Source organism: Brassica napus, chromosome C1, assembly GCF_020379485.1.
Source record: "Brassica napus cultivar Da-Ae chromosome C1, Da-Ae, whole genome shotgun sequence".
Classification (NCBI taxonomy): domain Eukaryota; kingdom Viridiplantae; phylum Streptophyta; class Magnoliopsida; order Brassicales; family Brassicaceae; genus Brassica; species Brassica napus.
In genome coordinates this window covers 18,435,646-18,579,824 of record NC_063444.1, presented here as the reverse complement: position 1 = coordinate 18,579,824, position 144,179 = coordinate 18,435,646, and the positions used below count along the sequence as shown (strand labels likewise).

Here is a 144,179-nt window from a genome sequence, read left to right as displayed (position 1 = left end):
AATAATAAATTTTGACAAAAGCTGTGGAGAATCCATAGGTTTGGTCTGTGGATCAGCTTTGCCAAGAGAAACCAAAAGTCATGAGCTTTTCATCACTTAAACAACTACAACAAACATCCAAATGCAGAATGCTCGGTATCAAATTTAAATTAGAAAACTAATCTAAATATACAGAAAGGGACAACCTTTTATAAAAGAGACGAATCTGTATCCAAAAGAATTGAACTTTAAGCTTCCATATCTACTATGTCAGCACCAATATGATCTTCTAGAAGTTAAGAGCAATACAAGAGCTTATGGTGGGTTTTGGTCCTTCTCTAACGGGTTTGAGAAGAGATGATGGAGGAGACGCGAACAGGACCGAGAAACTCGTCTGACGGAGGAGACAAGAGAAGACGGAGGAGTCGCCGTTAGGACCGACGGAGGAGACGCAAGTCGTGGATTTCGATCCTTCTTCGGACAATCGCGATGAGAGAAGACGCGGTGAGGAACGAGAGAGTCTTCGTCTGTGGTGTTTGCTTCGATTCACTTGTGACGGAGAGGACGAGAGAACACGACGGTGAGGATCGAGACGGACCGATGGAGTCGCATCTGTCGTCTCTCTGGATCGTTCTCCTCTGATGGAGAAAACAAGAATATACGAAACGGTGAGAAACGAAAGAAAGAAAGAAAAGAAAAAGGAAAAAAAAAATAGAAAAATTGTGGGCCAGACACGTGGTCTAAAAACCACCATAATAATCGGTTACAAAAACTATCCATTAAGGATCGACTTTTCTCCTTTAATTTTGTTTTCATTTAAATAAATCACCAAATTAGCTTAAGGATCACCGATAAACATGGTCTTAGCATATTGATTCTTAGAAGTTAGAATATTAAATTATTTAAAATTTTCTATTTAATATACAAATATCTTGAGCTTATAATGTAAACAAAATGACTGCATGCATGCTAGAGTCTTGAGATGTCATTTATACAAATCATATAAACAAGTAAACAACCGACCTAAATGATGGAACCGTATTTGAAATTTTCCATATTACATTTTGGAAACTTTAAACTAAATTAGACAGATGGATGTATTCTTCAGACTATTACTACTTGAAAAAAAGTGACAATTTTTAGTGAAATCCGCAGATATATGTCAGTTACACACGACAATACAACAAAGATGCAAACAAAATGACATCATGCATGCCTGAATATTCATATATCAGTCAATCAAATAACCAATAAACCTAACAAACCACAATAGACAAATCAACAAAAACGTCTCTGCAACCAAATTAATGTTATCCAAGTAATCACAAAATATATGTTTTATTCGCTTCAACACACAGACATGGAACAGACGATTCAAGCTTATCGAACTAATGGTGTCACTGTCAATTAGTCCGTCCAGAGCTCACTTAGACTATTCACACGGGCCACTATTTGCGCAGGGAGGGGGTTCACTAACTTTATTTTACTACCATGGGACAACTGATATTTGTAAAGAATAATAAGAATATAAATTAAAATTTCAATAACAAAATAACAAAATAAAAAAGAATTGCAGAGTCGAGATAGTTAATCTCTTTCCTTAAATCTTTAAACGCCCCGTAGTGTGACGGTTTCATGGCGCTCAGATTCCCAGGATATAACTGCAGCATTGTTTCTGTTTACCATCACCGAAAAACAGAATTTATCGATCCTATTTTTGTGATGTACTCTCAGACTCAAAAAAAAAAAAATACTAGCATAACTATTCTAAGTAGAATAATTGTTTTTTTGATTGTATGAATGTCCGTTTTTCTAAATGGCTTATCCCTTTTATATTAAAAGAGGAACATTTTTTAAGACTAACCTTATGTTCATGTATTATTAACCAACATGTCATTTCCTATGTGGCAACACCATATTCACTCTCACACTCTCTAATTAAAAACCCTCTCTTTACTAGATTTATTACATTCTTTGCCATTATTTATTAATTATAGCTTAGCATAATGTTTTAATAGTATATTTTGGTAACGTACAATCTCAATGTAGACGAAAGAAGTAACGGTTATTTGGTAATGTGTTTTATATCATTTTAAAACCGGTTGACATATATTATATTACATATGACTACTATACTCGAATGTTGTTTAAATGTATACTCGAGATCACACTATATCAAATGAGATTATAACTTGAAATCGGTTTAATGTATTTTTCTTAATGAAGATTATAATTTATAGTTTGAAATCGGTTTAATGTATCTTTACATGTGATCTTAATGAAGATGATATCAAAACCGAGTGTTGCTTTTGTTGTGTTACTTTTCGATTTTATGTTAATGTGTTTTATATCATTTTAAAACCGGTTACCATATATTATATTACATAAAAAATACTAAGGAATCTCATTTTCATATCGAATATATCACACTATATATTATATCACATATGAAAATAATCAATGATATACTCGAGATCCTTGGCAATGTTGATAACCATCTATCAATGCAATAAATTAGAAAATATGGCAATTATGGTATTGATTGCCATAATATAATTTTGAAAGATCATAAAAGCATTGTCAACCACACAATACTTGAGTGACAATGCATGATTGCCGTATGAATATTTCAAATTAGGAAATATGAAGCTAAATATAACACTAATTCCGGTTATATATGTACTTATTAATATTGGCCGAATTTGGTAATGGAAATTCATCGTCGAAACCGAATCATATAATCATATTTTTGATCTTCACTGACTAATTTTGAATTTAATTTAGTTGACTAGAATCTCAGTTTGTTTCCTATACTATTCCAATAAATTCGCATAGCAACGATCAAGGCAAGTTTTCAAAATTCAGTATTTTGAATATAAAGGGGATGTGAATATTTTGCCTTGGACATAATTTTAATTGATTTTACGGAAAAAATTATGGCAAATGGCTATAATTGCCCTCGGCCCGCGTCTTGCATATATAAATACAAGGCCGTATGATTACATCTCCTCATCCGTAAAGTAGTATCCTTATATTTTGTTTCTTTCATATTTTAGTATTATTTTGCTTATGTTTCGTTTTATTTTATATTTATAATTTAGTTTATGAAAACAATAATTTTATTGCTTTTGTTTCGTTTTTATCTTTGCTTCATAATTTATTTTTATATAAGTTTTTTGCTTACTCTTATAGATTCATTTCCACGAAATATACTTCAATTAAAAAAACAAATACACAAGTTTTTTTTTTAAATCCAAGCTTACTTTATATAGACATACACAATTTCGTTGAATCCCCCTTATTATATAACATGTAATATTTCTTTCTAACACTATTAACTTTCTAATACCTATTGATTCAAAAATCTCTTTAAATCCTTTCATCCCGCGCAGGGCGCGGGTTATCATCTAGTTAGCCTTATATAGAAAAGAGATTGAGACTCACAAGTTAGTGGCTTTTACAAAACCAAAATGTACAAGTGGATTATGGAGACTTTTAATACATATATTAATCATAATAAAGATGAGTCAAACACCATTATCACCTAGATTTTATTGTGTGATTAAAATGAAGATATTATGTTTGACCAATCTGAAAAGCACTAATATACTTCAATATGGATTTGCTTTTTTTTTGTGTAAAATCAATTTAACACAAAAGATTATCATAAGTTTGGTGTAATAATAAGTTAATGGATATAATGTCCAATTAACAAATTAATACCATAGTCCAAATCCATAATCTCTAAAGTGGTTATTTGCTAATTTTTACATTTGGCCAAATTTTGAAGCTTTATAAGCTTTTCAAGTAACACACTTTAAATCTCCATTTCTCATTCAAACCACTACGATTTTGACATGTGGTTACACTACTTCATAGTGTCAAACATTCGGTTATTCCGACGAACGTCTTCGCCCATAAACTTACCGAAATATGGTCTAAAACCATTTTGTTAAAACGAGTTCCAACAGGGAGGGGTGGGTTATCAATAATGGACAATGATTCAAAAAATATCCAAACCCAAGGGAGATCATATCCAGATGGGCATAGCTATGAAATCCCAATGGTATTATGTATTCATAGTTAGCCGGTAAATTTATGCTTTTCGTCAGAAATTGTGAAATTATATATTCCAATACCATAAAATTACATTTTCCGGCAAAACCAGAAAACAAAGCTTTTCCGTCATAAGCAAAACTTTTTCCATCAAACAACATATTAATATTTTTCCCACCAAAAAAACAGTAAAATTATGTTTTCCACCGGAACAGTACCAAATCTAATGCTATTGGTCGTAGCAAATCTAAGCATACCCGAAGATCATGCCTTAATTGACAATGATTCAAAAAATATCCAAACCCAAGAGAGATCATATCCAGATGGGCATAGCTATGAAATCCCAATGGTATTCTGTATTCATAGTTAGACGGTAAATTTATGCTTTTCGTCTGAAATTGTGAAATTATATATTCCAATACCATAAAATTACATTTTCCGGCAAAACCAGAAAACAAAGCTTTTCCGTCATAAGCAAAACTTTTTCCATCAAACAACATATTAATGTTTTTCCCACCAAAAAAACAGTAAAATTATGTTTTCCACCGGAACAGTACCAAATCTAATGCTATTGGTCGTAGCAAATCTAAGCATACCCGAAGATCATGCCTTAATTGACCACCATCATGTCATAAACATTCACAAGATTGTGAGTCTAATGCTCACATGATGATGGAAGGTAAGAGATAAATAAAGCAAGAGATTAATTAAGCAAACCCAAAAAGTTTAAGAAAAACTGAGCAACAGTTAAACTAAAATAAATAAATAAACATATTTTTGGGGTAAAATGTTAAATTTTACAGTAATTTCATAAATAACTAGTAGCCGAATGCGGTAAATGAAACTAAACAACTAGAACCTAATATATCAGTGAACCGCAAGTTGAACTGAACCTAGACGAAAAGGAAAATATGTCTGAAGAGAACATAGTGATCATAACTTCAAACTCATTCTTAGAATCACTTCCGTCTTCAGCTTATTGTGTTATTTGGTTACTTTAAGATTGTAAGTTTTGTAATATGCTATGATTTTCCATCAAAATTATAAAATACTATGACCTCAAAACCATATGGCGACATTTACTTTAATTACTATAAGAAAACACTGGCTTAACGAATACAAAATCGGTTGTTAAGTCGTCGTAATACATAGATTACGACGAACTAAATACGAATTCAAAATTGTTGTTAGCAGCTCGTCGTAAAGGAGACGTAATCCTCACGACTGACACATGTCGTCGTAATATAGACGTAAAACAATTCGTCGTAAAGGAGGCGTAACTTTAATTCCTTTGAAGAAGTTTTTTATTGGACGTAACAATTTGACATTATGTCATCGTAAATATGACGACGAATAAACATCGACAACTGTTTTTAAAAGGTCGTAATATTTACGACTATATTGCATCGCATTTCGATGTTAATTAGTCGTAATACGTCGTACGTTATAATATAATATATATAATATAAAATAAAATATATTTATTGGTAACATTAATTATAAATTTAAAATATTAAGAAATTGAGATGAAATTTTAAAATATTTTTAAATTTGGAAAATTCTAACGAAAAATATAATATATCATAAAACATCCAAAATGTTATAATATCGAAAATAAAAAACATTAATACATAACCGAAACAAAATCTAATTATTAAGGTTGATGTCGTCAAAGATCTCGGCACTATGGTGAACAGACCATTACTCCAAATCCACCTGCTCTTCCGGCGTGGGATCAGGATTAATGGTCGGACGTACATTTTACCACATCGCTGCAAGAGCCGGGTTTGTCTCTGCAAGAACATCGAACATCCCCGCGATGAACCTAATGTGGGTTCTGTTAGCCTGGTTGTCTGCCCGAAGCTCCGAAATGACTCGGTTGGCAGCTGTCAAATCTATCTGGAGCTGCGAATCATCCTGCATTTTCGCCGCATATTCAGCTCTTGCACTCGGGACATTGTTGGTCTTTTCGTTTATTGAGATCATTAGTTGATATTCCAGGTATACCTTCTTTAACTTGAGCCACAAAATCGATGTTTTAATAATTGATCATCATTATTAATTAATAGTGTAATATTACAATAAGTATAAATATAGAGTGAAAACAATTTTAATTTGTATCTTTCGAATAACTGCATCTCCTCGTAGTTAAGGAGTATATATGTGTGGGCACTGTGAGCGTCTTCTGTACTCGGCCACCAAACTTCTTTTAGTTTCCCACCTAGACGTCCAATCAGACAGATTATGTCTGGAACATCTTTAATAATATATCTCGGCATAACACCACCGTTATCATATCTGGTTGGAGCCCTTTTTCGTGTACGGACTTGTGACCCAAAGTAGTTCGAGGTGTAGTGAGATGTTTCCTCATTCAAACTCCCAGCAACAATTGAACCACCCTTGCAAGATTTTTTGCTTTCCCTTTCAAATGTTTCATGGATCACTCGTAAGGATACATCCATCCATTATGCACCGATCCACGAAGCAATGCCTCATACGGGAGGTGGACAACTAGATGTTCCATGACGTCAAAAAAATGATGGAGGAAAAAATTTCTCCATATTGCACAATAAGATCGGGATATTCTCATCAAGTTGTCCGATGACATCTTCAGTTAAGGTATGTGAGCTTAAATCTCTAAAAAAAAGCTCCAATACCTACAATTAACATGTGCAAACATAATTAATAAGATAAATTATGTATTTATGTTTTCTACATTAATTAAGAAGTAACTGTAAGTTTGTGTATAATAGGTAGAGCTCAATGCCTTCCTTGTATTATTAAGGACTCTATATATAGCTTTACATAGTAAACCCTAATCCTATACAAGGGTATATTCGTATGTCTATATATATGTTCTAACACACCCCCTCAGTCCGAGCGGGAGGTTCACGTACGCTCAGACTGGACTTGAACTCGAGGAAGAGTGGCGATGGGAGTCCTTTTTTGAAGATATCGGCATACTGCATCGAAGACGGGACATGTAAGACCCGTACTTGTCCAAGTGCAACTTTCTCTCGGACAAAATGTATGTCAAGTTCAACATGTTTTGTCCGCTGGTGCTTTACAGGGTTCGTCGAGAGATACACGGCACTTACATTGTCGCAGTAAACAATGGTTGCACGGTGAAGTGGATACTTTAGCTCAAGGAGAAGATTTCGTAGCCATGTTGCTTCAGACACTCCATTGCCAACACCTCTATATTCAGCCTCAGCGCTATATCTGGATATTGTGTTTTGACGCTTAGAGGACCATGAGATGAGTGTGTCACCCAGAAAGACACAGTATCCGGATGTGTATCTTCTAGTTGTTGGGCAACCAGCCCAATCTGCATCTGTGTAGACGATCAAACTTGTAGGAGCTGATCGGTTGAGTTGCAGACCATGCGATATTGTTCCTTTGACATACCGAAGAATGCGTTTTAGTGCGTTGAAATGTGATTCCCGAGGGTCATGCATGAATAAGCAGATTTGTTGGACTGCGAAGGACATGTCAGGTCGAGTGAATGTGAGATACTGCAATGCTCCAGCGAGGCTGCGGTAGAGCTTTGGATCCTTAACAGGTGGTCCATCATCAGCTGCTAGTTTTGCTTTTGTGTCTACTGGTGTCAAACATGGGTTGCAGGCACTCATGTTTGCTCGGTTGAGAATATCTGCGGCATAATTTTGTTGCTGCAGGAAGAGTCCAGAAGAGTTTCGCTTGACCGCAATACCGAGAAAATAGTGAAGCTGCCTGAGGTCAGTCATCTCAAATTCGGAGCTCAAAGCTTGAACGATTTTGGTGACAAGCTGTTGAGATGATGCTGTGAAGATTATGTCATCTACATATAGTAGAAGATACGCCATATACAAGCCTCTGCAGAATATAAAAAGAGACGCATCGCTGGAGCTCTGAATGAACCCAAGTTTGCGTACAAACGTGGTGAAACGATTGTACCATGCCCGTGGTGCTTGTTTAATCCCATAGAGTGATTTCTTGAGAAGGCAGACATGGTTAGGTCGTTTAGGATCAACAAACCCAGGCGGTTGATGCATATAAACAGTCTCTTCAAGATCGCCGTGTAAGAAGGCATTTTTGACATCGAGTTGGTGAAGAGGCCAGTCCCGAGCAAGAGCAAGGTCCAACACCATTCGTATTGTCGCAGGTTTCACAACCGGGCTAAATGTCTCATCACTGTCGACGCCTACTTCCTGTGATTTGCCATTTCTGACTAATCGTGCTTTGTGGGGAACAATGTTCCCTTCTGCATCAAATTTGTGCCTGTAAAGCCACATAGAACGAATCACATTAGTAGCAACAGGCCACGGTACTAAAGACCACGTTCCACTTTTAATTTGAGAGTCATATTTCATTTGCATGGCTGGATTCCAATTGGGATCCTTTAAAGCTTGGACATGGGAGGTAGGTAGGGGTGACATAGCTGCTGTGTGGAGACACAATTGTACCTGTGGTTTGACTATGCCGCTTTTGCTTCGTGTCACCATAGGGTGAGTAGGCTGAGCAGGTGGCAGTGGAGCCGTTGGTGCTGCAGGCGTTTGTGTTGTTTCCATTGAGAGCCGTGGGATCAGTGGAGGTAGATCAAGAGGTAGAGGATCAAAGACAGCGACCGGAGACTCTGTTGTTGATGGAGCCAGGGGAAAGACCATTTCGTCAAATGTAACATGTCGAGAGAAGATTATCTTTCTTGTTTTCAAGTCAAGGCACCTGTAGCCTCTATGATCTGATGGGTATCCAAGAAAGGCACAATCAGATGCTCGGTGAGAAAGTTTGTGACGTGATGTTGCGTACAAGTTAGGGTAGCACAGGCACCCAAAAACTCAGAGGTGATGATATGTTGGTGCTCGAGCAAACAGAGTTGTGTACGGAACCTTGTCACCAATTGACTTAGATGGAAGGATGTTGAGCAGGTGTGTGGCTGTATGTAGCGTCTCAACCCAGAATTGTGGTGACATGTGTGCCTGGAAGTGCAGGGATGGTATGAGATTGTTGATCGTTCTTAACATCCGCTCAGCGCGCCCATTTTGTTGTGATGTGTGCGGGCATGAGAAGTGAAGACTGGTGCCTTCAGACGCAAGATGATCCAGAAAGACACGATTGTTATATTCGCCGCCGTTGTCGCATTGTAATGCTTTAATTGTACACTTGAATTGATTACGGACGTAAGCAGAAAAATACAAGTACTTGGCAAACGTTTCGCTCTTTTTCCGAAGAGGGTATGCCCAAACGAAGTTAGAAAACTGATCAAGAAAGATAACATAATATTTCATGACCCCAAAACTTGAGACAGGAGATGTCCAAATATCTGAGTGCACAATGTCGAAAGCTGCAGAAACACTCGAAGTAGAAGATTTAAAAGGCAAGCGAACATGTTTTCCTAACTGACACGCATGACACAATGTTGTCAAGTCGGCCTTATTATACGTAACAGAACCAGCGGAAGATAGAGAAGATAAAACTGAATTTCCTGGGTGACCGAGACGACGATGCCAAATCAAAGCACTTGTTGTCGAAGCAGCTAATGCGAGTGGTGTGGCCTCGTTCGTAGGAGTCATCGAGTACAGCGGGCCAGAGCTATTGTACCGGAGCAGCTTGGTCTTGGTTTTCAGATCCTTTACACAAAAACCATACGGGTCAAACTCAACTGAACAATGATTGTCAATGGTGAAGCGTCGAACTGAAACAAGATTCTTAACAAAAGATGGACACACCAACACATGGTTAAGATGAAGAGGATGATGTTTTGGACCAATGATCCCATTTCCAAGTTGTGTAACTCGTGAAAGGGATCCATTACCAACCATGACTAATGGATTGACACTCGAATTAAAAGTGGAACGAAGTGTACCTGGCTGAGCCGTTATGTGATTAGTCGCTCCTGAATCCATGTACCACGTTGAGTCCACCGGGTTTTGTAGTGTCATTGTGTTGAATGCATTGGTGAGTTCCGCTGGGAGATATTGTGGCTGAGTCATCGGTTGTGTGAACGTCTGAACTCCGTGTGCCATGTGGGCTTCGGTTCTTGGTTGTGTGACATAGGGACCAAGGATACTGGTACGAGGAGGCGCATATTGGTGTTGTGGAGGATAGTAAGTAGGAGGAGCTGACGGAGGGCCGTATTGCGGGTATGACCATGGGGAAGGTCCATAGTTCCATGCTTGCGGTGGATAGCTGTATTGTTGATTCCACAAGTTGTAGTTGCATCTGCGGCCGCGATTGTGTCGTCCTCCTCGTCCCCTGTTTTTTTATCCTATGTCTTGGTGTCCGTTGGATTGATTGTTGTGTCGTTGTTGTTGGTCTTGATCAGAACTATTGTACAACATAGTAGGCGCAGATGAGTTTTGAGTGTGCACAGGTTGAGGCTTAACTTGCTTTGCAAGTCGCTTTTCTTCCATGTCAAGCATTGACTGAGCTTTGGTAAATGTTGAGAAAGGAGTTTGATGTTTGATAACGTTGATGATATTATCATACTTCTCTGTCAATCCGTTGAGGAGGTATGCCACAAGAGTGCGTTCCGGAACTGGAGATTCGATGTTTCCGAGTAGGTCGGAGGTTTTCTTGAGTTTTCTGCAATACTCGGTGAGATCGAGATCTCCCATGGTTATTGTTCGCAGCTTATGATCCAGCTCAATGGCACAGACTTCTTTGTTGTCGCGAAACAAGTTCTCGATTGAGAGCCATAACTCTCGAGCTGTGCAATTGGTTTTGAGAACAGTTTCAAGTATCGTTTCAGAGATCGTGCCATAAATCCACATCTTAACGAGTCCGTCTCGTTCGCGCCACTGTTTCTCAGTTGTTGGTGTTGGAGAGGAGGAGCCGTCGATGTGATCCGCAACTCCAAACGTGAGACAGTGAGTCTCGAAAAGCTCTCTCCATGTATCATAGTTGAGCTTTTGGAGGTCAAGGATGATTGGGACATATGCCCGGATCTGGTTGATCCCAAAGGGTTTGTCATTACCCGTTAAAGCTATCGAGAGGAAAGGGGAATAAGACAATAAGGAGAAGGAAGAAGAAAGCGTAAGAGAAGAGAAGAGAGGGGAAAAGAAAACGTGAAGAGAAAGAAAGATATTTGACGGCTAGGGTTAAACCCGCTCTGATACCATGTAAGTTTGTGTATAAGAGGTAGTGCTCGATGCCCTCCTTGTATTATTAAGGACTCTATATATAGCTTTACATAGTAAACCCTAATCCTATACAAGGGTATATTCGTATGTCTATATATATGTTCTAATAGTAATGCGTTTATTACCCGCAAGTGCTTCGTGAACATTTTTTGGAAAGAACTCCGCAAATGTAAATGGTAGAAGTCGTTGCATAAACACATGACAGTCATGACTCTTCATCCCTGAACATTTATGCCCCTGTTCAACACATCTTGATAGATTTGATACGTATCCATCTGAAAACTTCACATCTGAGGTCACCCACTTGAACAACGCCGCTGTTGCTTCTGCTGACAATCTGAAAATAGGAACCGGAATTTTCCCATCGTCGTTAATATGCAGCTCACTCCTAGAACATAATGCATGCAAATCCAACCTTGAGTTCTTGTTATCTTTTGTCTTCCCGGGGACGTTCAATAATGTATTGATGATGTTGTCAAAGAAGTTCTTCCCTATGTGCATCACATCAAGATTGTGTCATAGAAGCAGATCCTTCAAGTATGGTAGTTCCCAAAATATACTCTTTTTGTGCCAATTATGTTGTGTCCCGTAACCATCACCCATATTTGCAGTAGTATGCCAATTACCTCATTTACTGGCTGTTTCTTCTGCACCATAGTAATCAATATCTTTCTTGATTTCCTCTCCAGATAAATAAGGTGGTGCATTGTCCCGTACAACCACTTTTGACCTGAACAATGTCTTGTTTCGTCGGTATGTATGGTTAATGGGAAGAAATCTACTATGACAATCAAACCAAGACGTCTTCCTACCATGCTTCAGCTGAAATGCACATACGCTTCCCATACAATAAGGACAAGCTAGTATCCCATGCGTAGTCTAACCTGATAACATCTCATATGCAAGAAAGTCACTGATGGTCCACAGAAGAACTGCTCGCATTGTAAAATTTTTTTTCGTCAATCATATGTCTGCGCCCCAGTTCACCACAATTCCTTCAATTCTTCTATCAGAGGTTGTAGGAAAACATCGAGAGACCGCTTCGGATGCTTAGGCCAATGTATCAATATACTCATGAAAAGAAATTCTCTTTCCATACACATCTCTGGTGGAAGGTTGTATGGCGTCAGGATGACTGGCCAAAGCGAGTACTGTCTTCCAGGCATTCCAAAAGGACAAAATCCCTCTGTGCATAATCCAAGATAAACATTTCGAATGTTGCTTGCAAAATTTTTGTGAACCTAATTCAAGTGTTTCCACGCTTTTTCATCTGACGGTTGATTGATCTCGCCCTCCTTCTGAGTATGTTCGGCATGCCATATCATCGCTGCTGCAGTTTTTTCTGATTGATATAATCTCTTTAGTCTATCCGTAATAGGGAAGTACCAATCCGCTGGTACGGTACCCTATTCCGCTCACGTCCTTCTGGTTTATATCGTGGCTTCTTGCAAAATTTACACTCCAACAATTCTGCATCTTCCCTCTAGTAGATCATACAATTTTCTATACACACATCTATCATCTCCGAAGGTAAGCTAAGACTATGAGCAAGTTTCTGAATCTCATAATAAGATTCAGCACACAAATTATCTTCTGGCAAATACTCTTTAAGCAACTCAGCCCACGCATCCATACAAGCTTCAGGTAAGTTATGATCATCCTAGCTGCCAATGATAATTTAGAAAAACCTTCTCTACAACCTTCGTAAATTGGCTGATTAGCTGCAGCTAGCATTTCATAAAATATTTTTGCCTCCAAGTTAGGCCCTTCTACATTTTCTACTTCCTCTATTATTGATGTAGTTTCACAAAATGCATATGTAACCATATCATGCGTCCTATCATGATCTACCATCTGATCCTCCAGAGGGATTTCAGAATGCAAATGACTCGGTTCATCTCTGTTACCAACATTTTCAACCTGATTACTACTACTAGCTTCATTCCTACTATCACCCTCTCCATGGTGAAACCAGATGTAGTAATGTGGAGTAAATCCTCTATTTACTATATGTTTCCAAACTGTTTCACTCTGAGCAAACTTGGTATTCTTGCATTTACGACAGGGACAAAACATTTTACTTGTTTCTTGCATGAGAGATGTATTTTCTGCCTGGTACATGAATGTTTATGCTCCGTTGAGAAATTCACTTGTCACTCTTCCTGCAGAATCTTTGTGTGTGCATACATCCAACTCCGAAACTCATAGATATCTCGAGACATTTTTAAATTTTTTTTTGTTTTTTTTTTTGTTTTTCTGTGCATTTGAGAATGAGAGCGAGGAGAGCATATTTATAAGAAAATTTCGATTTTGGTAGGTGGGAATGTTACGACTAATTTATGTTACCATAAACTTTACTACTAATTTACAACTGCATTCCTCGTAATAAGGTCGTTAATTAGATGGAAAATATTATATTTAAAATAGACGTAATTTACCGACGTGTTTACGACGAAACCAATGGTCATCGTAATCTAGTCGTATAATTATGACTAATTTACGACGAAGACTTTTTGTAGCAATTCTACGACTAGATCGTCGTTAAAAAAACGTTACTTTACGACGAAAACATTTGGTAGCAAATTTATGTCTACTTTACGATGACATTTACGTCTACTTTACGATGACATTATATGTCGTCCTAACTAACGTTGACGTAAACATCATGTTACATTACGACGACACTATTGTAGTCGTAACTCTTGGTCGTTATGACCACGTTTTCTTGCAGTGAATGCATCAAAATGGTTTTAAAAATCTAAGTGCTTGTGGCTCGAAGTGATGAAATAGAATAGAATGTAAAATTGATAGAAAACGACATCACTAGAGCATGAGATGGGATTTATGTGTTATTTACCCAAAAAGAAAAAGAAAAAGATAATATGAATACTGTAGTGGTGTCTAGGTTTCGGAGTTACATCAACAATTTGGAATATTACGTGACATCATCATGAGTATTCTCCGTTGTCTTTTCTCGCCACAGATTTCGTAACCAACTCGTCCACAAACTCTTGAAAGTTCCTATCCGATGATCCACCGTACGCCACGGCTGCCTCCGCTTCTTCCTTCCACCTCCGCGCGCTTTCTCTAAGCTCCACCGCCTTTTCCCCAACGGTGGCCTCAAGCAGCTTCTCCGACACAACCTCCCTCAGAACAATCTTCTCCTCAGCCGCTCCGCGACCAAGTCTCACTCCTGTCTTGAAAACATCAACCAAGTACACAGCATCAGTAACCTGATCTCCCCACATCGGAAAACAGACCATGGGAACTCCCGAAGACAGAGCCTCCATTGTCGAGTTCCATCCGCAGTGACTTAAGAAGCAAGCAACCGCAGGATGAGCCAACACTCTCTCTTGAGGACACCATTCAACGATCTTCCCTTTCTCTTCAAGCTCAGGAGGCAAAACATATGGTTTCACGCTTGACCCTTCCATAGGAGGCCGAACCACCCATAAGAACGACAAACCAGAACTCAAAACACCATGAGCGATCTCCTCGAACTGCTCTTGCTTTAAGTGGACTATAGTCCCAAAGGAAATATAGACGACTGAGGATGGTTCTCTCGAGTCGAGCCACTCCATGCAGTCACTCGCTGGGGCAGAGATGTCTCCCTTAACGTCAGAGCTTATGGTTTGAGCCATCTTGAAGAGAGGACCGAGAGGGCTAAACTTGACTTGAGGACAAAGGTTAGACATGTGGTCAATGATCTCTTTTTCTAGTTCTTGAAAAGTGTCGATGAAAACAAAGAGAGGCTTGTGGTTTTCAAGTCGCTTGAGCAGGTCTAAAATGACTTCTCCATAAGCTGCAAAGGGAGATGAAGGGTGAAGGAAGCTTGGGATCTCGTCATGCTTCAACAACGGTAAGCTTGGGATTTCAACGTTAATCTCCGGCTCAGTTTTGGTCGGAAACTTAACTAACCGGTGGTGGTAATAATAATAAGCGGTGAGACAAGCGCAAGACTGGACCCAAAGAACAGCCGAAGGGATAAGAAGCTCATCAGCCACGTCACACACCCACGGCACAAAAGCGTTGTTTATAAGACACCTCACAGGTTGCTTTTCCTCTTGCTCGTTTCTCTTGATGAGGTTCTTGATCTCCCGTTTTCCGACAAGTTCAAGGTGTGGTCGGAAGGCTTGGAAGTTGGTTCTTTTTTCGTCATCGTCTGCTAACCCATCGTTGAAGAACTCGAACCGGAGGAAACCTAAACCGACCGGTTTGAGCACGCCGTCTTGAATCTTGTTGGCTTGACGCATCTTCTCTCCCCATGGCTGCTCTGTGGTGACAAAGGTGACCAGTAGGCCTTTCGAAGCTATGAGCTTTCCGAGACGAAGTAGAGGGTTTATGTGACCTTGGCCTGGGAAAGATACGAGCATCACATGCTCAAGAGACGGTTCCATCGATTTTTATTTTCCTTATGGAAACTAGAAACTGATTTTATTTTCTTAAAACAATGCAAAGGTGGATTATTTAAGGTGAGCGCATACTGCTTCTCTAGCTTTACCATGATAGTAGATTAAGACCAGCCGTGCGGAGCATTATATATATAAATTATTTTATGTATTTTATGTATTTATTTATTATAAAATAATAAATATATATTGAATAACTAAAAGTCAGTAACTATTATATATATAATTAAATTGGTGCAAACATATAAATCAATTTTATTAATCCAAACAATATTTTTTTTCTATTTGATAGGATTTATAATTAAATATAAAAGATATTAACATACATAGTATATTTTTAATATTATTGTTTATTAAATGATGTTTTTCTATTCATATGGGTTTTTTTTTATCATTTGTATCTTTTATAGCAAAAACTTTAAATTACGGATAACAAAACTTTCATTGTGGGATTAACAGTTTTAGTAATTTATATTTTTTTTTAAATTAAGTTTTCAATATTTGTTCAAAGCTTTTATCAAAAACAAAATTCAAAGTAAATTTAGAAATTAAAATACTTTAGTATTTTATATGTCATATAGTTTAATTTAAAACTATATATATATATATATATATATATATATTTAATCTTAATAATTAATTAAATTAGACTTTTTACTTATATGATTTTATAATCATTTGTATTTTGTCATAAAAAAATTTTTAAACCATGGATCACAAAAATTGAATGTGAGGCTGTTAACAGTTTTAGTAATTTATAGTCGTTTTAAAAAATTCAAAAATATACATATACAGAAAAATCTAAAATTTATTATATGGTTAATGTGATTGTTTTAATTTATTTTAATAATTTTAAATTAAACAAATATGCATGATAGAAGATACACTAATTTTTATCAATTCTTTATTATTCAAAATCATTAATTGTCATATATATTTTAGCCATATTAAGCAATTTCGTAACTTTTGTTTAAAGAAATAGTAAAGAATATTTATAATGAATTTTTGGCTAGCTTAATAGAAATTTTTTATTATATAATTAGATAGAAGTTTATCATAGTGATGACATGTGGTTTCAAAAAAAAAATTGTAATGTTTCTCAATTAATATATAGGAGATATTGAGTGTGAAAAACAATACACAACGTAAACAATACTATTATGAGAAATTGGCAAATATAACCATGAAGAAAAAATTAATTAGGCAAATGACCCTAGCAACTAAATGGCTAGGATACACAATATATATTTGTATTAATTGCAATTATACCCCTCGGTATAAGCATATGTAGTGGTTTTGTTTTTTTTTTGTTTTTTTTTTATTTTCTTGTATAATGTTTTCCCGTCTAATCTTATTTATCTTCTAGATTCTTTAAAAAAAAATTATTCAGATTTATAAAATACTCACAAAAATATAGATTTTTTCCTATTTATGATGTGTTTTGAAAATTTTATATATTGTAACATTTGATATATAATGTTAATGTAAGAAAATCGAGTTATAAATTCTATACTATATCGTAAATTCATATAATATAGTCTAATTTCTACTTCAAATGATATCCTATATTTAAATATATAGATTAGATATTCTTCGGAACGTCTCAAGACCGTCTACCACTTGATCTTAGAAGATGGGCGTCGACAAAAAAAAAGATTGGATAATTTTATATAAATTGATTTGTCTTGAGTTTTAACTCAATCAAAACTCTACATCTTCTCTCATATTTTCTATATTTTCATTTTGTTCTCTCTTCGAACAACCAATATGTAATTGGTTATAATATATTGTAAATACTACATACTATTCTATTTTAGTGATACAATATAGTTCTTTACAATATATTTTTCTATTTCATCTTTCTCCATCTTTTTCTTCTCTTCATTCCTTCTTATTCTCCTCATTCTTCTTGTCCTTCTTTTTTTTCCTCTTCTTTTTTCAGGTTGACTAGGGCAAGTTATAGTGGAAAATTGTAATATATTTTGGCCTTTATTGTGTTCCATGAGTTGGGTGTTTTCATTTTGCTTGGGTTGACTAGTACAGTTATTAAGACAATTATGTTTACTAATATGCTATTTGATAAATGTATTATTTTACTATTTGTCAAATCACTACAAGAAAATAGCGATATTCTGACGGACATTCCGACGGAAAATGAAATCCTCGGAATATCCCGAGGAATTTCCGAGAAATTTCGAGGAAACACAAAATTTGGTTTCCTCCGAATTTCCTCGGAATATACTGACGGAATTCCGAGGAAATATCAATCCGTCGGAATATTCCGAGGAAATTCCGAGGAAATATATTTTCCTCGGAAAAAACCGATGAATTCCGAGGAAATATTAGAGCCGTTGGAGAGCCGTTTGAGGATTTTACATAATTCCGAGGAAATTCCGACGGACTAGCCGTTGGCGTCGGAATTCCGTCGGAATTTCCTCGGTTTGTCAGCAGGATTTAACCTATAAATACAAGCTCCTCTTCCTCTTCATTCACTCCATATCTTCATCCTCCCTCTTACTCTATTTACACACGAATTTGATTCATAAAAATATGTCTTCTTCAAATTATTTTCGTTCTTGGATCGATCGACCTCATTTGGATCCGAACACGAGATTGCTTACGGAAGAATACCAACGAGGTATAACCGAATTCATGGGGTTAGTTCACCGACAACCGGAAGCAAAAACAGGTAAGTTAAGATGTCCTTGATCTAATTGTAAAAATAGAAAGGTTATTAAAGAGTGGGATGTTTGGACTCATCTATATTTGAGTGGGTTTACACGAAGTTACAAAATTTGGTATCATCATGGGGAAACTGATTATGAACATGGTAGTACTAGCGAACCTCAGCCAGCGGTTAGATTAGAAGAACCAATTAGAACGGATGTAGATTATGGTGTAGGTACTGAGCAGATGGTAAATGATCATTTTAGAGGGGAAGATTTACCCAATGCACAAGCTAGGAGATTTTATGATATGTTGGATGCTGGAAAGCAACCATTGTACGAAGGTTGCAGAGATGGTCATTCAGCTTTATCATCTGCTACAAGATTGATGGGCATTAAAACAGATTATAATTTGGCTGAAGACTGTGTGGATGCGATTGCTGATTTTGTAAAAGGTATTCTACCCGAGGATAATGTAGCTCCTGGTTCATACTACGAGGTTCAGAAACTCATAGCTGGTCTTGGTTTATCGTATCAAGTAATAGATGTATGCAGCGACAACTGCATGATTTATTGGAGGGCGGATGAACAGCGGGTTACATTCAAATTTTGTGGGAAGCCTCGTTATAAAGATACGAGTGGAAGAGTTCCAGTGCCATATAAAAGGATGTGGTATTTGCCTTTGACGGAAAGGTTGCAGAGGTTGTATATGTCTGAACGCACAGCGCAACCAATGAGATGGCATGCGGAGCACTCAACAGATAGTGAGATCAGACATCCTTCAGATGCAAAAGCGTGGAAGCATTTCCAATCAAAGTATCCCGACTTTGCGTATGAGAAAAGAAATGTCTACCTTGGATTATGTACTGATGGTTTCAGTCCGTTTGGCAAGAGTGGAAGACAGTATTCTCTATGGCCCGTCATTCTTACACCATACAACCTACCCCCAAACTTGTGCTTGCGACGAGAGTTTTTGTTTCTCTCGATTCTCGTTCCCGGACCAGAGCATCCTAAGAGATCACTTGATGTGTTTCTTCAGCCACTAATATATGAGTTGCAACAACTATGGGCTCAAGGTGCTGAAACATACGATGTTTCGTGTAAAGAAAACTTTCAAATGCGGGCAGTACTAATGTGGACAATAAGTGATTTTCCAGCATATGGTATGTTGTCTGGATGGACAACGCATGGAAGGCTATCATGTCCATATTGTCAAGATAACACTGATGCTTTCCAACTAAAACACGGAAGGAAAACGTGTTGGTTTGACTGTCACAGGAGATTCCTACCACCTGATCATCCATATCGTAGGAGTAGGAATTTGTTTACGAAGAACAAGAGGGTGTTTGACAGTCCACCTCCGGAAATTTGTGGGAAAGATTTGAAGATACAACTAAGAGATTTTGGTGCAGTGGACATGAGCGTTTTCCGGTAGATGCTGTTGGAGAACTACATAACTGGCACAAAAAAAGTATTTTCTGGGATTTGCCATACTGGGAGGATCATCTTTTAAGGCATAATTTAGATGTCATGCATATTGAGAAGAACTTTTTTGACAATCTCATGAACACGATCCTTAATGTTCAAGGTAAAACAAAGGATAATTTGAAGTCAAGACAGGATTTAGTCGATATATGCGCTCGTTCAGAACTTCATGTTGATGAGAATGGTAGGGCTCCTTTTCCCATATACCGACTTGATGCAGAGGGAAAAGATGCGTTCTTTGATTGGATTTCAAACGATGTGGAATTTCCAGACGGTTAAGCATCTAATTTGCGTAACTGTGTCGACAGAAAGGAAGGAAAGTTTACTGGCTTGAAAAGCCACGATTGCCATGTAATGATGCAGCGCCTCCTTCTGTTTGCCTTCAAGGAACTATTACCACGAAATGTTCATGAAGCAATTGCAGGGATAAGTGGTTTCTTCCGCGATTTATGCACGAGATCAGTGACTCTTGAAGGTATTGAAAATTTGAAGACTAACATAGCCGTGATTCAGTGCAACCTAGAGAAGATATTTCCTCCTTCATTTTTTGATGTTATGGAGCATCTTGTTATTCACCTGGCAAGAGAATTGGAACTTGGTGGTCTTTGTGCAGTATAGATGGATGTATCTGTATGAGCGGTATATGTTACATTTGAAGAAGATGGTGAAAAATTTAAGTAGGGTGGAAGGTTCTATAGTCGCACAGATGATCAATGAAGAAACTTCAAACTTTGCCGAGTACTACTTTCCAGCAGAAGTTCAGACCAAAAACAGAAGACCTGTTCGGCATGATGATAGAGGCGAACGGGCAACATATCCTGTTACGGTTCCAGACATTTTCACAGACGTTGGGCGACTTAGCAAAAAAACCAAAGGACCGTCGACTTACTGAGCAGGAGCGCAGTCATTTGCAAACATATTTGCTCACCAACTGCGAAGATGTTCTTAAATATGAGAGGTAAATAAATTAGCTTACAAATTTTTATTTTAACAAGTTGAAATTTAAATCTTAATTAATTATATTATTGTCATCATATGTACAGGATTTTCATGGCAGAAAAGCGGTTCGAATATAGATACGCCACAGAGGACGAACTAGAAGAAATGAAGCAGAGAGATTTTGCTAGATGGATGTTTATTTATGTGAGTGCTTTAAACAAATTAAAATATCATTTATCACATATTTATACTAATTCACATTTATTGATATAACATATATATGTGCTATTAATAGGTGTCTGCTGGTTTGGCCAGAGGTGAAACATTTGACGATTGGATACGCGAGATGGTCGTTGGACCAAACTTTGTTGTGAAGTCATATCCGAGATTTTGTACTCGAGGATATGCATTCACAACTCAGAAGAGGAGACGTTCGAGTACGACTTATGATGCTGGCGTTTGTTCTGCATCAGGAGATGATGTATACTACGGACACATACATGAGATTTTGGAAATAAAGTATTTGGGCATGGTTGGATTGCGCTGTACTGTTTTCTATTGTGATTGGCACGACAACACTCCAGATCGAGGTGTGAGAACAGATGCATTTGGTGTTACATCAGTAAATTCGAGGCGAAAGCTGCAATATTATGATCCTTTCATTCTTGCTTCTCAGGCCGATCAGGTAATTAAATGTTAATTATTCAGAATGATTCATCATCATGTGTATTAATTTATAATTTTTCTAAACGTTACAGGTTTGTTATATCAAGTACCCCCGGGTAAAGAACAGAGATGATCCATGGGTTACTGTTACAAGACTCAACCCGAGAGGCCGAGTTCAGGGAAGTTCTGAGCTGGAAGACCCACTACAACCAAGCACATCCGGCAACTTAAGTGCAGCAGAAGATTTAGCTGGAGTTGCCTTGTAGTCGATTTAACCTACTTCGGAGAGGAAGCCGTCGTTCACATAGAGGATGAACCAGTGATTGGAGAGTTTCACCAAGATCCAGATTCAGATTCATCTAGTGATGATGACTCGGAAACAGAATTCCATTGATTTTTTTTTTTTTTAAAAGAAATACCGAGGAAATTCCGAGGAACACTTCATATAACCTCTTTCCTCGGATATTAGTTATTTGGTTTATCTAGCAAGGCAAAGCTGAATACGAATTAAAAACTACTCAAAACACAACCAAATAAAGAAACCATGTAAAAGATATAGGAACTCATAATTAAGAAAAAAAATAAAATAAAAAATTAAGTTCAAAACTAAGTTCAAAATTAACCGAAAAAAAACATATTCCTACTCCTCGTCTCCTGCTCCAGATGTTCCTACATCTTTGGCTCTCTTAGACCTCTTTCTTACCCTGTGTGTACCACTCGAACCCGAACCAGAGCTGGATGGAGAGTTGTCCCGATGAACTACATCATCCTTTTGGCAACGACACGGCCTGATACGTGAAATGGCAGCCCAGATCTTGTGTAGCATGTCGTTGTTTGTCTTTATGCTCTGATCTCTCCAATGTTGTTGCTGGCGCGAAGTGGCGTTCGGTGGAAGCTCTTGCAGCTTGTACTGGCTGGAGTCTGATGGGAGTAACTGATGGGGTTGTGAATCATCTGGAATGGCTTGTGCAGCCTCATCTTCTCCTTCTTCATCATCCACGGCCTTGCCTTTGGTCTGATATTTTTGCGTGAAGAAGGATGGTTTGTCTACTAGTGCGGTAGCAGGGGGTAGGAACTCAACTGCAGCGTCTGAAAGTAGAGCAGTCAGGCCGGTCTGAGGCAGGTGGCAGTAGAGTGTTTTCTTCGCTCGGTCCTGGAATACGTAGACGTAAGGACCATCCCGATGGATCCTCGAGTGGGGACCAGCTATGAACTCCTTACTTACTAGATTTTTTACATCCAGGTAGTTCCATGCAATTTTGTTCGATCTGTCCAGTCCTACCTGATGGTTCTCGCAGTCTACACCCACATGTTTAAGGATCCGAGTAATCACTGCACCAAATCCACATGCACGGCTCTTGGATTTGGTTACTTTCCCCTTGTATCCTGCTAAGTTTGCGGCCAGCACCGCTCCCATGTTGAAGGCAGTAGCAGGTGGGAATGTAGAGTTTCCAAATGCCGGTAGCAAATGCCTCACACCTTGGTACAGGAGGCACAACTCCCATTGCGTGACTGATGCGGCTGTGGTTGTCCCGTATAGCAATGAGCCAATGAGGCGTGTGGCATATCTCAGTACTGGGCTCCGGATAAGTGACTCCTTTGCCTGAGAAGATCTATAAACCCCTGTGCCAATCGTTTCCCAGAAGTTCAACAGCTCTGAAGTCCAATAAAGACCAGATGTCCTCTCCCCTGCACTCAATCCAAATAATCCGCAGAGGTCTGTGAAAGATACCTCAAAGTATTTTTTCTGCACTACGAATGCCAAAAAACCTTCCTGATGGCTATCATCGGGATGGCTGACGTATGCGGATGCTATGAACTGGCGTACCAACTCCGGATAAGTGGGTTCGTTGAGGTTGCATAGTTGGCCTAGACCCATGTTCTGGAACAGCCCTTCAATGTCTGATTTGATTCCCAATATTGTAATCGTCTCAGGACATGCTAGTTGTGTAGCCGGAACGGCTACCTTCTTCATGTTGTTGTAGTGGGTGGTATCAGACTTATCCCAGTTCTTTGGCCTTTGCTTCTCTCGCTGAGACGAACCCTCTTCTTGTGTGTTCTTCTTTGCTGATGTTTTCGGGCGGTTCATTCTCTACAAAATAGAATCTTTGAAACAAGTGAGTATGCAGTATATGTTTTGATAAAAAACAAGCGAGTTGTGATAAACAAAAACCAAATTGAAAAAAATTCTCAATCCCTAAATCATCTCAAATCCTGTTCCAAACTCGTTGATCACAGACAATTGTGTTCTATTTGGTGTTTAGACATATGTTTCATACATATTTGATCAAGGAATCAACACGGAAATAAGAAATTCACAAAACCCAAAAAATTGCTCAAGAACACGATCTGAGAATGTGGAGATTCGCGGAGTATACCTGTCTTAGGGTGAAAACGAGTGTAGGAATCAGGTAGAGCTCGAAAAATCAAGGGGAATAGAGCCCAAAATTGTTTAAATCGGATGATTATAGAGAGAGAAAAAGGGGGGGGGGGGGAGGAGGTCGGATTATAGGGGAAATCGGAGGGGATGAGAGTTCTGAGGTTTAGATCCAAAAAGGTCGGGTTTTGCCTTATAATTCTGTTCGCACACGCATCGATCGATGCGTTTTTTCACATAAACGCATCGATCGATGCGTTTATAACAAAACATACAAGATTTTCCGAGGATATTCCGAGGAAGGCTTCAGATTTTGTTCGATCGATCGATTATACAATCCAATCGATCGATCACATTCTTACGGCTTTCGTCCATCTGGTGATCGATCGATGCGTTTTTCTATACAAACGCATCGATCGATCCATTTATAACAAAACGTACAAGATTTTCCGAGGATATTCCGAGGAAGGTCTGAGATTTTGTTCGATCGATCGATGGTATAATCTAATCGATCGATCACATTCTTACGGCTTTCGTCCATCTGGTGATCGATCGATGTGTTTTTGTACACAAACGCATCGATCGATCCGTTTACAAAAAAACGTACAAGATTGAATCCCCAAACACAAGTTCCTCGGAATTTCCTCGGAATATTCCGAGGGAATTCCGAGGAAACTTTGAGATTTTGTTCGTTCGATCGATTGTGTAATCTAATCGATCGATCACATTCTTACGGCTTTCGTCCATCTGGTGATCGATCGATGTGTTTTGGACAAAAAACGCATCGATCGATTTGTTTATAAAAAAACGTACAAGATTGAAACCCCAAACACTAGTTCCTCGGAATTTCCTCGGAATATTCCGACGGAATTACGAGGAAGAAAAGGGTTTCCTCGGAATAGTCTGAGGAAATTCCGAGGAAATAGGGGTTGTAAACCGAAAAAAACGTTTTGCGGTTTGAATAACACCTATATAACCCTTATTAAGTGTCTTACGTTACTTATGAAGTCTAAAATTTGTTCCTTAACCCTTAATTAACACTTTTCCGATTGTATGAACGAAATCCCACAACATAAGAGAAACACTTAATTATACGTTTTAATGAACGGTATAGGGAATACTTTCAATTAGTTTTGAAATTTGTTATTTCATAGTTTATGCTAATCTATACAAAGAATCCTCAATGGTATACATTACAATTGTATAAGAAATGAAAAACCCAAAAAAAATTGATGTTTTGAAACCCCAAACACTAGTTCCTCGGTATTTCCTCTGAATATTCCGAAGAAATTCCGACGGATAGTAAATTATCCGTCGGAATTTCCTCGGCAAATATTTTCATTTTACCAGGCAAATATTTCGCGAAAATCGAAATTGGAATTCCGACGGAATTCCGACAGAAAATATCCGTCGGACCCTAGGTTTTATAACCACGAGCCACTTCTTCTTCCCCATTTCTCTCTTCTTCCTCTGCGCGACTCCTCTCTTTTTTCTCCGGCGATTTCCCCCTGAAATCCGACGATATCTCCGGCGATCTCCCCCTGAAATCCGACGATATCTCCGGCGATCTCCCCCTTTTCTTAGACAAATCATGTAAGGACTCTATCCCACTCTCTTATGTTCTATTTGTTAGGTTTTTGTGGAGTTTTGATAGATTTTTGTTAAGGTGATTGGTTAGGACTGTGATTTTTGGTTGTATAATAGGTTTAGAATTGTGATTTGGTTGAATAATTTGTTTTGTTGAATTGATTTATAATTTTTTTATAATTTTTTTATTTTTTTGTATTTATAAAATCGATTTTAGTATATAAAATCGATTTTTGTATTTTACAAAACGATTTTTCTATATAAATTCGATTTTTTTGGATTTTACAAAATCTTTTTTGTATATAAATTTGATTTTTTGGATTTTACAAAATATTTTTTAATATCTATACAACTTTTTTTGTGATTAAAAACTATTATTTGGGATTTAAAAATATTTTTAATATATATATATATATTATTAAAACTATTTTTTATTTATTAAAACTATTTTTTTTATTAGAACTATTTTTATATATTTATTAAATATTTTTAATATCTATAAATCTTTTTTTGTGATTAAATTATTTGAGACTTTTTTTTAAAAAAATAATAATTTATATATTTCTGTATTTATTAAATATTTTTTTTTAATTTACAGGTCTCATGATGATCAGATTCGGCCTCGACAGCGTCGTGGTCGTGGTGGTACGGGAAGCCAGTCTCGGGATTCCAGCCATTTTCAGGATTCTCCTTCGCCCCACAGCTCCTACCATACATCTCCCTCTGCTGCACCCGCTCCTGCTCCTCTCGCTCCCGCTGCTGCACCCGCTCCTCCTCCTCCGGGTCCTCCGGGAGTGATGAGTGTTGCGGAGTTGGTTCAACAGCCCGGTCGTGACCATCTTCCGTATCTCACTCCGTATCCACATGGACATGGTCAAACATGGTAATTAAACATTTTTTTTTCTTTAAATTTGGATTCATTATTAACCGTTTGTTCTTTTTATTAGGTTCAACCGATCCGGGAACGGGATCAGCGCATGGATCAACCGTATGATGTACTCGGCCCTCGACAAGGGACATCCGACTTTCACTCACTTTCCTACCGAAAAGCAGGTTCTGTGGTTTCGTCAGTTTGCGGTAAGTATTCTAATTTTTTACTTATATTTTTAATCTTTAATATAAATTTTCTACTAATTGTGTTTTTTTTTCAGCAAGAGTTCAACTGAAATTCCGATGAGACGCTCTTTATCTATCACCACTTCGTCCATAAAGTTATGGACAACTATGGGAAGCAGATCCACTAGTGGAAGAAAAAGTGGGAAATCAATAAGGTTCGATTTAATTTATTAAACAATTTTTTAATTTATTAAACTATTTTTAAATTTAATAAACTATTTTTTTTTTATTAAAAGGTCCCAAAGTTGATGAACGACACGGTCTGGAAGGAGTTGTGTGCGCATTGGGATAAGGAAGAGACGAAAGAAACTTCTTCCACCAACTCCACCAACCGCAGGAGCGACCGTAAAGGGAAGGGCATCTACAAGCATAACTTGGGTGCTCAATCTATTGTCACTCTGGGAGATCGCATGGTAAGTTCAAACGTTTTTTCTTCAATTATTTGAGTTTCAGAATTTTAATTTATTGTGCATTTCTTCTAATTTCTAATGTTTCTTTAATTTATGTTTTTTTTCAAGGCGGAAGAAAATGATGGCGAGCAAGTTGATGATCTCGCCCTAATGAGGATGGCGTATACCAACAAGAAGACCGGCCAGATTGATGACGGTCTTGTGAGGGATGTGGTCGACCTGGTCCAAACTCAGGTGGTAGACGAAGTGTCTCAGCTTCAAACCGAGGATGGCGCTTCGACGGCTTCGACCAACTTGTCCCGGTTTCGAATCAACGAAATCGTTGAATCCGTAAGTTCTTTTTTTTTAAAGTTCAATTCATTTATTTTTTTGTTTAAATTTGTAAATTTGGCTATTTTCTATTCAGTCGGTTCCAAAGAAGAAGGGACGTTTGGTCGGTTTGGGTCGTCGCACCCGGTCGGTTCCTCCTTCTTCTGCACCACCGCCCTTTGTTGATCCAGAAGTACTTACGGCTCAGTTGAAGGACAAAGATGATCGTATATCTTTGTTGGAGACCCAGATGGCGGCTCAACAGGCGGGCTATGAGGCACAGAGGAGGCTGAACCAGCAAATGATGGAGATGATGCAGAGGATGTACCCGAACGAGGTGTTCCCGGACGTGCCAGACCCGTAGATTTTTTTTTTTTTTTCCAAAAACTCGGAATGTTTTATTTTTATTTGTGAAACTTTGAATATTAATTAATATGATTTCAATTTTAATTTTAATTTCATATTTTCGAATTTAAATTTCAGAAATTTTATTTTTTTAAAAAAATTAATATTTTTTACATTCTGAGGAAATTAATTATATTTTTTACGCGATCGATCGATGCGTTTTTGGACATAAATCCATCGATCGATCTGTTTACAAAAAAACGTTCGGAATATACCGAGGGACATGTTCCTCGGAATATACCGAGGAACTATTCCCTCGGAATATTCCGAGGAACGGGTTCCTCGGAATATTCCGAGGGACCTGTCCCTTGGTATATTCCGAGGAATTTTTCCGTCGGTATACTCCTATCGATCGATGTATATATGTCCAAAACGCATCGATCGATGAACGTCCGAGGAAATATCCCGACGAAGTTCTCCCTCGGTATATTCCGAGGACATTTCCGACAAACTAGTGGTCCTCGGAATTTCCTCGGAAGTTTGTTTCCTCGGAATTCCGTCGGAAAATTCCGAGGGATTTCCGAGGAAAGAAGAAATTCCGAAGAATTATTTCCGACGACTTGTTTCGTCGGTATGTCGTCGGAATAATGATATTCCGACGAAATTTCGACGATTTTTTCCTTCAAAATCCTTGCTGTTTTCTTGTAGTGAATGCACATAGTATAATATAGTTTTTAAGATTCATATTACAATTATTATTTTCTGGTGTCAACTCTCCAATTGCTCGAATCTATCTTTTACGCGGCGAGTAAAAGTGTATCCTGTGAGTAAAGAAAAATTCTAAAGCAACGCATCGAAAAAAACCAAATTATAACAAAATTGTGTGAATATATTAGTCTTTACTACATATCGAACAAATATAATATAGTAAAATCTAGACATCGCATTTGCGAAAAATTCAGGCACAGCAAAGGAAAAAGTGGTATGTTTTCATGCCAAATTGTCACATCAAACCTCCTACTTTATTACATGGTTATTTGCCTAATATTTTTTTCAATATGATTATCCTACCAATTCACCTACTTTTATTTGACCAAAAATTTTACATTTACATGTCAGAAACAAATCAACAATACAGGTATATCATTAAAAATACAATTTATTAATCTATGTAAGTATAGGTTTTATCGTTTTCTTGTTTTTTCAGCCGATATTTTCCTCAGTTTATAACATTTTTGCTAGTGATTACTCCAATATCATTTTTTTGTCATTTCACATATTAATCACATACGTCGAGTCAAGTATCTTTTTTGGTTTTTTGGATATCCACTTTATATTGTGAACATGACACAAAATAACAAAAGAAGTAGGATAATTAGTGGCAAAACCAAACACTTCTTCTTAGCATATCACTTTGTAGAATCTTGTACTACCTCTGTGATGAAGGCATGAATTTATGACCATACATATCCCTTTCCAAGTTCCCATTGGTTTCCATTAGTTGAAAAAGGGGAATTTTCGTATTTTTATGCATGTTTGTTTATACTACTATGATTAAGATTCCTTAGTTATTAGAAAAGAAATATTTTAAAAAAGCTCTAGTTTTATTATAGAAAATCAAGCAGCTCAAAGAGCTTTATTACGTAGAAAATAAGGTGGTGTTATTCAATCATGCATTTTAATAGAGTTTAAATCTAAACACAATCTACCGTTATATGAACTAGGATGCTGACCTCGCGCAAGCACGGAGATTTAATTGTAATTTGTAAATGATGTTTTGGTATGTGATAGTGACACAATAGACAAAGTTACAATATCTCAAATTATACCTTAAGTAAAAATTACGTAAAGAATACATCATAACATTTGAAATCGATAAAACTTTGATTATTGTTTATTTTTTCATAACTTTTTCCAAAGTGGAATTGGAACATCGAGTTTTTGATACATCAAATGAGAAGCCAAAATCTATAATATAACAACAACATGAAGCATTTCATGATAAAAAAAATATCTATGTAAGCCAAACTTAAGATCTCATTAACCTTATCCATTTTGTTCCCAGAACACTGCTTGTAAGCAACAAAAGTTGCTTTGGACTGGTAACTACTGATAGTTCCTAATATGTACAAAACATGATCATGATCTGAGTGTTTTTGTTATAGCTTCACGTAGCATTAACCAATTATATTGTAGCTTCTATGTTAACCCTTTGTCAAATCTGAATGAAGTTGCCAATGATACCAGCAACTGTGAGTTTTTGTATCAGACTTGACCTTTTAATGAAACAGCTAGAAGACAAAAAAAAATCAAATTTGATAATTGAAAATGTATGAGAAAACCCTTTGCAAGACCAAAAAGACACAGATGAAGGGATGAGTCAAAGAGAGAACACTAAGCTTTCTTCACAGCAATCAAACATGATCACATTTAGACTTAACAACTTACCAAGCAAATCAGATAAAACTGTAGCGTTGTATGCCGCATTCCCCATCTCTATCTCCTTTAACGCTTTCTCCTTCCTCTCCTTACTCTCTTTTTCTTCTCCAAACTCTGACTCATGTTCATTCTCCAGTTTTTTTCCTTTTCTACCTCAGGCTCCTTCCTTGGAGGCACAACTATCTTATCCTCCTGATCCACCGCTGCTTCACCTAACTAAGTCCTAAAATTAACATTTAAAAAATCCAATTAAAGTTTTGAGATTTTGACGGTGTCTATGGATCTCCTACCAAATATTTACGAAATCAGGCCTTACCTTGAAGAATCTGTCGTTAGTTTCTCCTACATCTCCAGCCATTGGAAAGCATCACCAAATGGATCCGAGACGAAATGGATCCGAGACGGCGTGTGGACTCCATCCAAAACCTTCATTGTCTGCCAAACATGATTGTACTGCTTTGATCGATGTCAAGCCCACTCGAATAAACGTTGACGACATCCTAGAGCTGATTCAAACAAAGGCAAATATGTTTTTGCCATGATAAGGGTATGGATTTTACGATCTGAGGGAAGAGTGATAAGGGTATAAATAGGGATCTAGATATCATCGAGCCAGAGGGGGGATGTGGAGGGTCCGTAGGGATCTTGAATGGAGGATTTATGGGAGAACATTGAAGTACCAGCACTCTCATCGGAGGCATTATGCGGGAGGAGTTGGGGGAGAGGAAGAGAATCGATACGGCGATTAGTGTTAGGGAGGATGAGTATTTTTTTTTAAAGAGAAACGGGATCGAGACGACGATATAACACGACCCGTATCAAGACCGGCTCTGGATTGGGCTGCGAAATGGTTTAAATGGGCTGGGAAGGGAACTTAACTTTTTTATTCCAAGCCCAGTCTGCAATGACCTGGCAGATTGATTGTGGAGAATATTTATGCCCATGTGGCTCCCCTTAGAAGCTCCAAAATTAGCCTCTTTTATATAGTAGTGATGATGATTATAAATTCTATTTTAAAATATAATATTATTCAATTAATGATTTAAATCCAATTTTAAAAATCTATTAATATTCAACTTTTAAAGATTCTTTTTTTTTTGTATTTCGGATTGATTTCAAATCATTTTTTATGGAATCTCATGAATAAATGAATGAACTCAAAATCCAATGCATACAATATAGATTTTAGAATTCTTTGTATTTTGGCATTCGGATATTCGGTTCGGTTTTGGGTAGGAACCATTTGGTTCCGGGTATATCTGATAAATTATTCTTATATCCAATAAGTACTTATGAAATTTTGGTTCGGTTTCAGTTCGGTTTCGGGTACCCTTTTAATATATGAATCAAATATATATATATATACAAAATATATTAGTTAACATGTTAATCTAAGTGATGTAATGGTTACACACTTGCATATTCGTGAATCCAACCAGAGTTCGAGTCATTAAAGTGCTAGTTTTATAAGTATTTATTGTATTTTAATATAGAAACTAGATTTTGACCCGCGCTTCGAAAGCGCAATTTTTTTTATTATAAACAAATTTTAATACAAATTAATATTTTGAAATTTTTATATATTAATATACTACAAAGTCGTATTATATCAAAGAATGAATTTTTTAAAAATTATATAATTTATTTATTAGTTTATTTGAAATTTTGTATGTACAATTTTATTTAACTCTCTCTTAGGCATGAGATATGAGTCCTACTCGAAACCGATTGGGTACCCAAAGTATCCAAAATTTATTTTTGGTTTATTAGTTATATTTATGTATTTTAGATATATTTTTGGTATTCTATATATTTTTAAGTTTTGGGTTTAGGGTTAATTAATACATGTATATTAATTCCTTAAAATGTTGTGATGAAAATGCTATATGTAAGTTTGCTATAATGTTGTCATGTATGTGATGACCCACTTAAATAATAGATGTCTATGATTATATGGATCTTAAAATCTTGTTATGGTGTATAATGTTAGTTCTTTGATTTCTCAGATTGGTGAGTGGTGGTTTAAACAATGTCTAGCTTGGCCCGCATGGTGGTGTGAACATGACGATACTTGCACTACAAGAAAACAGGGGGATTCTGATGGCCGAAATCGTCGGTAATTCGTCGGAATCGGTCTATTCCGACGAATTTCCGACGAACCCGTCCGTCGGTATCGTTTCGTCGGAAAAAAAAGTTCGTCGGAATTTCGTCAGAAATTCCGACGACTTTCTGACGAATACCAAGAAACGTCATTCTGACGAACTTCCGACGATATTACGATGCGGCTACACGAGACCGGAGTTCATCGGAAAACTACAATTCCGACGAACGTGGTTCCTCGGTTTATTCCGACGAACTGTAGGCGTCGGAATTTACCGACGGACATCGGTCGTCGGAATATACCGACGGACAACGTTCGTCGGTATATTCCGACGGAAATGAGTTTGTCGGTAAATTCCAACGGATATATGTCCGTCGGTATATTCCGACGACCGTTGTCCGTCGGTATATACCCTTTTTTTTTACAAATTAATTTTGCATTTTTATATATTTTTTGATATTAATAAATTTAAAAAATTGGAAATTTAAAACTAATAATATTATAAAATTTAAATTCATAAAAACCGAAATAGGAAAAAAACATTCATAAAGTTTAAAATTCATACAAACCGAAATAGAAAAAAAAACATTCCGAAAGTTTTATAAAGCCGAAATAAACTAAGAAGAACTCGAAGACATCAAACGATCTAGCTTCTGCATAATCTCGGTGTTGAACTTCTTCTGGGATGCCAACTCAGCAAGGATAGTGGCATTCTCTGAACGGATAGTGGCATTCTCCGAAAGGATAGTGGTGTTCTGCTCCTCCAATGCCCCAATCCGTTCATCTTTGTCATGTAGCTCCTCGAGAATCATGGGATCGGCATACGGAGCTTGCGAAGAAGATGCCGGATACGAAGAAGCACGACGGGCCAACCCAACTAAACGGCCTCCTTTCCTTTTAGGAACCGCCTACAAAAAAATTTAAAGTAAGTAAATATGGACAAGTAAGTAATCGACATTATAAAAAAAATATATTAATAAAAAAATTACCTTTTCAACCATCTCATTTATTTGTAATAGAGACAGGTTGGTTGAAGCTCCCGTGGAGTCGCCGTCATCAGAGAGAGGCTGAGATTGAGAAACTATCTCAGCTTCCACCAAATCAACTACACCTCTGATCACGGGGTCCTGAATTTGACCCGTCGTCTTGTTAGTGTGAGCCACCTTAATGAGTTGGAGACGATCAACGGGATTACCGTCATTTGCTTCGATCTAAAAAAACCGCCATTATTAGCCAAAAAATATATAAAATATTTATTTAAAAAATATAAAGATAAATAATAATAAAAAACTTACAAGTTCATCCTCCTTAGTAGACATGGAGCAAGCGCCGAGGTTGTGCACATACATACCTTTCCCGCCACGATCGCTCTTCCGGTTCCTGGAGTTCCTAGAAGACGTCTCTGCAGTGTCTTCCCTCTCCCAATGAGCTATCAACTGCTCCCACACCCCTCCGTTGATGAACCGTGGCTTCTTGTTCTTCTGCCAAACTGTCTTCCACGCGTTTATCTGCTTTGTGTAAGAGTCCATGGCCTTTTCGTTGAATTTCTTACGGACTGTTTCCGTAAGATCGGAGTGCCAGTTGAACTCTTGCTACAAAACAAACACAATTTAATAAGTAAATATATGTAAAAAAATGTAAAAACTTAAAAAAAATGAAGGGTTACTATACCGCAAACTGACGAAACCACAACTCTCGTTCGTCGGAAGGGATCACACTCCACTTTGGATATCCAAAACGGAGCATGGAGTACATCATCTGGTTGATGCTCCGGCTAATGCCATTTTTCGACTTGGTGAACCTTTAAAAAAAATACAAGTTAGCAAGTTAATTAAAGCAAAAAATATAACGGTACAAATAAAAAAAATACTAACCAAGTGCTATGGCCTCGTCGTGGGTTGGGTTGGAGAAACGGGAGATGCTCTCGACCTGGTTGTTGAACCAATAGATGAACCGGCATGACCCCCGGATCCTGTTGAGCAGCAGCGTGAGGGGCAGCGTGAGGGGCAGAGGGAGCTGGAGCGGGAATATATACCGGAACCGAGTCATGAGACGATACCGATGCACGGGAACCGCTCACCGAACTACGTCGAAGACGGGCTGCGGGGCGGGCTTCATCCTCGGCCCTAAAAAAAAAAATTAACCCATCAAACATATTTTCATTTATATATTTACAAAAGGTTTTATAAACGTTTTAAAAAAAACTATTAAACCTTTTATATATATATATATATGTATTCAAAATTATAAAAAATTTATAAATATAGAAAAATGTTGTTAAAAATTTATAAATGAAGAAAAATGTTGTTAAATATTTATATTTTAAAAAAAAATGTTGTTAAATATTTATTAGTGGAAACTTAAAAAAAAATATAAAAAATTTTAAAATTTTAAAATTTTTACTATACATGATTTACATATATATATGTATACAAAATTATAAAAAATTTATAAATATAGAAAAATGTTGTTAAAATTTATAAATGAAGAAAAATGGTGTTAAATATTTATATTTTTTTCAAAAAAACGTTTTTAAAAATCAAAAAACGTTTTTAAAAATCAAAAAACGTTTTTAAAAATCAAAAAACGTTTTTAAAAATCAAAAAACGTTTTTAAAAATCAAAAAACGTTTTTAAAAATAAAAAAAAACGTTTTAAAAAATCAAAAAACGTTTTTAAAAATCAAAAAATGTTCCAAAAAAAACTAAAACAACAATCCTAACTTATATATCCTAAACTATCCATTCAATCCTAAAATGTTCAATCAAACAACCTAAAATCCGAGATCAACTTCCAAAACCCTAAACAATTGAAAAAAAAAAGGTTTGGGATGATTCTTACATGATTTGGGGTTTGGGGAAGAGATAGGAGGGTGAGGAGAGGATTCGCCGGAGAGTCGCCGAAATCGCCGGAATCGCCGGAGTGTCTTGAGAGAGGGAGAGGCCGCGGAGATAACGAAGAAGAAAGGAGAAGGTTTTTTATTTCCGTGGATTCCGACGGACACGGGTTCGTCGGTATTCCGTCGGTATATTTAAAATATACCAAATGCCGATTCGCGAAAATTTTCAAGCGGTTTGGTTCTCCCGGGCTAATTGAAATTCCGACGGAATGTGTCCGTCAGTATTTTCCGTCGGAATCAAAAATCAAAAAACGTTTTTAAAAATAAAAAAAAACGTTTTAAAAAATCAAAAAACGTTTTTAAAAATCAAAAAATGTTCCAAAAAAAACTAAAACAACAATCCTAACTTATATATCCTAAACTATCCATTCAATCCTAAAATGTTCAATCAAACAACCTAAAATCCGAGATCAACTTCCAAAACCCTAAACAATTGAAAAAAAAAAGGTTTGGGATGATTCTTACATGATTTGGGGTTTGGGGAAGAGATAGGAGGGTGAGGAGAGGATTCGCCGGAGAGTCGCCGAAATCGCCGGAATCGCCGGAGTGTCTTGAGAGAGGGAGAGGCCGCGGAGATAACGAAGAAGAAAGGAGAAGGTTTTTTATTTCCGTGGATTCCGACGGACACGGGTTCGTCGGTATTCCGTCGGTATATTTAAAATATACCAAATGCCGATTCGCGAAAATTTTCAAGCGGTTTGGTTCTCCCGGGCTAATTGAAATTCCGACGGAATGTGTCCGTCAGTATTTTCCGTCAGTAGCCGATAAATGGGAAAAGGGGCCGTACCGTTCTCATCAACGTGAAGTTCAGAACGATCACAAATATCGACTAAATTCAACCTTGACTTCAAATTATCCTTCGTTTTACCTTGGATGTTAAGGACTGTGTTCATCAGATTATCGAAGAAGTTCTTCTCAATATGCATGACATCTAAATTATGCCGCAATAGATGACTCTCCCAATATGGTAGATCCCAGAAAATACTCTTTTTGTGCCAGTTATGTAGCTCTCCAACCGCATTGACTCGAATGTTTTCATGTCCACCTACATCTGGCGTCCTTTCTGCATCAAAATACCTAAACTGCTTCAACAAATCTTTCCCACTAACTTCCTCAGGTGGACCATCAAACACCTGCTTGTTCTTCGTAAACGAAGTCTTACTCCTGCGGTATGGATGATCAGGTGGTAGAAATCGTCTGTGACAGTCAAACCAACACGTTTTCCTTCCGTTCTTTAGTTGGAAAGCATCTGTGTCATCTTGACAATATGGACATGATAGCTTCCCATGTGTTGTCCATCCAGATAACATACCATATGCTGGAAAGTCACTTATTGTCCACATAAGTACTGCCCGCATCTGAAAGTTTTCTTTGCGCGAAACATCGTATGTCTCAAAACCATGCGCCCATAGTTGTTGTAACTCATATATTAGTGGTTGAAGAAACACATCTAGTGATCTTTTAGGATGATCTGGCCCGGGGACTAGAATTGAGAGAAACAAAAACTCTCGTCGCATGCACAAGCTCGGCCGTAAGTTGTACGGTGTCACAATAACTGGCCATAGAGAATACTGCCTTCCATGCTTTCCAAATGGGCTGAAACCATCAGTAGATAATCCAAGATAAACATTTCTTCTCTCTTCCGCAAATTCTGGATATGTTGACTGGAAATGTTTCCAAGCCTTTGCATCTGAAGGATGTCTAATCTCACCATTTGTGGAATGCTCTGCATGCCATCTCATTGCTTTTGCTGTGCGCTCACACTGATACAACCTCTTCAATCTTTCCGTCAAAGGCAAATACCACATTCTTTTGAATGGGATCGGAACTCTTCCCCTCGTCTCCTGATAACGAGGTTTCCCACAAAATTTGCATACATTCCGTGTCTCATCCGCTCTCCAGTAGATCATGCAGTTGTCAATACATACATCTATCACTTCATACGGTAGTTGAAGACCTGCAACAAGTTTCTGAACCTTGTAGTATGAACCCGGTGCAAGGTTATCCTCAGGTAGAATACCTTTGACAAAATCAGTAATCGCATCCATACATTCTTCAGCCAAATTATAGTCTGTCTTAATACCCATTAATCTAGTTGCAGATGATAAGACTGAATGACCATCTCTACAATTTTGATACAAAGGTTGTTTTCCTGCATCCAACATGTCAAAAAATCTCCTAGACTCGGGGTTTGGTTCTTCCCCTCTATAATGATCATGTACCATCTGGTCAGTACCTACACCATAATCTATATCCGTTCTAGATTCTTCTAACCTAATATCAGGCTGAGGTTCACTAACAGGCTGAGGTTCGCTAGTACTACCATATTCATAACCAGTTTCCCCATGAAGGTACCAAACTTTATAATTACGTGAAAACCCTTTCATATACAAATGAGTCCAAACATCAAATTCTTTTATAACCTTATTATTATTGCAAGAAGAGCAGGGACATCTTAACATACCACTTTTTGCATCCGGTTGCTGTTGAACAAGCCTCATGAATTCTCCAATCCCTTGAACGTATTCTTCCGTAAGCAAATTGGTGTTCGGATCCAAATGAGGTTTATCCATCCACGAACGATAATAAACTTCTGAAGACATGATTTTCACGGAATTGTTATGACTAAAGAGAATGAAGAGAGAATGAAGTGTGAATGAGTTGAATGAGGAGGGGTTGTATTTATAGGAAATTGCTTACGGACCTCCGACGACTTTCCGACTAAATTCCGACGGATGTAAAGAAGTCCGTCGGAATTCCGTCGGAATTGTCCAATCCCAAACGGCTACACAACGGTCATATGTATTTGTCGGCAACGGTCACATGGTTCGTCGGAATTCCATCGGAAAATACCGATGGAATTCCGACGACTTTGCTGTTAATCGGAATGTCGTCGGAATTTCGTCGGAATATACCGACGAACTTCCGACGACTACAACGGTTACATTTTTTATCGGAATGTCGTCGAAAAGTCGTCGGAAAATTCCGACGGACCATATTTCGTCGGAATTCCGTCGGAAATGGCCGACGGAATTCCGACGACTTATTTTTTTTGGATTTGGTCGGAAATTTGTCAGTATTCCGTCACAAATGTCCGACGACCTTGGTGTCCGTCGGAACCTCCGTCGGAATTCGATGTGTTTTCTTGTAGTGTTGGGGAAGATGTTCACGTAGGTGATGAGTGTAAAATCGAGATACAACAAAAACACAAGGCACAAAGTAATTCCAAGAACTCGTATATCTTTTATTAGAAATCCTTTAAACAATCTCTTACAGATTTGTTTGATCCGAATTACACAACTAGACACAGATCGATTTCTAACACACTCAATTTGCTTGACTCAACACCTGTTGATCAAGTCTACCAATTCACTCAGCTATGAAACCCCAAAACCCTTTGTGTTTCTCTTTGAGAATTACAACATAAAAGCTCTAACCCTAATATTAGGTAAAGCCACAATATATATTAAATAATCTTTTCCTATTATCTAATATAATATTTCCTATATTTTAACATCACCAAATCTTCCAAATTGTGATCTAATAATATTCCTTTAATGCTTATTTTGTCAACCAAGCATACAGAAATATCACACATCATCGCATCTTAACATTTCATTTTATTCTCCGAAACATGTGTCACACATTACTCTCCATGTGTAACACATGTACACGAACCAAAACTTCACCACTGCAGCGACCTATCAAGCTCCAAGTTCTTGAGCTTACATTCTCCCCCTTTTTCATTGAGTTTTACAACTCAAGCTCAATAACTTCTAAGCACAATATGCATCATACATCCAATCAAAATATTAACTTAAACTCCCCCTGAATCAAGTACCATCTCCCCCTGCTTGAGTGAAAAACTCTGTGAAAAACTTCATGATACTTGTTGGACCATCAAAACTCTCAATACCTCCTAGGCCATCGAACTGGTTCTTCAAGTTCAGTATATTGATCAACCATTCGAGTGTATGACACATTGGTATGCTCGTGTGACACACCTTTCGTAAACTTGGGATACAAATCATTCTTAGCTATCGATACCTGTTCATACCTTCTAGGGTCCACATAACAAATGTCCATCCTCCAAGCTCGCTCAATCTTGTTTCTCCGAGAATAACATAAAGCAACACTATGTCCAATCTTACCACAAAAGTGACAGCCATTCCTTCGCTTAGCAACAACTTTTATATCTTGTATCTTTGGAATAGCAATCTTTGCTTGAGTTTCATCCTTTCGTACAACTGAAACAGCTGGGACTGAGGGTGTTACAAAATTGATTTCTTCATTCTTCTCAACCGTGTGAGAACTAGTTCCATGATGACCTCGCTTTCTACAGAACAAGCCTCCATTCCCACAAGCTGTGTTTTGATTCTCTTTAGTCTTTGTCACTAATCCTGATTTTTTTTTCAGCTTTTGGTTTGTCATCTGATTTTACTTCAGCTTTTATGAACCTTATTCCTCCAGCCTCGTCATAATCTTGTGAAGTCGATCCTTGATAACCCAAACCCCAATTAATTTTTGGAGACTGCCCCATTGACAAGATATGATCCAGACTTGCTGAGCCAGTGTTCAACATTCTTACTTTCTTGTAGTTCTCAGTAAGTTGTCTTTCCAGAAGTTGACTCTTCTAAAGTTCTTGATTCAGCAGCTATTTCATCTGATGAAACTTTATTTCAGACTCTTGTTGAACTCGGTTATGCTCTGCGAGAACTCTCTAAAGAGATTGAAGCTCATCTTCCTCATCATTCTCTGTCATCCTACACTTTGATTCACCCTTCGTGTCAATCTGTTCCATCTCTAGGATGTTGACTTGAGCTTTTAACATAGCTTTATCCTTGATGAGCTGCAAGTTTTCGTGACTGAGTTCTGCAAACTTACCAAAGAGAACCTGATACTCAGCTACAAGATCCACATGTAGATCACTTTCTGTATCATTGTGTGACGCATCAGAATTGGTGTGTGACACACATGATGCACGAAATTCACCTTTAGTGATGTCTTTTTCAGACCCCATAACTCCATGAAGAGCCACAAAATTGAGAGCATCTTCTTTTCTCTTTGCCTTCTTATCACTGCAACTTCTCTTCATCTTCATCTTCTTTGTGTTCACACACTCTGATTTTATGTGCCCATAACCATTACATCCATTACACTTGATTTCTTTTCTCTTGAATGATGGACAATCTGTTTTGACATGTCCAATACCATGACAATTAAAAGACACCCCACCCTGCATTTTATGTCTTTCTTCTTTTCTAGGCACTCTGTCGTTGGACATCTTATACAAGAGATTCATGGTTTCTTCAAGTTTTTGAATCATCAGGTGAATAGATTCTTCAAGTTTTTGAGCTCTTTGGATGTCTTCATCAACTGTAACTCTAGAGTCTTGAGCAGGCTTTGAAAACTTAAATTCCAATTCCATCTCCTCAGCCTTTAATATCCCTACTACCTCAGCAAACTTTAGTTCATCGGTGTTCATCGTCAAGTTTATTGCCGCTTTATGTGCTGCAAACTTAGTAGGTAAACATCGCAAAAAAAATTTCACCAATTTTGCATCTTCGTATTTTTTACCTAGAACTTGTGCTTCATTGGCTATGGAGCTAATCTTTGCATTGAATTCTCATATCTTCTCATCGTCACTCATCCTTATGTCTTCAAACTGTGATGCAAGCAAGTCCAATCTTATCCTCCTAACATTCGCAGTACCCTCAAACGCATTTTGTAGTATATCCCAAGCCTCCTTAGCTGATTCACAGCCCTGCATAAGCTCAAATTGCTTTCCGTCTACAAAACTGAAGATTGTATCAAGTGCTTTCACATTAAACTTTGAAGCTTTTTCTCTGTTGCAGTCCACTTTGACTTCGATTTAAGTGTCTTCAAGCCATCTTCTTGCATCACCCACGGTTCTTCCATCCAGATTGAACAACTGTCCATATATCTTCATCAGCTACACGTAAGTTTGCTCTCATTCTCACTTTCCAATATCCATAATTCACATCATTCAGCAGAAAAATATTGTGTGCCAAAATCTCCATATTCTCTTCTCAGGATCTCACCTTGGTTCGAAGAACCTTCCTTCGTTTAGGTGTCCTGCTCTGATACCAATTGTAAAATCGAGATACAGCAAAAACACAAGGCACAAAGTAATTCCAAGAACTCGTATATCTTTTATTAGAAATCCTTTACACAATCTCTTACATATTTGTTTGATCTGAATTACACAACTCGACACAGATCAATTTTTAACACACCCAACTTGCTTGACTCAACACCTGTTGTATCTAATGGTGGTGTGAAAGTGGTATATTTAGTGGTTTAGACTAAACGTATGTACATATTTAATATGGGATGGTTTCGATTATAAAATGTAATAAGGGTTAGTTAATTATGAGATTCTATGTAATAAAGAAAAAGATGTAATAGGGCTTCGAACAAAATAGGTTTTATTTAATTATAGGTTTTATTTAATTGTTCGAAGATATTTTCTTGTTGATATAATAGGGGTTAATTATAATATTTAGAATATGTAATATTTTGGGCTAAAAATAAAAGGGTGCAACAACCTTTCATAGGTAGATTTTTTAGGACTCATTCTTTTTTAATAGTATTGATAGTATATATCCCATATATATTAATCATGGAGCATTACAACATGTTTTCGTAGCTACATGTCAATCACTAGGATGGTTTTTATAATCCTTAGAAAAATAAGTTGGTCCATATAAATATATATTATACTTTTTATTAAACTAACTACAAACTGATTACAAAAGAATATTCTCAATTATTACCTTAAATAAAAACTATGGAATTATCTAATATGATAAACATATATTGAAAATTAATGATATGAATAATACATATTTGATAACAATTTTTGTATCCTCTCTCTTTTTTATTAACTATGTGATTTTTCCGTGCTCATGCACGGGTATAAATATTTCTGAAGTAAATATACTATAATAATTGATTGCTATTTACTTTTAATTTTAAATTAATTTATAATTTGTATGCATTATTTATATTAATAAAATTATATTACTTTAATTATACATTTGATTTTATATAAGTTATATTTAATCGGTTTTATTGTTTTATAGCCGATTTTTATCATTTGGGTAAATTGGATTGCATCTCTGAATTCAATTGTAATATTTTTTATACTATATACTAAAATTTTGATTGATTTCTTATTTGCATTTAGGTGGTTGTTGTCTTAGATATGTAAATATATTTTATGAAGATTATGTATAACTTAAGCTATATTGTGCTTAGAATAAAATAAATAAATAATAAACTAAAGTGTCTGAATGCAAATTACATAAATTAATATAATGATAATATTCTGAAGTCTCATGCATATATATAAGTTTTACAAAAGAACTAAATTGTAACAGTTGGTTAATATTTTATTTTCATTTTTAATATGTTTTGAGTTGTCCTATGATTTATATTTATAGAATATATTACTATTCATATAAAATTATATAGTCTTATCGTAGTTAAATCTATGATTTTAGATATAAGTTGGATTAGTCGAGTCACTCATGTTGTGATTATTTTAAGTTACATTTATTTTTTATTATAATTCAAAATGAAGTATATTTATTTTTTATTATAATTAAGTCATATAAGTAAAAGTATATTATTTTTTATTTAATTTATCGTTTAAATGTGCATGTATTTTCATAATATTTATCAAATTACATGTTCATGTTTTAAAAAAAATATATATATTAGAAAATAAAGCAATGATCAATAGGAAGTTACATGCATAAGTAGCTAATACATTTTTGAAAGCTCATGAACACATATCAATATTTACAATAATTAAAATATTTTATACAATCTAAATAACTTTATGCATTTGATTTATTAAATGGAAACTGATATTTATTTTAAATAATCTTAACAATGAGAATTTAGATTTGTTTTGATATTTTGATTATGGCTCTATTAAGTTTCACAAACATAAAAAACATAAACTTTAGAAGCAAATTTAATATTAAGAAAACAAATAACTTTCGTAATGATAAAATATAATATATTTACCTCATTATTGTAACTATTTAATCAAACGATGCTTATTTTAAAATTTTGTTTTTGTTTTTGTTTTAATATCTGTTAAAATAAGCAGTTACAAAAATTGTAAAGTTTTTTAAAAATAATATTATATAAGTAAAATATAATTTATCAATATTTTTTTCTGTAATTGAAAGATATTATAGTCAACTAAATATATGAAAAAAAAACCTTTCAATAATACTAGTTATAAACTTTTTTTAGTCAATTAAACATATATCAGTTTATGTTACTTAATTATATTTTGTAATCATCTAAGAAAATATATAGATATATAATAATATTTCTATTACTTTAAATTTATTTGTATTTTTCAAATATGTTTTAAAATAAATTATATTTCTTTTTATAATATCAAGATTATCTGTGTAAATTATTTTTAATGAATTTACATTATAAACAAATTATACTAGGTGATTCTCCCGTGCTCATGCACGGGGATAAATATTTATAAAATTAATGTATTATAATTAACTGATATTTACTTTTAATTTTAAATCAATTAATTATTTATATGTATAATTTATATTAATAATGTTATATTATTTTAATTAGACATATGATTTTGGACATATTATATCTAGTTGGTTTAGTTGTTTTTGGGTCAACAATCGATTTGTCTATAACTTGGGTATATTGAATTGCATCTATTTCTCTGAATTCAACTATTGCTATTTTTCTTAAATAAAATTATTTGCATTTAGATTAGTTATTTTCTTAGATATGTAAATATGTATTAGTAAAATTTTGTATAAATGTAAGAGATATTGTGCTTAGAATTAAATAAAAAATAATCTGAAGTGTTTGATTCAAAATTACATAAATTAATATAATGATAATATTATGAAGTCTCATGCATATATATAAAACTATATTGTAACAATTAGTTAACTATCGTTTTTTATTTATAAATATGTTTTTAGTCATACTGTAATTTAAATGTATAAAATAAATAGATTCTTATTATTAAATTATATTTTTATTGTAGTTAGATTTTTGATGTTGGGTATAAGTTGGATTAGTTGATTCATTCATGTTGTGAGTATATTGAGTTATATATATTCTTTCAAATTCAAACTCAAGTATAATTATTTTGATACTAATAAAGTCAAGTCAATTTAGTTTTATTTCTTGCTTAAATGTGCATGTATTTTAATAATATTTATAAAAAAAAATTTTGATTTTTTAAAAAATATTAGAAAATAAAGGGATGATCAATAAGAAATTACATACATAAGTATAGCTGATTAATTTCTGTAAGCTCGTGAACGAATATCATTATTTACAATAACTAAAATATTTTATAACTTCTAAATACTTGTATGCCTTAGATTTATTGAAAGGTAAACTTGAATTAATTTTAAATAATCTTGAAAATGAGAATTCATATTTGTTTGGGTATTTTGATTATGGGTATATTAAGTTCCACAAACATAAAGAAAACATAAACTTAAAAAGAAACTAAATAATAAGAATTTTTTTAATAATGAGAAAATATATATATAATAATATATGATTGATAGCTTAATTTTAATTTTAAATTAATTTATAATTTATATGTATAATTTATATTAATAATATTATAATAATTTAATTAGACATGATTTTGGATATGTTATATCTAGTCGGTTCTGTTGTTTTGACAGTCGATTTAGTTATCATTTAGACATATTTGATTACATTTATTTCTCTGAATTCAACTACAATTTTTTTATTCTAAATATATTACAGTTTTGATTAATTTTCTTTTTTGCATTTAGGTTGGTTGTTGTTTTATATACGTAAATGTATTTTAGTAAGATTATGTATAACTTAAAATATACAACTTAAAATCACCTAGGGCTTTCAGATTTTTTTTATTTTCCCTGAAAAATTAAAATCGCACACAGTAACAACCTAAGACTAAAAAACAACACACATTAACAACCTAAAACACAAAAACAACACAAACCTAAAACCAAAACCACATGTTTCTCAACAATATATGCGGGTCTCCGCTAACCCGCTACCAGAAATATTAAGACGCGTCGGCCCCGCTATTTCTGGCACGATCCGCCTGACCCACATTTTTTAAAACCCAATTTTATTTGGGTCCGCACCCGCCCTGCAGCGGGCCTAATGGACCGGGTCCCGCGGGTAAAGAGTCAATTTCCCTGTGCTACATTCGCTTCTCTAAAACAATTTGTTGAGATTTTAACAAAAATAAATGAAGTTGAAAAGTCTAGCAATCATTACGAGGAAATCTTCATTATATAGCTGGGAAACTCAATACGATTTCAAGAGGCTGGGCTGCACTCATATTCTTATATACCAACTACCTGAAGAACCTAGACCGATGGTATATGTAATACTAATGATTCAATTCAATTTCTCGATAATATTTTATTAATATTTATTTAATCAGGTTTATGCGACAACACACGTGTGTTTTACCGTTAACCAATTCCTAATCCATCTAAATTTTGTTTTCAAGAATTTCTGTAATATAATATGCTACTTGATTATTGTTTTTCACTACAACTTACTCTTTTTATCGAAATAAAATTATCTTTATCAGAAAGCTTTTTTAATGTGGCCATCTGTTTAAATACACGCTAAATTATTATAAATTTTAATTTTTTTATTTATAGGACACATAATAAATTATGATTTTTATTTAAGATGCACATGTTTTATCATATATATAAGCTAAAATGATAATATGACCAGTTAGTTACTTTAACTCACAGAAAATAGTTGCCTAGATGGTCAAGGCTTAACACACCTAAACTTCTATGTGTTGAAATAGACTTTTGTACAACTTACAACACATGGTTACAAGTTTTAAAAACAAAAATGTGACTTGAATATGTGTTGTATAAGCTAAAAATGATAATATGACCAGTTAGTTACTTTAACTCACAGAAATTAGTTGCCTAGGTGGCCAGGGCTTATAACACACCTAAATGTTCGAAAAATTAATCGATATATTTACTTAATTAAGAAAAAAAAATTAAAAAACAACGAATTGACTTCCCAAAAATTAGTGGCTTCCAGAATCTGGTAAAAACTTTTTACTATATAAATCATCTCGATCTATCCAATTTTTTTACTAAATCATCTTTGTTTCACAACACAATAAACAAACTATACACTTTGAATTACACATTCACTGTACTTATGGCAGCACAAGTGTTAAATAAAACTTATAGGGCATTCATGATTTTAACTTTATTTACAATGATTTTTTCGATACAAGTTTCTGATTCAATCCCAAGAGATGTGTGTATAGATTGCGTCATAAATCAAAAAAAAAAAAAAAAGATTGCGTCATAAATCAATGCATGAAAGCATAAAAAAAGCAACTCCAGCAATTTGTGACAACCCGTGCAAGATCATTTGTGATCCAATGAATAATGAGCGATACATTATCGAAATCCTGTAAAAAGGTTTTGTGAAACATTTAGCTGGATATGTCAGCAACTGGGAAAATATTTCTACAACAAAACTGGAAAACTAAGTGTCTAATTTATTTTTAATGTATATTTATATGTTATATTGTTTGAGCTATATATATATATATACCTCATTAAAAGTATATGCTATTTAAAAAAAAAATTGTAATTATTCAATCAAAATATGCTTATCACAAAAAAATATTTTTAGGTATCTTTTTTAATCTCTTAAAAATCAGCACTAAAATTGTGATTGTTTTTATGAAATCATATTATAATAAGTAAAATATAACTTATAGGTATTTTTGCGGCAATTGTAAGATATTATAATCAGCTAAATATTATGAAAAACATTTAAATAATAATATTTTAGTCAATTAAACAAATATCGGTTTATGTTATTTAATTATTTGTAGGTAATCATCTAAGAAAATAGATAGATATAAAGAAAATATTTCTATTACTTTAAAAATATATTTATTTTATATTGTATAAAGTATGTATTAAAGGAACAATATTTATTTTTAATATCAAGAATATCTTTGTGAACTTTTTTTACGAAATCACATTATATAAAATATTATTTTTGTTTCATCTAAGAAAAAATATATATACAGAAAGTATTTTTTATTTTTTATTACTTTGAAAGTATATTTTGGTTATGTAAAAATATGTTTTAAATGGAATATTACTATTTTGTGAACTTTTCATTTTAATAAAATCATATTATATATACATATATTTTCATTTTTTAAATTTGTTTTAAACATTTTAAATGTTTCATTTTTATTATATATGTTATTTCTAAAAAGTAAAAAGGAAACTAAATAAAATTTTACTAATAGTATTTAAATTTAATACTTTAAATTCATTAAGGATACCTCTGTAAATAACCGTCATAAGAATGAACGTGATCGCGACACGTATGAAACTCACTTCTCAAATAATATTATAGAGATTTTTCATCTACATAATGTAGATATAAAGAAATTATTTTATTACTTCAAAAGTATATTTTATGTTATTTAAAAATATTTTTTAAATGTAATATTACTATTTTGTGAATTTTCCCTTTCTTTATGAAATCATATTATATATACATATATTTTCGTTTTTTTCAATTCGTTTTTTTTTTACTTTATAAAAAATTTCATTTTTTATTATATGTATATGTTTTTCAGAAAATTTTGAAAAGGAAACTAAATAAAAAAATAAATAATAGTATTTTAAATGTAATATTTTTAATTCATTAAGGGTATTAGTGTAATCAACCATCATAAGAGTTAACATGAGAACGACACATATGAAACTGACTTCTCAAATAATATTATAGAGATTAAAAGAAAATAAACAATCACATTAACCATATAATAAAAAAAAAAAGATTTTCTCTTTTATGTTATATTTTAAAAAAATTTAAACGACTATAAATTAGTAAAAATTGTAAAAGTCCAACATTGAAAAACATGTAATTAATGGTTTAATTTGTTTTTGTTCAAGAAAGATACAAATGATCTTTTTTTTTTGACATCATGTGATCATAAATCATATGATTATGAACTTAGGAATAGAAATTCATATTATATTATATATATACAGAAAAACCTCTATAAATTAATAATGTTGGGACTTTGAAATTTAATTAATTTATAGAGATATTAATTTATAAAAATTTCTTTATTTAGATTTCTTATTTTAATATATATTTATTCTAAGATAAAAAAAATATTTGATTTTAATGTATAGAAATTAATTGTTCTTTTTTTTAATTTGACAATGATATTACTCTTAAATGTTAAATAAATATAAAGATAATTTCATTGTGAATGTAAAACAAACAATATAATAATAGGTTCTTACTTATATAAAATATGTATACATATAAGTTATTAATATATAATTTTAATGAGACTATATATTTACATAGAATTTACTAAAAAATATTATCTTATTATTTTATCGATTTATGTCAAATTTTGAACCGGTCCACGTTGGGACCGGTAAAATTTATTAATTTATCGAGATTATTAATGGGAATATTACATGTTTACCACTTTCATGTTACCACTTTTCATTTTTACCACCATTAAAGGTAAATTTTCAAAAATACATTCTTCATTAAGTAGCAAAAGACTTTTATGTCCTTCTTCTTTATATATATAAAAAAAAAAAAAAAAAAAAATCTAAAAAAAAAAAAAAAATTTAATTTTTTTCGAATTATACTTTTTCGAAATTCGAACCCTAAACCCTAAAATTCAGCTCTAAACCCTAAACCATCAATCCTAAACCCTTTTTTTTGAAATACGAACCCTAAACCCTAAACCATCAATCCTAAACCTTTTTTTGAAATACGAACCCTAAACCCTGAAACATTAACTTTAAACCCTAAACCCCGAAATATCAACTGTAAACCCTAAACCTTCAACTCTAAACCCTAAAACATCAACTCTAAACCCTAAACTTCAACTCTAAACCCTAAACCATCAACACTAAACCCTAAACGATCAACACTAAACCCTAAACCCTAAAAAGTAAACTCTAAACCATAAAATTTAACCCTAAACCCTAAAACATCAACTCTAAACCCTAAAACCTAAACCTTCAACTCTAAACCCTAAACTCTAAACTCTAAACACTAAATCCTAAACCCTAAACCCTAAACCCAAAAACCCTAGAGTTGATGTTTTAGGGTTTAGATTTGAAGGTTTAGGGTTTTAGGGTTTAGGGTTTACGTGTAGAGTTTAGAGTTGATGTTTTAGGGTTTAGATTTGAAGGTTTAGGGTTTTAGGGTTTAGTGTTCGAATTTCAGAAAAATCTAGTGTTTAGGGTTTAGGGTTTACGTTTAGGGTTTAGAGTTGATGTTTTAGGGTTTAAATTTGATGTTTTGTGGTTTAGGGTTTAGAGTTGATGTTTCGGGGTTTAGGGTTTAGAGTTGATGATTTATGATTTAAAGTTGATGTTTTAAGTTTAGATTTAGGGTTTAGGGTTTAGGGTTTAGAGTTGATGTTTTAGGGTTTAGATTTGAAGATTTAAGGTTTAGGGTTTAGGGTTGATGTTTTAAGTTTAAATTAGTTAACCGTATGTTTTTTTTTGTCAAAGTTAATCAAAAGGTTATAAATGTCTTTTACCCTTCATTAAAGATAAGGGTAAAAGTGGTTAGTGTAAACATGACAAGTGGTATTTTGAAAATGGTATTTTTGGCAATTTCCCATTATTAATTTATTGAGTATTAATTTACAAAGGTTATACTGTATATATATTAATATCATTCAAATTAAATTATATACTATATAAAAATATATTAATATATTAATAAATTTGTATTGAAACATTATTGAGATCTTAATATTTTAATTATAATTTTGATTTGTATTGATAAAATCTCGCATTAAAAATTTTGTGATTAACGGTTTAAAATTTTGTTACAACAATTATACAAATGTTAATAAAATCATATGAGTAGGAAGTGCCAATAATAAATATTTATATTAAAATATATTGTATGTACCTATGTCAATCTTACTAAACTTTAATTATATATCATATAAGAAAAATAAAATGATTGTTTTTATTTATTTACCAAAAACATGATTATAAATAAACAAAATGTATTGGTTTTGATTTTTGTGCTTACTCAAATGTATATACTTTTATGTATACAAAATATTTTTAAATAAGTGGTTTCTAATATATTATTTGATCCTCACAATCTCAAAAATACATTTCTTCAAATCGAAGTGATTTTTAATATTGAAAGCAATATATATATATATATACTGGATATTTGTCCGCGCTATTGCGCGGATTCCTTAATTCTTTTGATGCATATTGTAAAAAAAAAAATCAGATACTTTTTGTTAGAAAACAAATCAACTAAATTTACATACATAGTCAATATTTGAGTTACATGTACTAACTCAGGTAATGTTAAGCGTGACTTTTTGGAATTATAGTGATGACTAAACATATAGGAAACAACAAATGATTGGATTTATTATCATCTAAACATAAAAAATCATTTTGCTTTTTACTTTTAAATCAAAGTTCTGCAACTGATCAATGGTACAGATAGCCATATTCATTTTCCAGGAACGAAGGCTTTGAAAGAGTTACATATGAAAGTATATTCTATGAATAAATTATATTGGCTCAAAGAAAAAGAAAAGAGAATCCACCTCAAAAATAATATATATAAATAAAATTTTCTATACTTCTTATTAACTTCATTGTTGACAATGCGTTCATTTTTATAAAGACAATGCTTTTATTTCTATTAGTATTTGAAGAATGAAGCCTGAGGAAACTCAATTGAAACTTTTGTGAATTATGCAAAAAGAGAGTACCAAGTTGTGAACGTGGTGGTAATGCTTGAGAAAATTTTGGGTTTTGAAAATTTACGGTTTTAAAAATTATGGATCGTAATTTTTTTTTTTTATTAGAGAAATTTTACTTTAACCTTTTGTTTTTTGTTTAATTAATTTTTTAAAAAAATATAAACCAAATGGCAAAATATGATTGGATGAGTGACTTGTGCTTTAATATATAAGAGATTATTTCGTTCAGATTAAAAATTTAATCTTGATTTTTATTCCTAAGAAGCTTTTAATGAAATATCATGACAAGCTTTCAATCACCTCCTTTTGGGTTTGTTCGAAGAATGAGAGATTTGATCATTCGTCTAATATTTGTTTCTCCCTAATACCCTATCTAGCTATTATAATTGTAAAAATTAGAGGTTTGAACTATTTATTATAAATTTTGTAGTTTATCATTTAATAAATCGAACAGTTATAAATCGAACATATATTGGAATGGTAACGTATTCTATATTTTTTTTTATCGGTATACTCCTAAGTAACTAAACCTCAAAAGCATAAGTTAATAAAATAAGTAATGTTGTTCTAGAATTAGATTATTTTTATACCGAACTGGTGAATATATACTAGACATACATTTATATTTTGAGTCTGCGTTTATATTCTATAACAGCTTGATATATTAGATTTGAACAGTAACCTGTGAATAGAATTTTTCGGTGATTTTTTTCAACAAATTTGATTCTTAGATATGTATCTAGAGTTGAACTAATTTTTACAGATGTCTATATTTTAAAATTGACACTTATGTAATTCATCGAATTTACTGAAGAAGTTAGAAAAAAAATCATATCAGTGAAACGAAAACGAGAACGTAAGCACAATTTTATAGAGGTAGAAATGAAATCATTGTTGGAGTGTCAATAGTAAACACATCGAGAGTAGAAAACCTATTCCTCTTTCGTCATTTACAATCGATGTTGCATATCTGGTTTTGTGATTTGTGTCAGCCGCAAAACTCAATTTCCTTTTGTGCATATGAAGTCTTAAAACTTAAAAGTAATTAAAATGAGCTGTAATACGTTAACTATTCAACAACGATGATACATTTAAGAGGTCAACATATGTATTCGTCATTTTACAATCTATAAAGATCGTAGCGTTGAAGTATGTTAAAACCACTTAATGAACAAACATTAGTATAAAAAATTCATTACGCGCATGCGCGCGGGTTATCATCTAGTATGTATAATATAAGAGAGTACATAAAAGATAATGTGGTATGGTGGCAACATTTTCCTCACTCTTCTTGTCCAACCAAGTTCGAGTGGAGTTGATGATATTTTACCTTATATGACAAAGCTGAAATTTTTTTTTCAGATATTTGGGTACCCGTTACGTTCTCGGGTCGGCTCCGGTTCCGGTTCGGTTATTTAGATATAGAAATATAGGAACCATTCGGATATTTGAGAATTTTGGTTTTGAGTAATTCGATTCGGTTTTTCGGCTCCGGTGTTTTTTTCCAGGGCTAGACGTGGAGATCATGATCTAGTAATAGTCTTATATCTAGACCATTGAAGACATTTATCGGTCAAATATTTGGATACATTTGTTCAATAATATACCGGATTTTCTTTTGTGTGACGCTATTCCTATGAATCCGGTTTAGAAAAACAATTTACTTTAATGTCTGAAATGATATATTCACATCCTCAAGAACAATGATGGTGTTAAGCAAATCCATATTCCAACATATGTGATTCAGTGGATTAATCAAATTATTAACTTGAAGAAAGGATTGTTGTTTTGAAATTAGCAAGTTGCTGATCTCGGATGAAAATCAGAAATCCATTCTCATTCTAGGCTGAGATGAATGTTCATGTTTCCACTTTTTTATTAGTTTCTTTTTTTTTGACAGATCGAACCAAAATGATATTTTCATACATAGAGATGGTAAATACGATCTAATTGGATTCAAAAGATATTATTCATAATATCAACCTTTAAAAACTTCTTGTAAGCAACTATTTTGGTGTGTCTACTAGACCTCAAATATACCATTTTTACCAATAATACATATTAAACAACAAAAATATATACATACTCTAAACATAATGTAATGTATATACATGATATATTTATGTATATACCTTTACTAGAATATGTGATACACCAAAATTTGAGAGTTATTTAGAAAATTTAACTCTAAATTTTATATGACTCTATAACTATACTAACTAGTATAGTACATTACTGTTATTATTTTTGGTAGTTATATTATTAACATCGTGCAATTATTTGATGATTTTCAATTTACCAAATATCTGTTATTTCAAATAACAAGAGAAATGATTCATATAACTAGAAACGTATGATTGGAACAAAGATAACATTTTTTTTTTAGAAACTAAAAAGTATCATGCTTTATTTTTGTATATAGTCCACTAACATTTCCCATTTACTTAGAAGTTTCATTGAAAATAAAATGAAGTTGCATTTAAATAAAAAATATTATATTTTTGCATCTTTACCATTTTGATTTTATCACAATTTTTTTACAAATATTAATCGGTTGTCTGGGTTGGAAAATCCATTTGATATGATTTCTTATACTAGTGTTTATAGAAAAACATAGTGTTGGAAAAGAACGATGAAACACCATTCAACCTTTATTTGTACAGCCAGCTTGTTGGGAAAGTGATGTAACATGAAAGTAATGACACAATTACAACGATTTTGATGAAATCGATGTGATTTATTTTCCAAATGCCAATGGTATAATTATTAGTGTTTCCCGGTAGCTTCTCTCACCAAATGTTCGCAACCAACTTATCCACAAACTCTCCAAAGTTCCTGTCAGATGATCCACCATGCCCCACGGTAGCCTCAGCCTCCTTCTTCCACCTCCGAGCATTTTCTCTCAGCTCCACAGCCTTCTCTCCAACCACCGCTTCAAGTAGCTTCTCCGCCACAACCTCCCTAGAAACAATATTTTCATCAGCCTCTCCGCGGCCAAGTCTCACTCCTGTCTTAAAAACATCAACCAAGTACAAAGCATTTGTCACTTGGTCGCCCCACTGCGGTAGACAAACAATGTGAACGCCAGAGGACAGAGCCTCTACGGTTGAGTTCCATCCGCAGTGACTTAGGAAGCAAGCAACCGCATGATGAGCCAATACTCTCCCTTGTGGACACCATTCAACGATCATTCCTTGCTCTTCGACCTCTCTGTTGGGTTCCTCCTAGATGGAGGTAACCCATTGGGTTTGGTTTTGACAACCAAACTTGGTGTTGGGCAGTGGTATTAGCCCATGAAGTTAGTATTGGGTCTTGGAAGTTAATGACCCATAATGTAAGTCTCCTAACCTAATTTGGAGAGTGGTTGCAGACACAACACGAGCAGACACAACACGAGCAGACAAGATCAGACTCACAATAATAGAGTTTAGAGAGAGAGAAAGAGAAGAGAGAAAAAGAGAGAAGAAAATAGTTTTCGTCTCAGTTTGTCAAGACATATTTGGAGGGTCAACCGGAACTTGATCGGGTTGATATTTTGTGGGAAGCTTCTTCAGTCAGTGGGTTAAAGGTTCACCGAAGGGATTTGGATTTCAACGGTTGGATCTTCTGTTGTCTGGGTTTTAGTGAAGCTGGTCGTCACAGCTCTTCAGCAAGGCTGTCTTGGCTGTTTGGTAAATCCAACGGTAAAATCTTCTCTGATTGAGCTGAAATTTGGTAGATGTATTGTTGACTTGTTTATCTTGGATTTGTACGGTGAGATTAGTCTCTGGTTTCCGGAATCCTTGTGAGCTGAGGTCGTTTGGATGCTGCCGGTTTTGAAGCTTTGTGCTGTTCTCTTGTTGTTGTTGTTTGTGTTGGAGATAGCTTTTTGAAGCTAGTGTCTATGTTCTGTTCTGGTTGTTGAACAGGGAGGACGTGGTTGTACTCACAAACATTTATATAGTGGATTGTTGAGTGGACTACGGTCCCGTAGTTTTTCCTTCTCACATCGAGGAGGTTTTCCACGTAAAAAGTGATTGTCTCATTTACGTTTCTGCTTATACTATATTTTGCCATCGTCAAAGTATTTTCTTCACAGGTTCACACAAGGTCAGTGGAACATGACCTTGAGTATTTCCGCTGCGCCGTGTGACTTCCCCCATCAGAGTGGTATCAGAGCTTCTGGTTTTAGAGCTTTGGTTTTGATAACTTTGGGTTATTATTTGCTTGTGTGAAAGATGGAAAATATGAGCAGGATGATAAGCTTGAATGATGCTAACTATCATATATGGAAGGGCAAGATGGAGGATTTGCTCTTTGTTAAGGAATTTCATGTTCCAGTCTTCGAGGAGCAGAAACCTGAGAAGAAGACGGATGAAGAGTGGAAGCTGCAGCATCGCCAAGTGTGTGGGTTGATAAGGCAGTGGGTAGATGATAATGTGTTGCACCATATTGAGACTGAGACGGATGCTCGTTCTTTGTGGAAGAAGCTGGAGCAGTTATATGCTAGAAAGACCGGAAACAACAAGATGTACATGATCAAGAAGCTGATTGAGCTGAGGTATCAGGAGGGGACTCCGATGACGGATCATCATTTCAGGGATTGCTCAACAAGTTATCTGATATGGGCATCAAGTTTGATGATGAGATTCACGGTCTTTGGCTTCTCGGTACTTTACCGAACTCTTGGGAGGTTTTCAGGATGTCTCTTTGTAACTCCGCGTCGGAAGGTGTTATTTCGATGGATTCAGTGAAGAACAGTGTTCTTAATGAGGAAGCAAGAAGACAGTCGAATGCGAGCAGTTCACGTTCAGATGTCTGTGTTACTGAGTCAAGGGGGAGAAGTACAAGTAGAGATCCCAAGAGAGACAAGAACAGGATCAGGAGCAAGTCTAATAGATTTGCAAATATGGAGTGATATTTCTGTCATAAGAAAGGGCACATGAAGAAGGATTGCTGGAAGTTGAAAAACAGGCAGCAAGGAAATCAAGAAGAAAAGGTGGATCGGGTGACTCTCACCGAAGATCAGTTTCTGATTCTTCTTGAGGGTGATGCAATTAATGTCGCATGCCAGGACACCAGTTGGGTGATTGACAGTGGAGCTACTACTCATGCTACATCACAGCGGGATTTGTTTTATACCTATACTACCGGTAATTATGGTTCTGTGAAGATGGGGAATGATGCGATGGCTCAGGTTGCTGGCATTGGTGATGTTTGCTTGGAGACTAGTCTTGGTACTAGGCTGGTGCTTAAGGATGTTAAGCATGTTCCTGATATTAGGATGAATTTGATATCAACGGGAAGACTTGATGATGAGGGTTATTTCAGTTTGCACGGTGATGGTAAATGGAAGCTCTCTCGCGGTTCTTTGATTGTGGCTCGAGGTGAGAAGTCTTCATCTTTCTATTGGATGCAGGCTAAGGTCTCCAAAGATGTTGTTAATGCGGTGGAGAATGATAATGCCATGGAGTTATGGCATAAGAGACTCGGTCACATGAGTGAGAAGGGAATGGCTGTGTTGTCTAAGAATGAGGTGATCTCAAGAATCTCTGGTTTGCACCTACAGAAGTGTTCGCATCGCTTTGCGGGAAAACAACACATGGTATCTTTCAAGTCTTCCGCACCTTCTAGGAAACCTGAGGTACTGGATTTGGTACACTCAGATGTGTGTGGTCCAATGAAGATAAGATCTCTTGGCGGCGCATCATATTTTGTGACTTTCATTGATGATCATTCAAGGAAGTTGTGGGTATTTCCTATGAGGACGAAGGATCAGGTGCTGGGATATTTCAAGCATTTTGTGGCATTGGTTGAGAGACAAACGGGGAAGAAGCTGAAGTGTGTCCGCAGCGATAATGGTGGAGAGTATCTTGGACCATTTGATGCTTATTGTAAAGAGCATGGAATAAGGCATCAGTACACGCCGTCTTATACTCCACAGTTGAATGCGTTGGCTGAAAGGATGAACAGGACGATTGTCGAGAGGATGAGATGTTTGATCTCACAGTCAGGCTTATCGATGACTTTCTGGGCAGAAGCTTTGAACACGGTGGTTCATGTGCTGAATTTGTCACCAAGTGCTCCATTGGATGGTGATGTTCCAGAGAGGGTTTGGACTGGTAAGGATGTTTCTTACAGTCACTTGAGGGTCTTTGGGTGTAAGGCATTTGTTCATATTCCCAAGGTTGATAGATCGAAGCTTGAGATGAAGTCGCGGCAGTGTGTGTTCGTCGGTTATGGTCAGGATGAGTTCGGGTACAGATTTTATGATCCCGTTGAGAAGAAGCTCATAAGGAGCAGAGATGTTGTGTTTATGGAAGATCAAACGATTAAGGACATTGACAAGTCCAAAAAGCCAACTCAGATCTTTGAGGGTTTGATCGATACAGAGGCTACTCCTTCTACATCGGTTCACGGTGAGGTTGAGGTTGAGGTTCAGGATAATACACCCAGTGCAGATGCTCCCGCACATGAAGATGGTAGTGGTGATCATGGTGACGATCATGGTGAGACACCAGCTGCTGAGAACCAACCTACTATTGTTAGAAGATCCGAGAGAGGTCTTAAACCGTCGACAAGGTATGATCCTAGTGAGTATGTATTACTTACTGATGGGGGAGAGCCTGAAAGCTATGATGAAGCCTTGGAGGATGAACACAAAGATATGTGGTTTGGAGCCATGGATGAGGAGATGAATTCTTTTGAGGAGAACCATACTTTTGAGTTGGTGGAATTGCCTAAGGGCAAGAAGGCTCTGCTTAATAAGTGGGTGTACAGAATTAAGCATGAGGATGACAATTTGCCACCTCGACACAAGGCTAGATTGGTTGTGAAAGACTACAGCCAAAAGAAGGGAATTGATTATGATGAAATCTTTTCTCCTGTTGTGAAGATGTCATCCATTCGGGTTGTACTTGGATTGGCAGCGAGCCTTGATCTAGAGGTTGAGCAAATGGATGTAAAGACTGTTTTCCTTCATGGTGATTTGGAGGAAGAGACCTACATGGAACAACCGGAAGGCTATGTGAAAAATGGCAAAGAAAATTTGGTTTGCCGCTTGAAGAAAAGCCTTTATGGATTGAAGCAAGCACCAAGGCAGTGGTACATGAAGTTCAAGTCTGTTATGGGGGAGCATGGTTATGCAGAGACTGATTCAGACCATTGTGTATTTGTGAAGGTGTTCGGTGAAAATGATTTTATCATCTTGTTGCTGTATGTCGATGATATGTTGATTGTGGGCAGGAGCATGGACAGAATTAAGGGGCTGAAAGAGCAGCTAAGCATGTCCTTTGCCACGAAAGATATGGGTCCAGCGAAACAGATTCTTGGTATGAGAATTATTCGAGATAGAGGTGAGAAGCTGATTCACTTATCTCAGGAGAAGTACATTGAAAAAGTACTTAAGCGGTTTCACATGGACAAGTCTAAAGTGTTGAGTACTCCTCTTACTCCACACTTAAGACTGAGCAGTCAACAAAGTCCGAAGACATATGCGGAGAAGGAAGATATGGCGAAGGTTCCATATGCTTCTGCAGTGGGTAGTTTGATGTATGCCATGGTCTGTACAAGACCAGATTTAGCCTACGCCGTTGGAGTTGTCAGCAGGTTTCTCTCCAATCCGGGAAGAGAACATTGGAATGCTGTGAAGTGGATTTGAGATATCTCAGAGGGACTTCTGATCTGAAGATTGCATTTGGGGGTAAGAAGCCTTTGCTGGTCAGTTTCACTGATTCTGACATGTCTGGAGATGTTGATTCTAGCAAGTCTACTTCGGGTTACTTGATAACGTTTGCGGGTGGAGCTGTGGCATGGCAGTCAAGGCTGCAAAAGTGTGTTGCACTATCTACCACTGAGGCAGAGTTCATTACCGCAACTGAAGCTTGTAAAGAGTTGTTGTGGATGAAGAACTTCTGTGAAGAGATTGGTTTCAAGCAAGAGAAGTGTGTGTTGCTTTGTGATAGTCAAAGCGCTATTTGTCTCGGGAAGAATTTTACATTTCATTTGAAGTCAAAACACATTCAGAGGAGGTATCATTGGATACGTGATGTGGTTGCTTCTAAGGAAGTGGAACTTGAGAAAGTTCATACGGATGATAATGGAGCTGATATGATGACGAAGTCATTACCGAGGGGGAAGCTTGAAGTATGCCGAGGGATAGCCGGAATGGCTGTTTCCTCCACCTAGTCAGAGGGGGGGTTTGTTGGGTTCCTCCTAGGTGGAGGTAACCCATTGGGTTTGGTTTTGACAACCAAACATGGTGTTGGGCAATGGTATTAGCCCATGAGGTTAGTATTGGGTCTTGGGAGTTAATGACCCATAATGTAAGTCTCCTAACCTAATTTGGAGAGTGGTTGCAGACACAACACGAGCAGACAAGATCAGACTCACAATAATAGAGTTTAGAGAGAGAGAAAGAGAAGAGAAAAAAAGAGAGAAGAAAACAGTTTTCGTCTCAGTTTGTCAAGACATATTTGGAGGGTCAAACGGAACTTGATCGATCTGATATTTTGTGGGAAGCTTCTTCAGTTAGTGGGTTAAAGGTTCACCGAAGGGATTTGGATTTTAACGGTTGGATATTCTGTTGTCTGGGTTTTAGTGAAGCTGGTCGTCACAGCTCTTCAGCAAGGCTGTCTTGGCTGTTTGGTAAATCCAACGGTACAATCTTCTCTTATTGAGCTGAAATTTGGCAGATGTATTTTTGACTTCTTTATCTTGGATTTGTACGGTGAGATTAGTCTCTGGTTTCCGGAATCCTTGTGAGATGAGGTCGTTTGGATGCTGCCGGTTTTGAATCTTTGTGTTGCTCTCTTGTTGTTGTTGTTTGTGTTGGAGATAGCTTTTTGAAGCTAGTGTCTCTGTTCTTTTCTGGTTGTTGAACAGGTAGGACGTGGTTGTACTCACAAACATTTATATAGTGGATTGTTGAGTGGACTATGGTCCCGTGGTTTTTCCTTCTCACATCGAGGAGGTTTTCCACGTAAAAAGTGATTGTCTCATTTACGTTTCTGCTTATACTATATTCTGCCATCGTCGAAGTATTTTCTTCACAGGTTCACACAAGGTCAGGGGAACACGACCTTGAGTATTTCTGCTGCGCCGTGTGACTTCCCCCATCACTCTCGAGGCAACACATGTGGTGCTCGGGATAACCCTTCCGTAGGAGGCCGAACCACCCATAAGAAGGATAAGCCGGAGTTTAGAAGGCCGTGAGCGATCTCGTCGATCTGCTCTTGCTTCACGTGGACTACGGTCCCAAAGGAGATGTAAACGATGGAGGATGGTTCTTTCGAGTCAAGCCACTCCATGCACTGATTTGCAGAGTCAGAGATGTCTCCCTTGATATCAGAGCTCGTGGTTTTAGCCATCATGAAGAGGGGTCTGATGGGATTGATGATGACTTCAGGGCATAGCTGAGACATGTGGTCGATGATGTCTCTTTCTAGTTCTTCAAAAGTGTCTATGAGAACAGAAGAGGTCTTGGGAAGTCGTTTAATTTGCTGTAAAAAGAGGTCTGCGAAAATGGAGTATCGACAGGAAGGGTGAAGAAAGCTTGGGATCTCGTCATGCTTCAACACTAATGGCATGAAGGGGACTTCAACGTTGATCTCCGGTTCTGTTTTGGTCGGAAACTTAGCTAACTGGTTCTGGTTATAATAATAAGCGGTGAGACAAGCGCAAGACTGGACCCAAAGAACAGACGAAGGGATTTGAAGCTCATCAGCCACGTCACACACCCACGGCACAAAAGCGTTGTTTATAATACACCTTACGGGTTGCTTCTTGTCCTCGTATCTCTTGACCAGATTCTTGATCTCTCGTTTTCCAGCAACTTCAAGACGTTGGATAAGCTTCAAGAGTTTACTTAGTAAACAAGTTATTCAAAAAGGAAACTTGGATAACTAATACTAAAAGGTCTATGATAAAGATAAGTTTCCTAGATTACTATGTAATAGGATAAGTTAGGATTTCTATTGCTTATATAAAGAGATCATGATGTAAGAGGATCTAACAAGAAAAAGAATAAGAAAGCTAAAAAGAAATAAAACAAAGAAAACGTTTTATAAGTTTTGTGTTCTTGACTAGTTGATTTGGTATCAGTGCTCTAGGTTTGTGATTACATAGTCAAGAACAATGGCTGATACGAAATTCTCCAAAATGATGTTATTTTGATAAGTATAACTAATATCTTTGACGGTCAATATATATAAACAATTTTGAGAGTTTATGTAGTATTTTAAAATTTTAAATTCTACAAATTTATCAAAAACAACGTCGTTGGCCTCTGATCTAAAGACAAAACAACACAAAATTCTAAATTTTTAGTAATACTATAAAGTAATGATTTAAATTAATAATATTTAGTTTAAATTTATAAAATAATGATTTTTAAATTTAAATTAAAAAACATAAATCATTATATATTTATTTGATAAAACTGGAGCAAGAAAAATTTGATAACATTTACTTGATTAAACTAAAACTTAAATATCAGTTCATGTTTACAAATTTATTCAAGAAAGTTTTTTGGTCTAGCAGTTAGTATGCTCTTACTTGTCGACCAGTATGAGAGTTCGAGTCTTCCAAAAAAAAATTAATTTTACAAATTTATCCAAAATGAAGTCATTTTGATAAATTAACAAAGGATTAATATCTTTGACGGTCAATATATATATATATATATAAACAATTTTGAAACTTTATGTAGTATTTTTAAATTTTTACAAAATTTATCAAAAACAACGTCGTTTGATAAATTAATGGTTGAATAACACCTTTGACGGTCAATATATAAGAGCACGATTTTGAGTTCATGTAGTATTTTTGATTTTTTGTTTAGTTCAATATCAAATATGCACTACTATAAAGTTTGGTTAAGAAATGCTCAATGCTTAAAATTCATGTAGTATTTTTGAGTAGTTCGGCACTATACAAAATTAGAGAATGAATAGGCACGATGTGTAAAATTCAGATTGAAATAGGCCCTTTTCTCTCCTTTTAGGAGTTTCAAGTTATGAATCCTTGTGTATGTTTTCAATAAGAGAATGAGACTTTCAGTTACTCGTGTGTTCTTAGTTCTACGTAGACCATACAGAAGAGGGGAAAAAAAGTAAGAGGAAGTGCCTAAACAGAAGATTACATTTTTTTTATCGCAATGAATACGAAATTATTGAGAAAATAATGAAACACCATCCAATCTCCATGTGTGTCACCACCAGCTTGTTGGATGTAACTGAAGGTGAAAATAATTATAGATATCAACAGATGTTGGCAACCAACTTATCCACAAACTCTCCAAAGTTTTTATCAGATGATCCACCATACCCCACCGTAGCCTCAGCCTCCTTCTTCCACCTCCGAGCATTTTCTCTCAGCTCCACCGCCTTCTCTCCAACCGTCGCTTCAAGTAGCTTCTCCGCCACAACCTCCCTTGAAACAATCTTCTCATCAGCCTCTCCGCGGCCAAGTCTTACTCCTGCCTTGAACACATCAACCAAGTACACAGCATTTGTCACTTGATCTCCCCACCGCGGTAGACAAACAATGGGAACGCCAGAAGATAGAGCCTCTACGGTTGAGTTCCATCCGCAATGACTTAGGAAGCAAGCAACCGCGGGATGAGCCAACACTCTCTCTTGTGCACACCATTCAACGATCATTCCTTTATCTTCGAGCTCTTGAGGTAACACATGTGGTGCCAGGGATAACCCTTCCATAGGAGGCCGAACCACCCATAAGAAGGATAAGCCTCAGTTTAGAAGGCCGTGAGCGATCTCGTAGATTTGCTCTTGCTTCAAGTGGACTATAGTCCCAAAGGAGATGTAAACGATGGAGGATGGTTCTTTCGAGTCAAGCCAATCCATGCACTGATTTGCAGAGTCAGAGATGTCTCCCTTGATATCAGAGCTCGTGGTTTTAGCCATCATGAAGAGGGGTCCGATGGGATTGATGATGACTTCAGGGCATACCTGAGACATGTGGTCGATGATGTCTCGTTCTAGCTCTTCAAAAGTGTCTATGAGAACTGAAGAGGTCGTTGGAAGTCGCTCGATTTGTTGTAAAATGATGTCTGCGAAACTGGAGAACGGAGAGGATGGATGAAGAAAGCTTGGGATCTCGTCATGCTTCAACACTAATGGCATGAAGGGGACTTCAACGTCGATCTCCGGTTCTGTTTTGGTCGGAAACTTAGCCAACTGGTTCTGGTAATAATAATAAGCAGCAAAGCAAGCGCAAGACTGGACCCAAAGAACCGCCGAAGGGATCTGAAGCTCTTCGGCCACGTCACACACCCACGACACAAAAGCGTTGTTTAAAAGACACCTCACCGGTTGATTCTTTTCCTCGTATCTCTTGACGAGAATCTTGATCTCTCGTTTCCCGGCAACTTCAAGCTGTGTTAGCAGCAAACCAGCGTTGTCCACGTCGTCGTAAGAGAATCCATCGTCGAAGAATTCAAACCGGAGGAAACCTAAACCGACGGGTTTAAGCGAGCCGTCTTGAATCTCGTTGGCTTGACGCATCTTCTTGCCAAATGGCTTCTCTGTTGTGACAAAAGTGACTAGTAAGCCTTTAGAGGCTATGAGCTTTCCCAGACGAAGAAGAGGGTTTATGTGACCTTGTGATGGGAATGAGACGAGCATCACATGAGTCAGCGACGTACGATTCCATCTATACTTTTCTTGATAACAAAAACAAGACTGCTAAATCTTTTTCACCCTCTCCACCTCGGTGATCCCTTTTTAATAGGGATTAGTGACGGTATGGACGAAATATAATTAACAAAAAGAAAATTATGAATATAAACAGTGTTGGCAATGGTCTTATATTTATTTTGTGGAGAAACTGTTTTCCACTGATTTAATTTCTGAAGATTCAATGTTAATTTGCCTGTTTTATATTCCAAATTGTATCAAGGTTTCTAATATAAAAGTTCAGATAATAAAAAAAAACAACCAAAAGATAGATAAGTTAAAGCCATGAACTGGTCACCAGCTTTTATATAAAAATTCACCACGAGATCTGCTTCTTCATAATTAACCAATAGTCTGTTAAGAAGTCTTCTAAATATTTTGTCGTTATTGCTGAATATTTATATTTTTAAGAGATTCATCTTAAATCATGTTAGTAATCATATATTAAAACCAATTTATTTATGAGTGAAATGTATGGGTTTGATGTTCCAAGGCAACTGCTCTAATTGACGTGATCCCACGTAGGATTTTTTTTTTATTTTCTGTGTGCACCTTGTGATTAGAAATAGTGCTGCTTTGTTAGAATATCTCAGAAAAGACTTTTTATTTTAAAGTTTATAAAACTTTATATTTGAAGTTTTAAGATGTAATTTTTCAAAAGCAAAATTTCAAGTGAAACACTTTAAAATTATGTGTGTTTTACCCTATGATTTTTATATTTTTTCATACTTAATATAATTTATAAAACTTTTGTAGATAGCTAGCACATATATAAAAATATTACAGTGATATTAATTAATAAAATATTACACTAAAATATAAAATTATAAAAGGAAAATTACCAAAAATACCATTTTCAAAATACCACTTTTCATGTTTACACCAACCAATTTTATCCTCATCTTTAATGAAAGGTAAAAGACATTTATAACCTTTTGATTAACTTTGACAAAAAAACGTATAGTTAACTAATCTAAACTTAAAACATCAATTCTAAACCCTAAACCATGAAACATCAACTCTAAACCCTAAACCATGAAACATCAACCCTAAACCCTAAACCCCGAAACATCAACTCTAAACCCTAAACCATCAAATCTAAACCCTAAAACATCAACTTTAAATCCTAAACGAAAACCCTAAACCCTAAATCTAAACTTAAAACATCAACTCTAAACCCTAAATCATCAACTCTAAACCCTAAACCATGAAACATCGACTCTAAAACCTAAACCCTGAAACATCAACTCTAAATCCTAAACTCTAAACCTTCACATCTAAACCCTAAAATATCAACCTTAAACCCTATATTTTCTGAAATTTGAACCCTAAACCCTAAAACCCTAAACCTTCAAATCTAAACCCTAAAACATCAACTCTAAACCCTAAATGTAAACCCTAAACCCTAAAAACCTAAACCTTCAAATCTAAACCCTAAAACATCAACTCTAGGGTTTTAGGGTTTAGGGTTTAGGATTAAGAGCTTAGGGTTTAGGGTTTAGAGTTGATGTTTTAGGGTTTAGGGTTATTTTTTTAGGGTTTAGGGTTTAGAGTTTACTTTTTAGGGTTTAGTGTTGATAGTTTTGGGTTTAGTGTTGATGGTTTAGGGTTTAGGGTTTAGAGTTGAAGTTGAAGTTTAGGGTTTAGAGTTGATGTTTTAGGGTTTAGAGTTGAAGGTTTAGGGTTTAGAGTTGATGTTTCGGGGTTTAGGGTTTAGAACGTATTTCAAAACGAAATAGGGTTTAGGATTGATTGTTTAGATTGATGATTTAGGGTTTAGAGTTGAGTTTTAGGGTTTAGGGTTTGAATTTCGAAATAGTATAATCCGAAAAAAAAGTAAAAGAAATATTTTTTATTTTTTATTTTTTTTAGATTCTTAGATTTTTATTTATTTAAATATTTATTTATTATATATATAAAGAACAATGACATAAGAGTCTTTTGCCTTTTAACGAAGAAAGTATTTTTGAAAATGTACATTTAGTGGTGGTAAAAATGAAAAGTGGTAGCATGAAAGTGGTAAACATGTAATTTTCCCATTATAAATAGAAATAAATAATTAAATATTAAACTGCAAACAAAATACCACATTATTTCATAAAATTACTTCTGTAATGCTCCATCTTTGGTTACACAAAAAAAAATTGGACAATAGTTTAGAGATTTAGGAGGTTCCGAAGAAAATTTACTAGACTATTAGTGTTGTTGTAATATTTAAATTTGTGTAATAATTATGTCTTCATGTATCTTTTTAAAACGTTTTTTTATTAAATTTCTTTTGTAATATTATTGCTGTATAATTCTAGTGTTAAAATATTATAAATCTTATTGTCATTTTTTATTTAATTTTATGTGTAAAATTTGAATTTATAAAAACAAATTTGAAATATTTAAAACGATAAATGAGAAAATATTTAAGAATCATACATGTAATGTGTAATTAATTATAAGGACCAAAATGCTAATAAAAATATAAAATTTCAAATTTCAAATTTAAAGTTTTAAAGTTTCTTTTTGGAGAACAAAAAACTCTATATTTGAAGTTATAGAGTTTTTTTGGAGATGCTCTTAAAGCATCTCATCCGCGATATGGAGATCCTAAAAAGATTATTAATTTTTACCATTCCCAAAGAAACAAATGGGCATAATTAAATAATAGTTTAATGTAAAAGTTCAAGAGTGAAGACAAATCTAAACCCTTCAGTCCATCCCAAAATAGCAGTTAGTAATTTTATTAGAGAAGATTCAAAACAATAGGTTGCTGAAATTCTTGACAACTTTGTGGCATCTAGATGTACGATTGATTAGAAGTTTGGCCATAAGCCGATTTTTACATCATGACTTTTATTGTTGAATTTTTGAAGAGTAGTATGTATACTATTAAATCATGATACTGCCAAACATATACTCAAGGCTGAAGATGATGTTGTCTGCACATTACCAAGTATCACTAAGCTCAAAACCTTTGCTTGAAAGATAAATTCTTCTTAAAAAAATCAGTCATCTTTTATGGTAGTTAATCACAAGACATATAGTTGTCACAAAGAATTTAAATAGTCGTCATATGCAATGTGATGATGTTTGTCTAAGATGTAGGTAACCTGATGAGTCTGTAATTTATGCTTTCTTTGAATGTCCATCGACATTTCAAATGTGGGCTCTAGTAGCTACACCTTGAATATATTCTTTGTGTTTTAACATGTACACTAACATGGATTGTTTTTTGGAGGAAGAATAGTATTAAAGATTCAGAAATAGACAGAGACCATTATCTATGGATATTTTGGTATTCTCAAAAGCACATAATGATAAACAATTCAGAGGAATAGAGAGAGACTCACCTGAGCTGAGACTAGAAGGAGAATGTGAAGCATGGTTCACGGCAAATCAACCAAGTATTGGTTTGACTCAAACACCTATAGTAACATCTAAGTCTTAAGCTTAGAAAATATATGTTCGGCAGATGGTTTTTGGATCTCTACATCGATTTTTAGTGGATGTGCATGTGTTTGGAAATATATATATATATGAACAAACACAACTTATAGATACAAAAAAAGATCAAAGGTGGAGAGAATCAGTATTACATTCGAAGTTAGAAGCGCTAGGCTGGGCAATGGAAATCATGTTGCATCATTCGACATGTCAATACTTTGGGACTGACTATACAAACGTGATACCGATGATAAAGAAACCCCAAACATGGCTGACTTTCTCGACTGAGTTAAAGGAGATACAAGAACTTCAGGCATAGCTGCTCGATCCTTTCATAGGTTTTTGTTTTGTTTTGTTGATTATTAAATTCCGATATGGTCACATAAACCACCTTTAATATAACGATTTTTTGTTGTAAAAATAAACATAGTGTTGAAACAGAAGATTGCACTTTTTAATGGAAAAAATACGTAGTTATTGATTTGTAGAACACGACGAAACACCATCTAACCTTCATTTGTGCATGCAACCAGCTTACAGGGGAAAGTGATGTAAAGATGAAAATAATGACACAATTACAACCATTATGATGAAATCAATGTGATTTTTTTCCAAATGCCAACGGTATAATAAGTGTTTCCCGGTATCTTCTCTCACCAGATGTTGGCAACCAACTTATCCACAAACTCTCCAAAGTTTTTATCAGATGATCCACCATACTCCACAGTAGCCTCAGCCTCCTTCTTCCACCTCCGAGCATTTTCTCTCAGCTCCACCGCCTTCTCTCCAACCGTCGCTTCAAGTAGCTTCTCCGCCACAACCTCCCTTGAAACAATCTTCTCATCAGCCTCTCCGCGGCCAAGTCTTACTCCTGCCTTGAACACATCAACCAAGTACACAGCATTTGTCACTTGATCTCCCCACTGCGGTAGACAAACAATGGGAACGCCAGAAGATAGAGCCTCTACGGTTGAGTTCCATCCGCAGTGACTTAGGAAGCAAGCAACCGCGGGATGAGCCAACACTCTCTCTTGTGGACACCATTCAACGATCATTCCTTTATCTTCGAGCTTTCGAGGCAAGACATGTGTTTCTAGGGATAACCCTTCGATAGGAGGCCGAACCACCCATAAGAAGGATAAGCCGGAGTTTAGAAGGCCGTGAGCGATCTCGTCGATCTGCTCTTGCTTCACGTGGACTACAGTCCCAAAGGAGATGTAAACGATGGAGGATGGTCCTTTCGAGTCAAGCCATTCCATGCACTGATTTACAGAGTCAGAGATGTCTCCCTTGATATCAGAGGTTATGGTTTTAGCCCTCATGAAAAGCGGTCCGATGGGATTAATGATGACTTCCGGGCATAGCTGAGACATGTGGTCGATGATGTCTCTTTCTAGTTCTTCAAAGGTGTCTATGAGAATAGAAAAGGTGTTTGGAAGTCGTTTGATTTGTTGTAAAATGTGGTCTGTGAAAATGGAGAATCGACAGGAAGGGTGAAGAAAGCTTGGGATCTCGTCATGCTTCAACACTAATGGCATGAAGGGGACTTCAACGTCGATCTCTGGTTCTGTTTCGGTCGGAAACTTAGCCAACTGGTGCTGGTAATAATAATAAGCCGCAAGGCAAGCGAAAGACTGGACCCAAAGAACAGCCGAAGGGATTTGAAGCTTAGCAGCCACGTCACATACCCACGGCACAAAAGCGTTGTTTATTAGACACCTTACGGGTTGCTTCATTTCCTCGCATCTCTTGATGAGTTTCTTGATCTCTCGTTTTCCGGCAACTTCAAGATCTGTGAATAGTAAACCAGATTTCTGTTTGTTCTCTAAGTCGTCGAGAGTAAACCCATCGTCAAAGAACTCGAACCGGAGGAAACCTAAACCGACGGGTTTAAGCAAGCCGTCTTGAATCTCGTTGGCTTGACGCATCTTCTTGCCAAGTGGCTCCTCCGTGGTGACAAAAGTGACTAGTAAGCCTTTAGAGGCTATGAGCTTTCCCAGACGAAGAAGAGGGTTTATGTGACCTTGTGATGGGAATGAGACGAGCATCACATGAGTCAGCGACGATTCCATCTCTACTTTTCTTGATGATAACAACAACAAGACTGCTAAATCTTTTTCACCCTCTCTAACTTGGTCACCCCCTTTTTAATAGTGTGATTAGGGCCGGCATGGATGTTAGATAATTCACTGCCTGGAGTTTTGGAAAAACAAAATTAAATAAACAGTTTTTAAGACATGTGGGAGATTATCTCTTTTTTTTTTTAAGTTGGGACGTAAATAATATACAGAAGAAGACGACAAAATAATTAGGAGAGAAAAAATGTCAAAAGAAATAAGAAAGGATTTGAACTGATCACCAGCTTTATAAAAAAAAAAAACCACGAGTTTAGCTTCTTCATTATCACGCAATTGTATATATTAAGAAGTCTTCTATATTTTGTAGGTTATTACTGAATATCTATATGTTTAAGAGATTTTTATCGACGAATCCATTTCAAATCAAATTATTAATCAGTGAAATGTACGGATTTGATCTGCTTTTTTTTTTTTGTAACAATTTGATCTGTTCAAACTCAACTGCTTTAGTTGCGTGGTCCCAAGTACTTATTCCATTAGAGCACTTCCATCCACGACAGAGATTTTCCAAAATACTAACTAAAATGAAAATTCATAAATTTATAATTAATACGTGAAATGTACGGATTTGATCTGTTCTTTTTTATTTGTAACAATTTGATCTGTTCAACTCAACTGCTTTAATTGCGTGATCCCACGTACTTATTCCATCAGAGTACTTCCATCCACGACAAGATTTTCGGAAATCGTTAATATACCACTCATGACCAATAAAATTCTGACACATGGCATATTTAAAAAAAAAATAAAAAAAAAACAAATGCAGAAACCCATGATCTCACGATCTTTAAAACTACTAATGTTTAAAAGTTTCGTCCATTAACTGATTGCAATATATTTACTTCACCTCTACTTAAATTCTTTGCCACAGTTCCATTGATTCTTTCTCAAATTAATGGTTTCAATGAAATGAGAAAAACAAAGCACAAATTTGCTATAGATTGTTAGGCAGAACGTACTGCAAAGTTGGGAGATGAAGTTAAAATCAAGGTTAGTGAAACTGATACGCCCAACTCTTCATGCTCACAGTTGGCAGAACTTTTTTTTTTTTCTTTTTTTTGTCTTTTAACTTACATATGTTTATTTCTTTTTAGTTTTTCATATTGGCAAAAATTACATACTACATGGTGAAAAAGGTAAACATAAACAAATTAGGTCATCAATAACTTTTTCAAAATGGACTAATTTCCAAGCCTCGATTTGCTGAATTTGTTTTATTTGTTATGGTGATAGTTCAGGGAAGAAGAAATATAGTCTCACCTTAAAGCAACGTGCAAATGGAGTCTAAAAAACTCGGTGGTAGAGAAAACAAAAAATATTCCTTTTTTTTATGTGTTTATAATCTTACAGAAATGTGATGATATTATTTTTGTTTACTTTTGAATCAAAATATATACACTTTTGCTTTATATTTCTTATTTGTAGATGCTTGGAAACAAAAAAAAGGTCAGTCAGAGAATTATTTTTTTTGCAATCTTCAAGAGAGAGAGAAAATATTTTCTCTAGAGTCTCTCTCAATCCCCCACCGTCAAACCCTATTTCCATTCTTCAGTAAGCTCTTTCTCGCGGTGGTCGCTGAAGCTTCGTCTCCGGTCACCGCGTGGCTCGTACTCCGGTTTAAACGCTCCGCCTAAACCCCTTGCCTCATCTTCTCGTCTCTCCTCCTTGTCTGGTGCGTCTGGGTTTTCTGGATCTTCTCCATCAAATCAAACTGAAACCAAAGGTGTCTTTGGTCTCTCTGGAACACCAACGAGGCTTGGCTAGTCGGGGTAAGTTGTGGGTGCCTTGAATATACCTTTAGTCACCGATTGCGCTTGGATCTGGGTCAGATCTGAGATCTCAGATTCGCCAGAATGTACGACGCGTCGCCGCCGTCACCGCTTCTGTCTCACCGTCTCACCGTCTCAATCCAGTCGGTCTCCTCTTCTGTGTAGCTCCAAGGTTTTTATAGAGCTTCTCCTCTCTGTTTAGGGTGAAAGGTGGCTGAGAGGCGCACCACCGAGAACCTCTCTTCCATAGTTCGAAAGACATCAACCATGGCGTATCTATGGTGGTCGATTGGCTTCTTCTTACTGCTTTCGGCGTCGACCTAGGATTTGAGGACAACCCTCTGTGTCGGTGCCTCTTGCTTTCGAGGAGGACCTATCAGATGCCGCATAGGTCGTCTGTTCAAGGAGTGTCACTGCTTCTTCTGTCCTTCAATTCCCTTCTTCCAAACCTCCAGCGAATTGCTTTATGTAACCTTGTTGTCTCCATCGCATCGTATGTGTCGCGTAGCCGGATGAGGAGCTGAAATGACCGACTACGCTTGACCATAACTTGTCCTTCACTTTCAGCGGAGTTGATACGGGCCAACATTTTTGTCGTCTGCTGCGATAGCTTGGGTTTTGTTTCGTCGGCGTCCTCCTCCAGTGGAGCTCCGGGGTGTGGGCCTGACGCTCCGTCGATGCCTGCTTGGAGCCACTTCGGTGAGTGTTCGATTAAACTTGTCTTCATGCTATTCTCTTGCTTTCTAATCAGTTCTCCAGAGCAAGAAGCGCTTAGGATTGGGAGCTTAGTTTGCTGTCTTTTGTCCTTCAATGTTTATTAACTTCAAGCACCAATGTCGGAAAGCTTGGACTTAATCACCTAGGTTCTTTTGGGTTTTTTTAAATTTTTTGCGGCCCTCAAGATCCTGATAAGCTGAGAAGCAGATTTTGGTTTCAATTGTATTGTAACCAACTTTCATTATGTTTAATGATATTTACAAGTTAGAAAAAAAAAAAAAGGTCAGCAAGTATAGCATTGAAAATATATGCATAAGATAAGAAGGGGAAACCCATAAAATATATTATTATTAGTTATGTTATACTTGTGCTACATATATGTTTTCACTCAGTTTGACTTTTCATATGTAATGATTTGTCTTTGGTTTGGGAAAATAGATTAATAGTTGACATTTATGTTGTGTTCATATTGGACTGTTTTAAGATATACAGAACATTTTAAATTTTCTTTTCAAGTATACCAATAAATATATCCCTAAAATCTATTTTTATTGTAATTTTTTTTTTTTTGGATCAACTATATTAATGTCTGTGGTTAGGACGGGAGATAATACTAGTACTAACTAAAATGAAAATTCATAAATCTATATTATTAAAACCGAAATACATTTTGGTACTGTTTGGAAACATGGATAACAGTATAAATGAAAATTGTTTGAAAACATGAAAAACAATATAAAAAAGAAACATAATGTCATTTTAGTAATTTAATTAATATAATTACATTAATTATCTTTCCATATTTCACTCAATTCAACACTTTCATTAATTATATTACCATAATAATACAGATTTTTATTTATTAGTTAATCAACATTAATTTTGTGCCAATTATAAAATAAATAAAAAATTAAATAACTGAGTTTTGCATATGGTTAAACGTTCGGTTTAGTTTTTTTTTACCAATTTTTTTTAATTCTAGTTTCAGTCGGTGGAATATAAGTAAAAACATAATTCAAAGACATGTTTTTGTGAATAAAATAATAATTTCAATCAAAATAATAAAAATATATAACATTTATTGTCACTTAATTTTTCACTCTATATAATTATTTTACTAAATAAAAAACTTTTTTTATTTCACTTAATTTAGCCAAACACGTAGAAATAGTCATTTTTATTAGTTTATAAAATCAATTAGCATGAGCATTGACTATCCATTTAGGTACGAGTTATTTTTTTCGGGTATTATTTTTTGTTTTGAAATTAAACACCGCTTGAATATTATAAATTTATGTGTGAGTTTTGAGTTGGGTCCTTCTGGATCTGGATGAATTCGTTTTTGATGTATAAGAACCTAAAAAAACCTAAATAATAAATGTATCTGAAATATGTTCGGATATTTGTACCAAAAATAACCATATTATCTGATTCTTTGAATACAATTAGTTATATTACGACACATCTAAAATATATAACATTAGTTATGAAAAACAAATATCAATGTATAAAAATGTAAGAACTAATATCCGCGTAGTACGATCTCTAGTTTTTTAATTGATATACGTATTTCAATTTTTAAAATGTACACAAATTAATTGATTATTATATTTTATATCAATAATCATTATTATGTATGTTTTGGATTTTCATATATATCAGAAAAACTTACAAGAAATTATTGGCAAAACTTTTCTTCCGCTGCAAAACGTTAAGAAGATTAGAAGAAAACAACGGGGTCCAAATTGAAATAACAAAAAGTCAGGGATCTATACTGCAATTTAGTAAACTATAACAATTTGCTAAAGAGTTAGAAGTGAGCTCGCCTCTCTCCCAAAACCCTAATTAAAACCCCAACGATCGAAAGCTCAACGCAAGTAGCAGACAGACGGAGACGGCCAGAAACAAAAAGCTCTGAACAATGGTGAAGGCTTACCTAAGATATGAGCAAGCTTCTTCCTTTGGCGTCATAACGTCTCTGGAGTCTAACATCTCTTACGATTCCACGGGGAAGCATGTGCTTGCTCCGGCGCTCGAAAAGGTCGGAATCTGGCACGTTCGGCAAGGAATCTGCACCAAAACCCTAGTTCCTTCCTCCTCTCGCGTCGGAAAGTCCCTTGCCGTTACCTCTATCGCCTCCTCTGCCTCTACTTCGGTACTTTACATTCCTCTCCTTTACATGTATTTGGTAGCTGTATAGCTTGATAGAAGCCAGAAAGGCAGATACTTTAACGTGTTTGTTTGCTCTTTGAAGCTAAAGATGCAGACTTTAGGCAACTACATTAGAAAGCATGAACCTTTTGATTAGAAAGCATGAACCTTTTTGTGTGGGTTGTTATTGAATTTGTTCTCGTTCTGATTGTGTAAGTAAATGTTTTTTTTATTTTCCTTGGAAAAATGAACTAAGTAAAGAGGAATGTGTAGGTTGCAGTTGGGTATGCAGATGGGAGTATAAGGATATGGGATTCTGAGAAAGGGACATGTGAGACTACTCTTAATGGCCATAAGGGTGCTGTGACTGCCCTGCGGTACAACAAGGCTGGTTCTATGTTTGCATCTGGAAGTAAAGACAACGATGTTATCTTGTGGGATGTTGTCGGTGAAACTGGGCTTTTCCGTCTCCGTGGTCACCGTGATCAGGTTAGTGTTGGGCTAGTTTTGGAGTTCCATCATTTAGTTCTGGCTGTTGGTTACTTTTCTCTTTGTTTTCTTATTTGACACCACTCGTTTGTTTCTGGTGTAGGTGACCGATCTTGTATTCTTGGATGATGGAAAGAAACTTGTTACTGCATCCAAGGACAAATTCTTGAGAGTCTGGGATCTTGAGACCCAACACTGTATGCAGATAATCAGTGGTCATCACACTGAAGTCTGGTCTGTGGATGTTGATCCAGAGGAAAAGTATCTCGTCACTGGTTCTGCTGATCAAGAACTAAGGTTTTATGCTGTTAAACAAAACATGCCACATGTATCGGTGGTGTCAGATTCAAATGCAAATGGAGTTGATGCCAGTGGAGATCACTTGACCGAGAATAAATGGGAAGTTTTGATACCGTTTGGGGAGATCCAGAGACAAACCAAGGATAGAGTTGCGAGTGTGAGGTTCAGTAACTCAGGAAGTCTGTTGGCTTGTCAAATGGCAGGGAAAACCATCGAAATATTCCAGGTATTGGATGAAACGGAGGCGAAGCGGAAAGCCAAGCGTAGGCTTCGCAGGAAAGAGAAAAAAACTTCCAAAGAAGGGGTTGAAAACGGAGATGCAAGTAATGAAACTGAGAAAGCTGATACTGTTACTACTCCTACTGTCCCTGACGTTTTTAAGCTCTTGCAAGTCATCAGAGCTGGAAGAAAAATAAGCTCTTTCTCTTTCTGTCCGATTACTCCAAAAGATTCCTTGGCGACATTGGCGTTGTCTTTGAACAATAACTCACTGGAGTTCTATACGCTAAAGAGCAGTGAGAACGAGAAAACTGCTACCATTGAGCACCAAGGACATCGATCTGATGTGAGGAGTGTAGCCCTCAGTGCCGACAACACTCTTCTGATGTCAACCAGTCACAGTGAGGTGAAAATTTGGAATCCAAGTACAGGTTCCTGTCTCCGGACCATCGATTCTGGATATGGAATCTGCAGTTTGATTGTCCCTAAAAGTAAGTACGGTATTGTTGGAACGAAGAGTGGGGTACTAGAGATCATTGATATAGGGAGTGCTACAAAAGTGGAAGATGTTGAAGCACATGGTGGAACTATTTGGTCAATTGCACCCATTCCCGATGATACTGGGTTCGTCACTGTGAGTGCAGATCATGAAGTCAAATTCTGGGAATACCAAGTCAAAAAAGCTGGCCAAGTGAGTTTTTCTGACCTTTCTTATGTTTCATTTATACTTTATATTCGAAGTCAGGGATGCAATTTGTTATTTTGTTCAAGGATACTTTATTTTTCCATACTACGTGGTTGGTTCTATTGTCCTTTAAAGTGGTTTCACGTGTTTCTTCTCTTCGTGTCCTGATTAATTTGCCTTTTTTTATTCACTTTTATATAAACAAAAGTGTGAATGAGCTGATGATAGGTTATGTCAGTTGTATTACTTATATGGCATAATATAACGTTAAATGACCTTGTAGAAAGCCAAGCAACTCACGGTTTCAAATGTGAGATCTTTGAAGATGAATGATGATGTACTTGCTGTTGCCATCAGTCCTGATGCTAAGCATATTGCAGTTGCGCTGTTAGATTCCACGGTGAAGGTATGCATATCTTTTGTATCCTGATAATACATTTATAAACTGTCTAAGGTCCAGTTCGTTAAATCTTTGCCATATAATAAAAAAGCGTTGATATAATCACTCTCATCATTATTTTAGCGTTTTTTTTAATTGTGTTGGGCTAATACCAACTTCCTTTGCTCCTATCTTTTTCAGGTTTTCTATGTGGATTCCTTAAAATTCTTCCTCTCCTTGTATGGGCACAAGTTGCCTGTCATGTGCATTGACATTTCATCCGATGGAGCGTTGATTGTGACTGGTTCTCAGGACAAGAATATCAAAATTTGGGGACTCGATTTCGGTGATTGTCACAAGTCCATCTTTGCTCACGATGACAGGTACTTCCCTTAAGTCTTACCAAATTCCTCAGAATGGCACAAAAAAATTTCTCGACTATGTATATTTTAGTTTTAGTCTTCGAGAAATTTTGTCTAGTAAATAAATGAATGGAAACATGCTTTGCTGACATGCAACTCTTGTTTTACAGTGTTATGGGTGTGAAATTTGTTCGCAATACACATTACATGTTCAGCATTGGGAAAGACCGACTAGTGAAATATTGGGATGCAGACAAGTTTGAGCTGTTGCTAACGCTTGGTGGACATCACGCAGAGATTTGGTGCTTCGCTGTCAGCAATCGTGGTGATTTTCTTGTCACAGGATCTCATGACCGCTCCATGCGGCGCTGGGACCGTACTGAAGAACCCTTCTTCCTCGAGGTAATGTCATGCTGCTTGAAGTTGGTCCTGTTGATCTTTTATGAAGAGTCAGAGTCAGAAATATGATAGATGCAGAAAGGAACCACATGTGAAATTCGAGCAATACTTAACTACACGAATAAGTTTTTTTTTTTAACTCCATATTGGTTGTAAAAGAGTGACTTGGTAGCAGGACTTACATATAGATGTTAACATTCTGATGAGTTTTCTAGATGACTTTGGCCCATCGTTTTTTTATTTTGCTGTAAATTCTCAGGAGGAGAAGGAAAAGAGGTTGGATGAGCTATTTGAGTCTGAGATCGATAGCGCAGCAGAGAACAGGCATGGATCTGAGGAGGAAATTACAGAAGAAGGTGTTGCAGGTTTAGCTAAGAAGACCACAGTAGACGTCCTATCAGCTGCTGATTCAATCATAGAAGCTCTTGAACTAGCAGAAAATGAAAAGAACCGTATTGCTGAATATGAGGTGAGAATTTTGAACTCGCATGTCGTACCTATGTAGGAAGTATATGTGCATCTCCCAGTTTTTTCCGAATAACTCTTGGGCTAAGAAATATATGTTCATCTCTTGATTGTAGCCTTTGCGTACTATATTATTTTGATTATATGCTGTTTTACCTTGTTTTATATATTTCGTTCTTGCATCATATGATTTTCAGGAGGAGAAAACAAGGGGAACGGTTCCTGATTTGGCTCCAAATGTTGTGATGCTCGGGCTCTCTCCGTCTGAGTTTGTTCTCAAAACCATCTCTAAAGAAAAAACAAACGATCTTGAACACATCTTACTGGTTAGTTTCTTTTCTCCCAAATTAAAAGAAAACCACTGGCCTTTCTGTGGGTTTTACAATTCTTGTTTAGAAACGTCCAGAAAAAAAAGCTAGTTACATGAATGCTTTCAATTTAAGATTTTTTGCTGATCAATGGCCCTTTCTTCTCTGTTTTTTTTTTTTTTTTTGTGTGTGTAGCCTCTACCATTCTCAGATGCTTTAAAGCTTCTTTCCTACATGGAAAGCTGGAGTTTGATTCCTGAAAAGGTGATTCTCTATTTTTCATCAACAGCATCTCTCAATGTATCCGTTAAGATTCAATAAGTTTAGCTCTGAAGGGCTTGAATTAGAAAAGCTTGACATAAGTCTGATAACATGCCCACTGGCAAATGGAGCTGCCTTATTATGACAATGTGTGTACATAGATGTAGACTAAGGAAGTTATACATATAGTTAGATCTCGCACTCTGATCCTTGTCATCAAAGCTTATTTTTTGGTTCTGAAACTGTTGATGTGAAATCAATGCCAGGTAGAACTAGTTTGCAGGATTGCAACGATTGTGTTACAGACACATCACAATCAGTTGGTAACGACTCCAGCTGCACGACCAATATTAAGTGTTCTCAGGGATATTCTTCACGCGAAAGTCAAGGTAAAATTTATCTCCTGACAATATATATATATATAAATAGAAGGAAGAAATATAGTGACCTAATAATATTTGAATCTTTTGTTACCAGGAATCCAAAGATACAATCGGTTACAATTTGGCGGCCATGGATCATCTCAAGGTAAAACTAACCACGTTTTAATTGTTTCATCCTGGTACGGTTTGCAACTCTTAAAGTCTGAGAAATTAAACAAGATTTATTTGTTACAGCAAATGATGGCATCAAGATCTGATGCTCCATTCAGAGACGCAAAGGCGAAGCTAATGGAGATAAGGTCACAGCAAGCGAAACGCATGGAGGCACGGTTGGATACGAAAACAGAGAGGAAAAGAAAGAAGAAACAAAAGAGATTAGAAGATGGCCATGGTCATGCTTGGGCCTGATTCATTCATTTGTCCACTGGTTTAAAGTTGAAGAAATTTTGCTGTAATGTTGTTGTTGCTAGATTTGATACTATCCAAAACTTCGCCTTCTTCTTTTGACGTTGCCAAAAAGCAAAATCTCAGTTTCTCTTTCGATTCCTTATATGATCATTTTGAATTTTGATCGATAACTTACTTGGCTCCTATCTGACTCAAGACCCGAAATTAACGCGCTCTATATTTCTTTTTATGTTGATTGAAAATTGGAATAATTTTTTTGAAGTAAGAAAATAAAATCTACGTTATAATAGGACAGTTGTATCACTTCTGATGCGACACGTTAGCGATATATTGATCCCATTTTTAAAAAGTGCGGAAAAATGTCAAGTCTGTGACTCAAACTCGGGTTATTGAGATCTAAACAACAACATTTATACCACTAAGTTAAAGGATACTTTGTACATTGATTACCGAAACTATAATATATTTATCAAGGATTTTTTATAGTGGATCCCACACATAACTGTAATGTTTCAATACTCACGTGTAACTTTGATCATCGAAACCTATTTAGTAAAATCCGCATTCTCGCCCAATAAAACTTATAAGTGGGCTAAATCTCTTTTGTATGTATCTAGGATTTTTTTAGTACTCTGTATCCACCGATAAACCAAAGCGTTACCCTTTTAGCTTATCAAAAAAAATTCTGAAACTTTTCATCTTCACCTTTCTATATCTCCAACGATCAGTTATGGTACCGTTTCACCTCTGAAACGATCCGTCTCAGTATATATAATTCCTCAAACAAACTTTGAGACTCATATCTCTTATTAAATTACTCCTAAATTGAACTGTCACAGCTTTTAGCCAACCTTCGAAGATGTCAGCCTCCAGTGTTGTTGTTGCTTAATCGGTCGTTGTCCCCGCCACCTTTCTCCGCCTAGAACATAATACCCAGGAAAAGGTATTGACAATTTGACTTTCTATGGAATACTATATACCATATTTGTTTAATCAATATTCAAGCTATCAGTTTTAATACTTTAAGCGTATGTTTCTCTGGGCAGAATTCCAAGATCCATGGTTCTATCCCAGTTCGTGTGAATCACTACCATCCATTGCTACGATAGGGGGTCGAACGTGAAAGTTGATTGATCGCTTTGAAGTTGTCCGATTAACTAATATGATGTAAACTATGTTCTGATGGGCTATAACGGAAAGTTATTTGGTTGCTAGGACTAACAGAGGCTGCAAGGCTGGGTACGTCCCAGGCGGAGCTGAAGGACGGTACAACTAGAGCGCCTATTGTCTGGTTTTGTCGTGCCAACGTGCTATGGAACTTAAGCCTTCCTAGGAGAATCCAGATCACTTCGAAATGTCGGCTATCATTTTCAACAGGTACCACCAAGATGTAAATTTTTTTATGTTTGTGGTGTGGTTCGACTCAAGATTGAAACTTTTGCTGATGAAATAATGATTTTGTTGATGCATGTCAATTAGATTTACGAGGCTACAAACTGTTCACTGCATATTGGCAGGGAAAAAATGACTATGTATGGTTCAGTTGTAACACCGGTGTGGTGCAATGGGGATGGACATGGTAACCAAAGGTGTGCATAATGCTATTGAGTTCCTCAGCAATGATTCCCCTGATATGGATGTGATCGGAATCTCTGGTGAATTCTTTTTGTATGTTATTGGTTTGATTTTAAAACAATGCCTTTTAGCTTAGTATCATCTTGAGACTTAAAAACTTGAAATTTATTGGTCAGATAACTTCTACTCCGACATTAACAAACCTGCTGCGGTGAACTGCATCGAGGGACATGACATTAATTAGAAGAGAGAGATAGGGAACAAGGTGTTGAAAACGAGTGTTTCTGGCTTGGTGGAGCTCAATATACTCAAGAACCTCACCGTCTATGTTGTTGCAGGCTCTCTAGGTCGATTCAAATTTCATGCCAGCAACATAGTGTTTGATGTATTCATAGCTACTTGTCAAGATCCAGCCCAAAACATGGAGAGCTCTCAAATTGATGGAAACCATTAATAGCAATCACAGTACATTCACTATCTCCACTATCACTGAAGATACCATCATAGAGAACCATGGCAAGGTTGTCTAATTTTACTTGTCATCACGTTCATGTATTTCAGGAGCACAGTGAGAACATTCTTCCAAGCAGTGAAGGTGACGTAGGATTGGCAGCATCATCGGGCCCATCTGTTTTGGGAGACAAGGTCGATGAGGAATGTGATGCAGCAGATCCTCCAGAGATTTCAGCCGCTCAGAACAACCGCAAGCGCTGCCGTGAGTGATTGGAAATATCTACTGTATTCCTATCAACCCGTCAACGTCTTTTCTATGCATTTTTAAAAACTGCTATTATCTTTGTTTTCCATCATAAACTTTGGATATTTTTTCTCTTGCATGTTTTCTCTGTTCGGAGATTTTATTTCTATTTTGGATTATTAATGAAACGTCGACGGGTTCTAACTCATACAAGATTTGTCAGTGGTGTATTTTTTTGGTTTACCTATTTCTGACATTTTTTTTGTCCACCATAAACTATTTTTAACAAAGTCGTGTAAAACTCTAAAAATAAATAATTTTGCAACCGTATAATTTTATAAATTTTTCTAGAGTTATTAATTTTTTTTTAAAATAGTTTATTACAATTCTATATTTTGAAATTAATTTAGGTAAAATAAGAAAATAATTTAATTTATTGTTCGATAAATTGTTTAATTTTTTGAATTCAAATTTTATATTTTGTTCCTTACACTATTTGTTTTATATACTAACAACTACCTAAGTAAATACTAAACAACTTCATAAACTTTATCTTTTGAACATTAAAGCGCTAATAAAGCTAATGGTCGATCAAATCATTACGAAAATAATGCATATGAAGTCGCCGGTCATTCTTATATCAACTTAATCAAACTGTGTGACTTCCAAATGTTATGTTCATCACCATTATATACAACACGGAAAAACAAAAGTGGAAAAAAATAAACGACAAAATCCCGTACACAAAACTATACAACGATTAATCTTATCCGGTCCCGCGCTTGCGCCAGGGCTATACCCTAGTAAAGCCATCAAACAAAATCTGAAGAGGCCTTTGGGAAAGAGAATAATAACATTATCCAGAAAAAAATGCTTCATCTGTGAAGAAAACCACACAACTTTCTTTCTCTTGTGCTCCAAAAACATGGTGACCCTTATCTCTCCTCGTTCTCTCTTCCCTCCTCTTAGTAGTAAACCCACTTCAAAATCCTCGTCTTTCTCCAAACCCGTCTCTTCCCAATCTCCCAAGTTCGCTAAACCGGAATCTCCAGCTCCCCATAAACTTGTTAACCGATGCCAAACAGGTAATAATTCATCACTTTGATTGACCCTGGTTTACCAATGTTCAGAATCTTTTGAGTTTAGGTTGTGTTTTAGTAACAATGTCAGTATATTTTGAAACTCTGATAGGCTTTCGTACATTCTTACAAAAAAAAAAAAGGGATTGCTTTACAAAATCATAGTGTGTGATAATTGTCTATACTGACAGCACTCTTAAGGCTTGTGCAGTTGGGAGGAGGAGGAGCATGATGATGGGTGGATTGCTCATGTCTGGTTTAATGCTTTCAGAAGCCAATCTTCCAACATCAGCATTTGCTTTGACTTCAGTCTTCAGGGAGTACATTGATACATTTGATGGATACTCCTTCAAATACCCTCAGAACTGGATCCAAGTCCGAGGAGCTGGCGCTGACATCTTCTTTAGAGACCCTATCGTCCTCGACGAGAACCTCTCGGTTGAATTTTCTTCGCCTTCTTCCTCCAAATACAAGTCACTTGAGGACTTGGGACCACCTGAAGAAGCAGGAAAGAAAGTACTTAGACAGTACTTGACTGAGTTTATGTCCACCAGACTCGGTGTCAAGCGTGAGTCCAACATCTTGACAACTTCCTCCAGAGTTGCAGATGATGGTAAACTCTACTACCAAGTCGAGGTAAAGCCCCAAAGTAGTCAGTTTACCAAATTGCATACTAATCCTGTCTTGTCTTTGTTGAGATATGTGCAACAACATCATAGGATGGTTTTGATAGTTAAGGAGGATGTTTCTTGTGCCTATTGCTATTGAATTTGGACAGAACGTAGTCATCACCATTTGGTATTGATTTGCGTAAGAAAACGATTGTTATATTTGATCAGGTCATAGTGTATTGCTACATGTATTACAAAGTGTGTAAAGCTTTAGGTGAATATGGTAGTTTAGAGTTGCATAAGAAAACGACTGTTGCAAACATGTCCTGATCAATCATAAGAATATGGTTTTTCTTTATCACTAAACATGTCTTTATATGATGATATCACATGGCTGATTAGCTTCATTGGGATTTGATGATTTGAACAGGTGAACATAAAGTCATACGCGAACAACAACGAGCTAGCAGTGATGCCGCAGGATAGAGTGGCTCGTTTGGAATGGGACAGGCGTTACCTGGCGGTCCTAGGAGTTGAGAACAATAGACTCTACTCACTGAGACTCCAAACACCTGAGAAAGTTTTCCTGGAAGAGGAGAAAGATCTAAGAAGAGTTATGGATTCCTTCAGGGTCGAGAAGATTTAGAGAGAGAGAGAGAGAGAGAAGCTCACAATTCTTCTTGATGGCTTTCTTTTTCCCCAGAAAAAAAAAAAAAAATCTTGTTCTTCCTCCCATTGTATTTTTGAAAGGCTTATTCTAAAGGCTTTGTTGTAATGCTTTTCTACAGTTTTCAGATTCATTCCTTGACGGCAGGAGATGGTTCAATTTCACGTTGCTGATTTGTAATATCAAATCTATCACTACACAACCGGTTAATTCCGAATAATTTCTTAATTTTGTTACAAAAAACGATCACATAACTGTTTAACCGCCTATCAAGCTTGTGTTTTTGTTTTGTCACTCCAAATCTAGTATTATTGGACAATTGTATCTTTATAAGTTATTTTGTAAATAGGGTACAACTTTATTAGACGGCTTCTTCGGAAAGAAACGTTGCCCAACAGCCTTCATCTTCAGTCTGTTGTCCATCTCCATCTCCATTTTCGGTATGCCCAACAGCACGGGTTTCGCTTGGGTAGATGAAAGAAAGGCTTATCACCAAACATGATGCTTTGCCAAAGCCAGTCAAAATTTGCAGTGATCAACGACCTTAAAGTTTCTCTGTTTCAAAGGCTTGAAGAACTCGGGATCTTGTGAGATGGTGTTGGAGACGATCACCAAATTAGCATCAGGAAAGAAGCAAAAGCCTTGCTCCACTGTAAGAAATTTACTAATGACCGACCACATAACCGGTTGACCTATAACCAAATTGATTATTCCCGGTTCTTCAATTTGGTTTAAGACATTCGGAGAAAAAACCCTCAGTGAGTAAAAGAAGAAGAAGAAGCAGAAGAGGAGGAAGAGGATGGCGGGATATGAGAGCTACGTGGTCGTTCACAACATAGCAAAGCGTCACAACGTCGGTACACTAGCTCGAAGCGCCACGGCGTTCGGTGTAACGGAGCTGATCCTCGTGGGGCGCCGTGACTTCAACGCCTTTGGAAGCCATGGTTCGGCTTCTCACGTCCGTTTCCGACACTTTCACTCCCTAATCGAAGCTCGCAACTACCTCAAGGTCTGAAAGTTAATAACTTTATGAATGGATCTTATCATTAAGGGACTCTGTGGAGTCATATTTACGCGTGTCTTTTTTTATTTTATTTTTGTGGTGGTGGATTTAGGAGGAGAAAGAGTGCGATATATGCGGCGTTGAGATTGCAGAGGGAGCTGCTCAGGTCAACGACCATCCTTTCAAAGGAAACACTGCCTTTCTTCTCGGTAATGAGGTAACCAATCAAAAGACCTACACTTTGTATACATCTATTTGATAAGAGTTTGTGACTTTAGAATACACAGTCCTCCTTTGCTATGTGTCTGAGGTCATTCTTTACTGGGTACTACTTTGCTTTGCTATGAGTATGAGATCATCAGGGTCTTTAAATATGGAACAAAGTCTTAAAAAGACATTGGAGTCAAAGACTTCAAGCTATTCAAACTCTTTATATCTTGGTTTTAATGGTGTGGTACTACTCTCTCTGCATTCAAATCATTACTAAATGGCTAAAGTTTGGGATTTTTTAGGGATCAGGATTATCTGCCAAAGAGTATGAGATATGTGACTTCTTTGTCTACATTCCTCAGTATGGCTGTGGCACTGCCTCCCTCAATGTTACTGTTGCAGCTTCTATTGTCTTGCATCATTTTGGAGGTACTTTTTTTCCCTACTGTTTTTCCTTCAGATATTAGAAAGCAAGATTTATGGAGAGAATAGCTAGTGTTGATAACTCTATGAAACCATCAAGTGTTGTTGCTTGCTTTACACAAGAAGTATCATTGTTCTTGTTACAGTCTGGGCGGGGTTTTCTGAACGTGTCCGAGATGGAAGCAAATTCATAGTTGCTGATAAACCCGTTAGGCAAGGGAGACGGAATTTCTGTGCTGGTACAGAAGAATCCATCGTTGAAGAGCGGAAGCTGAGGAAAGAAAGCGCAGAAAACGGCTTCTTTGATGAAAACGGAAGCGAAACTTCATCCACCGACCTTCTGAACGGTTTGTTCCTTGACGAATAGTTGTCTTTCAATAAGGAACATAGTCTTGATTTTTTGGTTCAGATTCCGGGGAAGATCAAGACCATTCCCTTAGATATATATATATATATATATATCAATCAAGCAGAGTCAGCTCCTTCCTTAGTTTACAAAGCCTCTATAATCTTTGTTTTGCAAGTAGAGGTTGCTGATGGTTTAAGTTGATAGTCGTATCTCTTTGCTCTTGTGTTGGTATTAGTATGAACATGTTTGATGATGGTGATCGTAGTTTCTCTTTGCTCTTGTCTTTACAATTACCACATTTCCACCAGACTTGTTATCATTTTCTTATAAATATCTATTGCCTTCCTGTGTTACTGATATTCAAGTGTTAACATACTAAAACATTCCAAAACTATTCTCTTTTATTAACATCTTCAATGAACACATGAAGTTTCATATCTTCTTTGTTTTAAAAGAAAGTTATACTATCCAGTATCTTTGGTTTTGTGCATTTTTTTTCCTGGAAATTTTAAAACCAAAGCTATTTTATTAACAGAATAATAATGCCTTCAATTTTTTCCATCATGCAATAACAACTTGAGCAGCTGCCAGCCTTGCAATGGGAACCCTGCAACAACAAAATTTACATCAAATTCAAATTTTCATTTATAAAAAAAATTGGAAACTGATTAAGCAGCAAATAGAATATAAACCTGAAAGGAGAACAAGAAACATAGTCAAGTCCAGCTTCAGCAAAGAATGCAACAGAAGATGGCTCTCCTCCATGCTCTCCACATACCCCAACCTGTTCATTTTCACTTAGAATTCAATCTCAAACTCTCAATTCTATCCATGATTCAGTTTTCGATTCACAGACAAACTTTACCTTGAGGTTAGGCCTAGCCGCTCGTCCTCTTTCTGTCGCCATCTTGACCAATTGTCCTACACCCTTCTGATCAAGAACCTGATCCAAACATAAACAATGAACTATCAAGTTTCCATCTCTTGGAGAGTCAATGGAGTTGTCTTATTTCTTGTATGCATACCTCAAAAGGGTCGTGCTGTAAAATTCCTTTGGCGAGGTACATGGGTAGAAACTTGGCAACATCGTCTCTACTGTAACCAAACGTCATCTGCGTCAAGTCGTTTGTCCCAAACGAGAAAAACTCTGCTTGTTCCGCAATCTGTCAAGAAAAAGGTTTCTTCTTACTTTAGCAGCTTCATGTTTTTAAGTGTATAGTATAATAGTACATTACTACATTTTACCTCATCTGCAATGAGCGCAGCTCGAGGGATCTCTATCATTGTCCCAACCTTGTAGGTCACGGTATGACCCTTCTCAACAAACACTTTCTTTGCAACTTTCCTGATTACATCAACTTGGTGACCCAGTTCCTGTCATTATCATCCTTTCTAGTGTAAATGTTTTAACCCTTTACTTAAAAATGTTTGCAAGATGTGTTTACATTACCTGAGGAGTTCCTACAAGTGGAACCATAATCTCAGGAAGAACAGTAACACCTTGGTCTTGCATTGACGCTGCTGCTTCAAATATTGCACGAGCTTGCATCTCCGTTAGCTCTGGATATGATATTCCAAGCCTGTAATATATACAAAGTTAACCAGACTGTTCTTCTGTAATGAAGGCAGTATAATATAAACTCAGGTGCAAAAGAGAGAACCTGCAACCGCGGAAACCAAGCATTGGGTTGACTTCAGAGAGTTTCTCAATCTGTGACAAGATGAGGTCTTCTTTCATGCCTGTCTCTGCAGCTAGCTCTTGTACTATGCTGTCCAAATCACCTTCAGGGAGGAACTCGTGAAGCGGAGGGTCTAACAAACGGATTGTTACTGGTAAACCATCCATTGCACGGAAGATGCCTTCAAAATCAGAACGTTGGTAAGGAAGCAAGACGTCTAGAGAAGCTTTCCTTTGCTCTGTTGTCACCGCCATTATCATCTTTCTCACTGCTTTAATCCTATCTGCTCCAAAGAACTTAACCAAACCAAAACCAAACACAGCATCAAGATTTGGACACAAACATTTTTTAAAAAAAAAACATGAGATCAAGAACAGAGATTAAGTTACCATATGTTCGGTTCTACAAAGACCGATCCCTTCAGCACCGTTTTTCCTAGCAGCAGTCGCGTCTTCAGGTGTATCCGCATTCGCCATAACCTTTATTGATCATCAAGAACATTTGAGTTAAGGAGTGTCAAACAAGTTAAGTTTAAGAAAGTCATACACACCTTGAGACGTCTGACTGCATCAGCCCAAGACATGAAAGTCTCTAAATCAGCACTCAAAGCTGGAGGAGCCAGGGCTTGTTTCCCTAATATAACTTCACCAGTTGTTCCGTTCATTGAGATCCACTCACCTTCATTTATCGCCAAATCTCCAATCAACAGAACCTGAAATGTTTCATCCAAGCCCTACCTTGAGAAACAAGCTTCCACAAATTTTTTAAAATTAAATTTTTTGACGATCCAAAAACCTTATGGTTCTCGTCTACTCGAATCTCTGAGCAACCGGCGATGCAGCACTTTCCCCAACCGCGAGCAACAACCGCCGCGTGTGACGTCATGCCTCCTCTCGCTGTTAATATACCTTCTGCTGCGTGCATACCTCCAACATCTTCAGGGCTTGTCTCCGTTCGAACAAGGATCACGTTCTTGCCCTGAGCATGCCAAGCTTCGGCTTCCTCCGCCGTGAACACAACTTGCCCAACCGCCGCTCCTGGAGACGCCGGCAAGCCTTTCGCCACCACTTTTTCACGGTACCCCGACGGATCATGAAACTAACCCATCAAGAAAAAAACAAAACTTTCATATTGATCCTTAAACCCTAAAGGTGTAAACCCTGTTCGTTCATTTTGAGTCTAATTAGATATATTACCTGTGGGTGAAGAAGTTGATCAAGATGTTGAGGCTCCACCATTTTGATTGCAGTAGATTTATCTACAAGACCTTCACTCACCATATCAACTGCTATCTTCACCGCACCTTTACCCGTTCTCTTACCAGCTCTGCATTGCAGCATCCACAACCTCTCCTCTTGGACCGTAAACTCGATATCCTGCAGCACACGTTTGAGACCATTTTTTCAAAACTAAATATAATGCCATGTTTTCTTGATGACTACTATATGAATTTTATGTGTACTAAACTACAAACCATCATGTCTTTGTAATGTGCCTCTAAGATGTCACAGTTCTCTACAAGTTCCGCGTAAGCCTGGGGCATTAATCTTTTCATTGTGTCTAAATCTTCTGGTGTTCTTAACCCTGCCACCACATCCTCTCCCTGTCCAAAAACATATTAGTGTAAGAAGAGAAGCGGTCTTTGAGGAAGCTAAAGAGTAGAGTTTGAGAAGCCAAACCTGAGCATTGACAAGAAACTCTCCATAGAGCTTCTTCTCTCCGGTGCTAGGGTTCCTGGTGAAGAGAACACCAGTTCCTGAAGTGTCCCCCATATTTCCGAACACCATGCACTGGATGTTCACCGCGGTTCCTTTCAGTCCACTTATCTGGTTAATGCTTCTGTACTTGATGGCTCTTGGGCTATCCCAAGAATCGAACACAGCTTCAATCGCTAGCTCCAGTTGCTTTTTCGGATCTGCAGTTAACCAAAATTTTATGGAACCAAAGCCTGAATGCTATAACTTAAATCTGGGATAAAGAAACAAGAATCAAAAACCTAACCTGAAGGAAACTCTTGACCCTTGACCTGCAAGTAAACACTCTTGTACTGCTCAACCAATTCTTTGAGATCGTCAGCGCTTAACTCAGTATCGTTTTTGACTCCTTTGCTCTCCTTCATCCTCTCTAGCTTCTCTTCAAACTTGGCGTGTGGAATCCCCAACACCTTTTATTGATCAAGAGAGCAGTGAGAAAGTGGTCAGGGAGTTTTTCTTGTCGTACAAGGTATCTCAAAATGTATAGAAACAGAGGACTTACGACGTCACCGAACATGTCAAGAAACCGCCGGAAAGAATCGTAAGCGAAACGCTCTCCGCTCTTGGCTGCCAAACCGACCACGACTTGGTCGTTTAAGCCTAGGTTAAGTACAGTGTCCATCATACCGGGCATTGAGATCTACAATGAAGTCATGTTAATGTTTTATCTTCTTATTGATACATTTTCCTAAAACACTAATCTACAATTAGGGGTGTAAAATGATCTAGCTTGCTCAACTCAGCTCAGCTCATAGTTAGCTCGGCTCTTTCATGAGCTAACTCAGCTCAGCTCATTTATTATATGAGCTTCAATATGTAAACTCGAACTCAGATCATCTAGATCATGAGTTAAATAAGCTAACTCGTGATCTAAATAAAAATAATTATAATAAAATAAAATAGTGATAGAATAACTTCTATAATATTGTTCAAAATTTAAATATTAAAAAATCCAAAACATAAATATTAAATACTAAATAAAAACGAACACATGACAAAAATAAAAAAAAAACAACACCTAATATAAATTAAATCAAAGCAAAACCAATGATCTAAATCCCTATTCTTCCTCAGAGTCTTGAGTCAATTCATCTTCAATGTCTTATATGTATGTTTTACATTTTAATTTTAGAAGAGAAATATGATTAATATAGATATTATCTTTTAAGAAAATTTGGTTTGAAATTTTAATTTTAGAAGATAAATATGATAAATATAGAAATTATCTCTTTTTTACATAAAAAAATAGAAATTATCCAAATATAATATATATAAAATATATTATATATTATTGTAAGTATGAAATGAACAAGCTCATGAGTCAGTTCATGTTCATTAAAGATCGTTCATATAACTCGTGATCTAATTTAAGCTCGATCATTAAACTCATTTATTAAATGAGCTTAAAATATAGAGATCGTGCTCATGAAAAAATGAGCTGAGCGCTGAGCCAGATTATGAGCTATAGCTCATTTTGACACCCCTATCTACAATGAAGTCATGTTAATTGTTTCCTAAAATGTAAGGTGCTTTCATATTTTAAGTAAGTTTTTTTAATTAATTTATGTTTTGATAATATTTTAAGTAAAAAAGTAGTAATTTTTAATAATTATGTATTTATCTAAAATATTAGATCCTCCGTTTCATTAAAATAGACTTTATATATTTTCTATGAAAAAATTGTGATATTCGAGAAAATTAATTGATTTTATTGAATTACTATTGATTAAAAATTATTGAAAATCGAAAATTATAAAAAAAAACAAGATATTTATTAGAGTGATTTAATGTGTTTTTTTAATATGTATGAAAACACTAAAAAATTCTATATTTGTGAGACAGAGAAATTTATATTTGTGAAACAGAGGGTGTATATATGTCGGAAGCATGGGAATATTAAACTTCAATCATTCAACTAATGCAAGCCATGTGTTTCAAATCAAATCAAATGAAGTATAAACATTTGGAAGAAAAAAAAACGCGCATTGATCTCATTCGTTGATCTAAAAGATGGTTTTATAAAACGTTATGCTAACAACAAGAAGAAAATACATAGATATTTATACTTACGGCGGCGCCGGAGCGAACGGAGAGGAGGAGTGGCTTGGAGGGATCGGCGAGGGAAGCTCCAATGTCTCGTTCGATGAAGCTAAGACCTTCTAAAATCTCTTCCCATAAACCTTCTGGTAGCTTCTTGCCGGCGACCTGGTATTGCTGACAAGCCTCCGTGGATATGGTTAGCCCCGGCGGCACCGACAAGCCTATGCTCGCCATCTCCGCCAGGTTCGCTCCTTTACCTCCCAACTTTCATACAAAAACATATTTGTTATTAAGAAAATTTTGAAAAAACAGAACAACTATTAACAATGTGTGTAAGATGGTGATACATACCAAGGACTTCATGCCCTTGTTGCCTTCGCTTCTTCCCTTTCCAAAGGTGAACACTCGCTGCATCATATTTGTTGGTTTTTAGTTTTCTGGGGATTGAATGTATATTGAAGAAACGTTTGTGCAAGTTAAAGAAGACATGTATGTGTCTATATATACTAAGCTGGATGAAATAGATAAAATTGATCAATTTTATCCAACTTAATTTGACATGACTATTTAGAGCATCATTGTACACGGTCTCTTATGGTAGCGTTCTTAGGGAAATATAAGAAACTGTTTCTTAATTTTCAAGAAACTGTTTCTTAAAATACTATTTTAAGAAACAGTTTTTTAACTTTTTAGTTAAAAATTAAGAAACAGTTTCTTATATTTCTCTAAGAACTCCATCCTAAGAAACCGTGAATAATGATGCTCTTATCTATCACCTAAATATAATGTTTGCAATTTAAACTATAATAAAAATAAAAAATATTAAAAGGAGTACACTAAACTAAATTAATATAATTTAATTTAAATATTTTAAAACTAAATTTGTGTATTTACTCTAATACAAGCTTATAATTCCTTAAAGACAATCTCTTCTTACTATCAATTATTTTATTATAAAGTGAAATTTATAATTCTTATAAAATGAAATTATAATTCTTATAGATGAATGAATCATTTAAAATTCTTAATTTGTCGTGACTCGTGATACGTAATCAAACAACATCGTCATCTAGTCAAGATATCCATTCCAAATTATCCGAACCTCGAAGTGCTAAATTTTGTAGTATTATTGACCAAAATTTAAGAAACTTCCTATGGTGACTCGTCATAGATATGGCAACCATATCTGATCTCACACAAACACTTTACTATACCACCACTCTTTCTTTCCGAACATTTTCTGCTATTTGTGCTATTTATTTCTCTTTACTCAAACCCGATAAAAAATAACCCATAAAAACATAATTCTTGAAAATATTAACATTATAACAAAAAGGCATATTTCTCACTGATTTCTAAAATTAAAAAATATTAAGAAAGCATTGCAAATTTTGAAACTATCCCTTCGTTATTATATTGATATTTTAAATTATCTAATTATTACTGGATATTTTTTTAATTTGATATTCTAAGAAATAACACAAAACTGGTATAAAATTCAACTAGTTCATTCATACCATCTAAACACATGAACAACTAGCTATCAAAATTCCTGGAAGCCAAGAATTTTGATTGACGTTTTGGTTTTGTTTCTATTGCCATCATGTGGATAGTGGATCTCCCAATAGACAAATTCGTCACGGATTCTTTTGTATAATTGCGAAACGGCTCACTAATTGCACAGTGGATCTCCCAAGTGGCATAAGAATCTGAAGTATCGACGCAAAAATGTTCACGGTTCACTAATTAGGCCTTAAACCACCAAACTGGACCGATGATTCATTACAACATAACTGGTTAATGAAGTTTATTTACTATTGACTTCTCTTCATTAAAAATGATCTCATGCATTTAATCAGTTTAACTTCAAAAGTTCAATGTTTAAACAAGAATTACGGGACCAACCAGCATTGACAATCCTCTCACAAGACAAACCATGTCACAATTGCGTAATCGATTTTGTGTTCACAACTGAGAGGATCAACTGAGAGGATAAGCCAAGTATACATCTCCGGTTTACACTCCTCTACATAATTCATTTAAAAGAAAGAGAACAAACAGAGCTGCAACATCTATGGTTCAACCCCATGGCCATGATCGGTGTTGTCTTTTTTATCAAGACATATATGAAACATAAGAACGAGTGTAAGAACATGACCCAAAAGAAAGACCTAAAATGGAAGACTAACCTTTTTGGTTAAGGAAGCTGCCGGATCGGACACAGGGCTAAGGACGGCTCGAGCTTTTGTCCCACCATGCATACCGGTCTTCGTTATGCTTAACCGTTTGCAATGGATTGTACCGATTCTAGAAAGCCGGTTTGATCCATTACTCAGCCGGTATGATCGACTAGCCAATCGGCTTCTGTCGAGATGATCCGTACAGTACACTCCATCCCCCTTGAAGAGTTCTAGTGTCGTCTTCAGGATCATACTTTTCGTTTTTACATAAAACCTAAATCACTAAAATAAATATAACAAAGCTTCTCTTGAAGAGTTGTATAAGATCTACAAGAGATATATAATTGGTGTTTGATGGTGTGAGCTATTAGAGAGAGTAGAAATATGGCGGACGTTTTATAATCTATAACTCTTTTTTTTTGGTTCCAGAAACATAGACTTTATGTGATCTCTTTTATTTTTATTTTCTTGGGAGTTTATAGATTTTGGTTTGACGAGTGACGTGAGTGGATGGTATGTAGATGTGGTTATGATTAGCCAATGTGTCCACTCCATGGTTGTTCCCCTCCTCTTTCTACCAACGACCATATAAGTGGCTACCATTTAAATTGATTTCTAAGAGAAAACTTAAGTTTTGAATAAGAATCAGATTAATTATGAGGTCATACATCAATTCTGTTTGAAAAAAGTAGGTCTTATCATATTTTTTACGTGTTATTCCTTGGTTTATCTCCCACAAGCTAAGAAATTAAAGAAATAATTGAGATCGATGGAGTACGAATTGATTTACCTAGAAGTTTTTGTGGTGGTGCTCAGTGTGAATGCGACTTGCCAGGTTCCAGGAGAGGTATGTGGCCATTTAATTTAGGCCATTTCTTTCTTTTGTAACAAAATATAATTACTAAATTCACAAGCAAACACACACACATATATATATATATATATATATATATATATATATATATATATATATATATATGTATGTATATGCATAGGACTGGGCAAAAGCCCGAATCCGAAGAACCGAACCGAATCCGATCCGAAAAAGTAATACCGAACCCGAACCGAAATTGATTAAATATCCGAACGGGTTCAAAATTTTGGTATCTAGAGAACCGAAACCAAACCCGACCCGTACCAAAATATTTCGGGTACCCGAACGTATCCGATTATAGACTTATATACCTAAATATATTAATTATTTTTAGGTTTAATGTATATTAAAAACATCTAAAATATATAAGATACTTTTAAGTTGTCCAAAATATTTGAAAATATATACAAATAGTTAAAAATAAATGTCTAAGATAGCTAAAATATACTCAAAACACCAAAAATACTTGAAATATCTATTGATTCTCTATCCAAATATTCAAACCAAACCAATTTATCTGTTAATTTTAGGTATTTTGACATATGTTATTCAAATTTTTATGTAATATATTATTTTGTTTATAGATTTTGAGTTATTTAAGTATATAATAAAAATTTAAAATTTTAAAATAATTTAAATGGGTTATCTGAACTCGAACCGAACCCGCAAAGATCCGAACCGAACCGAAATTTAGAAATACCCGAATGGAGCTGAAATCTTTGACCCCGAAAATCTGAAACCCGAATAGATCTGAACTGAATCCGAATGGGTATCTGAACGCCCACCCCTATATATGCATATGAGATCATTTTATTAAATTGGAGATTCATGTGTATGTATGCCTTTAATATATATGAATACATAACATAGCTTGAAAACGTTTCCAATATCTGAACATATCTGGAAACGTATGGTCAGGAGCCAAAAAAAAAGGGGTTATAACTTCTGAATAGTCTGGAAGTGTCTTTACACATTCATGCTCGAGTTAGCTAAGGGTCCCAAAGGTTAAGTGCCTCTATGGAACCTTCTGGTGCTTTTATTTCTAAGGAAAAAATGATAACTCCAAAAACTCACCATGAAATAGTAAACTGTGACTGTCACGGGGAAGATGTGAGCGAACGTTTGATGGCTGGGATCCGGAGAGGTAACAATATAGGGTTTTGCATCTGTAATCCATCGTTTATTTATGTGATAAATGATATCATTTATACTTGGGTATCGTATTCAAATTAAAAATTGGTAGAATTAACATTGATAGTTTATTATAGCTTCACTACAAGAAAACAACAAGGATAGTGAGGGAAAAAATCGTCGGAATTTCGTCGGAATAACGTTATTCCAACGACATACCGACGAAACAAGTCCTCGGAAATAATTCCTCGGAATTTCTTCTTTCCTCGGAAATCCCTCGGAATTTTCCGACGGAATTCTGAGGAAACATATTTCCGAGTAAATTCCGAGGATCACTTGTTTGTCGGAAATCTCCTCGGAATATACCGAGGGAGAACTTCGTCGGGATATTTCCTCGGAGGACTCAATCGATCGATGCGTTTTTGGATATATATCCATCGAACGATCCGTTTATAAAAAAACGTTCGGAATATACCGAGGAACATCTTCGTCGGAATATTCCGAGGAAAATGTCCCTCAATATATTCCGAGGAACATGTCCCTCGGTATATTCCGAGGAAAGTGTCCCTCGGTATATTCCGAGGAAAGTGTCCCCCGGTATATTCCGAACGTTTTTTTATAAACGGATCGATCGATGGATATATATCCAAAAACGCATCGATCGATTGAGTAAAAAATATAATTAATTTCATCGGAATGTAAAAAATATTAATTTTTTTTTTAAAATAAAATTTTTGAAATTTAAATTCGAAAATATAAAATTAAAAGTGAAATCATATTAATTAATATTCAAAGTTTCACAAATAAAAATAAAACATTCCAAGTTTTTGGAAAAAAAAAAACTACGGGTCTGACACGTCCGGGAACACCTCGTTCGGGTACATCCTCTGCATCATCTCCATCATTTGCTGGTTCAGCCTCCTCTGTGCCTCATAGCCCGCCTGTTGAGCCGCCATCTGGGTCTCCAACAAAGATATGCAATCATCCTTGTCCTTTAACTGAGCCGTAAGTACTTCTGGATCAACTAAGGGCGGTGGTGCAGAAGAAGGAGGAACCGAACGGGTGCGACGACCCAAACCGACCAAACGTCCCTTCTTCTTTGGAACCGACTGAATAGAAAATAGCCAAATTTACAAATTTAAACCAAAAAAATAAATGAATTGAACTTTAAAAAAAAAAAGAACTTACGGATTCAACGATTTCGTTGATTCGAAACCGGGACAAGTTGGTCGAAGCCGTCGAAGCGTCATCCTCGGTTTGAAGCTGAGACACTTCGTCTACCACCTGAGTTTGGACCAGGTCGACCACGTCCCTCACAAGACCGTCATCAATCTGGCCGGTCTTCTTGTTGGTATACGCCATCCTCATTAGTGCGAGATCATCAACCGGCTCGCCATCATTTTCTTTCGCCTTGAAAAAAAACATAAATTAAAGAAACATTAGAAATTTGAAGAAATGCACAATAAATTAAAATTGTGAAACTCAAATAATTGAAGAAAAAACGGTTGAACTTACCATGCAATCTCCCAGAGTGTCAATAGATTGAGCACCCAAGTTATGCTTGTAGATGTCCTTTCCTTTACGGTCGCTCCTGCGGTTGGTGGAGTTGGTGGAAGAAGTTTCTTTCGTCTCTTCCTTATCCCAATGCGCACACAACTCCTTCCAGACCGTGTCGTTCATCGACTTTGGGACCTTTTAATAAAAAAAAAAAAATAGTTTATTAAATTAAAAAATAGTTTAATAAATTAAAAAAAATATTTAATAAATTAAATCAAACCTTATTGATTTCCCACTTCTTCTTCCACTTGTGGATCTGCTTCTCATAGTTGTCCATAACTTTATGGACGAAGTGGTGATAGATAAAGAGCGTCTCATCGGAATTCCAGTTGAACTCTTGCTGAAAAAAAAACACAATTAGTGAAAAATTTATATTAAAGATTAAAAATATAAGTAAAAAATTAGAATACTTACCGCAACCTGACGAAACCACAGAACCTGCTTGTCGGTAGGGAAGTGAGTGAAAGTCGGATGTCCCCTGTCGAGGGCCGAGTACATCATACGGTTGATCCATGCGCTGATCTCGTTCCCGGATCGGTTGAACCTAATAAAAAGAACAAACGGTTAATAATGAATCCAAATTTAAAGAAAAAAAATGTTTAATTACCATGTTTGACCCTGTCCATGTGGATACGGAGTGAGATACGGAAGATGGTCACGACCGGGCTGTTGAACCAACTCCGCAACACTCATCACTCCCGGAGGACCCGGAGGAGCAGGAGCGGATGCAGCAGCAGGAGCGAGACGAGCAGGAGCGGGTGCAGCAGAGGGAGATGTATGGTTGGAGCTGTGGGGCGAAGAGGAATCCTGAAAATGGCTGGAATCCCGAGACTGGCTCCCCGTACCACCACGACCACGACGCTGTCGAGGCCGGATCTGATCATCATGAGACCTGTAAATTAAAAAAACATATTTAATAAATACATAAATATATAAATTAATTTTTTTTCTTTTAAAAAAGTCCCAAATAATTTAATCACAAAAAAAAATTTATAGATATTAAAAATATTTAATAAATATATAAAAATAGTTCTAATAAACAAAAAATAGTTTAATAATTACAAAAAATATTTTTAATAATATATATATATATTAAAAATATTTTTAAATCCCAAATAATAGTTTTTAATTAGAAAAAAAGATTTATAGATATTAAAACATGTTTTGTAAAATCCAAAAAATCAAATTTATATACAAAAAAGATTTTGTAAAATCCAAAAAATCAAATTTATATAGAAAAATCGTTTTGTAAAATACAAAAATCGATTTTATATACAAAAATAGATTTTATAAATACAAAAAAAATAAAAAAATTATAAAAAAATTATAAATCAATTCAACAAAACAAATTATTCAACCAAATCACAATTCTAAACCTATTATACAACCAAATCACAATCCTAACCAATCACCCTAACAAAAATCTATCAAAACTACACAAAAACCTAACAAATAGAACCTAAGAGAGTGAGATAGAGTCCTTACATGATTTGTGTAAGAGAAGGGGGAGATCGCCGGAGATATCGTCGGATTTGAGGGGGAAATCGCCGGAGAGAAGAGAGGAGTCGCGCAGCGGAAGAAGAGAGAAATGGGGAAGAAGAAGTGGCTCGTGGTTATAAAACCTAGGGTCCGACGGATATTATCCGTCGGAATTCCGTCGGAATTCTAATTTTAATTTTTGCGAAATATTTGCCCGGTAAAATGAAAATATGCCGAGGAAATTCCGACGGATAGTAAAATATCCGTCGGAATTTCCTCGGAATATCCCGAGGAAATACCGAGGAACTAGTGTTTGGGGTTTCAAAACATCAATTTTTTTGCCGTATTTCATTTCTTATACCATTGTAATGTATACCATTGAGGATTCTTTGTATAGATGAGCATAAACCATGAAATAAAAAATTTCAAAACTAATTGAAAGTATTCCCTTTACCGTTCATTAAAAGGTATAAGTGTTTCTCTTATGTTGTGGGATTTCGTTCATACAATCGGAAAAGTGTTAATTATACGGTTAGGAACAAATTTTTGACTTCATAATGAACGTAAGACACTTAATAAGGGTTATATAGGTGTTATTCAAACCGCAAAACGTTGTATTCGGTTTAAAAACCCTATTACCTCGGAATTTCCTCGGATTATTCCGAGGGAATTCCGAGGAAACCCTATTCTTCCTCGGAATTCCGTCGGAAGATTCCGAGGAAATTCCGAGGAACTAGTGTTTGGGGTTTCAATACGTCAATTTTTGTTTCTAAACGGATCGATCGATGTATATATATCCAAAAACGCATCGATCGATCACTAAGATGGACGAAAGCCGTAACAATGTGATCGATCGATTAGATTATACCATCGATCGATCGAACAAAATCTCAAGCGTTCCTCGGAATTTCCTCGGAAAATCTCGTACGTTTTGTATAAACGGGTCGATCGATGTATATATATCCAAAAACGGATCGATCGATCACTAAGGTGGACGAAAGCCGTAACAATGTGATCGATCGATTAGATTATACCATCGATCGTTCGAACAAAATCTCAAGCGTTCCTCGGAATATCCTCGGAAAATCTTGTACGTTTTGTTATAAACGGATCGATCGATGCGTGTTTGTACAAAAACGCATCGATAGATGCGTGTGCGAACAAAATTATAAGGCAAAACCCGAACTTTTTGGATCAAAACCTCAGAACTCTCATCCCCTCCGATTTCTCTTATAATTCGACCACCCCCCTTTTTCTCTCTCTATAATCATCCGATTTGAACAATTTTGGGCTCTATTCCCCTTGATTTTTCGAGCTCTACCTGATTCCTACACTCGTTTTCACCATAAGACAGGTATACTCCGCGAATCTCCACATTCTCAAATCGTGTTCTTGAGCAATTTTTTGGGTTTTGTGAATTTCTTATTTCCGCGTTGATTCATTGATCAAATATGCATGAAACAGATGTTTAAACATGGAATAGAACACAATTGTCTGTGATCAACGAGTTTGGAACAGGATTTGAGATGATTTAGGGATTGAGAATTTTTTTCAATTTGGTTTTTTTTATCACAACTCTCGCTTGTTTTTTATCAAAACATATACTGCATGCATACTCACTTGTTTCAAAGATTCTATTTTGTAGAGAATGAAGCGCACGAAAACATCAGCAAAGAAGAACACACAAGAAGTGGGTTCGTCTCAGCGAGAGAAGCAAAGGCCAAAGAAGTGGGATAAGTCTGATACCACCCAGTACAACAACATGAAGAAGGTAGCCGTTCCGGCTACACAACTAGCATGTCCTGAGACGATGACAATATTGGGAATCAAATCAGACATCGAAGGGCTGTTCCAGAACATGGGTCTAGGCCAACTATGCAACCTCAACGAACCCACTTATCCGGAGTTGGTACGCCAGTTCATAGCATCCGCATACGTCAGCCATCCCGATGATAGCCATCAGGAAGGTTTTCTGGCATTCGTAGTGCAGAAAGTATACTTTGAGGTATCTTTCACAGACCTCTGCGGACTATTTGGATTGAGTGCAGGGGAGAGGACATCTGGTCTTTATTGGACTTCAGGGCTGTTGAACTTCTGGGAAACGATTGGCACAGGGGTTTATAGATCTTCTCAGGCAAAGGAGTCACTTATCCGGAGCCCAGTACTGAGATATACCACACGCCTCATTGGCTCATTGCTATACGGGACAACCACAGCCGCATCAGTCACGCAATGGGAGTTGTGCCTCCTGTACCAAGGTGTGAGGCATTTGCTACCGGCATTTGGAAACTCTACATTCCCACCAGCTACTGCCTTCAACATGGGAGCGGTGCTGGCCGCAAACTTAGCAGGATACAAGGGGAAAGTAACCAAATCAAAGAGCAGTGCATGTGGATTTGGTGCAGTGATTACTCGGATCCTTACACATGTGGGTGTAGACTGCGAGAACCATCAGGTAGCACTGGACAGATCGAACAACATTGCTTGGAACTACCCGGATGTCAAAAATCTAGTAAGTAAGGAGTTCATAGCTGGTCCCCACTCGAGGATCCATCGGGATAGTCCTTACATCTACGTATTCCAGGACCGAGCGAAGAATACACTCTACTGCCACCTGCCTCAGATCGGCCTGACTGCTCTACTTTCAGAGGTTGCAGTTGAGTTCCTACCCCCTGCTACCGCACTAGTAGACAAGCCATCCTTCTACACGCCAAAATATCAGACCAAAGGCAAGGCCGTGGATGATGATGAAGGAGAAGATGAGGCTGCACAAGCCATTCCAGATGATTCACAACCCCATCAGCTACTCCCATCAGACTCCAGCCAGTACAAGCTGCAAGAGCTTCCACCGAACGCCACTTCGCGCTAGCAACAACATTGGAGAGATCAGAGCATAAAGACAAACAACGACATGCTACACAAGATCTGGGCTGCCATTTCACGTATCAGGCCGTGTCGTTGCCAAAAGGATGATGTAGTTCATCGGGACATCTCTCCATCCAGCTCTGGTTCGGGTTCGAGTGGTACACACAGGGTAAGAAAGAGGTCTCAGAGACCCAAAGATGCAGGAACATCTGGAGCAGGAGACGAGGAGTATGAGCTATGTTTTTTTCGGTTAATTTTGAACTTAGTATTGAACTTAGTTTTTTTTTTGTTTTTTTTCTTAATTATGCGTTCGTATATCTTTTACACGGTTTCTTCGTTTTATTTGGTTGTGTTTTGAGTAGTTTTTAATTCTTATTCTGCTTTGTCTTGCTAGATAAACCAAATAACTAATATCCGAGGAAAGAGGTTATATCAAGTGTTCCTCGGAATTTTCTCGGTATTTCTTTAAAAAAAAAAAAAAAAAATCAATGGTAGTCTGTTTCCGAGTCATCATCACCAGATGAATCTGAATCTGGATCTTGGTGAAACTCTCCAATCACTGGTTCATCCTCTACGTGAACGACGGCTTCCTCTCTGAAGTCGGTTAAATCGACTACAAGGCCAACTCCAGCTAAATCTTCTGCTGCACTTAAGTTGCCGGATGTGCTTGGTTGTAGTGGGTCTTCCAGCTCAGAACTTCCCTGAACTCGGCCTCTCGGGTTGAGTCTTGTAACAGTAACCCATGGATCATCTCTGTTCCTTACCCGGGGGTACTTGATATAACAAACCTGTAACATTTAGAAAAATTATAAATTAATACACATGATGATGAATCATTCTGAATAATTAACATTTAATTACCTGATCGGCCTGAGAAGCAAGAATGAAAGGATCATAATATTGCAGCTTTCGCCTCGAATTTACTGATGTAACACCAAATGCATCTGTTCTCACACCTCGATCTGGAGTGTTGTCGTGCCAATCACAAAAGAAAACAGTACAGCGCAATCCAACCATGCCCAAATACTTGATTTCCAAAATCTCATGTATGTGTCCGTAGTATACATCATCTCCTAATGCAGAACAAACGCCAGCATCATAAGTCGTACTCGATCGTCTCTTCTTCTGAGTTGTGAATGCATATCCTCGAGTACAAAATCTCGGATATGACTTCACAACAAAGTTTGGTCCAACGACCATCTCACGTATCCAATCGTCAAATGTTTCACCTCTGGCCAAACCAGCAGACACCTATTAATAGCACATATATATATATATATATATATGTTATATCAATAAATGTGAATTAGTAAAAATATGTGATAAAATATATTTTAATTTGTTTAAAGCACTCACATAAGTAAACATCCATCCAGTAAATTCTATCTGCTTCATTTCTTCTAGTTCGTCCTCTGTGGCGTACCTATACTCGAACCGCTTTTCTGCCATGAAAATCCTGTATATGATGACAATAATGTAATTAATTAAGATTTAAATTTCAACTTGTTAAAATAAAAATTTGTAAGCTAATTTATCTACCTCTCATATTGAAGAACGTCTTCGCAGTTGGTGAGCAAATATGTTTGCAAATGACTGCGCTCCTGCTCAGTAAGTCGACGGTCCTTTGGTTTTCCGCTAAGTCATCCAACGTCTGTGAAAATGTCTGGAACCGTAACATGATATGTTGCCCGTTCGCCCCTATCATCATGCCGAGCAGGTCTTCTGTTTTTGGTCTGAACTTCTGCTGGAAAGTAGTACTCGGGAAAGTTTGAAGTTTATTCATTGATCATCTGTGCGACTATAGAACCTTCCACCCTACTTAAATTTTTCACCATCTTCTTCAAATGGAACATATACTGCTCATACAGATACATCCATCTATACTGCACTGGACCACCAAGTTCCAATTCTCTTGCCAAGTGAATAACAAGATGCTCCATAACATCAAAAAATGAGGGAGGAAATATCTTCTCAAGGTTGCACTGAATCACGGCTATGTTAGTCTTCAAATTTTCAATACCTTCAAGAGTCACTGATCTCGTGCATAAATCGCGGAAGAAACCACTTAGTCCTGCAATTGCTTCATGAACATTTCGTGATAATAGTTCCTTGAAGGTGAACGGAAGGAGGCGTTGCATCATTACATGGCAATCGTGGCTTTTCAAGCCAGTAAACTTTCCTTCCTTTCTGCCGATACAGTTACGTAAATTTGATGCGTAACCGTCTGGAAATTCCACATCGTTTGAAATCTAATCAAAGAACGCATCTTTTCTCTCTGCATCAAGTCGGTATATGGGAAAATGAGCCCTACCATTCTCATCAACATGAAGTTCTGAACGAGCGCATATATCGACTAAATCCAGTCTTGACTTCAAATTAATCTTTGTTTTACCTTGAACATTAAGGATCGTGTTCATGAGATTGTCAAAAAAGTTCTTCTCAATATGCATGACATCTAAATTATGCCTTAGCAGATGATCCTCCCAGTATGGCAGATCCCAGAAAATATTTTTTTTGTGCCAGTTATGTAGTTCTCCAACAGCATCTACCGGGAAACGCTCATGTCCACCGACGTCTGGCGTCCTTTCTGCACCAATTTCTGGAGGTGGACTGTCAAACACCCTCTTGTTCTTCGTAAAAAAATTCCTACTCCTACGATATGGATGATCAGGTGGTAGGAATCTCCTGTGACAGTCAAACCAACACGTTTTCCTTCCGTGTTTTAGTTGGAAAACATCATTGTTATCTTGACAATATGGACATGATAGCCTTCCATGCGTTGTCCATCCAGACAACATACCATATGCTGAAAAATCACTTATTGTCCACATTAGTACTGCCCGCATTTGAAAGTTTTCTTTACACGAAACATCATATGTTTCAGCACCTTGAGCCCATAGTTGTTGCAACTCATATATTAGTGGCTGAAGAAACACATCAAGTGATCTCTTAGGATGCTCTGGTCCGGGAACGAGAATCGAGAGAAACAAAAACTCTCGTCGCAAGCACAAATTTGGGGGTAGGTTGTATGGTGTAAGAATGACGGGCCATAGAGAATAATATCTTCCACTCTTGCCAAACGGACTGAAACCATCAGTACATAATCCAAGGTAGACATTTCTTCTCTCATACGCAAAGTCGGGATACTTTGATTGGAAATGCTTCCACGCTTTTGCATCTGAAGGATGTCTGATCTCACCATCTGTTGAGTGCTCCGCATGCCATCTCATTGGTTGCGCTGTGCGTTCAAACAGATACAACCTCTGCAACCTTTCTGTCAAAGGTAAATACCACATCCTTTTATATGGCACTGGAACTCTTCCACTCGTATCTTTATAACGAGGCTTTCCACAAAATTTGCATGTAACACGTTGTTCATCCGCCCTCCAATAAATTATGCAGTTGTCGCTGCATACTTCTATTACCTGATACGATAAACCAAGACCAGCTACGAGTTTCTGAACCTCGTAGTATGAACCAGGAGCTACATTATCCTCAGGTAGAATACTTTTTACAAAATCAGCAATCGCATCCACACAGTCTTCAGCCAAATTATAATCTGTTTCAATGCCCATCAATCTTGTAGCAGATGATAAAGCTGAATGACCATCTCTGCAACCTTCGTACAATGGTTGCTTTCCAGCATCCAACATATCATAAAATCTCCTAGCTTTTGCATTGGGTAAATCTTCCCCTCTAAAATGATCATTTACCATCTGCTCAGTACGTACACCATAATCTACATCCGTTCTAATTGGTTCTTCTAATCTAACCACTGGCTGAGGTTCGCTAGTACTACCATGTTCATAATCAGTTTCCCCATGATGATATCAAATTTTGTAACTTCGTGTAAACCCACTCAAATATAGATGAGTCCAAACATCTCACTCTTTAAGAACCTTTCTATTTTTACAATTAGAGCAAGGACATCTTAACATACCTGTTTTTGCTTCCGGTTGTCGGTGAACTAACCCCATGAATTCGGTTATACCTCGTTGGTATTCTTCCGTAAGCAATCTCGTGTTCGGCTCCAAATGAGGTCAATCGATCCAAGAACGAAAATAATTTGAAGAAGACATATTTTTTATGAATCAAATTCGTGTGTAAATAGAGTAAGAGGGAGGATGAAGATATGGAGTGAATGAAGAGGAAGAGGAGTGCTTGTATTTATAGTTTAAATCCTGCCGACAGACCGAGGAAATTCCGACGGAATTCCGACGCCAACGGCTAGTTCGTCGGAATTTCCTCGGAATTTTGTAAAATCCCCCAACGGCTCTCCAACGTCTATAATATTTCCTCAGAATTCATCGGTTTTTTCCGAGGAACACATATTTCCTCGGAATTTCCGCGGAATATTCCGACGGATTGATATTTCCTCGGAATTCCGTCGGTATATTCCGAGGAAATTCCGAGGAAACCAAATTTTGTGTTTCCTCAGAATTTCTTCGGAAATTCCTCGAGATATTCCGAGGATTTCATTTTCCGTCAGAATGTCCGTCAGAATATCGCTGTTTTCTTGTAGTGCTTATGCAAATAGTCGTCCTAATATTACGTGTATACGCACACCAATTAACCTGATGTGCACACTACCACAATTGAATGGTATGTCGAGTTACCATTTTAGGATCGAATCCACAGAGACCAACGATTACACTTTATCTCTATGGGATCAATACTTAGCTAAAACAATGATGGGTTTTGAGATTAAGGTATCGTAACAAGAAAGTAACAAATTCGTTTAAGGTTTTCAGATGATTAAGAGAGCTAGGTTCATGGTGATTCATTGGGATACTTAGGACCATGAGCCACACAACTATTCAGGAAGACAATACGAGCCAATCTAGAACTTGAACAATTTATAAACCTATTGTCGTGGTGTTTACCAATTTATCAAGCAACCCTAATGCCTAAACTGTCGTTTGGATCAGAGAATGATGACAAATATTAAGCTCAGATTCAATTGGTTCACGATTTGCCTTAACATCAGCTTTCGTTGGCTAAGGACAAATCGCATATCTATGCTTTTTCCAGCAATTTAAGATACTTTTGATGATTAGATTAAACCTATGATCAGATGTTGAATGGCCAATTTAACACAAGCAGTAAGTATATCAATAGATAAAGATATCAAAGAACAATAATTCTATTTGTGTCTAACTCATTGATCCATGATCCCTAACACCCTAAACCTAACAAGTGACTACTCAGCCATAAACAGAGAAATCACAGAGACAATAGATGAAGAAAACATGTTGGATCAATAAATAAATAAGATAGGGTTCAGGAATCTTCTCAAGAATGTCGAGATCCTTCTCCCTTTACGAGATATGAAATCGCAACAATGGAACTTAGAGTTTGATTTCTTCTCAAAAACTAGTGTAGTAAAATAATAGAAAATAAAAAAAAAGATATATGCAGGTCTCTGGATGCAGGAAATAAAATTGGGATGATTAGGGCAAATACCGAAATATTAAAAGTTTCCATAAAAATCTCTCCCGCAGGAACATACACTCGGGTTGCTCCGCACGCTCGAGAACAGCCTGCAAGGTTGTTCCGCTCGTGAAAGACTTCAATTCGGGTTCTTTCTAATTCTTTTGTTCCAGCTAGTCCATCTCTCATTGAATGTAACTCCAAACCTGTAATGACTCGAAAAAGACTAGAAAGACTCGATAAAGACTTGAAAACCAATTAAAAAACATATATACAAGATGTAAAAAACACCATATATCACCGTCCAAGTTAATTTATATGAATTGTTGTAACTTGCGTCATGAAAATAATGATTTATGCATTATTTTCTACATAGATTTGGGTCTATGCATATAATACCATGCGGAAGTCGTCCATTAAGGAATGCATGGATATGCGCTAAGGAATAAAAGGTTAAAAGTATTTCCCCAAGATTTTATGACACCCTTTTGTGACAAGTTTGGGAAAGGATTAGAGAACTGAGCAGACAAATTAGATATACCGATCCAGAAAGAAAGGAGTATTAATTTTTATTTTTTATGTTTGAAAGGAGTATTAGACTTTGGTTTTGAACTTTTGATACTTTTCTTCTTTGAATTGCTAATTGTCAATTTTGTTTTACTCGTATCTTTTCAAGGGTTACAAGTCTGACCATTCACATATCACAAACACCACACATTCTGTCATATACAACAACACACAGAAAAGACAAAGCAATTACGTGACCACATTCTCCCTTCATGTCCAACAATCATATTTTGACCCGGAATCCATCCCAAACGGCGATTGGATGTTTTTATATGCTGAAACCGGGTTCGAATTTTCCAAAACCCAATACTGCAGGTTAGTCATTAGATTTTGCATTGATAAAAAGGGAAGCCGAGAAATCGAGATTTGTTTTGATGCATCATGTTTCATGAAAAAAGCAGTAGATTAAAACGTAAAAATAAATAACTTTCTCAAGTGTGGTTATATTGCCACTGTAATCTTGCTCTTCCTCCATGCCCAATAGTTAGCTCTTATAGGATCAACACGACACAGAATGGTACACACCAAATTGGCCAAGTTAGTCTCTGGTTCTTCATTAGCTAGAGCTTTCACCGAGTCTCTATGCTCGTTGGTTGGTCTCAACCCATCGCACAGAAGATCCAAAAGGGTGCTCAGAGCGAATCCATGGAAGCAGTCCGTGCGTGAGAGAACTTTCAAACAGACTGAGGAAACACTTGGATCACTAATCCAAGACTCTGTGTCGTCTTTGTAAAGGGCTTTCAGGTACCTCCAAGAGCTCTCGTTCCCGGGATTTGCTAAAATGGCTTTGACTGTGTAGCTTACTTCAGATTCTCTCATGGCTTCTAGGCCTCCCAACGAAGGTGATCTAGTTATAACGTAATACCTCTGCAAGATTTAAAAAGAAGACTGAATTGCCAATGATAATTTGGGAAACATAATTTAGCATGTGTATTGATGAATCATATTTACCTGATTCCATGCAGAGTTGTTAAAGACGTCAGCTTCAAGGAGCTCGTGGCAGTAGTTAAGCTCATTTTCCCATCCTCCTAATGCTTGTAGCGCCCACTGCAGATTGTTTCCCAACATCAAGCAAAGATGATAACATCCATAGTAAGTTCTTTAAACAAGGTTCTGAGATTAAAAAACCTGCCTATGTGATTAAGCATGATAATGTACATTGTTTCCCAAATCAAGCAAAAAGATAATACTATAAACATCATCAAGTGAGTGAGTTATATTATGTTTTGAGATGACAAACCTGCCTATGTGACCAAGCATGATAATGCTTGGCATCAAGTGATAGTACCCTCCGAGTAAACTCAAGTTCCTTTCCTGCAACATCAGGACCCAGTTTCTCTGCAACCCATCGTCGATGATGCCTAGAACAAAAGGAAAAAAGTTAGAGCAGAACCATTGATCATCAAAAATCAAAGCAAACAAACGAAGGTTGTTAACTTACTTAAAGCATCAGATAAGCTAACACTAAAGAATTTTCATCTAAATCTAGAGAAGCATGAACAAAGGAACACATGTTTAAAATTCTAAAGACACTATTGAAAGAACTTTCATGAACAAACCAAAGAGACAAAAAAGGTATGAACTTTTTACCACAACTGGTAGTTCTTAGAGTTATCCTCAGCAATGCTTTCGATGAACTTGAGCTCTTCATACAAGTCGTTATTAAGCTCCTCGAGTACTAAGCGCCTGAAGTGCCACACCTTCAAAAAGTTACAATCTAATCAAATCCAACTCTTTAAGAACAGTAGTACTAGGGCAAAAGAAGAAGGATCAGTTACGGTGTAGTTGCCCGAGTTTAAGCGGAGAGCTTCTTCCGTGAGTCGCAGCGCGCGAGCAGAACGCTCGTCGGAGCGGTAAATCGCCCGGAAGTAATCCATCGTCTCGCGGAAGTCTTCCTTGTAAGCGATCCGAACCACCGGGTTCGGACCATCGTCCTGAGTCAACGGGACAACGTCAGACCACTCCGGGCGCTCGCTCAGTGGCACGGTTGAGTCGGAATCCATGTTTCCTCCCTTTGCACACAACTGATCGAAATCAAGACGATTCAAATTAGGGTTCCGACTTGGATCCCTAATCTAAGAGAGTGATAATTTGAGGAGTATTAGGGTGGGTTTGAGGATGTGAAGAAAGACAAAGTAATTGGACAAGGACACAGACCTCAAGAACTAGATCTCAGTGTAAGAAGCCAAGGACCTTCGATTTGGAAAAATAGCTTTTTATTTTATTTTTTTTATTTTAAACAACAATACACCTCCAAAATTAAAATAACTAAAATAGCATTTTTTATTTTGAAAATTTTAATTTTTTTATATTCTTAAAAATTTAAAATCATATCCCCAAAACTCCCCTCCTCGACTCTAAACCCTAAACATTAAATAATAAACCCTAAACCCTAAACCTTGAATCCTAAACCCTAAACCTCACCCCTTATCTCCAAACCTTAAAATCTAGATTAATTAACTTTATAATTATAAATGTATATTTACTTTTTTTGATAAAACATTTAAATTTATTTTTATTATTTTTATTTTTATAGTCTATATTTGTGACAAACACTTTTTTAGGTCTATCCTATGAAATTTCTCACGGTAATTTACTAATTTTTCTAATCATTATTATAATACGGGTAATTCTCTCAAATAGACATTTTTAAGTTTTTGTCACAAAAAATAAACTTCAAAAACAAATGACCAAAATACACTTTTTTATTTTAAAAATTTTAATATTTTTTTAGTTTTTAAAAATTGAAATTCTATCCCAAAACCCCACCCTTTGACTCTAAACCCTAAACTCTAAATCATAAACCTTAAACCCTAAATTCTAAACCTAAACCCAAAAACACACCTATTAATAAAATATTTTGGTCATTTGGATCCTTATGAACTATATTTGTGACAAAAACTTTTTTAGTGCTATCATAAGAAATTTTTCTAATAAATAATTTTTAGAATCTTTATAGGTATACATTGGTTCATCTAGATATATAATATTTTTTTTTTATTAAAATAACCATGTTGATCAAAAATATAATTAAACTACCTATAAATTCATTATTAATGTTCTTCATTATTTCCTTAAATAAAAGTTACTGAATTGCCTATTGTGGCTAAAGTATATATAACAATTAATAATTTTGAATAAGATTTGATAAAAATTAATATCTCTTCTATCATAGTTTTTAAATTTTAAAATAAATTAAACAACCATACTAACCATATAATAAAAAAAATATATTTTTCTGTTTATGTTATTTTTTGAATTTTAAAAAAATAACTATAAATTACTAAAACTGTTATATCGTTTTTACCATAAAAATAAAAAAAATATTTTAATTTAGAAATTTAATTTGAACATTTTTTTTGATAAAACTTTGAACAAATATTGACAACTTAATTTTTTTAAGTTATAAATTACTAAAACTATTAGTCCCACAATGAAAATTTTGTTATAAGTAATTTAAAGTTTTTATATAAAAATTACAAATGATAAAACAAATGGCAATTCTCTCAAATAACCATTTTTAAGTTTTTGTCACAAAAATAGTTATTTTTAAGTTTTTGTAACAAAAATAGCCCTCAAGAAAGAAAATGATCAAATAGCCCTTTATTATTTTGAAAATTTTAATATTTATTTTTTATTTTTTAAAATTTGAAACCTTATCCCCAAAGCTCCGCCCTTTAACTATAAACCCTAAGTCTATATTAGTTAACCCTAGGGTAAAAATGTATTTTTATTCTTTAATAAAACTTATTTCGGTCATTTTCTTTATTGAAGGCTATGTCTGTGAAAATAAACGAAAAAACTATCCTAAGGTCGGAATAATAAGGTTTTTAGCAATATTGATATTGATCCGAGGGATACCCTCAAAACAGCTGAACTGGAATTAACACTTTGGGCTGAGGCTCAGGTTATAAGGGATCAGCGAGTGGCACCAGATATACATATTAATTCCATTCAAACGAATTCAGGAAGATGGTGTTTTACAGACGGCTCGTGGAAAGATAAGGATTTGTTCTCAGGGCAAGGCTGGTATAGTACTTTATCAGGCTTTGATGGTTTGTTCGGCGCACGAAATGTCCGTGCATGTTTATCACCTCTCCATTCGGAGATGGAGGCATTGATATGGGCAATGGAATGTATGAAGAGTTTAAGACAGGTTCATGTTACGTTTGCAACGGATTGTTCTCAGTTGGTGAAGATGGTTTCGGAACCCGAGGAATTGCCAGCATTTGGACCCTATCTAGAAGATATTAAGCTTTTGAGGAGCAGTTTTCTCAACTCAGACATCGTTCATGTACAAAAGACGGCGAACCAAAAGGCGGATAGCTTAGCACGCAGTGCCCGGCATCAACCATCTTTCGTCGTACACATGGATGCAGAGTTTCCAATTTGGTTTACAGAGTCAATATAAGTTTGTAAATTGTTTGCTGTCAAAAAAAAAAAAAACTATCCTAAGGAACTTCTCTAAAAAAACATACGAATAAAAAACATCATTTAATATATATTAATATTAAAAATATATGATATGTATGTAAATATCATTTAAATTTAATTATATATCATACCAAATAGAAGAAAAATATTGTTTGGATTAATAAACTTTATTTATATGTTTGCACCAATATAATTATATATGTATAATTAATGACTTTTAAATTATTCAATATATATTTTTATTTCATAATATGTAAAAAAATATAATACATAAAATGATTTTTATATATATAATGTTCATTTTGCGCAAGGCGCGAATTATAACCTAGTTATACATTATAATTTTCAATAATTTTATTAAATACCAACTAAAATCATAACTGATTTCTTCGATATCCACAAACACAATTTTTGTGGTTAATATCGGTTATGCGTTTTGGAACAATCACAAAAAACGCTATAAATCATTTCAAACCGCTCTAAACCTCTTAAATTCAAGAGATGGTTCGAGCTACCGTTTTGCGTTGCAGACGGTTACATGACGGTAAAATATATATTTTTAAAACTATATAAATATAAAAATAAAAATATTTTATTAATATTTTTAATTGAAATAATAGAAATACTAATATATATATACATATATATTATTTTAATTTATATTATAAATTTTTTATAAAATATTTTTTATAATCTTTTAAAAATTTAATAATATAATTTTTATAAACATATTTTTATATTTATTATGATAATATACTTTTTAATATATTATAATTCTATAAAATGTAAATATTGTTAATTTATTATTTAACTATTGCTGCATTTGGTAGTTAATTATTCATAAGTATCCCGTAAATGCAGTAATTTCTAAACGTAATACCAGTCGCACAAATTTTTTAATAACGTTTAAAACTGCAACCACTCGCATCCGCAAACGCTCGTAACTATTACAGTTACACCAGTCGTGCCCTAAATGAGGGGCTCTCCTCCCTTTCAGAGGGAGATCTGTTCGATACTTTTTCATTCACCTTCAATCTTTCAGAAGGATGATATGAGTTATCTTTTTGTTTGTATAATAATTTTCGATCAATGGAACGATTTGTCTTTTTATTTTTGGCAAATTTTATTTTCGCTTGACGAATTTCGGTGTGTTTCAATCCGAATTGAAAATGTTCTTTGGGTTTTATATATATATATATATTACTAGGGGTTGGCCTGTCCTACGGATGGGTGAGTTTACACTAAAATTATTTTATATTAAAATATAGTTTAGTTTTATAAAATATTTGAATTTTACTTCATACTGAAAATAATAAATGTATTTATATTTTAAATTTTAATAAATTTTATTGATTTGAGTTGAAAAGACAACTAACATTTTTTTTTGTTTGAGAACACAAAATTATTAGATTAAAAGTTCAATGAAAATGCAATGATTTATATTTTGCTATTTGATTTCTATTTCAATTTGATATAGTTGAAAGAAATCTAAAATAAGAATAAATAATTTTGTTTAATTTCTAAGAGTATTAGATTTTAATATTATTACAATAACTAACTTTTCACAATAATAAATTAATGCACCCACCTCCAAGCAAAAACAATTGAAAATCAATGGTAATGTGATAAAGTTATAAGAATTTATATTTTAAAGTAATATATAAATAGTTTCAATAGTGTCATAAATAATAAATAGTATACACTATGTAACAATAATGATATTTTATAATATATATTTGTTTCAGTTTATATTAAATTTTTAATTTATAATGAAATTATCTTTAGTTTTTACTGGTTTACTAATTATGTTTTGTAAATTATTTAGCATTTGTTGAACTTTTTATAAAAAAAAATTGTTGAAAATTTTGTTCATGCTATTTGAAAATATTATTATAAATTAATAGTGTTATAAATTAGTAAAGTATTACATTTCTAGCAGAAATTTACTTGAGTTTCATATCCTATCATATCAAAAAACTTAGGCGTTAGTCGGGTTCCCTCCGGGGTGTCCGGATTACCTGGATTATCAAAAAAAAAATTACTTAAATGTAGCGTAACCATTAATAATCTGGATATTAAGAAGAACCAGACTGCATACAAATGTTACAGAAAATTGTTTTCCTCTTCGAAGACTAAACCTAAAGGAAGTAACTAAACTTTTTAATATTTTCAGTGTTGGCTGTATTGAATGAGAGTATATAATTCCTATCTAATCAAACTTCTCATTCTTATTATCTCAAATATTTCAGTTTTGATTTCCTTCTGAATAATGAAGGAGGAAAGAGTTTGTTAAACCAGAACATATCCGAGAGTGAAGCTTTCGAAATTGTAGTCCGGAAAAGAGAAGCTTATAATCTAGTGCTTGTTCATCCTCTGAAACATGACATTAAAACAAACTATAATCAACAAAAGTTACACCTAAACCCAAAAACATAGAGAAAGTGTAAGCAAATAATTTTCTTTAAAAGAAGTGTAAGCAAAGAAGAACTCACTTAGAACTTGTGATCCTCTCTTGTTATCCGCAAGCGGGTATATCTCTTTGAGCAGATAATGGGAAAGTGAACATAAGGGTATATACAGATGGTACCATGAGACTCACGCAGGCCATTCATGGACCCATGCACGCACAAGAAACATGATATTGTGCTCGAGACCAGATAGAAAACAAAGCCGTAAGATTTAAATACCCAATCGGATGGAGAATCAGACTTGGTGCAGGTTACTGCTATATTAATGTAATGTGATATTTAAAATTAAACAAAATTATAACGAAAATGATTGTTGCCTGCTTATATATTCTACACTAAAGATTGATCTAGTACATTAAGTACAAAGTTACATAAAAAAAAATTAAAGACTTAACGTGAAGATGAAATATTACTTGCTTTAAAAATCGTGGAAAAATGTAGTTATCTTAACACACACACAATGATAATAGTATAAGTAAAGATGAAACATTTTTTTCCTTCTTGCTGCTGTCTTCTCTAACGCTCTTTTTTTTTTGTGTGGATGGAGACTTAGATTCATCATTAACAGAACCATGGTTCAAAGTCCCTGAGTTACTTATCATCTCTCCACTTCTCTCTTTACCAGACCAAATCTTCAAGAACACTCTGGAAACACCCAACATCATCCTTTCATCAGTTTCCCTTTATTGTTCTTTTGTGGTTGATTCTTTGTGAGGCATCAATTCTCTAATTTGCCTCTCAGTGCTCTTATATCATCTGTGTCACAACACCTATGTCGGTTTTGGTGTTTCTTGATCTTGAAGTTGGGCGATCTCTCACATAGTTTTCCCCGCTTGATGATGAACCATAGTTGTTAGCTCTTACAAGTTCAGAGCAGAGCACTTATCCACCACTCGCATTGGTAACTTCTCGTTTTGAACAGCATGTGCGCAAGCGTCCACCCATAACTTCCTTCAGTCCATTAACTTAGCTCCAATGGCGTTCTGATGCTCTGAACCCAAGTATAATCGCCCCCGCAAGAAGACACGTAATCATTCCTCGACACTCTAGAACCGAACTCCAAATCAGAAAACAAAATCTTGTGATTCTTTGTCAAGAAAGGTTTAGTAGTGTATAACAATTCTTCTTATTTCACAAGTAACGTTGGCTGTTGCCATATATACAAGTACGTCAAATACCCTAAACCCTTATACAAGTCTCGGGTCATACAACATATACAACGGCCCAAAATTGTCCAATACCCCCCCCCCCCCCCCTCAAGATGGAGTGTGGAGGTTACAAACACCCAGCTTGAGCAAGAAAGCTTCAAATTCCCGTCGACCAAGCGCCTTTGTCATGATGTGTGCAAGTTGTGATTTAGTTGAGACATGTTTAGTTGCGATCGTACCTCGTATAATCTCATCACGAATGAAATGGCAGCCATTGCCTACATGTTTGGTGCGAGCGTGATAAACGAGGTTAGCTGCCAAGTTAATAACAGATAAACTATTTGAGTAGAGAACAATAGGGTCGGTACATTCAATCCCCATCGCCGGACGTATCTGTCTGAACCAAAGAAGCTCACTAACTGTGTCAGCCATCGCCCTATATTCGGCTTCACACGAAGATCGCGAGACAACGTCCTGTTTCTTAGTCTTCCAAGATACAGGAGAACCACCCAACTGAATAAACCAGCCAGTGAGAGAACGGTTCGTGATCGGACAAGAACCCCAATATGAGTCACACCATGCGGTAAGCTTTAATTCTGTATCTGCTCGAAGAAGTATGCCTTGTCCAGGACTATTCTTCAAATAACGCACGACTCGCAGAGCGGCATTCCAGTGTTCTTCCTGTGGAGCAGTCATAAACTGAGATAGTATATGAATAACATACGAGAGCTCTGGTCGAGTCACGCCTAGATAGATAAGACGACCTACAAGCCTACGATACCGAGATGGTATCTGCATATCATTGTCCTTAGCAAGTGCAAGCTTGTAGTTCTGTTCAAACGGAAATGCTACCGGTTTAACGCCAAGGAGACCAGTTTCAGTTATTATGTCGACTGCATATTTCCGCTGACACAGGTAAATACCGGTGGGTTTGCGAGATACCTCAATGCTCAGAAAATACCTCAATATCCCAAAAATCTTTCATGTGAAATTTGGTGTTCAAGTACTGTTTGAATTCAGTTATAACCCCAACATCATTCCCAGCAATAATCAAATCATCAACATACACAAGTACGTGCAGTCGGACTCCGGCTACCGCATAAACAAACAGAGAATAGTCTGATCGATTCTGCCAAATCCATATTCTTTCAAAGCAGCTCCGAGTTTAGCAAACCAGCAACGGGGAGCTTGTTTCAAGCCATATAAAGATTTTCTCAGGCGACATACTCTCGTTTTGTCGTTGGTACGAAATCCCGGTGGAAACTACATATAAACCTCTTCTTCAAGGTCGCCATGAAGGAATGCATTGCACATCCATCTGATGAACTTCCCAATTTAAAGAAGCCACTTGCTGAAGAAATGAATGAACTGTGACCATCTTTGCGACTGGAGCGAATGTCTCGTTATAATCGATCCCTTCTGTTTGATGATTGCCAAGAACCACCAAACGAGCTTTGTAACGCTCAATCGTACCATCAGCTCTGAATTTTATTTTAAAACCCCATTTACATCCAAGTGCTTTCTTACCTGGAGGCAAAACTTCGACTGTCCAAGTACCTTGCTCTTCAAGGGAATCGATTTCTTTGGTAACAGCAAATCGCCTTTTCTCATCAAGTATTGCTTCTGCATAGCTTCTTAGTTCGATAGCCGAAGTGATAACAGAGAGAAATGCTTGATAAGTATCAGAAAATTGTGCACTTAAGAGGTAATTATCCAGAGGATACCGCGTAGTTGATGGCGGTGGATTATGAAGCAGTGTAGCTACATAATCAGCAAGTCGCGTAGGCTGCTTCTTCACACGCATACCACGACCAAGGAGCTCAGGTTCCGGTTCTATTTCGACTGTGGCTGGTGTAGTAGCCACAGAAGTATCAGTCGCTAGAAGCGAAGAAGGAACATGCTATTCAGGAGAAGACAAAACCTCAGGAAGTTCAACCGGAACCTATTCAGTAGTTATAGGCACGATTGCTTCGTCTGTAGGTGGAGAAGTAGTAGATGGTATATTCTCTGTATCTGAAAATTCAGGCTCGAACAAATCAGCTATATTTAGCTGCTTAGCCTCGTCATGAATCAAAGAAGGCGACTGTAATGGCACCGGAAACGCAAACTCAGTCTTGAGAAACACTACATCCTGTGAGACAGAAATGATGCCAGTTTCAAGGTTATAAACACGCCAACCCTTTTTAGCAAATGGATATCCCAAGAATATAGATTTGTTGCTGCGACTTTCGAATTTGTCACCGCGATGCTTCTGATTGTGTACATAACACACACAGCCGAAGACTCGAAGATGGTCTAACGGTGGCGGTCTTTTGTAGATCATCTCGAAAGGTGTTTTCCCATTAAGCAATGCTGTTGGTGTGCGATTTATCAGATAACCTGCTGTGAGAGCGCAATAACTCCAAAATTCGGTGGGAAGATTTGCTTGAAACCGCAGTGCGCGAACAGTGTTGAGAATGTGTCGATGCTTCCGTTCGATCCTACCGTTTTGTTGAGGTGTTCCAACACAGCTTGTCTCATGAACAATCCCATGTTCAGCGAAATTTTTTGAGAGACAAATAAATTCTGATCCGTTATCACTGCGAATCGTTTTTACTTGTGTTGAAAATTGTCTTTGAACAAGAGCAATGAAGTTTCTGAGATGTGTAGGTGCTTCACGTTTTGTAGGCAGAAGATAAATCCACACTGCCCGTGAAAACTCATCAAAAATAGTGAGAAAGTATCGAGACCCACATACAGCAGTAGTTCTGTATGGACCCATAAATCACAGTGAACCAATTCAAACGCAAAGCTCGTCTTATTAATACTTAAAGGAAAAGAATCTCTTGTTTGTTTTGCTCGAATACAAATCTCGCACTTCTTGAAATCAAAAGTACTAGTATTAAAATCAGAAAACTGCAACATCTTCAGGGCTTTAGAGGATGGATGTCCAAGACGGCCGTGCCACACATCAGACGAGAGTGATCCTGAACTCTGTGTTGCTGCCGCCATTGCCATACCTCTGAAAAAATAAAGACCATTCTCCTGCTCACCCACACCAATCAGCATCCTCGTAATGCGGTCCTGGAGAATACAAAGTCTGTCAGTAACTTGAGCAACACATTACACATCCTAATTAACTGAGAAACCAAAATCAGATGGAATTGAAGGCCATCTACATAGAACACTTCCTCAAGACTTAGAGAAGAACCCAACCGAACTTTCCCGTGTTTAGTTGAGGTAGTAAAACGACCCTCATGCAGATTTATCAGAACCAGAGCCATATCATTAATATCAGTCAGATACTCAAACGTTCCAGTCATGTGATTAGTGGCACCTGAGTCAATAATCCAAGATTCCATAAAGCTCGTACCTGTTCTGTTTTCTGAAGGTGGAGCTTTCCTTTCATTCAGCATGTTCACCAGGGTTTTCCATTGATCATCATTCAGACATGTGATGCCCGTGCGATCAGCAGAAGTAAGGACAGAGGATGAAGTTGTACCAGCAAAAACGTGATTGGCCAGATCTGAACCGCGACCACCACTTCCTCATTCTTGTGAAGCTGTCACCTGTGGGTTTGAGGTTCGAGGAGCTCCAGAGCTGGAATTTCCCCGAGAAGCGCCAAGCTTGTTTTTTTGTTTTTCTTCATACCACTCTGGATACCCAATCAACCGGAAACAGTTCTCAGAGGTGTGTCCCTTCCATCCACAGTTGGAGCTCACTTTGTTTTCGTATGAGCCTCTTGTATCATTAAGAGAGCGCGTCCGTGAGTTGGTTTGAACTGCAAAGCTCACTGCGTCAGTTTGCTCTTCGTTAAGACGACCCAAAGATTTTGACTCTTCATCTTGGATCAATGTATTATAGGCTTCCTCAAGTGTTGGCAGAGGAACCCGAGACAACAATGATGATTTCACTGGCCCATACAAAGTTTCATCCAGTCCCATGAAAAATTGATGTAGTAAAAATTGATGTAGTTTGTCTTCCTCACGTTCTTTTCTTACTTCTTCCATAGTCTTAGCTTTTTGGTAGTCAGCCAGACTTTTCCATAGCTGTGATAGATTTCCATAGTATGTCTCAATAGTGGTTCCTTTCTGTCGACAGTTTGCCAAATCTGCCTTGAGTCGTTGTACGCGCTGTCCGTTCTTGACTCCGAACCGTTTCTGGATATGAGTCCAAAGTTCATGAGCATCATCTATGTGAGACATTGTCGTTGATATGTTCTCGTCAACAGTCAGCTTCATCCATGAGACAACAAGAGCGTTGTTTGCAATCCAATCTTCATAATCCTCTGATTCTTCATTAGGCTGCGGTATTGTACCATCCGCAAAGCCAAACTTATTCCTCGCCTTCAAAGCCAATCGAAGGTTAGTGGACCACTCATCGTAGTTAGATCCACGTAGTGATGGCTTCGAGATGAGAGTACCTGGATTATCACTAGAAGTTAGGTCATAAGGAGAAATCCTACGACGTGCCGGCATGGTTGTAGTAGCAAGCACTGATTGTGTATCCATATCTTCAAAATAGTGTTGTCAATGAGTAAACCTCGCAGCGGAATGAGGAAAACTCAGGATCGATGAGTTCAAACCTTTTTGTAGTTTTAGGTTTAGAGTTCTGATACTATGTCAAGAAAGGTTTAGTAGTGTATAACAATCTTTCTTATTTCACAAGTAATGTTGGCTGCTGCCATATATACAAGTACGTCAAATACTCTAAACCCTTATACAAGTCTCGGGTCATACAACATATACAACGGCCCAATATGGCCCAATATTCTTCGGTTTTCCGAGGATGTCCGCCCCTAGGTCTTCTGGTGGAGTGCTCATGCCTTGTACATATCAAAATTAATTTTCAGTATATTTCGTTAATTTGTAGAAGTGAAATAGAGTTTTGGGTTGGTACTTGTTTTTAGGTGTTGACCTATGTGATATGTACTTTTTCAAAAAAAAACGACCTATCTGATATGTCAGCAGTGTATTTTTTTTTTGTTTATAGCTTCTCGGCTACGTGGGTGCAGTATAATAGTTGTAGACTTGGTGTTTTTTTTTTTGTAAAAAATTAGACTTGGTGGTTGTATTGGTGTGTAGATGATCTGTGTTGTTGGTGAGGTTATATATATTTTTTCAAAAGGTTATATATTTGGACTCGGTTTATTTTAAAATGTGACTTTTCGTTTGTATGCAACATTTTTTGTAATGGTTTTTTAAAGGTTTATAGGATTGTGAATTTATATTATTTGGTGAGTATTTTATGTTTATGTTTACATGTGGTCGGAGGTTGTAATATGTTTGGGAACTGTTTTTCATTGTTGGCCGGAAAGATATATGGGTAAGTGTTATAGATAATATGGTGAGACCATTATCTAAAATGGCACGACTTTGGGTTGATGTACATGAAAAATGTTAACAATCTCAGTTACAAAAAAGAAAACTTGTTAACAATCTTAAACCAAAAAATAACCAAAAAGCTTAATTGTTGGTAAACGGGCCAATTATTAATATTAACACGTAAAAAAGTTAAGGCTTGTACTTAACTTAATATGATCCGGAGAAATTCATAATACTTTAAGATCTAGTAGATGGGTTCAACCTTTGGGAAAAGAGTTTCCTTCCATATCAATATTAGGAAGTTTTTTGTGATAGTCTGTAGTGTTGAAGGGGCAGTAACTTGAACCTCGTTGTTGGAATCTTTATAAAGTGATGGAAAAGGTTGGTTTCTTATCTAATATAGTTCATAGATGACAAAAAAAAGAGTTCCTTTCCAGAGAACATAATACTTTTTAAACCAAACACTCAAAAATACGGAAGTAGATTGTTGCAGGAATACTTTTATTATTTCAAAGAAATTTAAAAAAAAAAAAGAGACACTAGAGTAGTTGTAAGACCACTTTCTATCTGGATGGAGTACAATACTGCAGATTTAGCCACAACATTGCTTCTTTGCAGAGGAGCCATTGCTTCTTTGCAGAGGAGCCACCTTCCTTAAATGAGGCATCCTCTGAAGATAGTTCGGTAATAACATGTCAGACATAGCGCTCAAACCAATCTCATGGGATGCCTTCGTCGATGATCACTCCAGTGATGCCTCTGCTGTTAGCAGGAACAACATTGTCAACACCGTGCTGGTGTCAGGAAGAACTATGTGAACACTAGCTGAAGAAATCTGTGAAACCGGACCAGCTCCTCGCATATTATTGTGTCCTTCCTGTAAAGAGCACAACAGTTAGATAACTTATCCGTGTATGGCAGACCCAACCTATAAAGTGAGATTGATGTACAAACCTAGCTGGTTCCCAAAATTAGGAAAAGGTAGGGGCTGGTTGCTAACAAATATGTGTGAGATCGTGAAAGACTGATCTTTGCTAAGAAATTAAAATCTGTAAGCTTGAGCTGGAATGTGAAGGTCCTCCCCACAATATCAGCAAGGCATTGTGGAAGCGCCATGTTCTGTTGGTCTTCCTGTCAGCGGCCTGTGCAACATGAAGGTGTAATTTAGAGTTTGTGTCAAGAACTTTATATAATTCTTGAATAACATAAAGACCAGGCAGATATATCTATACCTCCAACCAGTTTAGGATTAAAATTAGTCACTACAACAATCAGTGGCTGGCCACACCAGCCGCAAACAACTTATCATGGAGTTGTACAGCTATCCCGTCAAAAACACTCACACATACGTTAGTGGCCGTGCAATGTCAAGGATTTAGAAACAAACTGATTAAAAAAAACTATACAACCCCTTATTGTAGAAAGTTTGAAAACATAAATGGAAATAAGATGGTATGACATGTGAATGTGTATGGTTGCCATGAGTCATGAGACATTGATTTTTTTTTTCGTTTCTTCATTGTGTGTCGTCTTTAAACCCATAATTTCACCAACTATATATGCGAAGTTTTACCTGCTCGATGAACAGAATTGAAACATGCGTGTCAGCTAATATAAAGAGTTAGCTCATAAAGACTTGAGTTGGTGCACACCAATTGACCAATGATCAGAGTTTACTATGAACAAAAAGTAATATATGATACATTTTCAGACGTATACAGAATCAAGAGATAAATTTTCATAAGTACATCAAAAATAGCAACCAGCAGAAACTCATAGAGAATAATAAAGAAAGAAAAACTCGTGAAAACTTTCAGTTTCCCTGAGAATCCACAACAGCCTGGAACATCGAAATCTCTAGCAAAATCAACAATATAAAAAATGGGAGAGAAGTAGCATCGTAAGATCATAGATAGAGGAAATATATAATGGGCAACGGATCATTTGAACCAAAACAGCACAAAACAGAGTTTCGATCACAAAATACAACATCAAATAATATATGAATCAAGAATTGAGAAAAGAGAATGTCTCAGTTACCTTTCCATCAAGCAGGACCAGATCCATACGAATCAAATCTCCACCTTTCTTGACATTGCGAGCTTCCCAGAAAGGCCAGAACCAAAGGGGCCTGCCCTGAGCTCGAAGAAATGGAGTTGTTGCTTAGCCATTAAATGATTTTCTTTTAGAGTTATGCGAGTAAAGGCAGACCAAGTAGAATGGCTGTGAAAACTCTCAAACCCTTGATATATATACGCCATATGCGAGCTTGAAGAAAAAGTAGAAGCATTGAAGTTAAAGTTGTGGGTATTGAGGTTTCAATACTGTAACGACTGCCGTTTCTCAGTTTGCTCGCATCGGGACGGCCAGAGTACCTGAGATCTAAATGAAAAATCAAAGCGAAAGAAACATCTTAGTTAGGCTTTTTTTGTTCAAATGAGAGATTGGCCCAACTTACTTCTACAGAAACATAAACAGCCCAAATCGAAGTCAAGAAAACTGGTGTACATGAATTATGGATGGACACGAGTCCTTGTTTGCCTCATCCTTCTTGATGATGTGGCACTGTAAGGAGAGAGCATAGTCTACTTTATTATTATAGATAGATATTTGATTCGGTTTGAATTAAAAAAAATTTGACCTTGTTTGGTCGGAATTTTCATCAATTACTCTCATGTTTACAAGTTTGATGCATCTTGTTAACCATAAAGCATCACATTAATGTAGTAACCTTATTTTACTGCAGCGAAGACAACTGATATTCGTAAAAATAACAAGAACATAAAAACAAAATTACATACCTAAATAAACTGATAAAGAAGAATTGTAGAGTCAAGATGGTTAATCTCTTTCTTTAAATCTTTAGACGCCCCGTAGTGTGACGGTTTCATAGCGCTTAGATTCCCAAAATACAATTGCATATGTTTTTAGTTACCATCACCGAAAAACATAATCTGTCGAACCTAACTTTTGTGTTCTACTCTCAGACACAAAATTAAAAAAAATATATACTAACATAAATATTCAAAGTAGGAGAAGGTGATTTGTTATTGTTGAGTGTGTATTTTCTATAATGCTAGCAATGAAACTTTTTTTGGTTGAAGAGTCTTTTATCTCTTTAATGAATTTTTTTTGATCATTTTTCTTCTTATGTGATTTTTGTTGAAATAATCAATTTTTGTGGATTTTGGAAGAATTTCCATAAATTTAGTTCAGTACTTTAAAATATGTTATTCATAAATTATCTTATAATTTATTAAAAATATTTAAGTTGTGAATTTTATTATTCTTCTCATCATTTTAGTTAAGTGTCTATTGGAGTTTTTTTTTTAATTAAAATCAAATATCATTAGTTTAGTAAATAAAAATAAAAATACATATATGTAAATCAAAAATATTTTTTTAATATAGTCTAATATTAATCTTCATAAAACAAAAAAATTATAATTATAATTTTCATCTAAACTAAAAATTTAAAAATAAATGTAATATTATTATTAGTTATATTAAATTAGAAGTATTTATATTTTTTATAGTAATATGTTTTTGCTATATTTATAATTATATAATGTGTTAATATTATCAGTTTATTATTAAATCACTGATACATTTTATAGTCAATTAGTTATAGATATATTGTAAACGTATTTTTAAATCGCTTAACGCTTGAAACTAAAGTTTAATTAAAATTTATGTTGCAAAAGTTTAAAGCAAAAATAAATTTTTTGGATATACTATGATTAATCACATTTTTTGTCATAATGACTGATGACTAGAGCATTTGAGAAACCATATGTAGTAGTATCAATTTCTTATTAATGCATATGGTCCAAACCAAAAATTAGTTGTAACTCAGTTGATCTTCTCGCAAAAAGAAACAGAATAATTTATTGTAATAAGAACAAAAGATCTCCGAACATAATTGACTGTGTTGATGATGGCCCCCAAAAGAGAAGCGACTTAAAAGTTAAAACAGATAATTTAGCAAAAAAAATTATGCAAGAGTAGTCGCCAGAATATATGTAACTAGTATTTCGTACGCACTGGTCAATTAAACGTTTAAAAATATTTGATCATTGTCATAACTTTCAATCAAATATATATTCAAAAAATCCTTTAATATGCTTTTCATTAAAAAGAAACACTGTTTCTTGAATTTTTCTGTTAATCCTTTGAGAAAACTTATTTGTTTTAAGTTTTAACTAAAAAAATTATTTTACATGTTTTAGATAATTGTACAACTATTAAATTTAAATTAAAAAAACTTCGAGAATTACCAAAAAATGTTTAGAATTTTTCTTTAGAGTTAACACATGATTTTTACTAACACACTTTTTTCACAACTTAAATGGTCACAAAATATTTTGCAGCATTAGAGATTAGTGCCCTAATTTTTTTTTTGTAAAGACTATAAAGTAAATATTTTTTCACTTTAACTTCTAAAATATCAAATGTTTTGTAACTTACCTAATACACGTCTTCATCCTTCGCCATGTTTACTCTAGAACAGATATATCCAAAAATTGTTGATCCCTCATAAGTTCTTCTTCAACCAACTTTGTATTCTCATTCATAACTGTATCAAGCAAAATAATTTCAAAACTAAGCAACACAAATATTTATGCTATATTTTCTTACTCCGATTTTGCAGAAAAGTTTCATATGAACTCATTACACACCACTATGAATACCTGCAAATTCTGGAAACCCTGAAACAAAATCCTCTCTCTTCAAACTCACTGTATCAATGTCAATCTCTTCTGAAGCGATTTAAACTCGATCACCAAAATCCAATTAATGCATTGAAAGAGTTTCAAGGACGACTTTATTTCACGGTCTTCATTTAAAGCTTGTCAATAATGAAATTTTAAGTTCAGTTCAAAAAATAATGAAATTTTAAGTATTAATCTTGGCCATGAATAAAAAAAGTTTTATAAAGTGATGCAGACAAAAAAGAAAGAAGATACGAAGAAAATCTCTGAGATCAATTGAAAATTTAGAAGATGAAAGAATGTATTGTTTTACTTCTTTGAGAATGAAGAAAATATTAAAAAATGAAAAGAAAAAAAAAACAGAGCGTAAATTAGTAGTTAAAAAATTATATAACAAAAGAAAACAGTTTGGAAACGTGAACGGTTAACTTCGTACGTGGATAGGATAGTTTGAGAAAATTCAGGATGTAGCTGCTGAAAATTAGAGATCAATTTTTTTTTTAATAAATAATTTTTTCTTTTGCAAAACATTTTCCATTTATCAAAATCTGATTGATCTAATGACTTGTGATTTAGTATATAAGAGATTAATGGCCGCCAATTTAATAAAGAAAAATTTTGTAAGATAAACCTAAAAAGGTTTTTGTTACAAATATAGACATTAGAGTTACAAATAAACAAATAAAAATAAAAATGATTAAAATAAACTTAAATGTTTTATCAAAAGAAGTAAATATACATTTATACTCATAGGATTAATTAATATGAACATTATGGTTTAGAGTTGAGGAGTGGGATTTAGGGTTCAGAGTTTAAGGTTATGATTTAGGGTTTAGGTTTATAGTTGAGGAGTGGAATTTTGGGGATAGGATTTCAAACTTTAAAAAATAAAAAAAATTTAAAATTTTTAAAATAAAAAATGTTATTTTGGTCGTTTTAGTTTTTGAAATCTATTTTTGCGATAAAAATTTAAAAATGGCTATTCGAGAGAATTGCCATTTAATAAACCTAAACGATGAAAGTTTGTGTTCACCAAAAAAAAACGATGGAAGTTTGTAATATTAATGAAATAGTTTGCCGAATAAGAAATTTTATTTTTCAAAAAACTGCAACAACCTGTCAATTTTTGTCTTTCTAATTTATTTATTTGCGTCTCCTTTCAAGGGTCCTATGATTTAAAATCCTATCTATTCACAGATCACAAATTTGGCTTACCCATTTCAACACCACTCATTATAACACACAAACGACAACGCATACGTGACCACATTCTCCATATCCTTCCCGTCTATCAATCATATCGACGTCACATAACCGAGCCGGAAATCTTAACCCCAAACCGGAACTCTATTTTTCCATAACAGAATCCTTTAATTCCGAAATTTGTTAGAATTTTGCGTGGTGCCTTATCTCTCGACGGACGAATTTAAGTTCTTTAATCAATAACCAGTTTGGTTTAGAATCAAATTCGGTTAATCAAAATACCGGTTATATACCGTACCATAACCGAAAACGTATAAACAACTCATATGGTACAAAAGAAGAAACGATAATAACAGAAAAAGAAAAAGACCAAACAAGAAAAGAAAAAGAATGTCAGACGTAGAACAAGAAGAAGAAACATCAAGTGCTGTTAGAGGTTCGATAAGTTTCGATCTTCCCGAGGAAGTCCTTCAAGTCCTACCGTCCGATCCATTCGAGCAGCTGGATGTGGCGCGCAAAATCACATCCATTGCTCTCTCGACACGTGTCTCTGCCCTCGAATCAGAGTCGTCCGATCTCCGAGAGCTTCTCGCCGAGAAAGACAAGGAAATCTCCGAGCTACAATCACACGTGGAGTCTCTCGACGCTTCTCTCTCCGACGCGTTGCAAAAGCTTTCTCTCGCCGAAGATGAAAAGGTCCGACCCGTGTTTGACTTTTGACCCGACCCGACTCCATTTCAAGTTTTTTTTTTCTTAGACTAATAATAGTCTCTCAAAATTTGCAGGAGAATCTGGTGAGAGAGAACTCTTCGTTGTCAAGTACTGTCAAGAGACTCCAGAGAGATGTCTCTAAGGTAAAAGTTTGGACTTAAACTCGACTTGGGTCTTGTAATTTTAGCAATAAAGATTTCAGCTTTATGGAGATGTTTCAATGGATTTTTGATTGATGCAGCTTGAGGGGTTCAGGAAGACGCTTATGATGTCTCTTCAAGACGACGACCAAAATGTACGTAACTTCACTTTCTTCAAAATTGCTTAAAAAGTGAATTTTTTTTTAATTGATTATGTTTTGGGTTTTAACAGGCAGGAACAACACAAATCATTGCTAAGCCAACACCAAACGGTATGGTTTGTTTTCTTGTTTGATTCTACAACTATATCAAAATGCAAAGCTTTTTTTTGTGAAATCTTGTTGAGAATTTTCAGATGAAGATTCTCCATTTCAACCTTCAAGACATTCATCAATCCAATCTCAAGCTTCTGAAGCTGTTGAGCCAGCTCCAGTGGACAACGAAAACGAAGGTTAATAAATCTCAATTCTCAAGCCCATTAAGCTTTTTTTGCTTAATGTGTGTTGACTCACAAGTAAATAACGCTTAAGTATTGTCGTATGAAATCGCAGCTCCTAAACCGAGTTTATCGAACAGTCTTCCATTAGTATCTCAGACCGCTACGCCTCGGCTTACACCTCCTGGTTCTCCACCAGCATTGTCCGCTTCTAGTACCCCTAAAACGACTTCAAGACCTATCTCCCCTCGTCGCCATTCTGTATCCTTCTCTACTACTAGAGGCATGTTTGATGATAATAGATCTTCTATCTCAATCTCAGAGCCTGGATCCCACACCGGTAAGTCAAAACCCAGGATTTTTCTTGTGGAGGTTTTGGCAACAACACAAAGTGTTAACAGTTTGTTTTATTATCTCTGTTTTTTTTCAGGACGAACTCGGGTTGATGGGAAAGAGTTCTTCCGACAAGTCAGGTGAAAAAAGACTCCTAATCTGATAACTTATTGCAAAATGTAGCATTTGTCTGTAACATATGTACATCTTGTTATTGATTCTTGATCAGGAGCCGGTTATCTTACGAGCAGTTTGGTGCATTTCTTGGAAATGTGAAGGATCTTAATGCCCACAAGCAAACAAAAGATGTAAGGAGAATTCTCTCTCCCTCTCTGTCTCGGTCCTTTTTTTTTGCCTTTCTTCAGATTTGAAACTTGGATTTGGAATCAATCCGCATTGTTTTGTTTTGCAGGAAACGCTTAGGAAAGCTGAAGAGATATTCGGAAGTGACAACAGAGACCTCTATGTCATATTCGAGGGCTTGATCACTCGCAACGCTCACTGAGAGTTTGCATTCTTATGTTTACACGTTAAAGTTATATACTCGGAACTATTCAGACTCAATTTCTTTGTTTTCTTGGCTGTCAAGTAAGACCAAGTGAACCTACAATTTGATTGCATCACCTGTGCATGTCGTGTATCTATATCTCTCTCACATCTTCAATAAATTACATTTTGTCAAACTTTAAAATCAACCAATTGTTTAATGAATATGGCACACATTGAATTATTTGAAAGACGTTTATTCTGTTGCACAAAAAAAAAGACGTTTATTAAATGATTACAAACAAATAGAAATGACTGAGAGATATCATACATTGATGAACTCAGCAAGGACAATAAGTGGTGTAACTAAATTAGTTCTTGTGCCCACTCTTTAAGAAAATGTATGGACCTACTGACTGGGAATCTCTTAATCACAAAAAACAGCTGTAATAACTTTTTAACAGTTAAATAACAGACTTCAAATAAATTTGGAAATTAAAATAATACTCTTAGAAAAGAAGCTGTGGAACTGAATTCTTCTAGACCGAATCTCACATGTGCTCATCGACAAAAGCTTTGAGATGATTAAACGAAGATCCTCCTTCTCTCACCGTCTCCGCCGCTAGATCTCTCCACCTGGCCGCGTTTCTTCTAAACTCCTCCGCCTTCTCCTCCATCACTTCCTCAATGCACCGCCGTATCTCCCCACTCTCCACCAAAACTTCCTCCTCATCCTTCTTCTCCATCACCCTCACACCTGTCCTCCAACAATCTTCCAGAAGCTTCGCGTTCGTCATCTGATCAGTCCACTGCGGAAACGCAACCACTGGAACTCCCGCGACCAAACTCTCCAGCGACGAGTTCCACCCGCAATGCGTCACATAACAACCGATCGACCTGTGCTTCAAAACCCTGAACTGATCGCACCAAGAAACCACGACTCCTATCTCCTCGAGCTCTTCTCTGAAACTGCTTATGATCTCTTCTTCTTTCTCTTCCACATCTTCTTTACTTCTTCTGTACGACTTATCCGTAATCACCCACAGAAACGGCCTCCGACTCTCTATCAACGCCTTGCAGAGCTCCACAAGCTGTTTCTTGCTCAACACGGCAAGCGTCCCAAACGAGATATAAAGCACAGACGAATCTGATTTTGTATCCAACCACTCGACGTACTCAGCGTCAGTCTCGGAGTCGGTCCTCGAGGTAATCAACGGACCGATGGGGACAATCTTGAAGTTATCAAGAACCGAGGTTAGAGCTTCTTGTTCAAGCTCTTGGAAACTGTTAACGAGGATCTTAGGGGTTTCCTCTTGCTTCAGTGACTCTATCTGTTCTCGAAACGCCGGTAGAACAAACGCATATGCGTTTGTAGGGACGATGAAGGAGGGAAGATCACGGAGACGGAGCAGTGGCAGAGAGGGAAGCTTAATAATACCAGAAGGGTTGTTATCAGCCATCTCCGAGATTGCATCGGCGTAGCCGTTGAAGTAGTGGTAGAAGATGGAGAAGACGGTCACGGGCTGGACCCAGAGAAGAGCAGAAGGGATCTGAAACTCACGCGCCAGCTCAGCGACCCAAGTGAGGAGGATGGTGTAAACCACGCAGGTAAAAGGCCGGTTTTGACGCCGGTTATCTTCGATTAGTTCGGTTAGCGTTTCCCTCCCACGTCGTCTCATTTCGGACAGGTACTGTCGGGAGCTCTGTTGGCGAGATTTGTCGGAGGAAGTAGAGGGTCTGAAGCCGTCGTCATGGCCATCGGAGTAAGTGGCGAAGGTAAGGTTTTGGAGGACGTTTTCTTTGGAGAGCATACGACGGTTGTAGGCGGCGACTGGGGCTGCGAAGGTGACTCTAGCTCCGATGAAGGTTCCGGCAAGGCGTTTGGCTAGCTCGAGAGATGGGTTGATGTGGCCTTGGGCTGGATATGTCACAAAAAGAAAGTGTGGTCCGGTGAGTGACTTCGATGAATCATTATCGTTACTCATTTTCTTTATGTTTGTGTGTTTGTAGTTAATGAAAGACATAACACATGTTTAGATTTATAGAGATTATACTGAGATAGATCTAAGTGATAAAAACTATACTATTAAAAAAGAGGAAAAAGAAAGCAACCTCACTAAGTACATTGAACAACGCAATTTGTGACGTTAGTGGTGACGAAAAATCTCTTAAGATAAAAAATGTTGTTTGGACTCGGTGGACGCAAGTTGAGACCTGACCTACTGAATTATTGGTATAAAACGAAGAGTATCCTCTACGTTCACCAACCAATAAGATTTCATTATTTCAAATTCAATATCTTTTAAAACAGGAAACAAAATATTGTCAAATTATATTATGTTTTTAATAAAAAAAAATAAAAAAAATAGTAGTTACAGAAAAAAAATTAAAAAAAAAATATTTTTAACGTCGTCAGCAAAACACTAAATCCTAACCCCTAAATCCTAAATCCTAAACCATAAACTCTTGGGTAAACCCTAAATCTTTGGAAAAGTCTTAAACTCTAAATAAAAATACTAAACACTAAAACTCTAAACCCTAAACCCTAAATAATAAACCCTAAACCCTTGAGTGTTTTAGTGTTTAGTGATTTTGATTTAGAGTTTAAGATTTATCTTAGAGTTTAGGGTTTACCCAAGGGTTGAGGGTGTAGAATTTAGGGTTTAGGGATTAGGATTTAGGATTTAATGTTTTGCTGACGACATTAAAAATATTTTTTTTGTAATTACTACTATTTTTTATTTATTTCTTTTTACCTTTTAATTTTTTAAAAAATAATATAATTTGACAATATTTAATTTTTTTTTATAAAATGTCGAATATGAAATAACACAAACCTATTGATCGGTGAACCTAACATTTAAGTTAGGTGACAAATACGATTGTTAGACATTATTTGATAAATAGAATTGAATGAGGCATTGTTAAAAGTCACTTAAATGTGACTTTCTTCATTTACTCACCAACTCTACATTTTATGTTTAGCTTTGTCAAAATTAAAGTACGAATAATCAAGAGAAAAAATGCTGAACATCAAGAATAGCCCTCAAAGAGTTGAACCAGTTATATGACGATGTGGTCAAGTGATCGTCAAATATATACATGGAGATATGCTTAAGAGTATGCATATGTATAACTGTTATAACACTGTGGTTAACTATAACAGTATAAACCATTCCGAGTTTGGCTGATACCTAATCCAATAGAAATGACAGATTTTGTTAGAGCTACACAAAAAGTATAATATATATTGTTATTGGGCTGCAAGAATGTTATTGGATGTAAACCTCAAAATATGGTAACATAAAGTTTCAAGCCTTTATTTGGAGAATCAATGTCCCACAAAGATTCAACATCTGTGGAAGCCCCCTATTAGTGGTCTAACCAATGGTTCATTAATGCTTTTTCACCAGGAAGTATGAGTTTCAATTTCCGGAAAATATGGAATTATGCTAATTAAAGGAAAAAAGGCTTACAAGAGATCTGCAGCATGGCGCAAAGAGTACCGTCAAGCGTAGATCCCATAGGGCGGCTCAGGTGATGCAGTCAGACGTGAATCCTCATATGGCAGGTAGAATTATCGGTTGTAGAATCGTCTGTAATATTTTTCATAAGTGTAATAGCATAGTTATCTAGCGTTAAAAAAAAGATTCAACATCTAATACGGTAAATGGTCGAATAATATTTAGCGGTTACAAAGAATCTAACATATTGTCATATGTGATGTCACAATCATTGTTCCAGATGTGAAAAACTTGATAAATCTATCAATCGTGTAATTTTTGAATGTACATATGTCCTATAAATATGAGCTCTCTTAAATTCGATCGAGCCCAAACATTTTTTGAATAACCAATGTATATTCCAATTTGGATTATTTGTTCTGAAGGAAAAAAGAATTAAAGATTCAGAAATGGTAGTGATTTAGTGATGGCAATTGGGCCTTCCCGCCCCATCTCGCCCGATGCGAGTTTGGTTTTGAGCAGTTCTTAGTGGGTCTATCCCGTACAAATCACGAACTCCGGAAAGACTGACCAAACCATCCTGCAAAGTGTATGAGCCTTAGCGGCTTGGTCCGCGGGACGGGATTCTTTCATTGACTGCACAAACCTACGGACCTGCATACAAATAAACCGTCGAAAGAAAAAGAGAAGCTCCAGTGGTGGATCGAAGAAGAAGAGAAGCTCCAGAAAAAAAAGGAGAGTCTGGAAACACTGTCGCTGAAGAACACATCATCGGTGCTCCATCAGTTTCTTCGATGAACAATGAAAATTCATTCGAAACTCAAAGAAGCTCCACTAGTGCATGTCAAAGACACATGAGAGACCGGAAGCTTCGTCGAATATCGAACCGCCATCACCGGAGATCCATAGGTTGTCGGTTAAGATCAAAGTCGAGTTGTGACCATCGCTTTCTCTTTTGTTTTTAATTAAGGTGAAAATATAAAAAATCTTTTGGTGAAGCATGTCTTCTCTCGTGGATCCGCGTGAGGCCCTTCCTGCAGTAAGCCCAATTAAGCCCAATACCACATCATCAATACTATTAAAACACAATAAAGTTGGGTTCATTTAGTAACTTATTAATCACTTTCCATTATACGGTTAATAACCCAATATACAACTTTTTCGGGACCAACACTATTTTGTTTTTTTTAACCAACCACACACGATTTTGTTGTTAAGGTCAAACATCATTTCATCCTTTATCATATACCATTCATATCCTTTATTTTATAATAGTACTGATGCAATATTTTACAGTGTACCTCATATTACTCACAGTATAATGGTAATTGTATCAATACATCCCTTTTTGAATAAGATAATATGGTTTGTGTGAGGATTTCATAAATGAGTATGAGTTTTAAAAAGTGCAATCAGTTTAACATGTTTCACTAAATATTTTTACCTTCAGAAAATATAAAAGCAAAACATTTAGATTCCTAATGTCAATTTCAATACGTTTCTAATCAGATTATATAGGTATATTTATAATACTTACCATGCATTTGATATAAATTTAATAGTATTGATTATATACTTTTGTAGAGACTATTAATCTTTAAAATTAAGATCAACATATACCATTTGAATAAATTTGGAAAAAAACTCAGTTTATTACAATACAGATCCAAAAAATGTTGAGCTTTAACATTACTTCAACGTAGTACATGAATATGGGTTAAATCACTAAAATTTTGTAACATATTAAAAATTTCATTAAAATTTTCATCAATAGATTGAACCAAAATATTTACTAACTAACTATTATTTCAATCATGATTTATATAATAAAAATAAAATATATGATATTTTAAATATAAGTTTTAATTGATGATTACAATTTTCAGGATTATTCTGTTGATTTATTAAATTAAACCACTGAAATAAAATCAGGTTAAAATAATAAATGGTTAAATCAACAAAACCATATTGCGGGTCTGAATTATCTCAAATCTTCAAAAAATTAGCTTAACTTAAAACAAAAAATTAAATCATACATTATATTATGACATAATCATAGCCTATAGATACATATTATATCCAACTATTATTCGCTTTATTTAAGAAACATCTTATTATTCTCTTTATATAATAACTATATTCTATTTAAACAATACCATTAGAACAGTTATCAACAAGTAAAAAAAAACTAACCCTACAATAATATACATTATATAACCTTACGTTTTCTATAAATATACACTAACCACTATGTTAGAATAACCCTACGTTTTATAACTGTATATAAATTATATTTTTTAACATATAAGAAAAAAATACAGAAAATGTTACATATTTATAGAAACATAAAAAACAAAAAACTACAAACCAACATTATACATTTGGGTCAAGATCTAAAACAGACTAATATGATTTATGATTATAAAAATGGGTATATAGAAATATGATTACAAAGAACCGTACGCCGAATCAACTTTTAAATTGCAATTATTTTATAAAATAAACTTTGATTAATATTTATACACAAATATGATTACAAAGAAAAACACAAATATGATTATAAAGAAAAATACAAATATGAAGATAATTCTTTTTTAAAAGATTAAAACAAAAAATAAAGTTAAAACAAAAAATATACCCGTCCTTCGAAGGACGGGTCAGAATCTAGTACTTATTTATTCACGAGGCTCACTTTTTTTTGTGCCTACATAACGCCGGTCCAAACCCACCAGCAATAGTTCTTTACGAGACATGCTCGCGATCCAGATTCTAATTTACCAGCTATATCTATGAATAATATAGTATATCTAAAAAGTCTATAATGATAAATTGTTTATGGGAATCGCAAGAAATCCCACTGAAACATAAATAAATATATATATATATATCTATATATATATATATATATTTTTTTTTTGACATGAAAATAATAATATAGATTTCATCTATACTATTAAAATAAAAGTACAAATAAGAATTACTCCTTAAACTTACAACTTATTTACAATTTTATGCCAATGAAATAATTAATATTGAAATAATTAATAAGCTCAATTTTAAGCATTTATTGTATTTTCCTAATTTAATTAAAATAAAAACTACTACTTCCTATTATCAAGCTAACTAACAAAAATTTACCATATTTTGATACTCTACGCAATCAGATTTAGATAAATTTATATTTTAGTTATTGTGTTTATGTTGTAATTAAAAGTACTCCTAATTTTGATTATAAGATACTGATAAATGCACACTTTTTCTTTATTTAAATCCAATATATTCCAAATATCTGAGCTATTAAATTCTATAAAATGTATAAAATAAATTATTATATATTAATAGTGTCGAATAAAAACATAACCAATAAACTTACAGAATTATATAACACTAAAATGTAAAATCATGTATTTAAAATATTTAACGATAATATCAAAATTAATACATTTATAAAATTGTAAGTTATCCTCTCAGACGTGCGAGTCAAAGACTAGTTAGAGATTTTAATAACAAGCACTTTTTATGAATTATGTACGAGCATTTGTGAATTATGTTCAAATATTTCAAGTACTTAAGAATTATTTTCTAAATAACATTCTTATAGAGGTAGACGTGTGATTTTGTTTTGTTTATTTTACACTAAAATTACTCTAAACAAAATAATTATTCTCAAAGTACGGTTTACTTTTTACAACAACAAATTTTTTTTTGCTAGGTTTAAGCTTTTGAAAATATATGCTATTCTTATTATATAATAGACATTTTCCGGTCTCAGCCCAAATAATAGAATTCATCAATGTATGATTTATTTTTAGTTGTAAGTATAAAGTAATATCAAACCAGATAGTTAATTTTTGTACATTATATATTACTTGTTTTGTATTTTCAAGTATGAAAATTCAAAATTCTAACATTTGATATCATATTTGATAACGATAAATACTTTAAAAAATTAAAATAGATACGAGACCAAGTAACGAATACAAAACCAATAATATAAAACGAGTGATAACTATTTATAAAACGAATACAGGCATGACTGGGTTTTCCACTGCCACCCGCAAACACAGTTTTTGCGGTTGGTAGCGGTTGTTGGCGTTTTGAAACAATCACATAAAACATTACAACTCGCTTCAAACCACACCGAACCTCTTAAAATCAAAAGCTGGTTCCAGCTAGCGTTTGCGGTTACGGATGGTTGCGGGACAGTAAATTGTTTCTTTTAAAAAAATAAAAAATTAAATTAAAATTAAAAATATTCAATAAAAAACTTAAATTGAAATAATATAAATTGTTAAATGTATACATATTATATTTTAATTTATATTATAAAAATTTTAAAACAAAAATATTTTCTATAATTTTTTAAAATTTAATAGTATGTATAAATATAATTTTTATATTTCCTATAATATTAGGATTTTTAATACTTTTATTATTATATAAAATGTAAATATTATTAATTTATTATTTAATCGTTGTTGCATTTGGTAGTCAACAAGTCATAAGAGTTCCACAAACGTACTAATTTATAACCGATGTACTTGTCGTACAAATTTCTATAAAACGCTTAAAAGCACAACCATCTGCATTGGCAAACTTCCGCAGCGGTTGGCAAACTTCTGCAACCGCTGCGGTTGGCAAACTTCCGCAACCGCTGCGGTTACACCAATCAGACCTAAATACCTGCGTCCAATACTATTTCGCTGAATGCTCTGAAAAGAATTTTGTAGGATTACATGTCTTCGAGGCGAGGCTTGGACCTTTGCTAGACTAATCAGATGAATCTTGCACCCTCGTTTTCTCTCACGTCTCCTCCAACATGTACTTTCAAGAGAGTTGGCACACTTATTCCCCCCACCAATTATTGTCATTCTTAATGATATGTAAACGGTGGTTCGGCCGCGTTAAATACTATAATGTTTTTCGAATTAAACGTGCATACGTAGATTTAATATGATACGCCTCAGGCGAGTGTAATTGTTAAACACGATCCAACACATTGATAATTAAAATTAACATTCGTTTTAGCTTATATTATTTGGTAAGACATCGCATTAAACACTTGTTAGTTATTTGTAAATCTAATATCTTATTAAATGATGCTATATATTAATGTGAGCTAATTCTAAGACACGATCCAGCACACTGATTTATTAAAATTTTAATAAAACAACATTAATAATGTTTTTGGTATTATTCGTTTAATATTATATTGTAATGACATCACATAAAACATATATTAGTTAGAGAAAAAGATAAAAATAGCGCTAAATCAAGTTTATGTTCTCAAACTAGCACTCAAGATCAAAAGTCACAAAAATAGCACTTAATGTTTTATCAAAAGTCACAAACTTAGAGTTTAGAGTTAAAAGGTGGGGTTTAGGATTTAGGGTTTAGGGTTTAGAGTTTAGGGTTTAGGGTTTAGATTTTAGGGTTTAGGGTTTAGAGTTTAGGGTTTAGGGTTTAGAGTTTAGGGTTTATGGTTTAGGATTTAGGGTTTAGAGTTTAGGGTTTAGGGTTTAGAGTTGAGAAATGAGGTTTTGGGGATAAGATTTCAAAATTTGAAAAAGAAAAAAATTAAAATTTTCAAAGGATAAACTTAGAAAGGTGCTATTTTGGTCATTTTAGTTTTTGAGTGCTATTTTTGTGATATAAACTTAGAAATGTGCTATTTTGAAGATTTGCCCTATTAGTTATTTATTAAATATAGTATTTTATTAAATTATGATGTATATACCAGGTATATACTAGTGCTAGCTTTGAAAAAAAAAAATACTAGTGCTAGATATACTAGTGTAATTATTATTTTGTAATGACATCACATGATAAAAACATGTTAGTTCTTTAATAAACCTAATATTTTAATTGAATTATGCTATATGTATTTTAAGATACTTTTAAATGTATTTTTTTATTTTTTGAAAATTGTAAATACTAAAATCATGTATACACGAACGATGACTGGAAGAAACATTTGTTTTAGAGTATATCTCTAATATATTATCCTATTTTTCAATTTCAAAAAGAGTAATAACATAGTAATGTGAAATTCTACCCTAATCCTATATATTTTAGAGTTAAAGCACAAAAAATTGCATCATTATATTTTAAAAATAATTTCATAATTATTTTATTATAGAATGAAAAATAGAGTTGAGTTAAAAAAATATTTAAAAAGTTATTTTAGAATGGAAAATAAATGGGTCCAATATATTCTTGTTATTTAGACGAGTTTTATTTGGCTAGGATATTTCTTTATATAACAATAATCTTTCTAATCTTTGGTACATTAGTTGTAAGAAAAACATTCCATGAATGAAGCAGCCATTATTTTCACATTTTTATTAAAAAAGCATATAAAAGAAAATAAAACAAAATAGGTAGTAATATATACACACTATAATGAATTATCAATATCTATCTAAAAGTAGGATTTCTTGGTTGACGTGGACCAACCAAAACCTCAACGTCCCTGCGGATCACGCACCATCTCACTGTTATAAATACCAAACACCATTACTTGGAAAATTCATAGTCCACGAAGTTAGCTTTCTTGTCGTTTTATTACAAAAAGTCTCATCTTTTCTCTTCTTCAACTCTCCACCACTGTCACCACCATCACCACATGTTATCATCACTTTTAGTGGATTCTAAAAGTACACTTATTGATTTTTCACTGTTCTTGATAACCTCAGTTTTCCTAATTAGATTCTCTTTGTTCCTCATAAATCATCTGATCTAACTTACATTTTTCTTACCCAAGTTTTTAAAGTCTATTCCTTTCTTTAATGGCTCTGTCTGCATTTGCTTTTCCTTCTTACATAATAGCCAAAGGTGTTTTAACAGATTCTTGTAAACAAACTTCTCTGTCTTCTTCTAGATCTTTGGCTACAGATCTTCCATCACCATGTCGCAGACCCAACAATTCCCATGTAAGATTCACTTCTCTCTCTCTCGTCTCTTGTCATCCATGTATATATGATTCTAGAACTTTGTTGGATTATAAGGTCAATTTTAGCCTTTTTGTTGTGATTTTTGTAGTAACCCATTTGGCAAAATCTTGAATTAAATAATGCGTTTACTTCATTTTTGACAGAAGTCAAACAAGTTCGACCCTTTTTCTATGTTAGTTTATTGAACCTGCTGTGAAATTAGACCAGTGACTTTGCCTCTTTGGTTGTAGTTTTTGTTCTCATCTTGTTGTTGATTTTGGTTTGTGTGTACAGTCAAACAGAAAGGTAAAAGTGAATGCTTCACTTGTAGAGAAGGGAGAATATTACTCAAACAGACCACCAACTCCATTGCTTGACACAATCAATTACCCAATCCACATGAAAAATCTTTCCATCAAGGTAAAAAAAAAAAATTGAATCAGCCTCAAGACTTGATCCATTTGTATTTAAGCTTCATTATTTATGGTTTTAACTCATTCGCAGGAACTGAAACAACTCTCTGATGAGCTGAGATCAGATGTGATCTTCAACGTTTCAAAAACCGGTGGACATTTGGGGTCAAGTCTTGGTGTTGTGGAGCTCACTGTGGCTCTTCACTACATTTTCAACACTCCACAGGACAAGATTCTTTGGGATGTTGGTCATCAGTCTTATCCTCACAAGATTCTTACCGGGAGAAGAGGGAAGATGCCGACGATGAGGCAAACCAATGGTCTCTCAGGTTTCACCAAGCGAGGAGAGAGCGAACATGATTGCTTTGGTACCGGACATAGCTCAACCACAATATCTGCTGGCTTAGGTAAGCAAAATCCCTTTGGTGTTGTCTTTTAATTTGCCTTGTGTTGCGGTAACAAGAAAAACAAGTCTGAATCAGAAGTGTTTGGGTTTTACTTACAGGAATGGCTGTAGGAAGGGATTTGAAAGGGAAGAGCAACAATGTGGTTGCTGTGATTGGTGATGGTGCTATGACAGCAGGGCAAGCTTATGAAGCAATGAACAACGCTGGATATCTAGACTCTGATATGATTGTCATTCTCAATGACAACAAGCAAGTCTCATTACCTACTGCTACTTTGGATGGACCAAGTCCACCTGTTGGAGCCTTGAGCAGTGCTCTTAGTCGGTTGCAGTCTAACCCAGCTCTCAGAGAGTTGAGAGAAGTCGCAAAGGCAAGTGTATATATATATATATTATAAAGATTCCTAATCTTTATGAAGTGAATGAAGATTTTAGCTTTTGTTGTTGTATAAAGGGTGTGACAAAGCAAATAGGCGGGCCAATGCACCAATTGGCTGCTAAGGTAGATGAGTATGCTCGAGGAATGATAAGCGGGACGGGATCGACACTCTTTGAAGAACTTGGTCTGTACTATATTGGTCCAGTTGATGGGCACAACATAGATGATATGGTAGCCATTCTTAAAGAAGTTAAGAGTGCCAGAACCACAGGACCTGTACTTATTCATGTTGTAACAGAGAAGGGTCGTGGCTATCCTTACGCAGAGAGAGCTGATGACAAGTACCACGGTAAATAGACGTGTAATGGATAATTTTTTTTTCTATAGTTATTAAGGAAGTGTGATAGACTTACTGATTCTTTTTTTTTCTTTCAGGTGTTGTGAAATTTGATCCAGCAACTGGTAAACAGTTCAAAAGTAGTAACAAGACTCAGTCTTACACAACTTACTTTGCGGAGGCTTTGGTTGCGGAAGCAGAAGTGGACAAAGACGTGGTTGCGATTCATGCAGCTATGGGAGGTGGGACTGGGTTAAATCTCTTCCAACGTCGATTCCCGACAAGATGTTTCGATGTGGGGATAGCGGAACAACATGCAGTTACTTTTGCTGCTGGTTTAGCATGTGAAGGTCTTAAGCCCTTCTGTGCAATCTATTCTTCTTTCATGCAGCGAGCTTATGACCAGGCAAGTTCACAACATTCTGGTCTTGGTCCTTCCATAGATCCGGGATACCATCAAAAAGAAGTTCACAACATTCTTTGATCATTATAACTTTCAAATGAAACATTTGTTAAAAGACTAACAGAATATGTGATGGGGTCTTTTTTTTTCTAGGTTGTACATGATGTTGATTTGCAGAAACTACCGGTGAGATTTGCAATGGATAGAGCTGGACTTGTGGGAGCTGATGGTCCAACACATTGTGGAGCTTTTGATGTTACGTTTATGGCTTGTCTTCCCAATATGATAGTGATGGCTCCATCAGATGAAGCTGAGCTCTTTCACATGGTTGCAACCGCTTCTGCTATTGATGACCGTCCTTCTTGTTTCCGTTATCCTAGAGGTAACGGTATTGGGGTCGCATTACCTCCAGGAAACAAAGGTATTCCACTTGAGGTTGGGAAAGGTAGGATCTTAAAAGAAGGCGAGAGGGTTGCGTTGTTGGGTTATGGCTCAGCGGTTCAGAGCTGTTTAGGAGCAGCAGTGATGCTCCAAGAACGTGGACTAAACATAACCGTGGCAGATGCACGTTTCTGCAAGCCGTTGGACCGTGCTCTTATTCGCAGCTTAGCTAAGTCGCACGAGGTACTGATCACGGTTGAAGAAGGTTCCATTGGCGGGTTTGGATCCCACGTTGTTCAGTTTCTTGCTCTTGATGGTCTTCTCGATGGGAAGCTCAAGGTTTTTTTTTTTTTTTTTTTACATATATATTCCTAATAAGTTTTGCTTGTGTCTTCTTGATCTCTTAATGGTTTTGTAATTTTGGCAATGTATCAGTGGAGACCAATGGTGTTGCCTGATCGGTACATCGACCACGGCTCACCAGCTGACCAAATGGCTGAAGCTGGACTCATGCCATCTCATATCGCAGCAACTGCACTTAACTTAATCGGAGCACCATGGGAAGCTCTGTACTGAGAGTAGATATGCAACAACTCTAAGCGGATCAGAGGGTTTGTTTTAAGTAATGATAAATGTTCCCGCCGAAAAGAAGCAATAGAGATAAGTTCTTTGGTTATATGATAACTGAGATGGTGAAGAGAAACTGAGAAGGGTAAAGGCGATCTGTGTAAAAAAGAAGATTAGTATATGTATTTTATTTTTGTGATGAAACTTTATTTAGTGGTGTGACTGAGACAGAGCTGTACAACCATCTAACATCTTTGTAAAATCAAATACATTTCTTCGTCTACTTTTCATACCCTTTTGTGTGAGATGTCTTGGAATGAGGAGTCTAAACTTGGGGTCAAAATGGTAAATTGGCTATTTATACAAATACACAGTGTTATTTGGCACCATATATTAAATAAATGGTAAAATTCTAATTTGATACCAAATTCTAAACAATTATCACTGAGTTCAAAAATTAATAGAATGTATTTTTGAAAAGTGATATTCAACATAATGTATTTCAAATAATTTTTCAATTTAAAAAAATGTGGAAAATAGTGATGTCAAATCTAGTAAAACCCAACCGAGTTAAACGAGACGAAAATAGAAAATGTGGTTTGGTTTTTGGTTATACCTAAGAACCATATAAATTAGTTTATTATTACTATTTATTTACAGTTAAGAGTTGCTTTATTTTTCTTTTAGTTTCATTGATTTTAGTTATAATATTAACTTATTAATTTATTCGGGTTGCGAGTAAAACTTAAAAAACATTGTTAATTCATTTGCTTGTTTGATGGTTTTATATAAAAACTTATAGATTTCTATTTTTTGGCAAGGTTTTCTAAATATAGTAATGACTAATAATTTTTATATCATCATTTAAAATAAAATTTCTCAATAAATATTTATGTTTAGCCAATTTTAAAATATATTAATAACTAATAACTCATATTTCAATGTTAATATATATATATCAATTTGTTAAAAAATAAACTAAATATAAGTACACATATATTCTACATCAATTTATATATCATATTTTGTATATATATATAATTAAAATTAATTGTAAGTGTACATTAAAAAAATACAAAAATAAAGCATTAATACTAATCAAATAAAACTTTTGTTGATAATTAATTTATTTAAATTTATTGGTTCATTAGGTTAATTAACATACTGATTTTTACCAGGTTAATCATATATCACTATTAACATATATATATATATATATATATATATGCATATATATCAAATTATTAAAAAATAAACTAAATATAAGTACACGTATATTTTACATCAACTTATATATCAAATTTTGCATATATTGTAAGTGTACAATAACAAATACAAAAACATTACTAATCAATTAAGTTTTTTGTTGACAGTTAAATGATTAAATTTTATTTAAATTTATCTGTCCATTAGGTTAATTAACATATTGGTTTTTACCAGTTTAATGTATTGTAATTAAAACAAACAAAAATCTAAAATTTATTAGAATTTATGTATTTCAATAAAGACATGTATAAAACAAAGAATAAGATACATATTTAAAATAAACAAATAATAAATATAATATAATATAAATAAAATGATTTTTGATTTGGTGGATATGATCACTAATCTTATTGACTAGCCGGTCTTTACCCCCGAGTTAGTATTATTCCGTCTCATACGAAATGATTTTTCGGGCTTCATCATTTTTCATATTTCCAGAGCCAGAAATGAGCGGGTAGACTACTTACAAAGATGGCGAAAAGTAACAGCGTTTTCTTTTCTTTTTTCATCTAGATCAGATCCGGCGGAACCGAAAGTTTTCTTGGAGTGACTCAAACTTCACTACCACTTGATATTTAAAATGGATGTTGACACAAGAAAAGAAAAAAAAATAGTTAAAAATAATTAAAAAAAAAACAAGACTACGTAAATATATTTATATTTTTTTCAAACCAATGAAATTAAAATATAATAATGTCGAAATGTAATTTTTAAATAAAAAATATAATAATATCATATTTAAAATTGTTATTTCTGTGCATGGGGCAGAAAAATTCTAGGCAGAAAAATTCTCAATATAAGAGAATCATTAAACCCTTTTATGTCTTTACATACATTTTGCTTTTACAATAAACAAGAAATTAAATTTTAGGAAAATTGCATTGTATAGCATTCAAACAAATTATAATTAATTATATAACAAAAAAACCTAAGTTACAACTATGTATTGTGTCTTTTATATAATAATACCATTATATCCTTCTATACAACCGGTGAAACCTACTAACAAAAATATAAAAAATAAAATAAAAAAAATTTAGCCACATCTTCTAATCTATCACCACCGCGGCTACGTCTCTACTCCACCATCTCTTTCCACTGTCTCTCTTTCTTCTTCAGATTATCAACAAAATCATACATTCTCTTCTACCACATGATTATTCTCTTTCAATACTTTATCAACTCCATCTCCGATCACTCTTTCTCAATCACCTCAACCACAACAAACGGTACACGCACCACCACTGATTTATTCTCCTTCACCACCATCACAACTCCCGTCTTCTCCTCATCTCCTTACGCGGTCTCTTATTCTATTTCTCCTACTGTACCAACAACAAAATTCCTTCATCCGCCACCACCGTGAGATACCTACACATAGCTTGTAGAACGTGGGTGGTTTCTTTTTCATTATTGATCCACTGTGTAACAACCAAGACTATTTCCGGAGTAGCTTTTCCTAGGAGATGCCCATCTACAACGGCTTGCTTGGCTGCTGAAGGGAAGCTTCGTGCATCGAAATCTATGGAGTCGCTGACAACGTAAACGGCGCCGCCGCGAGGTTCATCAACTTTTCCTTCAATCGCTCTAATCTCTTCAGTTTACTAGGCGGTTACATGTACTATTCCCACAGATGTCGCCAATTACACTTCTCTTTGTCGATATAAATGACCTAGAATTGATAGGAGAAGATGAACAGTTTTTGTAACATTGTATTCTATTCCATTATAGCATATGAAATAGAAATGTAAAACAATATGTATTATGAATGTTCTATTCATGTTAT

The 144,179-nt window shown here is 35.5% G+C and overlaps 11 protein-coding genes, 2 long non-coding RNA genes and 1 pseudogene across 15 annotated transcripts in view; 6 read left to right on the top strand and 8 right to left on the bottom strand.

The window, feature by feature from the left end:
• LOC106446877 overlaps positions 1-661 on the bottom strand; it is a 1,439-nt gene extending 778 nt beyond the window's left edge. The window contains exon 1 of one of the 2 annotated variants that reach the window (XR_001288873.3): positions 1-661. This exon is cut by the window's left edge and continues 94 nt beyond it. This is a non-coding gene — a long non-coding RNA (uncharacterized LOC106446877). The other variant, XR_001288874.3, reaches the window with a different exon arrangement.
• A 13,277-nt stretch (positions 662-13,938) lies between these two features.
• On the bottom strand, positions 13,939-15,674 carry LOC106446869 (UDP-glycosyltransferase 84A3). The gene has a single exon (XM_013888678.3). The coding sequence runs from the start codon at positions 15,551-15,553 to the stop codon at positions 14,105-14,107; it is 1,449 nt and encodes a 482-aa protein (XP_013744132.1). The 5' UTR covers positions 15,554-15,674; the 3' UTR covers positions 13,939-14,104.
• A 44,180-nt stretch (positions 15,675-59,854) lies between these two features.
• On the bottom strand, positions 59,855-61,942 carry LOC106377740 (UDP-glycosyltransferase 84A4-like). Its single transcript, XM_048743742.1, has 2 exons — positions 61,929-61,942; positions 59,855-60,602 (listed from the first exon to the last, which is right to left on the bottom strand). The coding sequence occupies exons 1-2, from the start codon at positions 61,940-61,942 to the stop codon at positions 59,855-59,857; spliced, it is 762 nt and encodes a 253-aa protein (XP_048599699.1).
• LOC111198345 lies at positions 61,235-66,807 on the bottom strand (annotated as a pseudogene).
• A 558-nt stretch (positions 66,808-67,365) lies between these two features.
• Positions 67,366-69,272, bottom strand: LOC106379179 (UDP-glycosyltransferase 84A4-like). The gene has a single exon (XM_013819186.3). The coding sequence runs from the start codon at positions 68,938-68,940 to the stop codon at positions 67,522-67,524; it is 1,419 nt and encodes a 472-aa protein (XP_013674640.2). The 5' UTR covers positions 68,941-69,272; the 3' UTR covers positions 67,366-67,521.
• Positions 69,273-69,775: 503 nt separating this feature from the next.
• LOC111201909 lies at positions 69,776-71,860 on the top strand. Its single transcript, XR_002654843.2, has 3 exons — positions 69,776-69,996; positions 70,101-70,142; positions 70,240-71,860. It is a non-coding gene; the product is annotated as an uncharacterized LOC111201909 (long non-coding RNA).
• Positions 71,861-73,310: 1,450 nt separating this feature from the next.
• On the top strand, positions 73,311-78,471 carry LOC106380627 (WD repeat-containing protein 3). Its single transcript, XM_013820431.3, has 12 exons — positions 73,311-73,647; positions 73,917-74,132; positions 74,236-75,342; positions 75,620-75,742; positions 75,917-76,098; positions 76,248-76,479; positions 76,736-76,945; positions 77,139-77,267; positions 77,445-77,513; positions 77,777-77,899; positions 77,988-78,038; positions 78,128-78,471. Exons 1-12 carry the CDS (start codon positions 73,414-73,416, stop codon positions 78,299-78,301), a joined length of 2,850 nt encoding a protein of 949 aa, XP_013675885.2. The 5' UTR covers positions 73,311-73,413; the 3' UTR covers positions 78,302-78,471.
• A 2,926-nt stretch (positions 78,472-81,397) lies between these two features.
• LOC106380629 (psbP domain-containing protein 1, chloroplastic) lies at positions 81,398-83,094 on the top strand. Its single transcript, XM_013820433.3, has 3 exons — positions 81,398-81,658; positions 81,864-82,288; positions 82,694-83,094. Exons 1-3 carry the CDS (start codon positions 81,499-81,501, stop codon positions 82,907-82,909), a joined length of 801 nt encoding a protein of 266 aa, XP_013675887.1. The 5' UTR covers positions 81,398-81,498; the 3' UTR covers positions 82,910-83,094.
• A 47-nt stretch (positions 83,095-83,141) lies between these two features.
• LOC106380630 (putative TrmH family tRNA/rRNA methyltransferase) lies at positions 83,142-85,272 on the top strand. Of its 2 annotated transcripts, XM_022694852.2 has the most exons (5): positions 83,237-83,582; positions 83,667-83,939; positions 84,046-84,150; positions 84,446-84,572; positions 84,713-85,272. In XM_022694852.2, exons 2-5 carry the CDS (start codon positions 83,730-83,732, stop codon positions 84,931-84,933), a joined length of 663 nt encoding a protein of 220 aa, XP_022550573.1. In that variant the 5' UTR covers positions 83,237-83,582; positions 83,667-83,729; the 3' UTR covers positions 84,934-85,272. The 2 variants fall into 2 exon arrangements, with proteins under 2 accessions (XP_048601957.1, XP_022550573.1); XM_048746000.1 differs by having other exon boundaries at positions 83,142-83,939.
• Positions 85,273-85,298: 26 nt separating this feature from the next.
• On the bottom strand, positions 85,299-93,015 carry LOC106380628 (pyruvate, phosphate dikinase 1, chloroplastic). Its single transcript, XM_013820432.3, has 18 exons — positions 92,578-93,015; positions 90,740-90,796; positions 90,419-90,652; positions 88,851-88,988; positions 88,596-88,758; positions 88,274-88,509; positions 88,069-88,197; positions 87,791-87,970; positions 87,390-87,692; positions 87,145-87,306; positions 86,984-87,073; positions 86,577-86,890; positions 86,366-86,495; positions 86,161-86,289; positions 85,941-86,078; positions 85,781-85,858; positions 85,608-85,699; positions 85,299-85,522 (listed from the first exon to the last, which is right to left on the bottom strand). The coding sequence occupies exons 1-18, from the start codon at positions 92,818-92,820 to the stop codon at positions 85,477-85,479; spliced, it is 2,862 nt and encodes a 953-aa protein (XP_013675886.1). The 5' UTR covers positions 92,821-93,015; the 3' UTR covers positions 85,299-85,476.
• Positions 93,016-106,787: 13,772 nt separating this feature from the next.
• Positions 106,788-108,707, bottom strand: LOC106380632 (protein farnesyltransferase/geranylgeranyltransferase type-1 subunit alpha). Its single transcript, XM_013820435.3, has 5 exons — positions 108,250-108,707; positions 108,062-108,171; positions 107,712-107,832; positions 107,423-107,518; positions 106,788-107,338 (listed from the first exon to the last, which is right to left on the bottom strand). The coding sequence occupies exons 1-5, from the start codon at positions 108,472-108,474 to the stop codon at positions 106,913-106,915; spliced, it is 978 nt and encodes a 325-aa protein (XP_013675889.1). The 5' UTR covers positions 108,475-108,707; the 3' UTR covers positions 106,788-106,912.
• Positions 108,708-125,862: 17,155 nt separating this feature from the next.
• Positions 125,863-128,042, top strand: BNAC01G41860D (uncharacterized protein At4g15545). Its single transcript, XM_022694853.2, has 9 exons — positions 125,863-126,435; positions 126,525-126,593; positions 126,692-126,745; positions 126,823-126,862; positions 126,946-127,041; positions 127,142-127,366; positions 127,457-127,499; positions 127,589-127,667; positions 127,772-128,042. The coding sequence occupies exons 1-9, from the start codon at positions 126,130-126,132 to the stop codon at positions 127,862-127,864; spliced, it is 1,005 nt and encodes a 334-aa protein (XP_022550574.1). The 5' UTR covers positions 125,863-126,129; the 3' UTR covers positions 127,865-128,042.
• A 67-nt stretch (positions 128,043-128,109) lies between these two features.
• Positions 128,110-130,197, bottom strand: LOC106380634 (UDP-glycosyltransferase 75D1-like). The gene has a single exon (XM_013820437.3). It carries the CDS (start codon positions 129,867-129,869, stop codon positions 128,397-128,399), a length of 1,473 nt encoding a protein of 490 aa, XP_013675891.2. The 5' UTR covers positions 129,870-130,197; the 3' UTR covers positions 128,110-128,396.
• A 7,637-nt stretch (positions 130,198-137,834) lies between these two features.
• LOC106380636 (1-deoxy-D-xylulose-5-phosphate synthase, chloroplastic-like) lies at positions 137,835-141,410 on the top strand. Its single transcript, XM_048745998.1, has 8 exons — positions 137,835-138,241; positions 138,536-138,661; positions 138,746-139,061; positions 139,160-139,431; positions 139,515-139,788; positions 139,875-140,182; positions 140,333-140,899; positions 140,996-141,410. The coding sequence occupies exons 1-8, from the start codon at positions 138,098-138,100 to the stop codon at positions 141,134-141,136; spliced, it is 2,148 nt and encodes a 715-aa protein (XP_048601955.1). The 5' UTR covers positions 137,835-138,097; the 3' UTR covers positions 141,137-141,410.
• Positions 141,411-144,179: the final 2,769 nt, after the last annotated feature.

Coding starts and splice junctions, on each gene's coding strand:
- LOC106380629 (XM_013820433.3), top strand. CDS start 81,499: ATGGTGACCCTTATCTCTCCTCGTTCTCTCTTCCCTCCTCTTAGTAGT. Junction 81,659..81,863: donor TGTTAACCGATGCCAAACAG/GTAATAATTCAT, acceptor AGGCTTGTGCAG/TTGGGAGGAGGAGGAGCATG. Junction 82,289..82,693: donor AACTCTACTACCAAGTCGAG/GTAAAGCCCCAA, acceptor TGATTTGAACAG/GTGAACATAAAGTCATACGC.
- BNAC01G41860D (XM_022694853.2), top strand. CDS start 126,130: ATGTCAGACGTAGAACAAGAAGAAGAAACATCAAGTGCTGTTAGAGGT. Junction 126,746..126,822: donor TTCAAGACGACGACCAAAAT/GTACGTAACTTC, acceptor GGGTTTTAACAG/GCAGGAACAACACAAATCAT. Junction 127,042..127,141: donor AGTGGACAACGAAAACGAAG/GTTAATAAATCT, acceptor ATGAAATCGCAG/CTCCTAAACCGAGTTTATCG.
- LOC106380634 (XM_013820437.3), bottom strand. CDS start 129,869: ATGTCTTTCATTAACTACAAACACACAAACATAAAGAAAATGAGTAAC.
- LOC106446869 (XM_013888678.3), bottom strand. CDS start 15,553: ATGGAACCGTCTCTTGAGCATGTGATGCTCGTATCTTTCCCAGGCCAA.
- LOC106380627 (XM_013820431.3), top strand. CDS start 73,414: ATGGTGAAGGCTTACCTAAGATATGAGCAAGCTTCTTCCTTTGGCGTC. Junction 74,133..74,235: donor TCCGTGGTCACCGTGATCAG/GTTAGTGTTGGG, acceptor TTTCTGGTGTAG/GTGACCGATCTTGTATTCTT. Junction 78,039..78,127: donor CGGCCATGGATCATCTCAAG/GTAAAACTAACC, acceptor TATTTGTTACAG/CAAATGATGGCATCAAGATC.
- LOC106380630 (XM_048746000.1), top strand. CDS start 83,730: ATGGCGGGATATGAGAGCTACGTGGTCGTTCACAACATAGCAAAGCGT. Junction 83,940..84,045: donor AAGCTCGCAACTACCTCAAG/GTCTGAAAGTTA, acceptor TGGTGGATTTAG/GAGGAGAAAGAGTGCGATAT. Junction 84,151..84,445: donor CCTTTCTTCTCGGTAATGAG/GTAACCAATCAA, acceptor GGGATTTTTTAG/GGATCAGGATTATCTGCCAA.
- LOC106380632 (XM_013820435.3), bottom strand. CDS start 108,474: ATGGATTCCGACTCAACCGTGCCACTGAGCGAGCGCCCGGAGTGGTCT. Junction 108,172..108,249: donor TAAACTCGGGCAACTACACC/GTAACTGATCCT, acceptor AACTTTTTGAAG/GTGTGGCACTTCAGGCGCTT. Junction 107,339..107,422: donor ACAACTCTGCATGGAATCAG/GTAAATATGATT, acceptor TAAATCTTGCAG/AGGTATTACGTTATAACTAG.
- LOC106379179 (XM_013819186.3), bottom strand. CDS start 68,940: ATGGAATCGTCGCTGACTCATGTGATGCTCGTCTCATTCCCATCACAA.
- LOC106380628 (XM_013820432.3), bottom strand. CDS start 92,820: ATGATCCTGAAGACGACACTAGAACTCTTCAAGGGGGATGGAGTGTAC. Junction 86,891..86,983: donor TTTGTAGAACCGAACATATG/GTAACTTAATCT, acceptor GGTTTGGTTAAG/TTCTTTGGAGCAGATAGGAT. Junction 86,079..86,160: donor CTGCGCTCATTGCAGATGAG/GTAAAATGTAGT, acceptor TTTTCTTGACAG/ATTGCGGAACAAGCAGAGTT.
- LOC106380636 (XM_048745998.1), top strand. CDS start 138,098: ATGGCTCTGTCTGCATTTGCTTTTCCTTCTTACATAATAGCCAAAGGT. Junction 138,662..138,745: donor TGAAAAATCTTTCCATCAAG/GTAAAAAAAAAA, acceptor ACTCATTCGCAG/GAACTGAAACAACTCTCTGA. Junction 140,183..140,332: donor TGCAGCGAGCTTATGACCAG/GCAAGTTCACAA, acceptor TTTTTTTTCTAG/GTTGTACATGATGTTGATTT.